Raw genomic sequence first — 144179 nt, 5'->3', positions numbered from 1 at the left:
GTTTTTGTGAATATTTATACATTTCTCCCAATGGGCATTCTTTCGTGTATCTCTCCAACCGTTAACAAATAAATACTCAATTCGTATGAATTGTAGATTCAGCTAAATAATAATATAATGCGTGGTCTAACAGAGCGAAATCAATGTTGTACTAACAGGATGATAGCGCTAGTAGAAAATACGACAGTGGTACAGGGATAACAGACGCAGATACGGAAAGATAAAGCAAGCAATAAGGCTTGTGTGATTTTTTTAACTTCCTTCACATTTTCGAGGTATGAGTTTTCCGGGGAAGAAGATAAATATAGCAAGCACCAAGCAAAAGGAAAATGAAATAAAACGGCGCACAAGTCTATAAATATATTAAGTTTAGCTTTCGGACAGGTTACATAAACACGGTGATTCTTTTGACTTAAGACACCAAAATATCGCACAAGTTAACAGTAAAGACCAAATTCCTCCGAATGTCTGTAACACAGCATTATACATTTTCTACTCGATAGCTGTGTCATTGGTGAAACAGAGGGCAACTTTTAAAAACCGAATCGCCCATTTTTACCGTGTATGTTCTGCGAGAAAAGTGAGTAATTGCACACTAGATTTCTAATTTTTTCTGTTGATTTTATATAACAAAAAACAAACAGTTTTTGTACAATACCTGAAATATTTGGCCAGTATGTACGTACACCTGTATATGGTTGCAATAATAACATTCAACTTGAATATATTTATTTACTACTGTTGTTAAGGATTCTGAACAAAGCAGTGGTATTTACTTGTCAATGTATCTGTAAACATATGTAATAATATTTGCACAAGTTGATATTCCTTCTTACTCTTTTACTTTCAAGAAACAGAGAAAGGGATCTGGAGATGTGCGATCCCGTAAACCAGAAGGCAAGTTCACAGTACCTGTATATTTTGCTAGACTAGCACTTCAGGATGGAAGGATATTGCAGGAGAAATGGCTTAGCCACCACGTACAGGATTGTTGCCAGGATGTGTCTGTGAGACTTTGGAATTACAAGAGAGGCGCTGACGCTTGTGAGTCTTCGACGGGGTGTGCCCGGGAAGAGAACAGCGGAGACTCTGCTGCGCAGTGAAAGTGCCATTATATGTAAAGTCCGAAGTAAGCGATAAGGGACCAGAGTGTATGTGACTTACACCTCTTAAGTCACTCAAGTTTCCTTCAGCGTAGCGACCCTCAGAAGCACAATTTGCCCTCTCTATAGTCCGATTTGCACTTTGACTGTTGTATTTATGAAATATTCTTGGTGTCAAACTAAATAGATGGCAAGAATAGAGCTCCTTACCACCTAAGGTAATTACTGTCATGAGCTGGCTTGTTGCACGCAGCAACGATGCACTCCCATCACAAAGCTAAAGAGACTAAGCAACATCTACGGTAATATTCTGGCAACACAAGATTAGCAACAATTTACGATAATTATGGAAACATAACATTGCTTCACTTTAGTATGATGGCGAAAGTTCAAGGTTCATTTGTACTGATCTGTCTTTAACTTTGGTCTAGTCGTGAATCGAGTTAACGGTATTTACGATCACTGGTAGAATGTCCAGTGTCTCTTCTTGGCAGCGTCTATAGACACAGTCCTGATGCAGTCTGTAGGTACAGTTGATACCGTCGCACCGAGTGAGGCGACACAGTGGTTAGTACACTGTACTCGCATAACTAATCGCAATAACTATAATACCAAAGTAGCTACATTTGAAGGGCCTGTGCCCGCTTGTATGGGTATTATATAAAAATGTACTGCTTAGAGCCTTTTATGTTTTATATCCTTCAATGCAGTTTTAACTAGATGGGGTCAGGACCTTATAGAAGACAAATTTGTGATGCCCCAATAGAGGAAGGGAGTAAAAATACTTTGGATAATGTGTGCAGTAACTACAATCCCAAAGTAGCTGCATTTGAAGGGCCTGTGCCCGCTGTTATGGGCGTTATATATAATTGCACTGCTTAGAGCCTTTTATGTTTTATATCTTATATACAATTGTACTGCTTAGAGCCTTTTATGTTTCATATCTTTTTAATGTAGTTTTAACTAGATGGGGTCAGGACCCTATAGAAGACTAATTGTATAACTATCAGTAAATTTGTGTAAATATTAGTAATTGCTTGAAACTAGTTGCAGTAACCAATCTCAAAATTTATACATCGTTATGTTCACATGTTATTAGTTTCATCAGTCGTAAGAGAGTGTAACAGGCTTTGGTTAATACCAGTATGAGTACATTATTAAGTATTACTTTAAATGTTCTAAAACAGTATTATATAAGACAAGGGTGTATGTAGACCAATGTAGACCAACCATAATACTGTAGTGCCTCTGCCACTTATTGAAGTAGACAACGCTGTCTGTGTTAGAAATGTATACTTACTCTTAATAAAGCTTCTAAGCTACAAGGTCAAAGCAACTACAGGCAACTCTCATTAAATGTATATGTTTTTCTTTTTTATTCTATTCGTGTAAAGTAATATCGTTCTTTTCTAACTCACTATGTTCATATCTTCTTTATAATTATATTTTATTTAGTTTTACGTTTATACTAAATATTATTAACATGTTAATACTTTGTATATGTAACACCAAACCACGCACGCAGCATGCCGCATGTGGTAGCATAGATCTGGTCCGCCTCCTCGTGGCTAGGGACGGAAACGGTGCAGCTACTCGCAAACAAACCGTTTGTGAGTGGCTGCTGCATACACACTGAAATCAGAAAGCTGACAACCCACCATAGTTATCAAGGCGGTGGGTTTTGCATGTGGTTAAATGAAAGAAAAAAGAAAATGTACTCGCATTCAGGAGGACAATGGTTCAAAGCCGCGTCCAGCCATCCAGATTTAGGTTTTCCGTGGTTTCCACAAATCGCTGCAGGCGAATACCAGGACAGTTCCTTTGAAATGACGCTGCAGATTTCATTCGCCATACTTTCGCTATCCGAGCTTATGCTCCGCCTCTAATGACCTCGATGTCGTTAAAACCAATCTTCCTTGCATTCTTCCTTCGATGTCATCGCGGATATTTCACTGATACTGACTCGCGAGTGGATCCGTGTCCTTGAAGTAGCCGATTTGTAACAGTTCGTTGTGCCACTCTGGTGCCAACTGCTGCTCAAATCGCTGCTGCAGATGCAGTTTGATGCGCCAGAGCCATACGGCGAATACTATGGTCTACCCTCAACCGAGCGAGGTGGCGCAGTAGTTAGCACACTGGACTCGCATTCGGGAAGGCGACGTTTCAAATCCGCGTCCGGCCATCTTGATTTAGCCAAACGCAGAGATGGTTCCTATGAAATGGCACGGCCGATTTCCTTCCCTATCCTTCCCTAATCCGACGGGACCGATGACTTCGCTGTTTGGTTCCCTCCACCTCCTCCAAATCAACCAACCAACCATTCTTTCTGTCGTTAGTGCCACTGCGCCGTCCGGAGCCCGGTCTTCTTGCAACTGTATATTCTCGTGAGCACCGCTGTCAACAATCTTGTACAGTGGGTACATTCCTGCCAAGTCTTTCTAAAATATCGCAGAAGAAACATCCACGTTCTCGTAACCCCAGCACACGACCTCCTTCAGACTCACTGAGATGTTGATAAACGCGTCTTTGTCGCCTTAAAGGCGTTCTGGACTAACATCAAATCACCACATTCAATCTCAAACGTCACTGATGCTTACAACCGTTACAGCGCATAATTAAAAGAAACCTGAGTGACATGGTCATAGTGGCGCTACTTATACCACTGTTGTACAACTGGTACAAAAATCTGAATAGATATCAAGTTTGAGAAGCAGAAGCGCGCCTACCAACTTTCATTTATGTCGCACAACTTGTTCTTGGTACAGCGATTCTTTTTTTTCCGTCAGTGTACGTATCGCTGTATCTTCTTGTATCTTCAGCATTAACAGATGCATAAATACTTGAGCTAGCTACTTTTTATGCAACTTAATTTACAAGACGCGTTTCGGTTTTTCAAAGTTTATGCCACGTGCATTTTGAAAGCTGTAGCTGTCTCTTATTTTGTATGTTGTAATTTTTTAATATCATCCATTACTGATTTGAAGTAACGTTGCTATCTATTTGCAATAAATAAATGGTAACGTTCAGCTGTATTTCTGTACTACACGTATCTCACCGGCATATTTCGACAGACAGTGCTTCATAATTTGGTTGTAAAACTTGGCTCCTGAAGCTGAAAAACTGACAGGTTTGCCGACAGTAATAATTGCGGTATTCATAAGATAAAACTGAACAAAAACATACTGGACTGCAGGTCCATGTCTTAACATTAAAATCGACGACTTCTGCCAGTAGCCGTCCCGACTAACACTACATACTACACCAGTACGCGTCTCGCCAATCTGCTGTTGTCTCCTAGAGTGTCAAGGTGACGTTTGTGCAGAAATCCGAGGGTTGTTCTGAACTGATACGTCCGCGCTATTACTGCGTAACTGCAGGTATCGTCTCAACCTTAATGCTCTTATGTTGGTTCCCTACTTTTCCTCATTTCCTAAGCCTACTATTGGCAAAACTAGATTTGTATCGACGAGGTACTACAATTTACAATCATGTATCTGCACTGAAAAAAATTCTACAAACCGGTAAGAAATCCCATATCGTTATATCTCAGTTGTGCGTTCATAATGTCGCCGCGTTTCTTTTCATTAATGACGACCTCTAATTATTCCAGCAAGTCGAGTTCCCTACCTTTTTTTTATCTGCAAGATTTCTAAGTTTTCATCTATCCTCTTAAAGTCTGACCAAGCCATTATTTGTGAAATTGTTTATTACAAGCGTTACGTAGATGATACTTTGTTGCTTGTGTCGATACTGATGAAATACCGGGTGATCAAAAAGTCAGTATAAATTTGAAAACTGAATAAATCACGGAATAATGTAGATAGAGAGGTACAAATTGACACATGCTTGGAATGACATGGGGTTTTATTAGAACCAAAAAATACAAAAGTTCAAAAAATGTCTGACAGATGGCGCTTCATCTGATCAGAATAGCAATAATTACCATAACAAAGTAAGACAAAGCAAAGATGATGTTTTTTACAGGAAATGCTCAATATGTCCACCATCATTCCTCAACAATAGCTGTAGTCGAGGAATAATGTTGTGAACAGCACTGTAAAACATGTCCGGAGTTATGGTGAGGCATTGGCGTCGGATGTTGTCCTTCAGCATCCCTAGAGTTTTCAATTTTATACTGCCTTTTTGATCACCCCGTACTAAAAAGGTTCAACGACGCCAGTAGGAAGGTTCAGTTTACTGTGGAGTACGAAACTGATCCATAAAGCGAACATTAAAAAGCAGAGGAACAAGCATGTATTCGCCTTGTTACAGAAAACCGACAAATGCTGCTATGATTCCTAATGATTCATCCCTATCTTATAAAGAAGTAGCCATCCGAAGTCAAGTGCGGTGGGCATCCTGTGATGCAAGTTATATTGAAGACAGGAAAAACATTTTCGATCAGACGCAGTGACACAGGTATGCATTCATAGTAGGGAACTATGACAAATGAGGTGACACGAATCATCCCATTAACGCAATACAAGAAGGTTTAGAAATATTGCACTTATAAAAGAAAGAGAGGAATCTCCAATTGTTACAAGAATTAGAGATGCTATTCTTGAAAAGAGACACAGCAACGATCTGGACGCACAAGTGAAAGACAACGAAATGAGATTCCTTATTGGCATTTTAGAATTATTTTAGAGCAGACGCATGATTATAAATTTTTAATACTTCTTTAACGGAATAGCTAGAGATAAACAATCGTAGGCTTAGGAAATGGTGAGCAGTAGGCGACCAACAGAACAGCATTACGGTTCAGCCAATAGCTTAAGTTACACAGTAACAGCTCGGACATGTCTGTGCATAACAGCCCTCGAACCTCTGAAAAAGCTCCAGTTTGACACTCTTGGAGATCACAGCGGAGAAATAGGATGTGTCGTGGTGTAGTATGCGGTGGGTGATTGGGGTGGCTACTGACAGAACTCGACGATTGTACTGTAAGACTAGGACCCACAGTCCAACGAGGTTTGTTCTCTTTTATCTTATGAATGCCACAATAATTATTATTGGTAAATTTTTTAGTGTTTCAACTGCATGGGCTAGGTTTTACAAACTGATCATTGGAAGATTGTCTCTCAAAACGCGTTGTTGAACCGTCTTTCTTTCTTTCTTTCTTTCTTTCTCGGACCTTTGTCCCGCTCCAAGACGGGGTCGGCTTTGTTATGACGGATTTGGCCATGTTAATGGCAGAGGGTGGCGGGATGCGCTTCCTGTCGCCACCCCGAACCCTGTGGGACGGAATTAATGTACCCCAGCTGTCTGCGACTAGTGTAAGTCAGAAAATAGTGTGAACGTTTTCAAATGTCTGTGAGTCATGTAACTGAGGCAGAACTTAGGGACCAGCCCGGTACTCACCCAGCGGGATGTGGAAAACCGCCTAAAACCACATCCAGGCTGGCCGGCATACCGGCCCTCGTCGTTAATCCGCCGAGCAGATTCCACCTCGGGGCCGGCGCGCCTACCCGAGTCCAGGAAGCAGCACATTAGAGCTCTCGGCTACCCAGGCGGGTCGTTGTTGAACTGTGTATAGGACATAAATACAGCTGTAAATGATGTAAATGTTTTTGATTGTATGTGCGTCACACATGTACTTTCAGATTCACTGGTATAGTGATGCAGTGCAACGCTTTCCAAGTGGCCGACTTACTTGTTTTTCACATCTGCGACTATATTCTACACGGAACCTTAGGGTGTGTACTTACGCTATCACTATCATCTTCCCCCTGCTGCTATGTTCCATTCGCGAATGACTGTCAATAAACCTCCGTACAAGCTCTAATTTCCCATATTTTCCCCGTTGTTGTCATTTCATGAGATGTATGGGAAAATAATTGTTGCTCAACTCTTCCAGGAACATACTCTCTCCAAACTTCAACAGTAAACCTCTGTGTGAATCACAACGCCTCTCTTATAGCGTCTGCCATAAGCGTTTCTTGAGCATCTCCGGGTTACTGTCTCGCACCAGCTAAACTTATCAGTGACGAAACGCGCCCGCTTTACGTTGGATCTTCTCTGTCTCTTCTGTTAACACAAACTGGTAAGCATCGCAGACGTCTGAGCACTGTTCAGAGATCGGTCTAATAAGTGTTATATCAGCCACTTTTCTCGTGGATGAATTACAGGAAACTCTCAATGAATCTCACGCTGGCATCTGCTTTCCCCACAGCTGGTTCTACTTTAGTTCTCTCTGAAGGATAACTTCTTGGTATTTTACTGTAGTTACTATTTTCTATTTTCGGGAGGGGGGGGGGTTGTCGTGTGACTAGGACCTCCCATGGGTTAGACCGATAGCCGGGTGCAAGTCTTTCGATTTGGCGCCACTTCGGCGACTTGCGCGTCGATGGGGATGAAATGATGATGATGAGGACAACACAACACCCAGTCCCTGAGCAGAAAAAATCTCCGACCCAGCTGGGAATCGAACCCAGGCCCTTAGGACTGACATTCTGTCGCTCTGATCACTCAGCTACCGGGGGCGCACTACCATTTTCTGTGATTTGTCACCAATAGTGACATTGTACGGTAGTGAATTTCGTCTGTTATTTACAGATAATATCTAAAATTTATTTACGTTTAAGATCAAACTGACAGTCCTTACACCAGTCATGGCTCATCAATAGGTCTTCCGCTGCGCGGGATTAGCCGAGCGGCCTCGGGCGCTGCAGTCATGGACTGTGCGCCTGGTCCCGGCGGGGGTTCGAGTCCTCCCTCGGGTAAGGGTGTGTGTGTTTGTCCTTAGGATAGTTTATGTTAAGTAGTGTGTAAGCTTAGGGACTGATGACGTTAGCAGTTAAGTCCCATAAGATTTCACACACATTTGATCCTTTGAATAGGTCTTCCGGAAATTCGCTTGTCTTCTAGCATTATTACCTACTTATAGACAACCTCATCGTCAGCAAACAGTCTTCCCTATTTTATCCACTACATCAATTATAAATACACCAAACAGTAATAGTCCCATCACGAACCGTTGGGATCTCCTAAAATTATCTTTAATTTATTCCGTCGGAAATGACGTGTTGAGTTGTATCTGCTAGGGAGACCTGAAACCAATCTCAAATCTGTAAAAACCTAGGATAGAGAAGATTTTGATTCTCTAAGAACATGATAATGGTGGAGTATAATTCCGCAAGATACACAAGTAAGCGTAATAGGCCAACAATTTTGTGAACTTGTCCTACGACCTTTCCCGAAAACGATTTTATCGAGATACCAGGTATCTTTCGTCAGACCTACCATGAACTACTGCTAAAATGGAGCGAACTTTATGGCATACCTTCTGTAGAACGTCAGATATTTCAACTAGTCCAGGTGCCTTTTTCACTACTAACGTATTGTAGTCACATTTGACTACGGTGCTCAGTTTCGAATACCTGTCGATTCGGTGTTTCTGGGATAATTCAAAGGATTACAATCGGATCACCGTCTTCCACAGTGAAACAATTTCGGAAGGCCAAAATCAGTATTTCAGTCTTCTCTGTATCATATTCAGTTTTTGTGAAAGTGTGGGCATTATCTACAAAGGCTACTGCTTTCAAAACGAAGTAGACATAAGCTTATTACTGACGACATAACTTTATTGCTCCAATTAACAATGAGCAAAACCAAAAACGCATCTTGTCATAAATAAAGTTGTGCAAAAAGTGTTTGGTTTCCATATTTCTTCAAGGCTGATTAATCCAAAACACAGAGCTCCGAAACCATTATCGTGGATAGATTACTGTAAACCGTGCGTCCACTCGCAGAGAGGGACTAATTTCAGTAGTGTTTGTTTCCGCGTGCTAGAACGGGACAAAACACAGTAAGCCTGGCCTTCCAAGAGAACGTCTACCGTGACGTGTGACTAGGCTTACGCTAAGCCGGGTGCGCTAGGGCCGCGCCGGGAGACCTACAGAGGCGTGTGCGCCGGGCTGCATACTCGTAAGCCACGTAGGGGAAGCAGGAGGTGCGGTAGCGGAGTAAACAACGACCCGGGTAAGTCTGCGCATAAGAAACCGGTGTAAGCCGGCAAGCATGTTAGGAACTGGGCTGAGGTACATCTTGAGGCAACTGTGCTGCACCACGTACATAGATGTATTTAAACATTTGACAATATTTTAAACGAAACTTCTAACGACCCTACACTCTCTTTCTTATTCGTAAGAGCAGTATTCTCTAGGACTTTTATTACGAGTGTCTCGTCGCACCTGTTGAGCTGAGTGACCTCCTTACAACCGTGGCTGTGTTTCGTAAAGTTTATCTTTGGACTCGCTACTAGAAGGAATAATATTAACACTCTGAATACTGTTTTAGAGTAATCTGAAGTCTATCTAATGTATCTGACTGAATATTAATTAGGCTATCGTGCTTCTTCCGGAGCGTTTAAGGGACAAACTAAGGGGGTCGTTACACACAGGAACAAAATATGCACTTCACTTCTTAGCTTTAATTATCGTTCTGATAAATGATTCTCTCTAAAGTACAATGTCAGAGTTTACCAATGCGCCTAGAACTAATACTAATTTATAATAACAATTTGCCTCCTTAAAATCAATAATTCTATTTGCTAATGCCAATCGCCACATCCTGAAGGGACGAATTTGAAAGTAATTCTTTCAGTAAAATTAGAAAAGTTAATGAACTGTACTTTAACAAATTTATTTTTGCTATTTTTACAACACTGAAACCAGCAAGGTTTTAAATGACTTACATTTCGAACAATATTTTGCGAACTTCGAAAAGAAATAAATGATGTTAGTGTCATTAGACTGAAGTTACTTTAATCTTGAGACTTTGAGCAGATGATTTTAACAAACGAAATGAAATGAGGTACTATTTGACAGCGACCCATCATAGCTTTGTGTCTGAAGTTCCTTACTTTAATAAACCACACAAACATTGCATTCACTGTTGTTACTTTTCCACTCAACACATAATAATTTTAAAGTAGCATTTACGAAAAGTAATGACAGGCAGTTGAAATAAGATGTTAACACTTGTCAGAAGTTCCTGTCAATATACTGTATTAAAAGCATTTCGCCTAACAGTGTTTTGAAAGACAGATCTGGATTTTCGTTAGATCAGCAATGGAACAGAGTGTCTGTAGCTTTCGTTGTTAGATGCAGTGCAGTTTACAATGTGATGCAAAAATACTTCCGCAGATACTTCACTTCTCTTCTTAATTACGTAGACCAAGACGTCATAATGTCTACTTTGAGTCTCATTCTTGAAGTAAGATTGTGTAATTCTTGCAGCACCATATTCTGACCTAAAAAATTCATACATCCACTGCTGCAATCCACATGAGTTGACTTATTATTGCAGAAGTTTTAACTGTTGCCTTCTTCCATAAATTGTACAAATGTTATCAACAAATATTTAATATCTTGACAAGTACACAAATAGGTGACCTCACTTAACCACTGCTAGCGGCCTACTTCCTTAAAGTTCAGTCTGTCTGTGGTATACTTCGCTCCACGTAAATGGTTCCCAAAACGGTAAGATAAGGGGAAAAGTTTGACTGTGCTCCGGCCTAATGGATACCGCATTTATTTGACAAAATACTACTCTTTTCCTAATAATACAATATAGCATCCCGACGGAGAGCCCAGACTCTACAGATACGATTGTTTTAGATTATTAAGTATATAACAATGAAATAAATGTATGGTTACTGGCCGGCCGGAGTGGCCGCGCGGTTAAAGGCGCTACAGTCTGGAACCGCACGACCGCTACGGTCGCAGGTTCGAATCCTGCCTCGGGCGTGGATGTGTGTGATGTCCTTAGGTTAGTTAGGTTTAAGTAGTTCTAAGTTCTAGGGGACTTATGACCACTGCAGTTGAGTCCCATAGTGCTCAGAGCCATTTGAACCATTTCTTTTGTATGGTTACTAATCACAATATATTTTTAGAATAGTTTTATAACATCTCGCTCCCTATAATCGTCCTTAATTAATCATGATTAAATGTAAAAGCAGGTCTGTTCCGTCAAAAAATTGGTGCATTATTCACACGAAGTAATGGGTACTGTCTACAGGGGATCTCTAATCGATTCCATATTTCTAGGTTTCAGAAGGCATTTAACACTGTACCTCAAAAGAAAATTCTAATCAAATTGCGTGTCTGTGGAGTGTTGTCTCAGTTTTACGACTGAATTTTTCATTTGCTATCAGAAAGGGGAAACAAAGACTGCGCTGTACTGGAAGGAAACTAGAAGAGGCAACATATTTACTACACTATACTCGTCCGTCCGATTCTGGAGTACTGCTGGTGCATATGAGATCCTCAATATCAGAGGCAATCAAAGGAAATCGTAATACCCACCACAACGGGACCAAAGAATGATTCCATTCAGAAGTAATCACCACATGCGATAAAGCGATTTATCCCAGTGGGAGACGAGACGATCAATTCGTATTTCGTAGAACGTAGTCTGCCGCTGACTGACTCACAACCGCACCCGCTCTTGCACTTCCTCATCTAACTAAAACCGACGTCCACCGCATGTCTTTCCTGAGGTCACCAAAGATGTGAAAATCACGCGGTGAAAGATCCTGGCTCTACGGAGGATGTTGCTGTGTTTCCAAGCCAAATCGCCGAAGCGTACGCATCTTTCTCCTCCAAAAGGAGAAAAAAAAGTTTTGTTGACTTCCAAGTACATAGGGAGAAACTATCTTCTTGACAAAATAAGAGAAAACAGAGCTCGAACGGAAAGACTGATGTGTTCGTTTTATCCCTGTGCTGTTCGAGAGTGTAACTGTGGAGAAATAGTCTGAAAGTATTTCACGAAACCTCTGCCGATCACTTAGCGTAATTGTAGAGCAACCATGTAGATACAGATGCAGAATGCAAGAGTATGTAGACACTACAATAAATAATTTATGTCGCTCTACGCTAAAATAATTGCTCAACAACAACGGCGCACTGTCAGGAGAGAGTACATGTTGTTAATTGGCCACATTATTGTTGCATCTGAGTTTGATGGCGCATCTGTCGGCTCGTATACTTGTGTGCTTGAGGCCCATCAGATTACGCTCTGCTATTTTAATGACCAGACAACCAGTCCGTGTAGCTATTCGGAAATTCCACAGCATATAGACAGTCGAAAAAATTGATGTGGTTTCTGTTTACTGTAATGACACCGCACGTTTCCGATTACGGCCATGGGAGGCAAAGTACAATAATATCGTGGCATGGTAGTACGTGTTTTCTGCAGAATCGGTTCTGCTACGCTACGGACAGTAGTGTGTGTCTGAAATGGCGCGGTACACAATAAAAGACTATGAAACAATGTTTGAAGAAAAATGAGTCATATTCTCAGTTAAAAGAAACTTAGATTAATACACGCGTCTTAACATATCGCGGCTAGGAGAAGGTAGAACGTGATTCGGATGCTTGAATTAACTGGTGATTTGCGAACTGCTTCTAAGAGAGTCCGACGACCAATTGCGCCACAAATTGTTGAAGAAGTTACTGTTTTCATGGCCGAGAATGTTGGACACAATGTGAGATCTTCAAGCAGCGCATGAGCTGTTTCACGATGGCTGGGCGTTCCACGGTCCACCGTTTGATAGTTGCTCCAAACAACTATGAAATGGTATCTCTAGTACAGTTCCAGGCTGTCATGGATGCAAATGATCGTCACATAAAGCAACGTTTGTAACCTGGAACGTTACCGACTCAACCAGGAATTAAAATGTGTTCCTTTCAGTGGAGCATTAGTTATTTCTCTTGTGCTTGTCGCTACAAATATTTCCACAAAGTTTATTGTACTACAATCACTAGTCTTCCATGCGGACCCTCTCAAGTAGAGGAAGTTCATTTATAACTATCCTGTGATTTTAGCAGTCCACCCTTAATATTAATTAGGGTCCTAGAGAGCTGCTTTGCCAGTATAAAGTGGATTAAAACATTATGAGATTGGAGCTAAGGTAGAGAGAGAGAGAGAGAGAGAGAGAGAGAGAGAGAGAGAGAGAGAGAGAGAGGGGGGGAGAGGGGGGAGAGGGGGAGAGAGAGAGAGAGAGAGAGAGAGAGAACATATACTGCATCTGCAAAATCCAAGTGGGTGTAAAAATAATGTAATATGAAGAAAGACAGTTTCGAGTTCAAAAGCGTGTAAGAAGAAAGGTAGCATTTTATCATCATTCAACTCGGCGCAAGTTCAATGAGGAAAGAAGGAATATTTCATTTCCACATTTACATGTACATCTACATACGCACTCTGCAAGCCACCGTACAGTGCATTGTGGATGTTACGCTGTACCGCTACTGGTCGTTTGCTGTCCTGTTCCACTCACAAACAGAGCGAGGGAAATGCGACTGTGTATATGCATCCGTAAGAATCTGATTCTCTCTAATTTTCTTCTTGGTGCTTACGCGAAATATACTGGGTGATCAAAAAGTCTGTATAAATTTGAAAACTTAGTAAACCACGGAATAATGTACATACAGAGGTAAAAATTGACACACATGCTTGGAACGACATGGGGTTTTATTAGAACCAAAATAAAAAAAAAAAAGTATTACTAGATGCGTGAAAGATCTCTTGCGCGCGTCGTTTCATGATGATTGTGTGCTCAGCCGCCACTTCCGTCATGCTTGGCCTCCCCGGTCCCCAGACCTCATGCCGTGCGATTATTGGCTTTGGGGTTACCCGAAGTCGCAAATGTATTGTGGTCGACCGACATCTCTAGGGATGCTGAAAGACAACATCCGACGCCAATGCCTCGCCATAACTCCGGACATGTTTTACAGTGCTGTTCACAACATTATTCTTAGACTACAGCTACTGTTGAGAAATGATGGTGGACATATTGAGCATTTCCTGTGAAGAACATCATCTTTGCTTTGTCTTACTTTGTTATGCTAATTGTTGGTTCAAATGGCTCTGAGCACTATGGTACTCAACTTCTGAGGTCATCAGTCCCCTAGAACTTAGAACTAGTTAAACCTAACTAACCTAAGGACATCACACACATCCATGCCCGAGGCAGGATTCAAACCTGCGACCGTAGCGGTATCGCGGTTCCAGAATGTAGCGCTCTAGAACCGCACGGCCACTTCGGCCGGCTGCTAATTATTGCTATTCTGATCAGATGAAGCGCTATCTGTCGGACATTTTTTGAAAGTTTGTATTTTTTTGGTTCTAATAAAACCCCATTTCATTCCAAGCATATGTGTCAATTTGTACCCCTCTATCTACATTATTCCGTGATTTATTCAGTTTTAAAATTTATACTGACTTTTCGATCACCCGGTACTTTGGCGGCAGTAGAATCGTTCTACAGTCAGCTTCAAACGCCGGTCTCCTACATTTTCTCAGTAGTTTTTGAAAAGAACGTCGCCTTCTCTGCAGTGGTTCGCATATCAGTTCCCGAAGCATCTCCGTAACGCATATTGTTCAGATGTCACAGTAACAAATCTAGAAGCCTCGTCACTCCCTCTTCGATGTTTTTCTTTAATCAGAACTGGCGCGGATTCGAAACACTCAAACAATGGGTCGCATTAGTGTCCTATGTACGGGCTCCTTTACAGATGAGCTGGCCGCTTTGCTCGAGCGGTTCTAGGCGCTTCAGTCCGGAACCGCGCTGCTGCTACGGTCGCAGGTTCGAATCCTGCCTTGGGCATGGATCTGTAGTGCTAAGTCTAGGGGACTGATGACCTCAGATGTTAAGTCCCATAGTGCTCAGAGCCATTTTGAACCCTGCATGTGAACCACACTTCCCTAAAATTCTCCCAATAAACAGAAGTCGACCATTCGCCATCCCTACTACAATACTTATATTATATTCCACATTTCTTTGCAACGTTACGCCTAGATATTTAACCGACATTACTAATGATGTACTCGAACATATGGGTTTTAATTTCTACTCATCTCTATTAACTTACATTTTCTTAGATTTAGAGCTTGCTGTCATTTATCACACCAATTAGAAATTTTGTCTAAGTCAACTTGTATCTTCCGACAGTCACTAAAGGACGACACCTTCCTATACAGCATATCACCATCAACATACAGCCGCAGACTGTTGGTTACCCTGTACGCCAGATCATTTTCGTATACAGAGTGTACAATAACAAAACCGACGGCCTGTACGGACGAATTCCTGACTGGAAGTCGACGGAAAAAAGGGCTTATAAACATGTGTCAGGAAACGCATCGTTGCCAAAGTAGATGGCGATGACCACGTGCAGTGAGTTCCTTGCGTGTTGCGGGCTGTGTGGTTGACGCAGCATGCTGCAAGTAGCGGAATGGTCCTGTATTCGTGTCGGGAACAAACCGAGATGGTCGTCGAGAATCCCTACGCACATCTGACAATGAACCGATGCTTATGAGACGCCTCAACCATTCCCTGAGGAATGTCTGTAGCCTACAGATGACGATTATGTAGACTGATTATGCTAGTTCTCGTAAAGGTTGCTTCGTCCGCAAAGAGGACTGATGACAGAAATCCCATAATTGTGATGGTGTGATGGATAAACCATCGACAAAAATCTTCCTGTAGAGGTAAATCCGCTGCTGATAATCCTTACACTCGTCTTTGACATGCGGGATACACGTAATCGTACTTTGGCTTACTCCATGTTGGCGCGCCACTTGCCTGGAGCTTGTTGTAAAGTTCGTCTCGATATCCTGCAGGACCCGGTCCTTCAAATCTATTGAACGCACAGTCCGCCACCTCTCGACACGCTAGTCTGTCTGAAAGGACCTATGTTCACACAAACGCCCAAAAAGGGTTTGAAATGTTGTGTAACGTGGTTGATGTTTGTGAGGGCAGTTGTTTTCGTATAGCCGCGCTGCCTCTCAACCTTTTCCATCAGCTTGGCTGTACACAAACACCATCTTGGCTTGTTCCCAACATGAATTCCGCACCATTCTGCTGCTTACATTACGATACGTCAATCACACTTCCTGCAACACAGAAGCAACACATGTCATCAGAGGAACTTTCATTCGTCAACAACGCCTACCTTGGCAACGATGCATTTTTGGACACATATTCATAGGATCTTTCTTCCTGCAGCCGGCCGCGGTGGCCGTGCAGTCCTAGGCGCTTCAGTCCGGAACCGCGTGACTGCTACGGTCGCAGGTTCGAAACCTGCCTCGGGCATGGGTGTGTGTGATGTCCTTAGGTTAGTTAGGTTTAAGTCGTTCTAAGTTCTAGGGGACTGATGACCTCAGATGTTAAGTCCCATAGTACTCACAAGGAACCTCCCCATCGCACCCCCCTCACATTTAGTTATAAGATGGCACAGTGGATAGTCCTTGAAAAACTAAACACAGATCAATCAAGAAAACAGGAATAAGTTGTATGGAACTATGAAAAAATAAGCAAAATACACAAACTGAATAGCCCATGCGCAACATATGCAACATCAAGGAGAGTGGAAACTCAGGAGCGCCGTGGTCCCGTGGGTAGCGTGAGCAGCTGCGAAATGAAAGGTCGTGGGTTCAAGTCTACTCTCGAGTGAAAATTTTACTTTCTTTATTTTCGCAAAGTTATGATCTGTCCGTTCGTTCATTGACGTCTCTGTTCACTGTAATAAGTTTAGTGTCTGTGTTTTGCGACCGCACCGCAGTACTGTGCGATTAGTGGACGAAAGGACGTGCCTCTCCAATGGGAACCGAAAACATTTGATCCAGGAAAACACGTCTGATATATTCTATACGACACTGGTGACGGCATGTGCGTCACACGACAGGAATATGTTGTCGACCCACCTAACTTATACACTTCGCGAATGGGTAAAAAGATTCTTCTACCTTGCCCGATTTAGGTTTTCTTGTGCATGTGATAGTCACTCCCAAAATAGTGATGAAAACATAAGAGTTTGTCATGTAAACCGAAAATAAAAAATTAAAATTTTCACTCGAGGGAAGGCTTGAACCAAGGACCTTTCGTTCCGCAGCTGCTCACGCAAACCACGGGACTACGGTGCTCCTATGTTCTCATTTGCCTAGATATTGCCTATGTTGCGCATGGACTACTCGGTTTCTATATTTTGCTTATTTTTTCATAGTTCCACACAACTTCTTCCTGTTTTCTCGATCGATCTGTGTTCAGTTTTTCAAGGCCTATCCACTGTGCCAACTTATAACTAAATCTGAGGGGGGTGCGATGGGGAGGTTCCCTTGTCAGAGCCATTTGAACCACTTCTTCCTACATCTGCAGCAGGAATCTGTCCCTGGAGTTTGTCGGTTTTATTAACATTCGCCCTGTATAGAAAATAACAGCAGTCGTATCAAACTTCTCTGGGCCACTGCTGAAAATATCCTTGTTTCTGATGAACACTCACTGCCGTGTATAAAATACTGGGTTCTTTTCCTTCAGAGCAACGGTCTTGCCGCAGTGGATACACCGGTTCCCGTCAGATCACCAAAGATGAGCGCTTTTGGGCGTGGGAGGCACTTGGATGGCTGACCATCGAGACCACCATGAGCTGTTGCCATGTTTTGGGGTTCACTCAGCCTCGTGATTCCAACTGAGGAGCTACTCGACCGAATAGTAGCTGCTCCGGTCAAAGGAAACCATCATAACGACCGGAAGAGCGGTGTGCTGACCACACGCTCCTCCTATCCGCATCCTCATCTGAGGATGACACGGCGGTCGGATGGTCGCGATGGGCCACTTGTGGCCTGCAGAAGGAGTGCTTTTTTACTTCAGAAGTCTTCGGGCCAGTCACATACCTGGGAGCATATTCTGTAGGCTTGTACCTTCGTTAAGACTCGGCAGCGTATTACAGCACGATGTCTTGGCAGGCATTTCGTTTAGGTTCCTTTCATTTCCCACTTTTTGCGTCTTTCCTGTGTCGAGGTACTTCGGTTCAGTGGTGAGCGATACAGTGCTTGGCGCTGTAGCGTAGGCGCCGCTGTCGGCAAAGTGGGCGGCTGTGGCTGGACGGTTGCTAGGCGACGCGACGCCGGCCGGCAGGTGCGGGCGCGCGCCCGGTCGGCCATGAATGGGCCCGGGCGGATCAATACGGCGGGGTGCGGGGGCGTCCATTGAGGACGCTGGGGGCGGCGACGGCGCCCCGGGTCCTGCTGTGCTCCCGGACCCGGACCGGAGGCTCGTCCCGGGGGCTGGGGGCCGCTGCCGCATGCGCCATCCGCGGCGGGCAGGTCCATCCCTGTCGCTGGGGGCGGCTCCTCGCTCTGCAGTGTTCCCAGCCTCTGTGAGATATATCGACCAGCATACACCGTCTAAACAGACCTCACTAGTGGCGGGAATTAACACTTCCATTTATAAAATGATTTCAAATGATTAAATATTTCTCCTAGAGTAGTTCACAAAAAATATTTTTTTTAAAATAAATGTATAAATTGGCCAGTTGCGGGAAGGACTTGCACACTGAGAGATCTCTGAAACCGGTAATCGATAATTTCAATAGTTACCTCTTATCGCATCGATACTGGCAAGATATCGACCCCGTGAATTCATGTCCGTATTAAAATCTCTAAGCAGTTCCGCAGACTACCCAGACAGAAAAAGGAAGCGAGCAGGGGACCTCTGTTTATATATGTAGACAGAGAAATTTTATAAAAATGTTTTTTATTTACTTACTAAAACACGACTGCTAGTTACGTTTTGTATTTGAACGCAGTCTGTTAAGCGTTTGACGGACGATGAATGCAATGTACCAGTTTGTTCCAATGGACAAAAGAAGTTTTTCATGTGTTATAATAAGAATATAACAATTTTCAGATTATTTTCGTTTACTTGTACTGCGAAACATTGATTCTCGTCAAATTTCATGATTCTACATCAACGAGAACCATGCTACAAGTTTTGATGAGCGGGTTTTCGAGTATCAAAATGTATGACAAAAATGCCCGCATCTGTGATTGCATTGTCTTGCAAGCTTAAAACTTGTACACCGTTAAGGTACCATAGCCTTTCGTATGTGACATAAATTTTAACTTGATGCGCTGATTTGTTCCAGGGAAAAAGTGGTCTTAAGAGACGAACAGACACAGAAAGACGGATAAAATAAATGACAAAAATATTTTTTCGTGTTATATAATTACAAATTAATAATTTTTCGATATTTCCCAGCTACCGGTACGGTGAAACTTCCCTTCTTACCAAATTTCACGATTCTAGGTCAACTGGAATTACCCGACAGGTTTTGATGAGTGAGTTATCGAATATCAAAGTGTGTGACAAAAATGGCGGTATCTTTTGACTTCATTAACTTAGAAGACTACAATTTTTACACAGTCAAGGAACCCTAAGGTGTAGTATGTGACATAAATTTTAACCTGTTACATTAACCTTTTTCTGAGAAAAAGGGTTCTTAACAGTGGGACAGCCAGACAGAGAGACATACTCAAAACAAAGCGATCGCTAAGGGTCCATTTTTACAGACTGAGGCACAGAAATCTAAAAATGTTATCAAAAATTTTCTGAAATGAGTTTTATAAAAGTAAGAAACAAAATAGATTAGAGAAGCATTTGACACACCTTCGAATGATGCTCGAATCATATACAGCAAGTTATTTTCGGGAAGTATAAAATATACCGATGGATACTCAAAGATATTATTTTTTCCCATAGCTATGATCGGGCGAACTGGCCAGTGGATGTCAGTGCGCTTTTGCCAGACCTTGAGTCACATGCAGTTGATAGACACATGCAACTCTGTTGCTCATTGTAATAGTTTTTGCTTTGGTCAAAATCAATGTTATTACGTTTGATTTGATTTAGGCTTTATCAGTCATATCGTTATGTAAGCAATGTACGTGCACATAATTTGAATTCAAAAACGTTTTAAAAGAATTTTCATTCAATTCACTGATAGCAGGTTACAGTTTGTAAAATTATTATAGACAAATTTAAGTTTTGTATCTTTAAACGAATTCTAAATATACAAAAACAGAGACAAAATACGTACCAGGTTAAAAATATAACTTTGGTATTCCAAGCAAACTAGCACGCTACCAGCAATGCATAACTGGTCAGTATGGTACATTCTAAACTCACTGATGTTAGCTACACGATTTCTGACATCTAGATGCACACCAAAACCAGATTACTGCATGACTGTGTGCTGTAAATACTTACCTTGTTTCCAAATTATTGTACACTCGTTGAGCACATCAGTTCCCCAAGGGTAGACTTTGGTTGCAAATGAATACAAAACACTAACAATACAATTTGTTTACAGTACAATATTTTGTTAAATTATTTCTTTCGAATTTTTGATGTTATAACAACCAGTAAATTGACAGAAAAGTGTAAAATGTCATCAATGTCCCATCTCAATTGTCTTCACTTGCGTCGTAATCCTAATCGCATTTTTCTTATTTGTCTTTTTCTTCTCTGCTCTCATACTTTCTGGTTGTTGAGTCGTCTTTGGAGTTGATGATTATAGGCGCAATTAAAATGTCTCGAACTATTTGTTTCTCTAAATCTTCTTTTGAAGAACCTCTGCATCCTGAACACATTGCCAACATTGTTCAATCTTAACGTTTTCCAAGGCCTCGTGAAGTAAACACTCAATCTCTGGGATTCTGAAAGAGTTGTTTCTCGCAGCTACTTCGTTGTAGGTTTGGGCCCAAATGAGATCAGTAGGGTTGCACTGACGTACTATTTGGTGGCCCCTTTCATTTGCCACTTCATCATGATCATAAACAGCTTCTTCCTTGTTTAAGTTTTGCTACATCTGGGAACCAATTTATTGTCTTCAAATAAACCAGTCTTCGTTCACCCAACATGCACAATAATCAGCCTGTTTCCCTTCCCATCAAGTACCTTACGGCTCTCACTTTGCCTCGATTTTGGCCAGATGTACTTACATGAGAAGTTTTGGGTAACTCGTTTCATCCAAATATAATATCGGTCGCATGTCATCCGAATTATATTGCGAACTTATCAAAAAAATGGCTCTAAGCATTACGGCATTTAATATCTGAGGTCATCAGTCCCCTAGACTTAGAACTAACCTAACGAAACTAACGTAACGAAATCACACACAATCCATATTTGAGGCAGGATTCCAGCTTGCAACCGCAGCAGCAGCGCGGTTTCGAACTGAAGCACCTAGAACCACTTGGCCACAGTGGCCGGCCGCGAACTTATCGTCTGCAAAAATTTAATTCTGGAGGACACTGTGTAATTACGATCAAGCAAAAATTGTCTACCGTCATTCTGACTCTTGTGTTTAAATCCTATATGCGTCACACAGATTTAGTAGCTCCAGTAAATAATATTTTTTCAATTAACTTTTTTCTCAAATTTTCTGATGTTGGGTATTCGCCACTGTTGTAAAATTCATAGACTGTACGCCTACCAATGTCTTTATCAAGGTCGTTTAGTTTGGTTAAAGAGCTGTATTATTTAATAATTTTCCTAGGAGAACTGAACGTTGGACATTTTCTCTTACGGAACACATACTGAATAGTTCTTAAACCAAAGCCAGAAGCTGCAGTACAAGAAGCCTGCATGTGAGAAATAGTTCTTCGCACAATGGTTCATCGTTTTTTCCGTGACATATCACTTCACTTCTTGACATCATCGCTACTGATTATGTTGAGATTCCGCAGATCTTTTCTAACAAGCGTGCATACTTTACCATCGTTGTCTAAAAGACGTTTTAAGTGTTTATAAACGTTGTGGGTTATAGATTTGCTTTGCGGCGAAACTCTGTTGCTTTTTTCTGTCACATTCTTCCTGCTGTCATAGCGCGTCTTAATGGAGTTTTTTTGCAAACCCGGCTCACATGGAAAAGGGGAAATTACTGTTTCTTCTTGCTTTTTGATTTACAACTTAATACAAACACTTCTACTCAGTAAATAAATTGTACAAATATCACCATAAAATAAACTTTTTTATTTATAGTCAAACTCCTGTAGCTAATAACTCAATAACCAATGGAAAACAAGACCTGCGCAACAATCGTTCTCACTACTGACGCTCTACTGGTACTCGAACTGGGGAACTACTGATGCTCAGCGTTGCCATTTTCGACTACTAGAGCACGGTATGCGAGACTAGACACGAGCGCGGCGCCAGTGTGCTTATTGCCACACGCCTGAATTTCTGGCCAGAGCTGGAGTTTCTGCTATTCAAGAAATTCTTAAATTTATTGATTGATACGAAGGAAACCATTTTAAAAATAAAATATCACAGCGATGCAACTTCGTACCCAAAATAGATATGCCCTGAAGAGTAAAAATTTTTGAGAACTCATCTGCCTTCCATGTGTTTTATGTTCTCAAAGTTTCCTAAATTTAGTACTTGATTCGATGTAAGCCTTTCAGGCAGTTAAATACCATCCCAATGTAACGCTTTGTGTTCAAATTGTTGGCTAGGCCTTGAAGAGGTCAGCTCTTTGACACTTCACTTACGTAGCTGACAGCAGCTGTTAGTGAAGTACTTGAATTTTCCCTAATCATTAATTAAATATTAAATTTTTTACTTAATTACTCTACTAACTTCTTTTTTATGCGAAACCAAGCATCTGAGTTTGAATGTGAAAATTCGGTCAAATATTCGTTGTGTGCTTTGCAGGAAGTCTTGTTTCCGCTCCACTCACACTTTTGGCCATTCGAGAAGGGAGTGCAACCTGCAATATTCTTCTTATTCACAGATTATGAAAATGCGTTTCTGTGAAATCCGACATTGTCAAACTGAAGCACGTGGCCAAGTTTGCAAAAAACTTCTGACCGAGAATTGACTTCGTCACGCTGGGTGTACTTATGTGTTGGCGTACATTACGCTGCGGAATGAAAATTCAATCTGAGAATTTACGACGGTTTACTGGTTTCAATCCCCGTGCGCCATTATCATAACCAGTATCTTGTTCCTTAACAGCCACCCGAGTCACTCGATGTCAACTCAAAATGACCAATGTAGGCATCAGGTGGCTGTTCGACGTGTTAATTTTTTAAGAAGGTCCTGGTTTTGATGATGATTCATAAGGTACGAAACCACAAGTTCATCTAATGCAATCAAGAAAACTGTGAATAGAAAATGCATTTTAATGAGTAACTTCACTTGCTCGTGTAGTTTAACACACAGCGTGCTAGCTGAAGATGAGCCCGTGATAAACATAAGAGAAAAGAGAGAATGACTGTGGGATATAATTTATAAGAGTAGAGAAAAGGCCAATCGCGATTTACAGTTACTATTGAAAATTTATAGTTGCTCATATGTTACTGTTACAGTAACGATGAACTTTGTAAGCCCTATTCTCCTGTATTATTTTGTTACTTTTGTTATAAATATCGTGTTTCTGTAACGATATCATTTGTGTGTGTGTGGTAGATGTAAAATTTATGCCAATTTTTTACATCTGAGTCTCACTTTCAGGCCAAGCCTGGCTGGACACTATCCTTCCTGCCAGTGCATACATTTAACCAAATAATGTGAATTTTGCTGTCACTATGACTGCTTTTTTTTCGTATACAGAACTGGAGACACATTAACAAGAAACCAGACTTGAGGTAACTACTGACGTTACCTTCGATATTTCCTATTAAAATCGCGTCCCTGTCATGCGTCGCAGAAAGCGAGCATTTGTTACACTCATTCTGCGCAGTTGACTGTAATGTGATCTCAGTTACTTTCTGTTGTAAATGATGCCGAGTGCTACTTGGCCATCGTCAAGTGTTACCTAACGGCCATTAGCTTGGCTGTGACGCCAACAGTCCTCTTGCCACCGCAGTATGAGACAACGGGACGTGTCTCATACGGCGGTAAACTCAGCTCTGCTGACGTCACAGTCTGTACCACTACTGTACAAGGACGAGGACGGAAGCCACATAGCAATCGCAACAGCGTAGGTGCGCTAGACAAGTTGACCAAGTCATCAGCTTTACCGTGGATACTCATAAACAATGCAAAACGCACCTACAACACACTAGGCACTTACAGCTTTCTCCGGGTCAGATTTTCCGGAATTAAATTCTCCTCCTACCGCCCGCATCTCGTGGTCGTGCGGTAGCGTTCTCGCTTCCCACGCCCGGGTTCCCGGGTTCGATTCCCGGCGGGGTCAGGGATTTTCTCTGCCTCGTGATGGCTGGGTGTTGTGTGCTGTCCTTAGGTTAGTTAGGTTTAAGTAGTTCTAAGTTCTAGGGGACTGATGACCACAGATGTTAAGTCCCATAGTGCTCAGAGCCATTTGAACCATTTGAACCATCTCCTCCTACCACTCCTGATCAAGATTTTTGAAGCTGCTAAGCAAATTCTGGAAATGGAAAAACCCTTAAACCCTTTCGAACATGCCTAAGCGGGACTGTCCTCGCTCCCCCCCTTCCCCCCCTCTCCACAAACACTCGCGAAAGTCGTACAGTATTTGGCTGAAAAAAACCTGACTCTCCGATACGTCAGTACAAGAAGAGCTACTCCTACCTTCAGGGGTAGGGAATGAAAAGTGCATAAAAAAAGAACCTAACATAACAGTCCGTCACTTCTTGACAATAAAGGACGAGAACTCACCTGACATCCCGTAAGTGCATAATCAGCTGAGGTCTCGTAAGTGCATAATCAGCTGATGTACCTCGAAGAACGAGAATATTTAATTCAGTGCAGATAGATGATGAGATTCTTTTCTCGTAATAAGGTAAACGTGTTGTACGAGTATCCACACATATTATAAAAATGGATGTACAGTGTCTCGAATAGTGGTTGACCGATTTAGTTAGAAATTCTTAGCCGAGTTACTTATTTCTACAATAAAGAAAGTCAAAGAAAAATTAAATGCCTGACCAACGAAATATATCGTGACAAACTGAATAAAATTCCTATCACGAGAATAAACTCTAGCGGCAATACCCGTCTTAGAGATAATTTCATCTGACGTCACTAGCTCGCAGGACGAGCGAAAGATCGAGAATTTGACAGAAACATGATATAAAAATCTTATTTATTGATTAGTTGCTGCTGTTACACAAGACATACACCCTAGGAGATATTTTTGTCATTGTTTATTTACGAGGGTTGTCCAGAAAGTAAGTTCCGAGCGGTCGCGAAATGGAAACCACGGTGAAAACAAGAAACGTTTTGTTTGCAACAGTTAGGTACACCGTCCACCTACTTCTCTACATAGTCGCCGCTCTAACTTCGAATGTTGTCGTAGTGTTGTATCAACTTTCCAATATCCTCGTCATAGAAAGCAGCCACCTGTGCTTTCCGCCAGTTACCTGAGCTGGTCTGCAACTCGTTGTGTGTGGAAAAATTTTGTACTCATAGCCAGCGGTTCTTGTTAGCAGGGATGAGACTCAGGGGGAGCCAATTACGGACTGTATTGGGGGTGATCAAATACTTCTCATCGGAAACGCTGCAGGAGCGACTTCATTGCCCTTGCAGTGTGCAGCTGAGAATTGGCATGAAGAAGGAACTGCTCGGTAGTTGTGTCATGTGGGCTGCATGACATAGGCGAAATTTCTAACCGGCCCTCATACTTGGCGGGAGATGCTATTCCCTACGCATCTTTCGCATCTTTACGTGCTCACTGTTTACTAAAAACTGAAAAGAGCGACGCGACACAATCGACGGGCATACTGTGTGTGTGTGTGTGTGTGTGTGTGTGTGTGTTAAATACGCCCTAAAATATCTTCAAGGGTGAATTTCATAAGTATCAACGGCAACTGATCAATAAATAAGATCTTTCTATCATGTTTCTGTCAAATTTTGGATCTTTCGCTAGTCTTACGACCTAGTGGCGTCAGACGAAATTATCTACAACGCACATTGGTAGCATGTATTCGCCATCGCCGTACTGGCGTATCACCCGGCGTGATGGTATGGGGTGCCATTGGTTAAACGTCTCGGTCATCTCTTGTTCGCATTGACGGCACTTTGAACAGTGGACGTTACATTTCAGATGTGTTACGACCCGTGGCTCTACCCTTCATTCGAACTCTGCGAAACCCTACATTTCAGCAGGATAATGCACGACCGCATGTTGCAGGTCCTGTATGGGCCTTTCTGGATACAGAAAATGTTCGACTGCTGCCCTGACCTGCACATTCTCAAGATCTCTCACGGATTGAAAACGTCTGGTCAATGGTGACCGAGCAACTGGCTCGTTACAATACGCCAGTCACTACTCTTGATGAACTGTGGTATCGTGTTGAAGCTGCATGGGCAGCTGTACCTGTACACGCCATCCAAGCTCTGTTTGACTCAATGCCAAGGCGTACCAAGGCCGTTATTACGGCCGGAGATGGTTGTTCTGGGTACTGATTTCTCAGGATCTATGCACCCAAATTGCGTGAAAATGTAATCACATGTCAGTTCTACTATGATAAATTTGTCCAATGAATACCCGTTTATCATCCGTATTTTTTTTTTTTTTTTGGTGTAGCAATTTTAATGGCCAGTAGTGTAGTTCGTCACCAAAATAGACCTGGAGGTATCTATTCGCCGCTCTGTTGCACAAATCAAAGCAAGCCGTCTGTGTTTTGGTGGCGTTTGATTTCAGTCTCCATCTCCGAAAGTATCTTCCCGTTATTGGCATATCAGATGTTAAGATCCCCCTGGAACGTTTTCACCTAAATTTGGTACCCCTATTAGTTATGACTGCTCTGCCAGTAAGGACCACAAGCGCCCTATTGGGGCGAGTGTGATAACGTGCAAAGTGGAGGAGGAAGGATAAGATGAACACACAGCGAAGGGGAAGAAGGAATAGGACACAGATAGGGAGGACGAGGGAATTGACAGAGAAAGGAAAGAGGAAGAGAGAGACAGAGACTGACGGAGAAAGAGACAGGGAGAGAGAGGGGAGAGAAGAAGATGAACAGAGAGAGTGGGAGGAGAAATGCACAGAGAAAGAAAGAGGAAGATAAAGACACAGAGATGGGAAAGTAAGAGATGAAAAGAGAAAGAGAAAGGGAAGAGGAAGAGATGAACAGAGAGGGAGGGAGGAGAAGATAAGCAGGGGAGAGGAGGAAATGGATAGAGAGGAGGTGAAGAATGAGACGGACAGAGAGAGGGGGAAGGCGGAGATGGGTTAATAGAAGACTGGAACAAATCTATACCATCGCAACGCCGGGTACCCAGCTAGTCAACAGTAATGTTAGAAAATAAACACCTGCACGGTGTTTGAGCTAGGGCTCTGCGCGCTATTTTCCAGCTGTGTAGGTAATCTCGTTTTGAGAACGTGCGCCATTTCACTGGCGGTCTCGGTATCGAGATAGCGCGCCTTCTGCTTGCAAGTTCCTTTCATCTGCAGCGCCAGACGAGCGCTGTTACTGCCGCAGCTGCACGCGGTTCTTTATCTCTTAATTTATTTCCAGCTTCCTCGTCGAGTTCTATCGGAGCTTCTGCAATTCAGCGTCCCCAGGGCGCATATACCCTTCTTGTAGGGAGCATTATTTCCGGTAGAGATAACGGTTCCGACTGCAGGGTTCTTATCGCCCCAAGTCGCACCGCTCCCTGGGTTACCTAACCAACAAAACAACTGAGCTGAATGCTCTGTGTGGCCTGGTGCTCATTCCGTCGTCCAGAGAAGTTCGTTAAGTTTCTGAGTGTTTTTTAAGTGCTCACCCTCAGCTTCCCGACAGTGACGTAGTACCGAAGCAATCAAACAACTGACCAGACCTCGTCCACGAGACAACACACACACACACACACACACACACACACACACACACAGAGAGAGAGAGAGAGAGAGAGAGAGAGAGAGAGAGAGAGAGAGAGAAGGCGTTTATCATAACGTCATAGACGCTATTGCCAGGCTGAATTTCAACAAAGCATTTCATATAGAAAAGTCAAAACAACCTTCTGTGAAATTAAAAGCAAGGTCGGTGACATTAAGTGTTCAATGGAAATTCCACTATTAAATGCAGAAGAGAGAGCGGATAAGTGGAAAGAGTACCTTGAAGGCCACTGTGAGAGGGAGATCTTACCTGATGACGTCATGGAAGAAGAAACAATAGTCGACAGGGAAGAGGGAGGGGATCCAGTATTAGAACCAAAATTCAAAAGAACTTTATAAGACGTAAAATCAAATAAAGCAGAAGAAATAGGGCACATAACATTGGAATTTCTAAAATAATGGAGGGGGGAGGGGGAGGAGGGAATGGCAACAATACGATTATTCACATTGGTGTGTAGACTGTATGAGACTGGCGATATAGCATCTGACTTTCGAAAAAACATCATCCATAAAATTCTCAAGACTGCAAGAGTCGAGAAGTGCGAGAATTATCGTAGAATCACATTATCAGCCCATGCCTCCACGCCACTGACAAGAATAAAATACAGAAGAATGGAAAAGAATATTGACGATCTCTTAGATGACGATCAGTTTGGCTTTAGCACAGGTAACGGCATCAAAGAGGCAATTCTGACGTTGCGGTTGATAATCCAAGCAAGGCTGAAGACAAATCAAGATACTTTCATAGGAACTGACGACCTGGAAAAAGCACTCGGCAATGTTAAATAGCGCAAGATTTTAGTAATCCTGAGAAAAATAGGAGCAAGCTATAGTGTAAGACGGGTAATATACAATATGTACAAGAACCAAGAGGGAACACTAAAAGCGTGTCAGGGAGAACAAAGTGCTCGGACGAAAAAGTGCTTAAGTCAGGGATGTAGTCTTGCACCCCTTTAGTTCAATCCGTCACGTCAAAGAAGCAATGATGGCCATAAAAGAAAGTTTGAAGAGTGGGATTAAAATTGAAGGAGAAAGGATATCAATGTTAAGATTCGCTGCTGACATTGCTATCATCAGTAAAAATGAATAAGAATTATAGGATCTGTTTAAGGGAATGAACAGCCTAAGGAGCACAAAATTTGGTTTGAGAGGGAATCAAAGACAGGTGAAAATAATGAAAAGCAACAGAAATGAGAACAGCAATAAACTTAACGTCATAATTGGTGATCACGAAGCAGATGAAATTAAGGAATTGTGCTACCCAGACAGCGTAATAACCTATGACGGATGAAGCAAGAAGGACATAAAGAGCAGGATAGCACCGACAAAAGAGGCGTTCCTATCCAAGAGAGATCTACTAGAATCAAACATAGTTCTCAATTTACGTAAGAAATTTCTGAGAATGCACGTTTGGAGCACAGCATTGTATGACAGTGAGACATGTACTGTGTAAAAACCCGAACAGAAGAGAATAGAAGCATCTGAAATGTGGTGGTCCAGAAGAACGTTCAAAATTAGATGAACAGAGAAGATAAGGAATGACGAGGTTCTCTGCAGAGTCGCCAAAGAAAGGAATATATTGAAAACACTGACAAAAAGAAGGGACAGGTTGGTAAAAAAAAGTTCATATTAAACTATGGTGGTACAGACATTGATCTTCTCCTTCAGCTTTTTCTCCTCCTCCTCCTCCTCCTCCTCCTCCTTTGACTTTTCCGTTTCTTCTGCGGGTCGGGATTGCTGTATCGGTTAAGGCAATGCTAGTGGTTGCTGATGGGAGATGATGTCACCAACGCAACTAAAACCATCGGACGATATCTCGTGCACCCCTTCTGTCAGCATCTAGAACATCAGATCTCAAACTCTGGTCCTCTGGGCCCCCCTTCACGAATATCAGTCCTCCCCCCCCCCCCAGCCTATTTATTAATAAAAATAGTCAATTTTTATATTATTTATTTTCTTTGCTTTATCTCTGTTTTACCATATTCAATTAAGAAGGATTTTACTCAACAGAAACCAAAGCTACATGAATTATTATAACTACAACATAGAAGACGTTTATCACATATTCATTTATCCAAAAACTATGAAGTGAAGAGTGTTTACAATTGAGCAAACAACGATTGCAAGAAACTTCCTGGCAGATTAAAACTGTGTGGCCGACCGAGACTCGAACTCGGGACCTTTGCCTTTCGCGGCCAAGTGCTCTACCATCTGAGCTACCGAAGCACGACTCACAACCGGTCCTCACAGCTTTACTTCTGCCAGTATCTCGTCTCCTACCTTCCAAACTTTACAGAAGCTCTCCTGCTGTCGCATTTGCAACAGAAAATCTCTGTTTTAGAAACAGACTGCCAGACAGTGACTTTTGGGTGAACCTCCGGTGTATCATGCAGTGAGTCCACATTGCATCAAGAACTACAGCTGTAACTTTCGCTTACAATCCACCATGAATTCCAGGCACTGACCCAACTCCATCTGTGTACACTCCATCGCACTTACGCTGATAAAACATTCTGACTACTGCTCTCCGCGAAGTTGTATGCGGCTTGGTGGCCCTGAGGACACAGGATATGAGTATATGAGCGGAGCAGAGACCAATGGAGAATCATTCTAGGGACGATAAGTGGCACAAATGCAGAAATCAGCCATTTTAAGTGACTTTGACAAAAGCCAGATTGTTGTGACCCAGTGCCTGGGAGCGAGCATCTCTTAAATAGCGAAGCTGGTACGCTGTTCACGTCCTGGTGTCGAGAGCACCTATGGAAAGTGGTTGAGGGATGAAACTTCCTGCCAGACTAAAACTGTGTGCCGGACCGAGATAGGAACTCGGGTCCTTTGCCTTTCGCGGCCAAGTGCTCTACCGACTGAACTACGGCTCACGCTGCGTCCTCGCACCTATAATTCCGCCGGTACCTTGTCTCATATTTTCCTAACATCACGGAAGTTCTCCTGCCAACTTTGCAAGACAAGCATTCCTGGAAGAAAGTATATTGCGGAGACATGACTTAACCATAGCCTGGGGGATATTTCCAGAATGAAATTTCACTCTTCATTGGAGTATGACCTGATAAGAAACTTCCTGGTAGACTAAAACCGTGTGCCGGACCGGGACTGGAACACGGGACCTTTGCCATTCGCGGGCAAGTGCTGTACCTTTCTTCTAGCAGTGCTAGTCTTGCGAGGTTCGCAGGGGAACTTCTGTGGAGTCAGGATGGCGGGAGACGTGGTGGGGTACTGGCGGAAGTAAAGCTGTGAGGACGGGACACAAGTCATGCTTGGGTAGATCGGTCGATAAAGCACTTTCCTGCGGCGGTAAGAGTCCCGAGTCTGAGTCTCGGTCCAGCAAGTAGTTTTATTCGGCCAGGAAATTATATATTACTGCACACTCCACAGCAGAAAGAAAAATTCATCCTGGTTGAAGGATATAGAAACTACGAGTAGGCGACAGCAAATTGTATTTCCATACCTCATCACAGAACATAGATATCGGAGGCTTGGCTGCTCTCTAAAGCAGGATAGGTGGCGGTCTGAGGCAGATCTCACTACCGAGTACAGTACTACCGCAGACACAAGTGTTTTGTAGCATACCGTTAAGAACACAGTGTTGAAAAGTGTCCCGCAGCAGAGGACCAGGTGTTCCCACGTGGACGCAACAGCATCGCCAGCTATGATGATAATGGACACGGGATGATCGAGATGGGACGTCGGATCAATGGAATCGTGTCGCTTGGTCGGATGAAATCCGTTTATTGTTAAATCAGGTCGATGGTCGTGTCCAGATAGGCCGTCATCCAGCCGAACAGCTGCGTCTCACGGACGTCGGTCGGTGGGAACAATATTATGTTATGGTGGACATTTACCTGGGCTTCCATGTGACCTGCGTTAGTAATGGAAGGCACCATGACGGCTGTGGACTACAAGAACATTATTAGGGACCACCAGTAACCACTTATGCTCCATGTCTTCCCCACCATCGTGACATCTTCCAGCAGTATAACCAGCAGGAGCGTGATAGTGAACTAGCGTTGATGTCTTGGCCATCACATTTGGCTTATCTGAATCCGGCGTAACCACAATGGGACGCTATCCGGCGCCAACTCCCTGCCCAACCGCCCTAAATTACGGGAAGTGGTTCAGCTGTGAGTAGACATCTGTTGCCACGAACCTCTGGAAATCTATCAAGTACTTTTAGAATCCATGGTACGCAGAATCACTGCTGAATAGCGTTCCAGAGATAAACCAACCACTTTTTAAATAGGTGATCATAATGTCTTGGCACATTCGTCTATTCCATCATATCCCGTTTTGTTCTGAAAAGTACTGATCATGTCGAAATGGCTTTGAGCTGTAGCTGTTTTCAGTGTCGGCTTACAGAAAAGCAGTTCCTCTGAAATGTTAAACTCATAAATGAAATGAACGTAAGTAATCAAATGAGGAGCTATATGAATATCAGTTGCTTCATCCACTCGCAGAACAGGTGTTACGCAATTTATCGATTAGCTGCTCGAGTAAATCGCCAGAAACATCTAATATTCTTCTACCTACTGTGTTATTAGAAACAGAAATACTTTTCAGCTGTTGAGAAAATAAGTTATCAAACATTGCTGATATTACGTCACTTGCTGCTAGTAAAACGAGAGGTTTTGCAACCGTGTATGGTTTGTTGCATTTAGCAATTCTATGCGAATGTTGATAAGAGGCTAACAGGGCCTTAAATGTTGCGTTCGTCGGTTTAGCGAACTACTTCTGCGTAGGCAATAAAACATTTATTTTCCTGACAAAACATTCTTTGTTTTTCCCATTAATTCAGAATGTTTGGTTTCAAGATGTCTCTTTAACTTGTCAGACTTTCTGCTAGGTGGTTAAACAAATTACCCAGTGCGGACGTTCTTCACCATTGACTGTTGTTTTGATGAAGCTTAGTAATGAATAGTTCTGATGGTACCTTTTCGTTTTCGCCTTTGGAGTATCTCCGTCCCTTCCGCCAGCTGACGGACCATCGACGTGTGTCACTAACCGGGAGACGCTTCATAACTTCAGTCAACTCTTCCATGCGAAGTCTGATAGACCGTAAGGAAGCGTCGAGATACAAGAGCCAAAACTTGCGCTGCGCGCTATTTTTAAGGGTACAACCACAGTGCAGCCGACCACATGCGATTCCGCCAAATTCCGACGTGGCCCAGCTCAGCTGATCATTTTAAACAATACTAAAAAATACGTCCGCGGTTTCGTTGTCGTCCACTGCATGTGGCGTAACATCGACTTCGGACGAAATTCAGTCCAGATCAGACGCATCTTTTTGTTGGAGGAAAGAGATAAACCTAATTGTTTGTTACTTAGAACATGTTTTCAATATATCGTGGCTCCTTTACACGGCACTCACCCCTCACCGCCCCCCTCCACACCTCACCGCTCAGGTTCGCGAATCACAGTCTGAGAATCACTGGTCCACAGTAAATGCATGTACAAAGGTCAGACAACGTTTTCTAAATGTTTGAGTAGCAAGTACCTGAGGCGGGAGGTACGACCGGTATTCACCTAGTTGGATGCGGGAAACCGCCTAAAAACCACATCCAGGCCTACCAGCTTCGTTCCTCACCGTTAGTCCGCGAGGCACATCCGAACCGGGGCGTGCTAGCCTCCCTGAAGCCCAGAAATGGTGCTTTGATGCACCTGTCTACCTGGGCGTGTTGTCATTGTTCATTACAAGTCTCCAATATAGTGAAATTGCTTTGCTAATCCTCATTTACGATATTGGTGTCAATATCGCCATACAAGACTTGAACATCGTACATACACTACTGGAAATTGAAATAAGAACACCGTGAATTCATTGTCCCAGGAAGGGGAAACTTTATTGACACATTCCTGGGGTCAGATACATCACATGATCACACTGACAGAACCACAGGCACATAGACACAGGCAACAGAGCATGCACAATGTCGGCACTAGTACAGTGTATATCCACCTTTCGCAGCAATGCAGGCTGCTATTCTCCCATGGAGACGATCGTAGAGATGCTGGATGTAGTCCTGTGGAACGGCTTGCCATGCCATTTCCACCTGGCGCCTCAGTTGGACCAGCGTTCGTGCTGGACGTGCAGACCGCGTGAGACGACGCTTCATCCAGTCCCAAACATGCTCAATCGGGGACAGATCCGGAGATCTTGCTGGCCAGGGTAGTTGACTTACACCTTCTAGAGCACGTTGGGTGGCACGGGATACATGCGGACGTGCATTGTCCTGTTGGAACAGCAAGTTCCCTTGCCGGTGTAGGAATGGTAGAGCGATGGGTTCGATGACGGTTTGGATGTACCGTGCACTATTCAGTGTCCCCTCGACGATCACCAGTGGTGTACGGCCAGTGTAGGATATCGCTCCCCACATCATGATGCTGGGTGTTGGCCCTGTGTGCCTCGGTCGTATGCAGTCCTGATTGTGGCGCTCACCTGCACGGCGCCAAACACGCATACGACCATCATTGGCACCAAGGCAGAAGCGACTATCATCGCTGAAGACGACACGTCTCCATTCGTCCCTCCATTCACGCCTGTCGCGACACCACTGGAGGCGGGCTGCACGATGTTGGGGCGTGAGCGGGACCGTAGCCCAGCTTCATGGAGACGGTTGCGAATGGTCCTCGCCGATACCCCAGGAGCAATAGTGTCCCTAATTTGCTGGGAAGTGGCGGTGCGGTCCCCTACGGCACTGCGTAGGATCCTACGGTCTTGGCGTGCATCCGTGCGTCGCTGCGGTCCGGTCCCAGGTCGACGGGCACGTCCACCTTCCGCCGACCACTGGCGACAACATCGATGTACTGTGGAGACCTCACGCCCCACGTGTTGAGCAATTCGGCGGTACGTCCACCCGGCCTCCCGCATGCCCACTATACGCCCCCGCTCAAAGTCCGTCAACTGCACATACGGTTCACGTCCACGCTGTCGCGGCATGCTACCAGTGTTAAAGACTGCGATGGAGCTCCGTATGCCACGGCAAACTGGCTGACACTGACGGCGGCGGTGCACAAATGCTGCACAGCTAGCGCCATTCGACGGCCAACACCGCGGTTCCTGGTGTGTCCGCTGTGCCGTGCGTGTGATCATTGCTTGTACAGCCCTCTCGCAGTGTCCGGAGCAAGTATGGTGGGTCTGACACGCCGGTGTCAATGTGTTCTTTTTTCCATTTCCAGGAGTGTAGTTGCAATGTCTGAACTATTTTCTAAACATCTGAGAAAACTTTCGCACTATGTGACACCAAACCTTATTCATAGAAGTTTGTCCTAGCTTGTTCCAGTTCTTTCCTTTAGTTATTGAATAAATTGAAATGATGGTATGGCATTGTTGGCCGGGATATCCCAGTCAGGCTTTGGCCTCCAAGTGCAACTCTTATTTCATTCGGCGCCATATCGAGCGACCTGCGGCCGATGATGAGGACAACTCAACACCCACACCCCGAGCGGAGAAAATCCCCAAACCCGTTGGGAATAGAAGCCTGGCCCAGTGCGTGGAAGCAAGCGCATTAGTACCCAACTAAGCAGGCGGACATTTATTGAATATAAAGAATGCTTAGCAACACATTTAAAACTTGTAAAACAGCTTAACTCTCGTAGACAAGACAGAATTTTTGACCTGTTTGTCAAACATAACGAAACATACTTTTTCGTTTCAGGTGAGTCGATGTTCAAAGAAACATTTCCAACCGTTACCTGAAGGTAAGTACACACTAATGTTTGCATAAATGCAATTTACTACACCCAAACAAGGGTGGGCGACGCTGAAAAATCCGACTAAGTGCTACTTTACAGATATCGGTATCTCCATATTTCATTATGAGAATTTTGTGCGACTCATTCAGATTTGATATCAACATTGCCTTATCGAATTTTTGTAATATTTGAGGTGGAATTTTAAGATCTTCGTATGGGAAAATTTACTTTATGATTTTGATAAGCTGATAATACATAATCCGGTTTTGATTGTACTAGCACGTAGTCCCCCTGAATCCCAGAATCTGCTCATTAACCAGCTGGACTGTTCGGGTGGGTCGCACAGCAGCTGCTTCTGATTCACTTTAAAAGGTTCAGTTATTCCAAACAGTTATTAAACTAGTCCGATTGTTGTCACTATCACTCCGTCATAAATATACATGGTTGAATGTCACGTGAACGTTTATCCCAGTCGAAGATGTGCTCCATATGACAGTTATTAAACTAGTCCGATTGTTGTCACTATCGCTCCGTCATAAATATGAATGGTTGAATGTCACGTGAACGTTTATCCCAGCCGAAGATGTGCTCCATATGACGCAAATGTTGCAGTTAATCGCTGAATATTGCTCGCATGTAGGTATGTGAGCAGTCTGTTATGAATGGACATGCACTGAACACGACAGTATGTCGCGTGTAGGATGATAATAGCTGCAAGGAACAGGTGTCGCAACACATGCAAATTAACGCAAGAATTCGAAGTGTTTTCTGGCGACAATACCTATGCTGGACATTCGCTATAGGAGAGACAATGTTTCCGCACGAGTAAAGCGCTGCTCAGGACGGCCATATGTGTTTGACCAACGGAGTTCACGTTACCTCCGCAGAGCGATATAGACCTAACTAGGTCGTACTGTAACAAAGATATCGCCGTTCTGAATGTGGGCGACGGGAACCCATTCATTTCTACCAGCACTGTACTGAGGCAAATGCACAGCATACGCTTCAGCGGTAGACGACGCGACATCACATTCAGGGCATTCACATGACTTTGAACCACTTAGTAAACAGTCAAAATCGCAATTATACTTCGCAAATTTACTGAGTTGCTACTAGATTTCAGTAGCCGTTATCCGATTCTGAATTCCCTGTCTCAAATGGATATATTTGCGTTCTTCCGTCTCCACTTTTTTAAGTGTCTTATTTTCAACACTGGAACACCCATGCACGTGGGCGACTGGGCCACAATTGCGCCGATTGCTTTTCGGAACCTTTTACATTTGCTTGCTTATATTTAACGGGTTTGAAATGGTTCAGTCTTGTAACATAGTTAAAGAAGTATAATTTGGCGTATACTTGTGTGCTTCTAACTCAATATATTGTATTCAACACTGCAAAATAATTTTATGCAGGCTCAAGTCGAGTGCGCGTAAACGTGTATGGAGCAGTTCCACGTACCTGGGGGTGGAAGTGGGGGGTGCGGGGTGGGGAAGGGGTCAAGTGTACGCACATCATAGGACCCAATAATGCATAAAAGAACAAAATATTAAAATTCTCAAAATATGTTTGGTTGGTAGTAGGTAACAGTACAGCCCAATTTACACCAGTTACCACGGTAACATACAAAAGTTTTCCAGTGGTAATCAAATTTTTTGTTGAATTCCACCTATTGTTGTAATATTACCTAAATAGAAGTTTGAATGTTAGTTTCAGACCCGTTCATTGTTGTCCAAGTTACAATTTATAGACACGTAAAATAATATGTTTCCTGTGGCACAATCATCGTTAGCCCTCATTTTACATCTCAGGCACTAGAACCATTCCTGATTTGTTTTTGACTGGTTATAGCGTTTCAAAACTTTTCACCAGACTGCTGCAGGTCACAAAGTAATTGCTGACGGACTCTTTGGAATAACTACTTTGTGAGAGGAGACTGAGAGGAAGGGGAATATACAAGATAATAGACGACATACAGGGAAGCGGAAATCGCGCTAACCTGAATAGGATAACAGAAGACAGGAAAGCATGGAGAGTTACCACGAGAAGACATGCCTTCGGACAGAACACTGATGACAACATCAGAAGTAGGTCTGTCCTCAGTTTTACGTGTTCTCGCTTTTTGCAGTTACTTGCTCTTACAATTTTTAAGGACTCCACTGTTCCAAAACTTTGTTTGTTGTTGGTTGTATCTACTGACAGTTGTCAAGCGAATTTTCTCTGGCGCTTCAGCAGATATCTGCAATTTAGTCTTTGCATTATGTAACTGGAGTCAACCCAAAGAAATAGTGGTTATCGCGTCTTTCATGCGACGCCAGGTGGGGACGGAAAGAACCAGTTTGTTTTCCGTTACAAAGAAAACGATTTTTAAACCGCAATTTGAAGCGCCCATTCGATAGAGCGGTCCCAGATTAGTCTAGTGTGATACTCGTTTCTTTGTGACTGGGCCAAATATCTCATGAAATAAGCATCAAACGAAAAAACAACGAAGAACGAAACTCGTCTAGCTTGAAGGGGGAAACCCGATGGCGCTATGGTTGGCCCGCTAGATGGCGCTGCCATAGATCAAACGGATACCAACTGAGTTTTTTAAAATAGGAATCCCCTTTTTTATTACATATTCGTGTAGTACGTTAAGAAACATAAATGTTTTAGTTGGATCACTTTCTTCGCTTTGAGTTAGATGGCGCAGTAATAGTCACAAACGTATAAGTACGTGGTATCACGTAACATTCCGCCAGTGTGAACGGTATTTGCTTCGTGATACGTTACCCGTGTTAAAATGGACCGTTTACCAAGTGCGGAAAAGGTCGATATCGTGTTGATGTGTGGCTATTGTGATCAAAATGCCCAACGGGCGTGTGCTATGTATGCTGCTCGGTATCCTGGACCACATCATCCAAGTGTTCGGACCGTTCGCCGGATAGTTACGTTATTTAGGAAGTGTTCAGCCACGTGTGAAACGTCAACCACGACCTGCAACAAATGATGATGCCGAAGTAGGTGTTTTAGCTGCTGTCGCGGCTAATCCGCACATCAGTAGCAGACAAACTGCGAGAGAATCTGGAATCTCAAAAACGTCGGTGTTGAGAATGTTACATCTACATCGATTGCGCCCGTACCATATTTATAGGCACCATGAATGGGATGGCGACGACTTTGAACGTCGTGTACAGTTCTGCCACTGGGCACAAGAGAAATTACGGGACGATGACAGATTTTTTGCACGCGTTCTATTTAGCGACAAAACGTCATGCATCAACAGCGGTATCGTAAACCGGCATAGTATGCACTGTTGGGCAACGGAAAATCCACGATGACTGCGACAAGTGGATCCCTCAGCGACCTTCGCAGGTTAATGTATGGTGCGACATTATGACAGAAAGGATAGTTGGCCCCCATTTTATCGATGGCAATCTAAATGGTGCAATGTTTGCTGATTTCCTACGTAATGTTCTACCGATGTTACTACAAGATGTTTCACTGCATGACAGAATGGCGATGTACTTCGAACATGCCGGTCGTAGTGGCCGAGCGGTTCTAGGCGCTACGATCTGGAACCGCGCGACCGCTACGGTCTTAGGTTCGAATCCTGCCTCGGGCATGGATGTGTGTGATGTCCTCAGGTTACTTAGGTTCAAGTAGTTCTAAGTTCCAGGGGACTGATGACCTCAGAAGTTAAGTCTCATAGTGCTCAGCGCCGTCTGAACCATTTGAACCATTTTTGAACTTCCAACATGATGAATGTCCGGCAATAGCGCGTGTGCGGTTGAAGCGGTATTGAATAGCATATCTCATGACAGGTGGACTGGTCGTCGAAGCACCATACCATGGCCCGCACGTTCACCGGATCTGACGTCGCCGGATTTCTTTCTGTGGTTAAAGTTGAAGGATATTTGCCCTCGTGATCCACCGACAACGCCAGACAACATGCGTCAGCGCATTGTCAATGCATGTGCGAACATTACGGAAGGCGAACTACTCGCTGTTGAGAGGAATGTCGTTACGCGTATTGCCAAATGCATTGAGGTTGATGGATATCATTTTGAGCATTTATTGCATTAATGTGGTATTTACAGGTAATCACGCTGTAACAGCATGCGTTCTCAGAAATGATAAGTTCACAAAAGTACATGTATCACATTGGAACAATCGAAATACAATGTTCAAATGTACCTACGTTCTGTATTTTAATTTAAAAAACTTACCTGTTACCAACTGTTCGTATAAAATTGTGAGCCATATGTTTGTGACTATTACAGCGCCATCTATCACAAAGCAAAAAGTGGCCGAACTAAGATATTCATATTTCTTTACGTACTACTCGAAGATGTAATTAAATGGGGTTTCCTATTTTAAAAAAATGCACTTGATATCCGTTTGACCAATGGCAGCGCCATCTAGCGGGCCAACCATAGCACCATCTGGTTTCCCCCTTCAAGCTAGACAAGTTTCGTTCTTTGTAGTTTTCTCGTTTGACTCTTACGTCGTGAGATATTTGCCCTGGTCACGATGAAGGGACATCCCTATACAGGGTTTAAAGGTGTAAGAGGTATAAATGTAAATAGTTTTAGATGTGGTTACCTAACATGAAGACACAGCACTGTGGTGGTTGTTTTTTCACTGTTTCGCTGTATCGAAAGCCTTTCCAAAAACATGTACACACAGCAGTGTGCTGGTTGTTTTTTGTCTGCATGGAAAAGTTTTCTTGTAAACTTTACGACGTAATATTTTCTGCGTGGCTGTAGCTGGACCACTAAGTGGACTACCCCTGTCAGTGTAGAGTAACCGCTTGGCATCCATGCTTGCACATTTCAGCGCCTTATGTGCTGCTCAGGGGAAAATTAACATTAATGGCTTGCATTTGCCAGATGTACTTGGAGGTACCCAACCTAAAAACATACACCTTGCAGTAGCTGCAATTAATAGTCTACAAATGACGGAAATACCGATTTAATGTTGTTCAGTACACCGTCGTCCTTCATCAATAGATATTCAGCGCTTCTATAATTTCAGTGTTATCGTCCAGTGATTTATTGGCATTTGACAAATCTAGTAGTAGACTGTAGTGTGTAAGTATTTCCCACAACTTGATCTTCCTGCCTTATTGCAGGTCTTCTGGTAGTTCATTAAGGGCGGAAACAGAGGCTTTAGGGGCTTGTAGAACAGTGGTCTCCTTTCTGTTTGATGTATTACAGAAACCAGGGCCGGCGCAAGCCCAAGTGCCGCCCCGTGCGAGCTGCTAAATTTCCGCTCCTGGCCTCCCCACCCCGTTTTCTTTTCTAAACGTTTGTGGAATTTTATTTAAACAAATCTGTTGGAAATGTCAGCAGTCAATCGCAATTTTTGTTTTTCTTTTCACATCTACCTAGGTTTCGGCTACTGAGTGGCCAGTCTCAAAGCTTTTAATATGTGCTTACGTCTTGTGTGCGAGTAGTTTTGTCAAACAAAAGTGCCGGTCAGAGTTTAGTTGTTGCTCATGCAGGCGGAGACAGGTGTTCAATGGCTCAAAAGCCAAAACGTACGACTATCACTCTGAAATGGATACCAAAAATTTTCAAAAATACGCCTAAACCCAACTTACGCCAGGCTTATTAAAATGGCTCTGAGCACTATGGGACTCAACTGCTGTGGTCATAAGTCCCGTAGAACTTAGAACTACTTAAACCTAACTAACCTAAGGACAGCACACAACACCCAGCCATCACGAGGCAGAGAAAATCCCTGACCCCGCCGGGAATCGAACCCGGGCGTGGGAAGCGAGAACGCTACCGCACGACCACGAGATGCGGGCACCAGGCTTATTAGCAATGTCTATATCCCTTGTAATTACACGCTCAGTATTCACCCATTCGGAATACTTCTAGCCATTGTAGGTGTTGGACATGTTTGGCTCTAGTAATGTTCAACCATTTTTTTTTTCCATAATGCAGGAAGAACAAACACTCGGAAACTGCCATTGAAGGGCTTCACAGAATTACTTCAGGCTTAACATGTAACCGCAGTATCGAACGTTGCATTCGAACTTCCAAATTAGATTTCGTATTCTGCAAAATTAGTTGTGAGTAAACGCACGGCGCGTAACAGGCTGGCAGCGCTCCACTCATAAGTGTACTGGCGGACGCCAGACTGCTTCCCCCTCTCTGTTCCTCCGGCGTAAACACGACGCTGCTGCCGCAGTGGCAAGGAAGAAATTATTCCTCCTCCATCCCCTTGTTCAACAGGGACGGCTGGCAGGTAGTCGAGGCGCCATGCCACAGTTCCCGATGCCGCTCCCTCCAAGGTTTGGTTTCGAATCCGCTATTGGACATGAATGTTGAGTTTGTCCTAAAGAAAAAAATTGGAAAGTGCCGCCCCGTGCGACCGCACGTTTCGCACGTGCCTTGCGCCGGCCCTGCAGCAAACGTTGCATCTGCACAGTACCTTCCTTTACCAATGCCGCATGGGTCGTATAGGCTGGAGATTCCTATTAATGACAGACGAACAGATTTTATAAGCAGCGTTTAAAATCGACAACACCCTATAATTTGAGCTGGAACGTAACGTGGAGATTGTGGGTCGGGTGTATTTCGTCGCCGCTACGCCGGTGTGGGGCGACCACGGACGCGCGTGCGGCCTCCGCCGGGCCTTACCCTCATACTTCGGGCTGGCGGCGACGCCCTCAAAAATAGCGCGCGGGCCCCCTCAGCCGCCGGTCAGGCTTTGAAGCGAGTCGGCCGCTCGTGAAATGCCGGGCCGCCGCCGTCGCCACTGATAGCGGCCGCTAAATGTCGCCTCGCCACGCCCCACCCGTGACGTCGGCCGCTCTTTCGGGAAAACCGCCGTCGCCTGCGTCACGTCTGCCGGAGACTCCGCCGTCCGAAGCCGTCTGGGACCGTCCGGAACGCCGGATGCTCCGCGCCGATTCTGCACAGTCTTAATGCCTGCTGTCATGCCGTCATAGAGGGCTATGCCCAAGCTTATAGCAGCCCGTAAACCGTAAGGCGGAGGACAATGCGGTTGTTTTCATTCGAAAGAGCGATGTTTTCCGACCTCGGGACGTGCGCGCGCAGCCCCTGGCTAGCGGTGATCCCCCCACAGCGCGGTAAGAAAGCACCGGCAGTGCTGAGTCAGAGACGGTGCAGGATGGAGCTGTCGCGCCGCGACTTTCGTGCCTTGATTTTTTACGATTAAAAAAAGGGTTTAAGTGCCGAAGAATGCCATTCTTCTTTGCTCCGTGTTTTTGGGGAAGTTTCCCCTGAAACGTCCCCTTAGAAAAATTAATGAATTACTGTGCTCATAAGCTTCTTACATTATTTGATTTTCAAACAGCTGAGCAGAACTGAACGTACTCAGACATTTCGCTGTTTGCCGGCCGCGGTGGTCTCGCGGTTCTAGGCGCGCAGTCCGGAACCGCGCGACTGCTACGGTCGCAGGTTCGAATCCTGCCTCGGGCATGGATGTGTGTGATGTCCTTAGGTTGGTTAGGTTTAAGTAGTTCTAAGTTCTAGGGGACTGATGACCACAGCAGTTAAGTCCCATAGTGCTCAGAGCCATTTGAACCATTTTTTTGAACATTTCGCTGTTTACCTATTCTCATCAACACTAAAATGACACACAATATTTTTAGCGCAACGCAATCTGACTTTCAATAATTCCTACAAAAGAATGGCCCTGACTGACATTAAACTATACCTTTCACAAATCACCTACCTCACAGAAACCTTCGTTACTAAAGCTACTGCAATACAGCGAGCGCCACTACTGCCAGCCAAATAAAAGATTCAAACTATTGAAGGCACTAACTACTGATAGGCATAGTTAGCAAATGAAAGATTTTGATAGTGAACAAACAATGTATTTACCTTAATAGTGTTCAAAGGTCATAATATATATATCAGTTCATGACATCCAGTCTTACAAATTTACTGTCTGTTTCCAGATCATCCGCTCTCAAAACTCTGCCATCTCACTCCCAACATCCACCACTGCTGGCGGCTCACCTCCAACTGTGCAACGCTACGCGCTGTTAACAGCCAACTGCCCAACACTACAATAGCCAACAACAATGCTAACCATCCACAGACTGCACACAGCACAGCCAGTGATTTTCATACGGAGCGCTACATGGCGTTACCTATATAAAAACCTAAACAGCCTACTTACACAGCCCCCATGCCCCCCACAAAAAATTTTACGAATTGTTTTGAGCACTGGCCAATACATATTTGTTAAAATTTTTTCACAATTACAATAACAAAGAAATCAAATGCACGCACTTATTGATACAATGTTGGTCAAAAGCTAAAATTTTCTCACAGTCCATAAAGACAGTCCTGATCGTTCATCACAGTAAAATAGCAGTGTTTTTCTCAAAGTCTGAGCAGTAAAAGAAAGTGCACACGGAAGTAGTGGATTTCCATGCAGTCTTGAAGAATTAGTGTTGTCCTTCCAACGGAAAGACAGTGCTGACTCTTGACACGCAGACAGGTAATGGGCTCACAACAGAGCAAACGCCCCGTTGTCCCTGTAGAGATAACGCTATTGGTGGGCCATCAAAGGTGCGGACACACTGTAGTCCTTGTAGAGATAATGGTATTGGTGGGCCATCAAAGGTGCAAACCCACTGTAGTCCTTGTAGAGATTGCCAGCAGCCATCTGTTGCGACTGTATAGCAAGTCCATAAACCACCACTTGTGCACTCACAAAGTTTTTGGAATTGTCCTTCAGTCAATTGAAGATGAACCTCGTCTCGGTCTGCCAGCATCAGCTGTGACCCCTAAAAACGTTGATGATGTGAGGAAAATGATCAAAGAAGATCCACATCTTACATTTTGCGACATTGAAGGGACCTTAAATATTGGATTAACAGCAGCACAGACCATCGTTCATAGTCACTTAGGCCTTACAAAGAGATGTGCCCGTTGGGTGCCACATTCCCTGACAGAAAGCCAAAAGAAGGCGAGAGTGGACTGGTGTCGTTTCATGCTCGAAAAATTCAATGAAGGGAAGTCCCAAGACACCTACAATATCGTCACAGGTGATGAAACGTGGCTGTACAATTATGACCCTGAAACAAAGACACAGTCTTCTGTGTGGTGCCTTCCAGGGGAAGAGCCACCAACAAAAGTTCGACGAAGTCGGAGCTCTGGAAAAAAGATGGTGGCAACTTTTTTCACAAAGATCAGGCATCTCACCTCTGTGCCCTTTGGGCATTTTGACCACAATAGCCATACATCAACACGATATCGACCTTTGCCGCAATTGGTTCAAAAATGGTTCAAATGGCTTTGAGAACTATGGGACTTAACTTCAGAGGTCCAGTCCCCCAGAACTTAGAACTATTTAAACCAAACTAACCTAAGGACATCACACACATCCATGCCCGAGGCAGGATTCGAACCTGCGACTGTAACGGTCGCGCTGTTCCAGACTGTAGCGCCTAGAACCGCTCGGCCACTCCGGCCGGCGATCTCACCTCTGTGACCTTGGACACACGTCGTACAGTCAATGCTGAATGGTACGTGAACGATTGTCTTCGAAAAGTCATCGCCACATGGAAGTCACAGCACAGAGTGGGCACCTTCTGTTGCATCACGGCAATGTATCTGCGCACAGGGCTGCCAGAACGATGGACTTTCTGGAGAAGGAAAAAGTGCGAGTGTTACCCCCATCCCCCCTATTCACCAGACCTGGCCCCCTGTGAATTCTTTCTGTTCCCTAAGACTAAGGAAAAAATTCGAGGGCAGCGGTTTTCATCAGATGAAGAGGCCATTGCAGCGTACTAGAATGCACTAAGTGACATCCCAAAAGAAGCTTGGACTGACACATTTTCTGAGAGGTTTCAGAGAAAGGAAAAATGTATACATGCTAATGGAGAGTATTTTGAAGAGTTGTAAATGTTTTTTTGCAAATAAATTTTTTTCACACATTCTACTAAAAACTTTTGGCATAGCCCTCGTATTATGGGAACTTTATACTATACGAAATGTGCTTCTTACAATGATAGTAGAATGTTTCGATTATTATTATTGTTATTACACATGTCATCTCGTAGAATCGGGTGTATTGCCGGTGGTCCAGGCCTTCCCAACACGATATTTCGACGTGTTTTCTCGGCGTCTTCATCAGGTGTTCCCTGAGACTGGTTGACGAGTTGTCTTTGTCCCATATTTGTGCCTGGGCGGTGTGTGGCGCTCACTATGCCGTCCGCACCCACTGTGGCCATTTCTGGCGGTGGTATCAGCCTCTAGGCGCTCCATCTTCGGTCCGCGCCCGTTGCGGCTCGCTACTGCCGTGACTCCTATTAGCCTTCTTGCCAAGTTGATACGTAGGTTTAGCAGCCTACACTGCTGTTCCTACAGCTTCCTATGTGTTCTTCTTCCATCTCTTTCTTGAACTGTCGTCTGGTTGTCACTGGTGATGTCTTCTTCTTTTGCTGCTGGTGCGTGGTCGCTACTCGCGCAGCAGGTCCGGCCAGCGTGTGGTCGGTCACCAGTGGACTTGATTTCAAAGTCCCCTGACGAGTTGGTTGTCGGCTTCACTCGTTGCCGCGTAAAAACTTGCCGCTGCTTGCCGGAAGCGCTGTTTATGCGGCGGTATTCCGGCAAGTTCGTGTAATTCCCTCGTTGGGAAATCGCGTGGCAGGTGCAGTGCGAGCCTGAGGGCTGTGTCGGCTGCGTTTCCCCAGACAACGGCAGCCTACTCCAACACTGGCCTGATAAGTGTTAGATAGAGTGTTCTGCCGGAGTCTGGTGGTAGAGTCGACTCTGGGTTCAGGCGCGGTTACAGCAGGCGCATCCTAGACAGCGCCTTTGCCCGCACCTCCCGACTATGCGCCTTCCACGTCAGGCGCCTGTCGAGGGAAACGCCGAGGTATCGACCAGTACGTGACCATGGTATGGGGCCACCCATGACCTGCTCCGGCCTGACGTCCGCTGGCACCTTCTTCTGCGTGGAAATCATCGCCTGGCTCTTGCCTGCATAGAATTTGAGCCGCCATTTGGTGGCCCATGCTCCGAGCTCGTCGCAGGCGAGCTGCAGGCGGCGACGCAGCAGTTGCGCGTTCGTACTCCTCGCAAACAGCGCGATGTCGTCCGCATAGAGCGCCAGGTGAAACCTCGGCGTTTTCGGGACGTGTGCAGTGTAGAGGCAGTACAGTAGGGGGCCGAGGACGGACCCCTGTGGTACTCCCTCTCTGATGCGGCGTGCTGTAGACTTCCCATCGTCGGCTCGCACGTGGAAGGTGCGTTCCTCGAGGTATGATTGGAGCAGGCTTCAGGCACGAATTAACGTATTGTAAGCTATTTCCTTTGTTGAAGGACTGCATCGCTTTCGGATTCTACCAATAAACCGCAATCTAGAGTTCGCCTTACCCATTACTTGTGTAATCTGACCATTCCATTTGAGATCATTTCGAATAGTCACACCCAAATACTCGACGGACGTTACCGCTCCAAAAACTGGGCATTTATTTTGTACTCTTACATTAATGGGGATTTCCGCCTTGTTATACGCAGTAGGTTACACTTACTAATATTGAGAGATAACTGCCAGTCATTACACCACGCATTTATTTTCTGCAAATCCTCATTGATTTGTTCACAACTTTCGTGTGATACTACTTTCCTGTAGACTGCAGCATCATCGGCAAACAGTCTAAGGCTGATGCCAATACCATCAACCAGATCGTTTACGTAAAAGCAGAGGACCTATTGCGCTGCCTTGGGGCACACCTGAAGTTACTCTTGTTTCTGTTGAAATCACCCCGTTCAGGACGACATACTGCTCCCTATCTGGTAGAAAACTTTCTATCCAGCCGCATATGTAATCTGGTAGACCGTAAGCGCACACTTTTTGGAGCAAGCGACAGTTCCGAACTGAGTCGAACGCCTTTCGAAAGTCGATAAATATGGCAGCGACGTGGGAGCCGGTATCTAGAGACGGTTGTATATCATGCACAAAGAAGGCCAGCTGTGTCTCACATTACCGCTGTTTCTTAAAACCGTGCTGGTTTCTGGAGATGAGCTTCTCAGAGTCTAGAAAGGTCATTATGTCTGTACACAAAATTGTTTCCCCTAAAAGTGGAGAATATTCTGAGCCACTTGCCACCCTGTTTTCTATAACATAGTGGGCGGAACACGAAATTAAATATCGAAAAGAAACACGGGCTTTCCAACTCATTATTAAACCCATTATGTTCACTTTCAGGTTGTGGTGTGAGTACTGTAAGACCTTCAGTACTCACACCGTCTGATTATTTGGCTTGTCGCTCTAACGAAGTAGGCGAGTGTCAGCAATATGTCTCGTGGTCTTATCGTGGCGTGTTTATCTTCTGACGTTAGGTCAGATGATAGAAATGTCACTTGCACACTTAGAGTAGCAGATTGACGGTGACCAACTTTAAACAGAACTTGATTAATTTTCATACACATTTATCAAAATAATAACAAGCATAAAAATTAATTAACTTCGTTCTGGATGCTATTTACAACTGACAATCTGAAGTTCCTTTGGTATTGATACGTTAATCTTATTCTCACATATATCTCTGATACTTGACAAAAGTGTCTATACATTTATCTTCATGGCTATGTACAGGAATATGGTAATCTTATTAAGCGCAGACAGAAAATTGACTAAAGACTGGTACAGACTAATGTAGAACTCGTACAGACTGGTGCAGGTAAATGCAGACTGACTAATCGGAGGTCTGTACACTCGTTATAATACCTCGCGCGTTTGTGTATCACTGCATGAGTGTGATCCGCGAGGAGAAAGGGTTCTACGTTAGCAGCAATCTCATTGGCTGCGTTACATATTAATACGCGGATCGGCGGAAGCAGAATTTGGTCCGTCTCTATGGCAGCGCCATCTCATAGCGCGGAGACGGACGAGTGCTGCGCCTGCGCTGTTGTGCTTAGCAGGGCGCGCTCTAGTGGGAAAGTTGTGTACGCGCTGACTACGCGGAACTATGTACAAAACATAGGTATTGGCGCTAGATAAGCGCGATATCTCATTCTTCTGGAGAACTGTCACGTCAGGCATTATTAACGCAATCCGAGGCACAAGCGGACGATGTCGTGGACAGAATCACGGCACATTCTGGAGCGGAGCCTAGCACATCGCTTGTGACAGGCAACGATCCAATACCCTCTCAAGTGAAGGCACTTAGGTCTGTACCTACTTCCGGTGCGGACGGCGAATAAATTACTCACTCCAGAATTCCTTCCAGGATTGGCAGCAGCTCTCAGTCAGCACTCTTTCTGACTACAAAATTCTTTATTTGGTTGTCATATGAAGAGTAACGATTCCAATTTCTCTCTCAGTAAATCTGTGCTCATTTTATTTCATAGAAGACTCTTAGAGCAAAAGCTCTTAAATTCTGACTTCCACAATTTTTCAAACGGAATCGAAGCTAGATATTGATCTCGGATCTGTCTTTTTCTTAATTTCTGAACCTATGTTAGATTATGATGTCGTTGTGAAAGTTGGTACAGCTTCATAATTAAATGTTGTTGTTGTGGTCTTCAGTCCAGAGACTGGTTTGATGCAGTTCCCCATGCTACTCTATCCTGTGCAAGCTTCTTCATCTCCCAGTACCTACTGCAACCTACATCCTTATGAATCTGTTTAGTGTATTCATCTCTTGGTCTCCCTCTGCGTTTTATTACGATGTATTATTAAATATATTAAATATATTTCTATCATTTTTCCTTCATATCTTATTTATTAAGGTAAGTAAATCTGATTCCTTTTTACAGTTTTGGTAGGAAAATTGTTTTTATCTAATAATGAAAAATTTAAAGGATGTAGATTCATGAAAACCTTTACGAAATTTGTTGATAATAAGCTGAATATAAATTCCGAATTTCAGTTTTCTAACTTTAATATTACACGCTTTTTAATTGGAATGATTCAAAAAGTGAAACAGTTAGCTTCATCAAAACTTCTACCACATGATTTTGTAATAAACTGAAAATCATTCCAAAATTAGAACATTCTGACTTAAATATTAAGGGCTCCTGAAATGTTACAAAAAGGATTTTTGAAGAAACTCACAAGCAGTAATTCTGAAATTCGCAATATTTAACAATTTCGTAGATTTACTTTGTCGGGCCAAATCTTGTAACAATATTTAAACAATTCGTTCCACATAAGATTATTCTGGGCTCACGGGATACGGTAGGTTCTGCTGTCTTGAACTTCGCTGTATAACAAGGAAAAATCAGTATCTTGTCCACCATACTAGACTTACCGATAACCGCTTGTTTCCCCACAATACCTCGCAACAGACCAACCATGGCGAACAACGCAGAAATTGGTCAGTAGCTTACAATAGACGTATAGTGTTTCCGACGAGTCGTGATACAGCTTGTGTTCAAATGATGCAACGTGTCGAGTGCACCGATCACTCATTGAGGCATTTAACCTCTAGCTCAGGCCAGAGAGAGTTATGTGATGTTTTGGGGAGAGTATTCCGTGATATCACTTAGCAGCACTCATTAAAGTTGCCACGAAGGTGAACCATGATGTGTATTTCAACACTGACAAGGCTCCAAGTATTCCTTCCTGCTTTTAGGAACACTGAGGCATTCTGTCATACTTGATGCTCCACTGAATCACTCGAACTTAACGCCGTGGAAAATATTTGGCACTATTTGGAATAGCAGGTGAAATGTAGCCACCAAGATCCTTGACATTTGGTAGCTTTTTGGAATCTATTCACCAATGAGTGGCTTCAGCCGGCTTTGGTATACTTGACGAAACTTCCGAATACTCTTACCGCGGTATTAGCGGTATTCTCCTGGGAGTGACTCTTTTTATACGGTCTGTCGATATTCTGTACACTATGTAATGGTAATTGTAACGAGAACGCCTAGACTTAAGAGAGAACCTGAGAACTCAGATATTGTCAGGGAAAATGAATAAAAATGAATACTTAGAAAAAATTAAGACATGCAGAGGAATGATAAAACTATGTAAAGAATCTCAGGTTTCAGCTAGAGAATATATACAGGGTGGTCCATTGATAGTGACCGGACCAGATATCTGACGAAATAAGCATCAAATGAAATAACTACAAAGAACGAAACTCGTCTAACTTGAAGGGGAAAACCAGATGGCGCTATGGTTGGCCCGCTAGATGGCGCTGCCATAGGTCAAACGGATATCAACTGCGTTTTTTTAAAATAGGAACACCCATTTTTTATTACATATTCGTGTAATATGTAAAGAAATCTGAATGCTTTAGTTGGGCCACTTTTTTCGCTTTGTGACAGATGGCACTGTAATAGTCACACACGTGTAAGTACGTGTATACGCAACATTCCGCCGGTGCAGACGGTATTTGCTTCGTGATACATTACCCGTGTTAAAATGGACCATTTACCAATTGCAAAAAAGGTTGATATCGTGTTGATGTATGGCTATAGTGATCAAAATGACCAACGGGTGTGTGCTATGTATGCTGCTCAGTATCCTGGACGACAGCATCCAAGTGTCCGGACCGATCGCCGTTTAGTTACGTTGTTTAAGGAAACAGGAAATGTTCAGCTACATGTGAAACGTCAACCACGACCTGCAAAAAATGATGATGCCCAAGTGTTGTGTACATAGTTCCGCGTAGTCAGCGCGTACACAACTTTCCCATTAGAGCGCGCCCCGCTAAGCACAACACCACAGGCGCAGCGCTCGACCGTCTCCGCTCTACGAGATGGCGCTGCCTTAGAGACGGACCAAATTCTGCTTCCGCCGATCCGTGTATTAATATGTAACGCAGCCAATGAGATTGCTGCTAATGTAGAACCTTTTCTCCTCGCGAATCACACTCGCGCATTGATACTTGAACGCGGGAGGTATTATAACGAGTGTACAGACCTCTGATTAGTCAGTCTGAATCAGTCTATAGTCAAGTTTCAGTCTGTGCCTAATAAGATAATCATGTTCCTGTACATAGCCATGAAGAGAAATGTATAGACACTTTGTCAAGTATCAGAGAATAAGATTAAGGTATCGAGACCAAAGGAACTTCAGATTGTCAATTGTAAATAGCATCCAGAACCAAGTTAAGTTATTTTTATGCTTGTTATTATTTTAATAAATGAGTGTGAAAATTAATCAAGTTCCGTTTAAAGTTGGTCACTGTCAATCTGCTACTCTAAGCGTGCAAGTGGCATTTCTATCGTCTGACCCAACAGCAGAAGATAAACACGCCACGATGAGATCACGAGACATATCGCTGACACTCGCGTACTTCGTTAGAGCGACAAGTCGAATAATTTGATGGTGTGTGTACCAAAGGTCTTACAGTATGCACACCACACCAAGTAGGTGTTTTAGCTGCTATCGCGGCTAATCCGCGCATCAGTAGCAGACAAATTGCGCGAGAATCTGGAATCTCAAAAACGTCGGCGTTGAGAATGCTACATCAACATCGATTGCATCCGTTCCATATTTCTATTCACCAGGAATTGCATGGTGACGACTTTGAACGTCATGTACAGTTCTGCCACTGGGCACAAGAGAAATTACAGGACGATGACAGATTTTTTGCACGCGTTCTGTTTAGCGACGAAGTGTCGTTCACCAACAACGGTAACGTAAACCGGCATAATATGCAGTATTGGGCAACGGAAAATCCATGATGGCTGCGACAAGTGGAACATCAGCGACCTTGGCGGTTTAATGCATGGTGCGGCATTATGGGAGGAAGGATAATTGGTCCCCATTTTATTTATGGCAATCTAAATTTTGCAATCTATGATGATTTCCTACGTAATGTTATACCGATGTTACTACAAGATGTTTCACTGCATGACAGAACGGCGATATACTTGCAACATGATGGATGTCCGGCACATACCTCGCGTGTGGTTGAAGCGGTATTGAATAGCATATTTCATGAGAGGTGGATTGGTCGCCGAAGCACCATACCATTGCCAGCACGTTCACCGGATATGACCTACCTGGATTTCTTTCTGTGCAAAAAGTTGAAGGATATTTGCTATCGTGATCCACAGACAACGCCTGACAACATGCGTCAGCGCATTGTCAATGCATGTGCGAACATTATGGAAGGCGAACTACTCACTGTGGAGAGGACAGTCGTTACACGTGTTGCCAAATGCATTGAGGTCGACGGACTTAATTTTGAGCATTTATTGCATTAATGTGGTATTTACAGGTAATCACGCTGTAACTGTATGCGTTCTCAGAAATGATAAGTTCACAAAGGTACATGTATCACATTGGAACAACCGAAATAAAATGTTCAAACGTACCTACGTTCTGTATTTTCATTTATAAGACCTACCTGTTACCAAGTGTTCGTCTAAAATTGGGAGCCACATGTTTGTGACTATTACAGCGCCATCTATCACAAAGCGAAAAAAGTGGTCAAACTAAAACATTCATATTTCTTTACGTACTACACGAATATGTAATAAAAATTGGGCTTCCTATTTAAAAAAACGTAGTTACATCCGTTTGAGCTATGGCAGTGCCATCTAGCAGGCCAACCATAGTGCAATCTGGTTTACCCCTACAAGCTAGACAAGTTTCCGTCTTTGTAGTTTTCTCGGTTGACGCTTATTTCGTGAGATATTTGGTCCACTCACGATCAATGGACCACCATATATATAGCGAGTGTGTGTGTGTGTGTGTGTGTGTGTGTGTGTGTGTGTGTGTGTGTGTGTGTGTGTGTGTTTATATATGTTACACATCTCCTCCTAAACCACAAGATCGACTTCAACCAGACTTGCTACACTTATCACTTACTGCCTGGAAAGTATCTCAGTGGGATGAAAACCACCTACTTATCATAGAGGTGGGTATGGGAGTGAAACAAAAGTGTAGCGCATGACACGCGAGTACCCATGTTTTATTTATCAAATATGAGATGACAGGATTTGGTGATTTTCAACAAACTGTACACGTCATTTCCCACATTTACGAAATTTTTTGTCGCTGACTAACCACCCAAAATGATCAATGGAAAAAGTTTATCGATTATTACATCTATATCGTTCACGCAGTAGACCTGTCGCATGAGGTATGATGTTTAATTTATTACTTTCTTACAGTAAACTGCATTTGAAACATATTTCACAGACAGTACTCACATATACCTCTGAATGTACCTGTAAAATCATATCATTGCACGACACATTGTTCTGGAAGTATGACGACATACACAGTGAGATGCGTGAAAAACTTCCGCATCATGTGTAATGTTTAATTTATTTATTTATTTGGTAGTAACTCTATGTGCAACACATTACGTAGAGAGTACCCACATACACCGGTGAACGTATGTACAAAATTACATCATTGTACGACACAGTTCAGCAAATATGGTGTTATAAATGCTGAGAAGCGTCAAAAACTTAGGCATCATGCATAAAGAAGAAAACTGAACTGGAGGGCGAAATTCACTACTGATGTAGGTGAAATATGTGTACAAATACGGGAGGGGGGGGGGGGGGGGTCGTCTTAAATATATGTGACACGTGCATACTCTAGCAAAGCCAAGGGTGATGGAGAGAGGAGGTGGGAAGCATGAAATGGACAGAGAACGGGAAGGAGGAATTGGACAGAGAAAGCGAAGAGGATGAGGTGGACGGAGAGATGGGGCAGGTTGAGATGGACAGAGGGAGGAGCGAAGAGGATATGGAGAGTCAGAGAGGGAGTGAAGAGATTGACAGAGAGAAAGGAAGGAGGAGTTGTGCAGAGTGATGGAGGAGGAGCAGGTTGACAGAGAATGAGAGGGGAGAAGCAGATGGATAGAGAGAAAGTCAGGAAGAGATGGAAAACAGAAGGTGGGAGGAGGATGGAAAGTGCGGAGGGGGCGGAGCAGAGGGGTAGAAGGTCTAAAAAGGATCCAGGCAACGCAGCGTGCTTAGCTATTTATGAAAAAATGAGGACGGTGACAAGAAAAAATTAGAAAGAAAGATTATGAATTTTGATGACGATTTATTCTGTAACAAGAAATAGCTAACCACCATTTCATTGTTAAATTTGGTACACGTTACGTCATGGAAAACATTTAAAATAACCCACCACCAAGGATGGAAATAAACTAAGAATAAAGCTAACACATAAAAATAATTTATAGTTATTTGATGACCAGGAAATTCATGAAAACTGCAATGTTGTTTGCAAAGCAACAGCGATGGTGTTACGGTGTAACGTGAAACGAACAATAGCTAGCGCTCGAGGTCCCGAAATTGCTGTCTGATATTCACGATATTCCTATCTTACACATTTTTACTGTGCCTCCACGGACCAGCGTAACTTTAGACAACTGAAAATGAATATCATTTGCATTTATTGTGCTATATAAAATATACTTATGTAGTGACTGAATAGAGATATTGATTCAAATTTTGTAGGCATTGCCTTCTTCCAGCTACTCGATAAAGCTGCAATACAAAGCACGCCCTATACGGGGGATTAACGTCGCCATAAACGTGATGTATGGGGCTATATAACACACATTAATAATTTGTGTACCTCAAGCGCAGCAGAAAATGGCCTCGGTATCGATGTAGGATCGCAGTTCCGCCATTATTTACTGCGACTGTGCGCTATCGCAGCTAGTGAGTAGCGGAAACGAGACATTAAAGGCAGTGGCTCGTTTCTCGGCGGTTCCACGGGCGATGCTCGCCTGGGCAATCAGCGGCGTAACTAATGACCGTGCAAGTCGTTTGGGGTGTGATTATCATCACCCAAGGCTCTTCGGAAGATTACGATGCACCAGAAAATATTTCAACATGGTTATAGCACTGAACAAAACAATTTCTTCAACCATTTTTATCATTTTACGTCAAAGTTGAGCAAACCTTCATCTGCGGCATTATTGTATTCATCGACATAATCTTCATTTCTTCGTCAGCGTCATCAGCGTCATCACGATCTTCCTCATCAGCAGCACCATCATCATCATCTTCCTCATCAGGATCATCATCATATTCTCCGTCAACATCATCGTCCTATTGATGATCAGCATCATTGTCATCTTGCTCATCAATATCATCATTCTCTTCCTTATCACTATCATCGTCATCTTCTCTATTAACAACATCATCATCATCATCTTCTTCTTCATTAGCATCATCATAATCTTCTTCATCAGTATCATCATTCTCTTCTCTTCGTAATCACGTTCTTCATCAGCATCATCGTTCCCTTATTCATCAGAATCACCATTCTCTTGTCCATCAGCAGATTCATCGTCATCCCGTTCTTCATCAGCATCGTTGTCATCTTCTTCATCAGCATCATCGTTGTCTTCCTCATCAGCATCATTATCGTCTTCCTCGTCAGTACCATTGTCATCCTTATCAACATCGGTCACTCGACATCAATATTTGGATGAGGACTTCCTACATGCTTTCATACAGATTGCAGTCTTATGGTATTACGTAAGAATATGTAAATTAGTAGGCCTTAGTAGCATGGGTCATTTCCCACAAAATTCTTTTCGCTTGGACACCATGTCACGATGTAATATGTACCAGCGTTTCTGGTAACATTGCAAACTGCCTTCATCATTGTTTATAATACTTCTGTAACCGTGCAACTTTTGACTCTTATATAACGTATTTATCATTGATCTTACCACTGCGTAAATAACATTCGTCATATTTCACAAATGGAGGGGAAGGTATCTGATGGTCTTTATAGATTGATACATAACAAAGAATACTATTGGCCCACTTTCGCGATTAAGGAGCGAGCAGCTATTATGATGTTCCTCATGGACTGTTACGAATATTATTGGCGTACGGTAGGGAATAAGGAAGAAACAGGTCTTTTGACTTGCTGTATGGTGGCAGTTATGATGGGCGAATATTTTATGTGCCTTTTGCGGAAATGTTTACTGCCGCACGCGGTGGAACAGTCTCGCGATCTCCATCTTTATATTATTTGGCCATTACTGGCAGCGAAGGCGATGTAAGACTGTATCCATCATAGCCGGCCACTCTGATGGGCCACTCGACTTTCTCGGTGCACACTTTGCCGTTCTTTTGATGGTAAATGGATGCACTACTGTTAGAAAGACGAAGAGATCCTGAATTCATCATGATCGATCACGGAAGTAGACCATTTGACTATCTAGAACGCCACTCTTATCTTCGTTTTGAAGGTAAATGCATGAGAATCTAACACACGATCCACCTCTAGTTCCATGTGATTCTCACATTCATTTGAATGATCAAGGTTGTTCCTCTCATCTACCTGCTTTTCAATAGGTCGTTATATTTTTCGTCTCTTTCTTCTTGAAATCTTTAAAGATCTACACTGAACCGTCTACCATCCATTTGCCCAGTTACACGTAGTGCTTACCTCCGTTTATATTCAATTCAGTTCCATTTAAGTCGCCCACTCCAGTCAATTCCCTGGCCCATCTGTTTGTTTCCCGGTTTCTCCTTCTAATTCCAAACATGTTGCACAGTTTTTGAATGGTTTAATCATTAAACATACACGCCGTACTGCCACAAATAAAAACCGTTAATACTCATTGTAACTTTTATCTTTGTATACCTTCTTCAGTTTATCAAAAGCACTCTAGACAATTTTGTATTTCTTTGCTTATTTCTTTTGCTGATCATTTGTCGTCGTCAATAGCGCTAAAAAAAGAAAAAGACTTGAATGAGTTCCATGACTTCGATCTTAATGAAGCAAGTTTTTTCGATGTGACTATCGTACATTATTTTAGTCTCATTTTAATTAATGTTGAAGCCTACTTGGAACTGGCTTCGTTCATTATTAAAGTTTGTTTTTGTTCTATACAAAGAGTATGATATCATTAGCAAAAGTAGTCGATTCAGGCACGTTCTGTTACACATCTTCCTTCTTCATTTTCCCAGTTTAAAAATCAGAGAACTTGCTCTTTAACTTCTGAGAAGACTTTGACGAAAAGAAATCCCCTTGTCTGACTCCTCGTGAGATAAATCAGGAATATCTGAAATAAAAACTACAAGCATTCCGATATAAGAAGGAAGACACACAATTTTCAGAAAGTTATCACAAAATAATATTGAAGTAAATCTGTCTTTCCAATGGATTCTCTGTGTAATAGCACCCACCTGACTGATAGTTTATGCCGAATTAATTTCAAACTACAACAATGAGTTTAAAAATGTGCATATCGGATCCATGTTAGCTTCATTTTAATGCAACAGGATCAAAATTGATCTTAATGTCCTTATCGGTAATGGAAGAATATTGTAAACTATGCACAAATAAAATGAAACAACGATTTTAGGTTTTACGGAATAAATCCATAACAGGAATCATAGTTTAGAAATTAACTATGCCATAAAAGTGAACATATATTGTTTTGAAGAATACTACACCTTTAACAACAAAAACCGTGGTATCCAAAAGTCCATTAAAAATACTGTGTCTGAAATTTGAAAATAATTGAAAATTTTTCAATTTCCTTAAAACACCGAAATCATTGAACGAATTTAGGCGACGTAAGCACATTTTGACAATCGACCTGGCGATTCGGATCAATATAGATGAGGATTTCGTTATTAATGAGGAGAGAGCGTAATGGTGGTCGTCTCAAAACCATCGGACCAACTTAACATTTGAAATAGTTATTAAAACAGAATGAGATTTTCACTCTGCAGCGGAGTGTGCACTAATACGAAACTTCCTGGCAGATTAAAACTGTGTGCCCGACCGAGACTCGAACTTGGGACCTTTGCCTTTGCGGGCAAGTGCTCTACCGTCTGAGCTACCGAAGCACGACTCACGCCTGGTACTCACAGCTTTACTTCTACCAGTATCTCGTCTCCTACCTTCCAAACTTTACAGAAGCTCTCCTGCGAACCTGGCAGAAGTAAAGCTGTGAGTACCGGCCGTGAGTCGTGCTTCGGTATTGCAGATGGTAGAGCACTTGCCCGCGAAAGGCAAAGGTCCCGAGTTTGAGTCTCGGTCGGGCACACAGTTTTAATCTGCCAGGAAGTTTCAGTTATTAAAACAGTTTCAGAGTAACTACATATCATTTTTCTTATATCATTAGCCCGTCTAATAAAATTTGTTTTGTTAACTAATTTAATAGGAAGTATTGTGATGTAACGTCTTCATTTTCTAAATCGTTCATCGTTAAATAAAGAGATTTTGTACCAAGACAGTTTATATGTCAAATGAAACTAGAGAACTACGGCTCCAGAGATGTTTTCAAGTCTCTGATATCTCTGAAGTATGTAAGGTGCGAAAACTGCCAGTTGACTCTAAGTAACGAAAAATGTGAGGTTATCCACATGAGTACTAAAAGGATCCGTTAAACTTCGGTTATACGATTAGTCAATCAAATCTAAAAGCCGCAAATTCAAGTAAATACCGAAGAATTACGGATACGAACAGCTTATATTGGAAAGAACGCACAGAAAATGTTGTATGGAAGGGGAATCAAAGACTGCTTTTTATTGGTAGAACACTTAGAAGATGCAACAGATCTACTAAAGTGTCTGTCTAATAAAGAGTTCGTCCTCTTTTGGAGAACTACTGCGCGGTGTGGAATCCTTTTGAGATAGTACTAACAGAGCACACCGAGAAAGTTCAAACAAGGGCAACACGTTTTGTACTATTGGGATATAGGGGAGAGAGTGTCACGGACATAATACAGGATTTGGGGTGGGCATCATTAAAACAAAGGTGTTTCTCGTTGCAGCGGGATCTTCTCACCAAATTTCAATCATAAACTTTTTCCTCCGAATGCGAAAATATTTTGTTGACGCCGAGCTACATAGGAAGCAACGATCATCCTAATAATATAAGGGAAATCAGAGCTCGCACGGAATGATATAGGTGTTCGTTTTTCCGCGCTGTTCGGGAGTGGAAAAACAGAGAATTATTGTGAAGGGGGTTCGACCTCTAACAGGCACTTATGTGTGATTTGCGGAGAGTTCTTGCAGATGCAGATGTAGATATGCAGACTGAAGTGACGAATGAAAAATTATACCGAGGCCAGAATTCGAACGTGGGTCTGCCGCTTATTAGACCACCCTGGCAGAGTGGCTCTGCACAACCGCACGGCTACCCTAGCATGTCTCCGTCCTCAATCCAAATTCCCATTCACGCCTCAGCCCACTTGGTATTCCCCCCAAGCCTGAACAGCACTGCAGATGCTCTGCAGTTACACTTGAATAGCACCTCAGAATCGAGCGAAAAGCAGATACAATACTACTCACGTTTAGGGTGAATACGAAATGGGCTGAGGCGTGAAGGAGAATTTGGATTGAGAAGAGAGGCGTGCTACAGTAGTCCGTGCAGTTATGCCAATCCACTGTACCAGTGTGGCGTAGTGATTAGAACATATGCCTAGTGAGCGGAGCAAGAGACCAGGCCTCGAATCCCAGCAAATTTTCATTATAAGGGTTGGGAGTTAAATAGCGGCAACTATTTATTCACAACCGATACAAAAGAGTTACATGTTTGCACCTGTTACTGTCCTTCAAAGTAGTCACCAGCGTTGTGTAGAACCCGTTGCCAGCGATGTGGAAGGCATAGTATACAGTTAGCAGAGCCTGTTCTGTTGACTGTGTGCCTGTCGAATCTCTGTAACAGTTCTGAAGCGAATGCCACTAAGTGGTTCTTTCATCTTCGGAGTCAAATCAAAGTCACAAGGACCTAAGTCCGGAGAGTATGGTGGATGGTACAGTACTACCCAGTCCCATTGACCGAGCAGAGCTTCCACAGCTTGCGCTGTATGCGCCCGCGCGTTGTCATGCAAAATGATGGGTGGGTTGCACAGAAAGTGTCGCCGCTTCTTTCGCAAAGCCGGTCGCAGGTGATGCTCCACAAACGAATAGTATTACTATGCCCTGACGGTCAGCCGTGGAGGAACGTAATGCCTTAGGATAACACCATCACAGTCGTATACGAGAATCACCATAACTCTCACCATACTGGGGCTCTGACACACTTTAGACTTTCACGGCGACTCATAATGACGCCATTCGTTGGATTGACTTTTCAGTTTTGGCTCGTACGACGTGGCCCATGTCTCATCCAGTGTTACGATACGGCATAAGAAAGCCTCTCCTTCGCGCTCACAGCGCTCCAAGTGCGTCTGAGCAACGTCGTAACGCATCCATTCCTGCATTTCCATCAAGCCATGCGGAACCCATCGTGATGCAATGTTTCGCATGCCCATGTGTTCCTTCGGGATGCAAAGCACAGTCGTATCCGCTAATCCGGTTTAATGGGCGAGCTCACGAATCGTGTGGCGTCGATCACTATCCACTAACGGAGCAACAGCATGCGCTTCTTCAGAGACGCTAGGACGACCTGCCCGATGCATGTCTGCAACAGTTTGCCGACATTCATTGAAGGCTTTTACTCAAAGTGCCACTGTTCTGTACGGCAATGCCGATTCCCTGCACGCCTCTTGAAGACCTTGATGACACTGTCGTGCTGTACGACTTCTCGAACATTCAATCTTGATCCAATTCCATTTTTCCTGTTCCCAAAACATAGTGGCGCCGTTACGTTAGACCGCTCGCTGACAAGTGACGGTTTTTCCCGTGATTGTGCGCACGCCGGTGGCGTGGGACGGGAGAGTCCATTTGCTCGGAGGTAAGGTCGGTATGTCAACAACGTGTGCTATCAGCAACTATAGTAGATTCCATTGCATAGTATCTCCACAGCAGTGTTGCCACTATTTAAGTTACAACCTATATGACATAAACTTGTAAAACTTTGATGCAAGAGGATGAGCGTAACGTTTTTACTGAAATTTTGAAACTTACGTAGTGCACAGTTAGTTGTTGGCGGTTATCTGATAACCTACACTAGCGCGTGTGGCTCAATAGACCGAGAGAAGTTTTGCGGTGTGACCAGACGTTTCGTCTGAATAGTCTCACAGCTTCCCTTATCTCTACTCCATCCTCATTAGCTTGTGTCAGTAAATTAATGTGAGCGGTCCGGAATTCGTTTAAATTCCGTTCATTACCTGTTTTGTGTTAGTGGAGTATTAATACAGATAAATTTTAGCATGGGTATTCGACGTTATAAGCGTATGCAGCGCTATAGGACTACTTACTGTACTGAAAGAGAAGAGTACGTCATGATGCAAACATATATCCGAAGATGGCAACAGAGAATTGCCGAAAGCGGTCATCCAAATGAATAAACGATATTGGCGACTTTTGTACGAAAAACTTTTCTTAACCCTTTACACCAACAGTCAGTTCGGATGTCAACTCGCATCGCAAAGCGAAACATAGTATACTGACGTCAGAACAGGAAATACTTCCCATTCTGACTGCTTACAGCGCCATATTTTCTCCTGGTGGCAAGAAGTGGAACTATTTTTCCCAGCATATTCAGCGATTGGACCTATTAATAAACATACCTACGATGTTCCAGCGACCTGTCATGTGGACAACTTGCAGTGTAGCACTCTGAACACCGTCAGTTTAATAACCACATGGTACAACTGTGTCACTTACCCAGAACGCCCCCAGCTGGCATTCTGTTTCGCGGTGGGTAGTGGTAATAACATTTTGGCTCATTACTGTAACTGTTTAATACATAGCGTTATATGGATAAGAATTACAGGAAACGTAAAAGAAAGTTCAGTTGTTTTGATACACTTGTTTACGACTCCATTAATCACGATGACAACATTTAATGGATAATCAATTGTAAAACATGCATTCTGAAGTACATATAGAGTAACCAAAGTGAACGCGTTAGAAACACTCATTCCGAGTTCTGGAATTGTTTTCGATGTAGTAAGTAGATGCACAAGGTGTTCCACAAAACTGCATAAAAGGAAATGCGATGTTGTCATGTCTAGAGAGGCAGGTGGCCAAGAGCAGAACGCAGCATCATGGCTAGTATGATAGAGCCAACTGTTTGGAAGATGATTTATAAATGTTCGAATCTCCACATCTCAATGTGGTATTTTGAATTCTTAGACTGTATGGTTAACTATACCTTTCCTCCACTGTCACGACGTAAATATTATTAATTGCTGACACATAGAATACCTTCTGTGGGGGTTCTGCCATTTTTATATATGACACCATTTGCTTATGCAGCCATGAGCTTGCGCAGAGATCGGAATTTTGAACTTTCTTTTACATTCTCTGTAACTCTTATCGACTTACAACAAAGCAGAAAGTAGTTCAAGCCCTTTGCGATCACTATATTCATTCTGCATTGCCGTGTATAGCGTTCCTCAAATATTCAGTCAGCAACTGGAAGTGGTGTTTGTCTGTGAAACTTCACTTCAAATAAACAGCCATCTCTGACACAGTTCAACAAGCTGTATAGCACGCGGCAGATCCAGACGGTGACCCACGAAAGTGCTAGCCAAGCTCGACAGCACTTAACTTCGGTGATATGACGGGAATCGGTGTTACCACTGTACCAGACTACATCAATGGTCCATCTTTCAGCCTTCGAAACGATGACACTGGGTCACTCTGAAAGTGTTCTATTAATTTTGTTCTGTTACCTTTTCTTTTTATACATTTCATTTGTACTTTGAACAGAGGATGTAAAATGTATTTAAAAATACGTAGATATTTGCATTCGAGTTACGTTTCGTTCGCTGCCTAGCGTGCTTGAATCATATGTTGATAACACAGTAGATATGGCTCTGCAACGAACGACGCAAAACCAAACCAGCATGTGAGGGAAGGCAATGCACTAGATATTGTACGATCTATATCGTACATACCACATTACATTAATCACTCTAAATTTTATATTAGTTTACGTATTGTCTGCATATTTTTCACACATAAGAAGATCGAAGAGGGTTAGGTGACAGCAAATCAGTTACCGAAACGCAGAGATTCTTCTTGTAATGGATGGTGAATATTTATTTACAGAACCAAACACATGGAGTCCTCACCAGCACTACTTCTAGCACATTCTCGGACAAAACATAAATTACAAATATAGACATATAAGTAGAAAACATTATTTGGTGTTCCATCAGAGTAATATTGTAATTGAGCTATATGGGCTCAGGGAATGTGGGTTGGATTCAGACCCACGTCAGGCACTCTAGGCTTGAAATGGTTCAAATGTCTCTGAGCACTATGGGACTCAACTGCTGAGGTCATTAGTCCCCTAGAACTTAGAACTAGTTGAACCTAACTAATTTAAGGACATCACAAACATCCATGCCCAAGGCAGGATTCGAACCTGCGACCGTAGCGGTCTTGTGGTTCCAGACTGCAGCGCCTTCAACCGCACGGCCAGTTCGGCCGGCAGGCACTCTAGGATTCCAAACAGAATCGCTACGAAGGATCTCGTAATTCATGCACATCCGCGGCATGGAGATCGCGGGCAACGATTTAGTCTACATCCAGTTGTTATTAAAGCAAGTAGACAACGAAAGTAGCGGTCAGTAGCTGCTGTTATTGGAAGTGCATGCAGTCTCACTCATCTACGCCTACATCTACTTCTACACCCACGTAGATATTCGCAAAACGCTGTACGGTGTGTAGCGGAGGGTACCCTGTACCACTACTTGTCATTTCCTTTACTGTTCCACTAGCAAATAGAGCAAGGGAAAAACGACTGTCTGTAGGCCTCCGTATGAGCCCTAATCTCTCGTATCTTATCTTCGTCGTTGTTACAAGCGATGTATGTTGGCGGCAGTAAAATCGATCGGCAGTCAACTTAAAATGCCGGTTCTCTAAATTTTCTCAACAATGTTTATCGAAAAAAACTCCGCCTTCCCTCCAGGGATTCCCAATTGAGTTCCCGAAGCATCTCCGTAACACTTACATGTTCTTCGAACCTTCCGGCAACCAATGTAGCAGCCCCCCCGCCCCCCCCCCCCCCCCACTCACCGAACTGATTCGATGACTGCCTTCAATCTTCAATCCGACCTGGTACGGATCCGAAACACTCGAGTACTACTTAAGAATAGATCGCACCAGCGTCCTATAAGCGGTCTCCTTTACAGGTGAACCAACCTTCCCTAAAATTGTCCCAACAAACTGAAGTCGACCATTTGCCTTCCCTGCCACCGTTTCCACACGCTCGTTCCAACTCATATAGCTTTGAAACTTTAGGCCCAGATATTTAAACGACTTGACTGTATCAAGCAGGACTACTAGTAATACTGTGTCCGAACATTACAGGTTTTTTCTTCCTGCTCATCCGTACTGACTTAAATTTTTCCACACTTAGGGCTAGCTGCCATCCATCACAACAGCTGGAAATTTTGTCTACGTCGTCTTGTATTTTCCTACTTCGACACCTTGTTGTTTGACACCTTGTACACCGCGGCATCATCCGAAAACAACCGCAAACTGCTACCCACCCTGTCTGCCAAATCATTTATGTATACAGAGAACAACAGCGGTCCTACCACACTTTCCTGGGCACTCCTGATGATAACCTTATCTCTGATGAACACTCGCCGTCCAGGACTGGGTTCTATTATTAAATAAGTCCTCGACCCACTCACATATCTCTGAGGTTGTTCCATATGGTCTTACCTTCGATAAAAGCCTGCAATGAGGCGCCGTGTTAAATGCTTTCCGGAAATCTAGAAATGTGGAATCTGCCTGTTTCCCTTTATCCATAGTTCTCAGTATACCATGTGAGAAAGGGGCAAGCTGAGTATCGCACGAGCGATGCTTTCTAAAACCGTGTTGATTCGTGGACATCAACTTTTTAGTCTCAAGAAATTTTGTTATATTCGAAGTGAGAGTATGCTCAAGGATTCTGCAGCAAACAGAAGTTAGCGGTATTGCTCTGTAACTTTGCAGGTCCGTTCTTTTACCTTTCTTATATACTGGACTCACCTGCACTTTTTTTTCCAGTAGCTTGGATTTTTTTGTGCTGCGCGACAGATTTACGATAAGTGAAAGCTACATAAGGGACCATTGTCGTAGAGCACTTTTTGTAAAATCGAAAATTGGTTAAAAGTCGGAGAAAGATTGACGGCAATAATTCTGTGTTGATATTGGAGTTCATTCTGTACAGAGTTTAACGAGCTACAGAAACCTATGAGCAATACGCAAGACGCACGAGAACACTTGGCGTCTTCGGAGACATGGGCCACGATGTTAAGAATGAGCATTTAGAAACAGCACAAACTTCGCGAGAAACTGTTTCCACAACAACGGCATTATTAAGCAAACTGATTTACAGGAAACCGAGTTCACAATGTTAAGCACATGGCTTGGGGGCACCGAATTATGATTCGAGATCACACTAACCCTAGTCTACCAAACTGCTCTCCCGCACAAAATTACGTGAAACGAGCAATATAGTGAGAATGAAAACGTCTCCCGAATACATTCAACAAATTTAAAGCTACTTGTCGTATACCAGTATCCACGATGAAACGAACAAGTGCGCAAGAGTATCGCCATTCCCTAACTTATACAGTGACGGGGTGTTAAGTATGGAACCTAGCCGAAAGCAGTTCCTCTTTCGAACCAAGCGTTTATCTTTAGCTCAGCTCCAGACTTTCGTTCTTTGCCAAACTACCCCAGCAGGTTAAGTTGGAAATAACTTCAAACCATCCATGCTAATTCCCGTTGCTTGCCGATACATTTGAATTGCAGATACACATAATCCAGTCGCTCCAGATCAATCGTAGGACAAACAGGGGCAGGAAAGGATGTTTATTGATAAAATAAACGAACAATTTGGTCCATCCCTTTTCCAGACACTGATAACTCGAAAAGAGTAACTTTTATCATAAAAATCTTAACAAAAAGTATGCTACATGCTTCGCGAATGCTAGGATTATGAAAAGATTCTGACTGTATCTCTTCAACTCGTCTCTTTCTACCATACTCCTGCGCGATTGCAATCCGGAATAGCTCCGCCACTCGCCGTGATTTTACCGCAGCAAGCCCGCGGTTCGGAGCTGCCATCCATCACGGATGGAAATTTAATGTTGCGGTTTCGCGCTCTGAGTGCCAACCTATGTCGTCTGTCCAGCCGAAGCCACGCGCCCTCCAGTAGGTGGCGTAGCGTCGTTCGCAGTTTACTGAGCCGCTCGTAACATTACCGCTGGATTTTATGACGAAAGTCGGCTTCAGTATAACGCTCAAATTTCAAATTAACCTAATTCGTTCAGAAGTTACATGTATGCTATAAAATGTTACGATTATATTGAATACTAGCTGAGTACCCGACATTGCTCGCATTTATATTAAATCCAATCTTCTATTAGTCCATTTCCTCCTAACCCCATCTATCTGCACAACTCTTCTTTCCCCTCTCTCTGTCTGCCTCTTCCACTCTCCCTCCCACTGCCATCTCCCCTCCTCCTATCCCTCTCTCTGTCCATCCGTGTCTCTCCACTCTACCAACTCTTCCCACCACTCTCTGTTCTTCTTACCCCCCCTCCCCCCCCCCCCCCCAAACCGTCTACCTCCACTGTACTGCTTGTCGATCTCCTCCTCCCCTCTCGCAGTTCATCTCCTTCATCCTCTCTGTTCATCACCTCCTCTTTTCTCTCTCTGTCCATCTCTTTCTCTCCTCTCCTCTCTCTCTCTCTCTCTCTCTCTCTCTCTCTCTCTTCATTTCCCATTCCCCCTTTCTCTGTCCATCTCTCCCTCACCCTCTGTCTACCTCCTCCTTCTTCTGCCTGTGTCTATCTTCTCCTTCTACCTCTCTGTCTATCCAACTTCTCCTCCTCCTTTCTCTCTCAACGATATCATCCACATCCCATTTGGGGGCTGATGTTTCTACTCCCACAGTATTTCTTTCCATAGGTTAACTAATTTGGGTGAGGTCGTTCCAGGGGCTTGAGATGTACTTTTTATCCGTGGCTCAGTCCGCATATGCACGCGTTAAAAATATTACACATAATTCAAACGTACTTGTACACGTATTTCATCTATATCTGCAGCGAATTTCGCCCTGCACTTTAATTTTCACGCATCTCGATGTTTATGACGTCATGTTTTCTGAACTGTGTGTCGCACAATGATATAATGTTACCGATACATTCAGTGGTATATGTGAATACTGTCTGCAAAATGTGTCGCTAATAGCCGGCTGGAGTGGCCGAACGGCTGTAGGCGCTACAGTTTGGAGCAGAGCGACTGCCATGATTGCAGGTTCGAAACCTGCCTCGGGCATGGATGTGTATGATGTCCTTAGGTTAGCTAGGTTTAAGTAGTTCTAAGTTCTAGGGTACTGATGACCTCAGATGTGAAGTCCCATAGTGCTCACACACACACACACACACACACACACACACACACACACACACACACACACACACTTACCTAAACCTGGAAAAGAAATATGAAATTCAAGATTTATAATTGGAAAAGTAGATTATCGACTACGGCAGGGAATTGAATAGACTTTCAGCATACAGAGTGACTAAGAAAAAAACAAATATAAGAAATCTTTTTAGAAATAAGCAGTACCAATCGCCTAATTAACTCCTTAGTCCGTCGTTTAATAAAACCCTAAAAAAATAAACAGTATTTATTTTTCATCTTCATAAAAACAAAAGTACACAAAGAAAATTCCCTTTCATCCTAACTAGGAGGTGATGGAGGGAATGGTAGTGGGAGAGTGCGATGCAATGGGGTGGTGAGTCCCATTAATGAAAGAAAGTGACAGTATCCTTAAAGTGCATGTGAAATAGAACAGAACGAGATTGTCAACGGCTTTTTTGGAATTATTTTAAGGTAGATGCATAACTACAAAGCCGGATATTGCTTTGGCTTTGACAAAACAGCTAGAGGCTGACGATCGTAGACGACAACGCACAAATAGCACAAGGAGATCGAGCACTCAAAGTGCAGCTCTGAGTGATGTGCTTTGATCAACCCTAGGATGCATATACAGGGCCTCTGAGGCCCTTGCGTGTCTTCATTTTTAAAAAAAATTCTGTAATTTTTTGTTTGATTTCAAACTGCTTTCCAGTACTCTTTCACTAACACTGTGACATTCCTCCTATCAAGTCTGAACGAGATACCTTTTTAAGTTTTTTGTGTAATTGAATACGTTTACCCATACACCGTGAATGCATAAGCAGGGCTTCATAGGCCCTCACACATTTATAAATGTTCTTTAGCCTATATTGTCTTCAACATTTGTTTGGGAGCAGTTATTAATTCAACAATAACTGTAGTGGTATTTCCAGCAACAGGAGTGCCAACAGCAGCAGTAGCTGTAGTAGTGATAGTATAACTAAAAAGTAATACACACTACTTTCACATATTGGCGATGTCGGTGTATTATTGATCTTTTTGCTATCAAATGTTTTATTATTGCATAGTATTGTTATCCTGCGCTGCTCTTGTCAGCCTCATTGTTACTGTAGTTTGTTTGCTGCAAAGCTCATAACGTTAAGAGTATGACTCGTTTAGTGCTGCACAAGCTGCTGTTCGAGAGACACGCCTTTTGCTGTGGCTTCGACACGCAAAGCAAGAGAGTCAGTACGTGCAAATGCAGCTAATTTTGAAAGTGTTGAGGGTCAGTGGTTTGAAGAAGATGATTCTTGCGAGGATGGAAGTATTTTTGAAGATGCAAGTAGTGAAGAATCAGCCAATGAACCTGCAGATGTGAATATTGAGGTAGATGACAGTCCATCCGATAATATTACTTCATCAGAGTCTGAAAATGAAGAACCGCCACAAAAAGGTATAGAAGGCCACACATACATTAGTCGGAATGGAACGATTTGGAAATTAGATCTTCCTGCAACTTTTCGTATGCCTGTCCATAATATCGTAAAGAAGGCACCTGGTCCAGCCCGTGGTTTGAAAGCCAGTAAACCTAAGGATGCCTGGGACTATTTCATCTCCAAGGAAGTACTAGAGGAAATCATCAACTGCACAAATACTGAAGACAGAAGAGTGGCCGCTTTACGTGGTAAAACGTGGAAAAACGTTTATCTTGCTGAAATAGACGGTTTTATTGGTCTTTTACTGCTTAATGGTGTTGAGAAGGGTTGGGATGTCCCTATTAGAGAATTATTCTTGGATAAAAACGAAAATCCTACATATAAGGCCACCATGTCAGTAAATAGATACGAGGATATAAGGAGAATGACTAGATTTGATGACAGGCGTACCTGTGAAGCTCTATCTGCAGATGACAAACTTGCAGCTGTTCACTATGTATGGGAACTATTTCTTGACAAGTGTAGAAATATAATGATTGCCAATGATTCGCTCACAGTTGACGAACAGCTAGTCCCATTCCATGGAAGATGCAGCTTCACCCAGTATTGCCCTCTAAACCAACCAAGTATGGCATAAAAATATTTTGGTTATGTGATGCTACATCTGCAAATGCTTTAGACGGAATTGTTTACACGGGAAGGAAGCCCCATGAACCTACTCAGAAAAATCTTGGATTGAACGTGGTGAAAGATATTGCTAAAAGCATTGAAGGATCGTCAAAAAATATTACTGTTGACAACTTCTTTACTAGTGTGCAGCTGGCAGAAGAGTTGCTTCAGATGCAAATTACAGTGGTGGGAACAATCAAACAAAATAAATCAGAAATCCCTAATGAGATGAAACTATCTGCCTCAAGAGAGATTCATTCCACTTTGTTTGCATTTAGAGGTGACATTACAATGGTGACTTATGTTCCCAAAAAGAAAAAGTCTGCAGTTCTCATTAGCACAATGCATCACGACAGAAACATTGATGAAACTCATGCAAAAAAGAAAACAGATATAATAATGTTCTATAACTCTACGAAAGGTGGAGTAGATCAAATGGACCAGAAAATTCGATATTAGACTTGCAAGAGACAAACAAGAAGATGGCCATTTGCATTATGGATGAATATGATGGACGTCGCAGCAATGAACAGTGAAATTTTATTTTCCGCCCAACATCTGACATACCATAGTGGAAGGAGTGATAAAAGGGGTTTGTTCCTAAGAGATTTAGCAGAGGAAATGGTAAGACCACTAATGCAACTTCCTATTCAGATCCCTAACCTTCCAAAGAAAATGGTTGATGCCATGCAAAGATGTGGTGTTCAAAAAGATGTCATATTGCCGAACTAACTACCTGTTTCAGGAAAAAGAAGAAGATGCAATTATTGTCCATATAATAAACACAGGAAAAGTGCTATGACATACATTAAGTGTAAAACCAACAGTTGTAAGGAAAATAGTGATGTTCTTTGTGCTTCTTGTTTGTCACATGTTGAAAACTAAGAAAAATGCAATTTTATGTGCACAATGAATAATAACTTTTTGTCAAAATATTGCCTATATGCATGATATTGTGAATAATGAGTATGTTTAATTGAAGAAATTGGTTGTAGTAAATGTTAGAAAATGTAAACTGCAACTTATAAGTGAATTAATAAAATTATTTGTGTATGTTGTATGTAAATGGATGTATCTAATAAAAATTCACTCTTAGAGTTTTTTTTAAAAAAATAATAAAATGTTAATCAGGACCACCAGATCCTGTTATTGTTTCTTATGAATCTTTCAATATGACAATAAATTTGATAGAAATAAATTTAACTCCAAAGGACGATTATATGAAAAGAGGAAAATTTTAAATTAGGGCAGGGCCTTGGAGGCCCTGCATATGCATTCATGTGTGTTTTCGGCAGCATGCATCCTAGGGTTAAGATACTCACATGTTTTGTAGCTCATTTAATTAAGTCTTGAGACCCGTTGTAATTGGATTTTGATTGTAAATCTACATGATACCTCATATAAGACGCATGAACAAGCAGCAAGGCAGTATGCATTGGCAGACGTTGTTACAAACCATATACAACATTTAATTCATAAGATCCATAGTTTTTATTAGCGGAGAAATCCGCAGTTGTCCAGGTATTTTTTTATAGCTGCACGTCGACTCCCATGTCACGCAGGGTCTGGCCATATGCTTCATGTTTATGACGTCACATCCCCTGAACTATTTTTATTGCAGTGATATAATATTGTAGGTACATTCTAAGGCGTATGTGGGTGCTGTCTCCAAAACGTGTTGCCAGTGTAGTTCGTAGGAACGAAATAATAAATTTAAATGTCATGGACGATTTGGCAGTTTTGACACACCTCACGATTTATGACATCATATTTCCTCAACTATGTGTCGTACAGTGATATAATACTGTATGTATATTTAGCGGAATATGCGGATACTGTCTGCGAAAATTATAGTGAATGGAATTAGTAGCGAAGAAGTAATACGTAATAAGCATGATGCGGAAGTTTTAGACGTATCTCATTGTTTATAACGTCATATCTCCCAAACTATATGTCGTACAATGATATAATTTTACATTTACATTCAGTGGTAGATGTGAATACAATCTATAAAATGGGGGCCGCGCAGAATTAGCCGAGCGGTCTAGGGCGCTGCAGTCATGGACTGAGCGGCTAGTCCCGGCGGAGGTTCGAGTCCTCCCTCGGGCATGGGTGTGTGTGTTTGTCCTAAGGATAATTTAGGTTAAGTAGTGTGTGAGCTTAGGGACCGATGACCTTACCAATTAAGTCCCATAAGATTTCACACACATTTGAACATTATACAATAAGAAGTAAAGAAATACTAAATTATAACGTCATGCCTCATGCGTAACTGTTACTGCATGAACAGTGGAAAAATAGTAAGCGATAAACAGTTTTCCTTTCATCATTTTGTAGGAGTTATCGGCAAGAAAGAAACTGTTAACAGTTTGAAATTATGTGTAAAGTTTGTTGCAAGTGCTCTCATTCTGAAATACTGAATGAATAATGTCTGGAAATTCACGCATCGTGGACTACACTTCATTTTCACCCCCATCCCAGCCCTTTAACAGATACGTGGTTCTTAACCTACAGCGATTGTTGCTTTACAGTGAGGTGTATGAGTACCAAGTTTGGTTGAAATCGGTCCAGAGGTTTGGGAGGAGATGTGGATCAAACACACGCACACATACATACCCATCCACACCCCACACACCCACCCATCCACACACACACACACACACACACACACACACACACACACACACACACACACACACATTTTTATAATTTTTAAGGTTTTTTAAAAAATAATTGTTTATAAATTTATGTTGTCTCGTCCGTAACTTGAAAACTACCATCGATTTCTTCATTTTCAATACTGCAATGGAAAGAGGAATTAAAATCCGATAGTAAATTGGTGCCATATCCACATTTATTGTAATATTTGACGGTACAGAAACTATAAACTGACTTTTGAGCACTGCAATGAAGATTTAAATTGTTTAACTTTAAATTTTTGACGACCTACACCACATAGAACTAAGTGTAATGTATCAGTTTCGATTAGAATTCACGCGCATACTTAACTTGGCAATCAGATTTTAAATGTTATTTATGTATCAAAAGTTGTCAGTTATGCTGGTGCAACTGCAAATCCACTGAGTGACGCAGCTGCCGCATTTTCCATGGAGAGGTGAACCGAGGCCATAAAAGGGCGGCGACCATCTAGCAAAAGAACAGTTTTCTACACGACTTGGTGGAGTCCACACCTGTGCCGTTCCAGCAGTTCACGTTTCCTGTGCTGGAGAAATTTACGCATCGTCAGTCGCTAATCTTAGAATTATTCCATGCAGGTGCGCTGTGGACCTAGAATAATTTTGCTCTAGTCACGACTCTGAGTTATTTCTGCTTGCAATTCGGCAGATCTTCTAATTTTTCGAGTTGTTTAGAACTCTGATTCTGTGCCCTAAGGTTGGATTTTAACTCAGTTTAGCAGGAGGGATTTAGAATATTTCTGCTACGCTTACGTTATAGCATCGTATGTCGGTTAGGTGTGGATTAGTGCAAGATTTAACTTCAGTTAATTTATAAGTTGTACACACTGATTGTGTTTTCCACCTGTTTTAATTAGTTAATTTTGATATTGTGATTTCGATAACCAATACAATGGTGGTTTGAGCTGTTTCACTTTTAAATCACTTGACAGCGTAGTTGCTTTCATCATCCCGCAGCTAATGTGTGCATTTTTATGGACAATAAATATTTGTTCGTTTAAATTTAAATATTGAACTTGCGACTTGTCTTCAACGCAGTTTGCACCTATATTTAGCCTAGTTATCATCTGTCTGACCGATTCATTGCTCCAGGAGAGAATTTATTTATATATTTTATTTTAAAAGCGAACTTCAGGGCGATAGAGACCAAATGAAATACCATCCTCAAGTAATTTTGCCACAGTTAAGTCACATGTCGCAAGTCTTCGTTCTCAAGACATATTTGACTGAAGGAAATTGCTACGTCTCTGCGAATAGACTCTAGGTTAGGAATCAACAGACTTTACACATTAGATTCAAGATGTAGAAATATTTGTTGTAATGCATGATGCGGCCACGTAATTTATGCGGTGCGTGATAGCCGTCTCTGGACTTCAGTTGCTACAGTGCAGTACATCATGTTTATCTTAACTATAATAAGGAAGAAACAAAGATTACGGCTCACGTTGCTGAGGACGTTAAAAGAAGAGCGCAAAGTAATATTACACGAGATGTGGAAGGGAATCAACCGAGTCCTATTTAGTGGAACCATCCCGACATTCACCTTCTCCCTAGGGAAGCCACTGCAAACGTCAGCCTGGCTCTTTGGACAGCGATTTGCACTGGACGAGCAGCATTATGCAAAATATGACTTTGCTCTAGAATATCTTACTTGTACACTGCGTTGTTTCGCGAACATGTGGCAACAATACTTTGAAACCAATGTAAAACGAAACTGCACTTCGAAAGGAGACTAGCTGTTTCACAAGGAACGTGAATAAAATTTTACTGCACTCTCGGGAGAAACAAATGACGGTGTTCGGCGTAGTCGGCAAACCCCCAAGTTTCGCGAAACGTGAGCGATCTGTATTCAAGCGAGGACTCCACGTATTCTATTTTCCGGCGTATGGGAAACCAATACGTTCTGCAGCTATTTCAAGACGGAAGGCCGAAAGCGCCCTCTTCCATTCGTCAGACAGTACCACTTTAGAATGCGAATGAATTCGTGAATACGAGCGAGCGTACACTCATAGAACCTGAGGTGACCCGCCCGATAAAAAACGTGACGATCCCCCCCCTCCGTTGTTGGGTTGCGTACTCGCTCGCTTGATATAACCTGGGTAATTGAATGCCTCTCTGTCTTCAATAACCGATAGCGCGAAGCCGGTGTACGCTGACTATGATAAGACATTGTATTCTTTCTTCAGATGAATTAAAAATTAATTTTAACAGGCGATGAAAAAGTTTCCGTTTTAAGGGCGTACAGTCCAGAATCGGTATGCCACTCAGGCAAAATCATCGCGAGCATTGAGGCAATCATTCCAACGACCATCCGGCTGACGATACCCTCTCGGTTAAACATCCTGTCCTGCTGCGTGAAGAAGTGAGTAACTGCCTGCTGCACATCTTCCTCCGACAGGAATCGTCGACTCTTTTGAGGCCTTTTTTAAGGGGCCGAAGGTATGATAATCGCATAGGGAGAGATAAGGACTATAGGGTCTGTGCTCAACTGTCTCCCCTTTGAGTTAGTATAGCTTCTGCGTAACGAAATTTGTGATATGGCGACGTGTGTTATCAAGAAGCAGCAGCACTCAACTTGGCGCACCATTCCACAAGGATGGTTTTCGACAGACATGCTGTCCCGTACTCATTTTTCACTCTCCGATTGATGTCTACCGATGCTTCCTGCTACTGTGGCCGAGCGGTTCTAGACGCTTCAGTCTGGAACCGCGCGACCGCTATAGTCGCCATGTGAACCATCTAGCGATGTTTGTCCTACGGCAGCCGGGAAAAGAATAGCAGCAAGTTGGTCCTATTTGGATGAATCTAGTAATAATGTCGCCGTAGTTCAGGTTTCGGCATTTACGACACAAGATACAAATACAAGACTAATCCCTTGCCTGCATTTCGGCGCTTATATATCCGCATCGGAGTCTCGCTACGTTGCGTATACGATGCAGTATTGCTGCCAAATTAAAACTTTTCGTTCGTCCTTTCTAATATTCTTCAGATGGCTCATTCTGTTGATATAAATGACCGTGCTGAGTGGAATGTAGAAAAAGTAATGTACTGGGTCACGACTAATAAATTAGTTGTAAAACTGGTCGCGTTACCAACATATTTTAACACGGATGCAGCACACATGCAGTACGTTTCTAGACAGAGGTTGCAGCTCAAAATATTGTCTACTCAGCCCCCTCTACAAGGCCTACAAGTCAGTGTGGCGTTCGCTGGGTTATTCAGTGGTTTGGTATTTAACTAATTTGTAAATGAAAATGATAATTTTATTTTATTACATTGAGTAATTACTAAATAAATTTTCTCCCTGCTAAAGAATTCGTCAAGTTGCTAAAGAACTCCAAGTTAACGTCGTGTTAAAGTGTTGTCTGTAAGTTGTGTAAGTGTCACTAAATCACAGTTCATACAACAGATTCTATACAACTATGGATTATGATGGAAACAGTTATCTTCAGCATAATGATCATTAAAACCACCGAATATCAACCGCGCACAACACTGACGTATGTTACCTGAAACAATATTCTTCGCAACTCGTGCGTAATTAATTTCAGCTCCACACATCAGCAAGAAAAGTTTGTTATAACGTTCGTGCTATGAGCAGTGTTTTTTAAGAACCAATCTGATTCGAATCATTTTCATTCAAATGAGTTTGGGACCACCGGTGCACATTTATTTTTACACATTTGTATTACGTTCAGCATTTATGTCTGCAGAGTTGCGTAATTTGAATTTGCCGCTGAGACAATTCTTAAGATGGCGGCAGACAATTGATAGAGACTTTCTATTGTTAGAGCAAATAAGTATTTTAACTGCTTATCAAACTTTACAGAAACTCTACTTTCGTATTGTGCACTATTTAGACTTCATCAAGCAAACATTTGATATGTTTCTAACAAGGGAACCTCCCCATCGCACCCCTCTCAGATTTAGTTATAAGTTGGCACAGTGGATAGGCCTTGAAAAACTGAACACAGATCAATCGAGAAAACGGGAAGAAGTTGTGTGGAACTATGAAAGAAATAAGCAAAATATACAAACTGAGTAGTCCATGCGCTAGATAAGCAACAACAAGGAGGGAGCATGCTCACGAGTACCGTGGTCCCGTGGTTATCGTGAGCAGCTGCGAAAGGTCGTTGGTTCAAGTCTTCCCTCGGGTGAAAATTTTAACTTTTTACTTTCAGTTTATGTAACAAACGCTTATATTTTCTTCTATTTTTTGGGAGCGATTATCACATCCACAAGAAAACCTAAATCGGGCAAGGCAGAAGAATCTTTTTACCCATTCGCCAAGTGTACAAGTTAGGTGGGTAGACAACATATTCCTGTCATGTGACGCACATGCCGTCACCAGTGTCGTATAGAATAGTGTTTTCCTGTGGAGGAATCGGTTGACCTATGACCTTGCGATCAAATATTTTCGGTTCCCATTGGAGATGCACGTCCTTTCGTCTACTAATCGCACGGTTTTGCGGTGCGGTCGCAAAACACAGACACTAAACTTATTACAGTGAACAGAGACGTCAATGAACGAACGGACAGATCATAACTTTGCGAAAATAAAGAAAGTAAACTTTTCACCCGAGGGAAGGCTTGAACCAAGGACCTCTCATTCCGGAGCTGCTCACGCTAACCAAGAGACCACGGCGCTCCTGAGCTCACGCTACCCTTTTTGTTGCATATCTTGCACATGGACTACTCAGTTTGTATATTTTGCTTATTTTTTCATAGTTCCACACAACTTCTTCCTGTTTTCTCGATTGATCTGTGTTCAGTTTTTCAAGGCCTATCCACTGTGCCAACTTATAACTAAATCTGAAGGGGGTGCGATGGGGAGGTTCCGTTGTAAGGAAAACACAGACAAAAACGCGATACAAATCGCTATCATCAATGGCTGCGCTCGTTGCAGCGGAAAGAAATACTTAACACAGATAACGCTTACTGAGAGAGGTATTAAAGTTACAAATAATTATTCACTCATGTTTATAATAATAATGAACTCTATTTTCAAGTAATAATAAACAAATAATTACAATTTCTTAACAGACCTCAGTTTGATATGCCTCTTGCCTGTTGAACCTACAAAAGCCAACCAACAAAAGGTAAAAACAAAGGAAGACAAACGCAGATCATAAAAGGAATTAACAATTATCATTGTCTTTGTATAATACACATCGATCTGTCTAATTACATCATAGAATATTATATAAATAATTAATATTTATAAGTTTTCATTGTTTTTTCATACGTCGAATACACAATGCTTATAAATGTTAGAGGCATAATTTCCTCTCATCGCACTGTAGCCAAAAATTTATCTCGTGGATGTTACATCAGTAATGGGAATTTCCGAACATTCTGTATAATTACAAGCATATCAAAGAGCCATAGGAGATGATATCTTCATATTTTGTAGTTTTGAACATTAATACAGTACCGATTTTCACTCATATTCGGCGAATGTTTTTATTGTCTCACTTTGGGTTCATGCATCAGTTCACGACGACACCCGAATCGGTGTCCATGCTAGACATTTTTCCACGCTACACCAGGTTATAACTTCACAGAAAGGAAATTCATAGCAATCATGTGCATGCGCCTACACTGGTAGGATGATGTCACGTACGAAACAACAGAGAGATACTGACTATCAATTCCTTGTGATCTTAACCACTGTTTACGCATTATTAGTCTCGTAGTTATTAACGGTTTAAATCCGATGGTGTTTTGCCACACAACAAAGATCGACACCAACCGAATAGAAATTTCTACGTCAACTGTTCTCAAAACGTACGATTGGAGCACAGCATGATACAGGACTGAGTCAACGTATGTGGGGAAAACAAAAATAGAGGAGAACAGAATGATGACGAAAATTTAGTAAACTGATAATAAGAAGCGATGAGGAAGATATATATGGAAATGAGCGTTTGGCGTCATTGGTCGGGAGGCCCCTTACGGTGCAGGTCCCGCCGCCTTGTTGCAAGTCTTATTACATTCGACTCCACATTGGGCGACCTGCGCGCCGGATGGGGATGAAATGATGATGAAGACAACACAGCCGGCCGGAGTGGCCGTGCGGTCCTAGGCGCTGCAGTCTGGAACCGAGCGACCGCTACTGTCGCAGGTTCGAATCCTGCCTCGGGCATGGATGTGTGTGATGTCCTTAGGTTAGTTAGGTTTAAGTAGTTCAAAGTTCTAGGCGACTAATGACCTCAGAAGTTAAGTCGCATAGCGCTCAGAGCCATTTGAACCATTTTTTTTAAGACAACACAACACAACACAACACCCAGTTCCTGAGCGGAGAAACTCCCCGACCTAGTCGGGAATCGAACCCGGGCAGGTAGGACAGCAATCTGCCAGGCTGACCACTCAGCTATCGGGGTAAGACGTAAGGAAATTACTTTTCATGGTGTTAGAGTGAGCTGTAAAAGACATAAAAAGTAGAGTAACACGGAACTGAAACCCCCAACAAATAATCGAAGACGATGGGTGTTCAGTGCCACTTCCATGGAAGGCTCATGACAAAGGAAAGAGAGTGAGAGTGGGTGGAGGGGGGGGGGGGCAGGGAAGGGAAACGGGAGGGCGGAAAAAATCGACCATACCTTTTTGAAAGCAACCAATCCTGCATTTACCTTCAGCGACTTAGCGAAACAAAATTCTCCCGTGTTCTATGTGCGTTAGCTACTAACAACTGTGCTGGCAGAAGGAACAGAAGGTAACGTGTAGCAAATGAGGTCTGATTAGTTGATCTTGGATAATTAATGCCTACAAATTGACAGCGAATCGTCGATGGTGACAAGAGACAAACATGGTTTGTTGACGTTCATGATGCCAGACGTGTCAGTTCGAAACAGTATCGCGGTTGGATGAGATCTCATCCGTGAACAACCGATCACGAAATCTTGGTGGGAGTATCAATCAGCTGAAGACAAAAAATTGTTGACATGGATCGGAAAATCTCTGGTTATTAATGAAGCTTTTCTTGACGACCACCTTTGTAGCTCTAGCAAAAAATTCAGGCTTTCTATTAAAGTTAAAACTGTTCCATTAATAAGAACAGTGATGTAATGTACAGACCTTACGTCCTTAACTAAGACTTAAGAGGTGAATTGAGAAATAATGGAAATTTAGTAATTTCGTGCGTGTATTAGTCCGATTCGCGCAGTTGTTTCGTTGTTATGTTGATAAAAAAAATATGAAACGTACCAGTACAGTTTTAATCATATCAAGTATTTATTCTGTTGCCAGCTGCCGCCAAAGAAGTTACAGTGTGTTGGCATTGGCATTTTTTTTTTTTCGAGAGAAATAAATCAGATAATATGTATTAAATTTTTCAGTACCTACGAAATAAAGAGCAGCAAAATTTTAGCAATGATAATTATTGATTTTAGTGCCTGATATAAGTGAAGTAATGGCTAAAGAGTAATATAAGTGTTTAGAAGAAGGCCGTAAAGATGCTAAGGATAAGGAGCACCCCGGACGCCCCAGCATATCGCCAACCGATGAAATCGTGGAAATAACGGTGAAGTCACTGACGGTGGTGGAACACCACTGGCCTAAGTCCATGAAGTTTTTTTGGATATTTCGGTATGAACGTGCGACAACAAGATTTATTGTGAAATGAATGAACTTCGGATAAAAGCCGCGACGAATGCTAGTTGCTCAGGAGTTACTAGGTGAAGTCAACAAAGATGCCCGATAACATGTGACGAAAGTGAGTCTACGGATATGATGTGTAAAACTGAGGCTCAGTTGTCCCCTCGGAAGCATTCTGGATCATCATGACTGAAGCATCTCTACAAGTGCGGTTAAATGTAAATGTTGCACTCACTGTGCTCCTAGACCATAACGGCATTTTGCGCTGCGAGTTCTTGTCACAGGGTCGAACGATCAATAAAGAGTACTACTTACAAGTTCAGAAGAAAGACTGACAAGAGCTATGAGAGTTTCGTATAACTTAAATACCGTATCTTATGGACTACAAGATGCACTTCTTTCTTCGAAAAATTGCCTCCAAAATTCATGTGTGTCTTATACTCGAAATTAATATAAAAATGTTCAGAGTTTTATTTAAAAATCCTGCGAGTCGTCTACCGATGCGACGAACAAGAGCTGCGAGGATTCACAAGCTTTCTAACACTGCCTCCCTCCCGCTCCGCCATCACAAACCCAGAACACTGTCTAGCCTATGATGCGTCATTGCAGTCTGCGGTGTCAGTGAGCTTGAAATGAATGCGATTTGTGCTATTGGTAACAGTAAAATAGTTTTGCTAGTAGCTAGTATCGTAATGGAAAAAATAAAGGTACTGATACGATGCGGGTTATAAATTGAAAGTAATGGCATATGCAGAAGAACATGAAAACAGAGCAGCTGAGCGGCATTTCGGCCCTCCACCAAAAGAAAACACCATTCGCGATTGGTGGGCTGGTTTAGAAGAACTGAAAGAAATGAGGAAGACTAAATGTGTAAATAGAGGACTAAATGCAAAATGATCAAAACTAGAAGGCAGCGTATTGAAATGGATTCAAGAAGACCGTCAAAATGGCATTGGAGTTAATAGAAAAATGATTCAAATACACGCTCATAAGCTAGAGTTACCGTAGAACTTCACAGACTTCAGGTGAGGACTTTGTTGGTGCTACAGGTTTATGAAGCGTCATGGACTTAGCATACGAGCCAGCCGCGCGGGATTAGCCGAGCGGTCAAAGGCGATGCAGTCATGGACTGTGCGGCTGGTCCCGACGGAGGTTCGAGTCCTCCCTCGGGCATGGGTGTGTGTGTTTGTCCTTAGGATAATGTAGGTTAAGTAGTGTGTAAGCTTAGGAACTGATGACCTTAGCAGTTAAGTCCCATAAGATTTCACACACATTTTTGAACATACGAACCAAAACCAAAATATCTCAGAAAATTCCACAGGAGTGTGAAGATAAAATATTATCTTTTCATCGCTTTATTGTTCAATAGCGAAAGAAAACCAGTGTGGAACTAAGCCAAATAGCGAATATGGACGAAACTCCGAGTAACAGAACTGTTACCACGAAAGACGCTAAAACTGTAACTACAAAAACAAATGGCCATGAACAAATGCACTACAGTGTTGTCCCTTCATGTTGTGCTGACGGTACTAAACTTAATTCAATGATCATTTTCAAGTGTAAAACCTTCAGAAATTACGCCAGGTGTTATTGCTTGCTTACATGACATGCGCTGAATGGACGACGCTGGTATGAAATTATGCGTTAACGAAGTGTGGGAGAAAATGAAAGGTCCTTTGTTGAAGAAGAGTTCTGTTCTTGTGCTAGATGAGTTTGGTAGTCACCTGAAAAAGTTTTGTGAAAGAGGAACTGATACAGTCAAATACAGAGCTTGCTGTAATTCCCGGAGGCCTTGCTTCACAACTGTAAGCTCTTCATGTCTCGATAAATAAACCATTTAAATTGTGCATGAGAGAGAGATATGAACAAATGGATGAAAGATGAAATCCAACGTGAATTCACGCCGAAGGGAACTTTAAAACGAACTACAATCAAACAAGTGTGTCAGTGGATAAAACAGTCGTGACCTAGAGTGAGAGAAGACATTATTGCGAAATCATTCAAGAAGTGCGGCATAAGTAACGCTCTCGATGGCAGTGAAGACCTTCGTTTGTATGAAGAGGACAAGGATGAGAACGAAGAGGAAGAAGAAGAAGAACAAGAAGAAAAAAGTTCAGGTGACAATTTTCATGGATTTTAAAGGTCAGTTCGGTTTTATAAACTATGAAATGTTTTGGCCTGGCTTTCCAATCTAAAGATAAAAATGGTATATATGCTATTTACAAAAAAAATGCTTAAAAATTAAGGTACGTCTTATAGTCCGTAGCATCTTACAGTCAATAAAATACGGTATGAATATGGATAGCAATAGTGTTTTCGTGTGGCTCATTGGCCTGGTGCAAGCTTTTCTGTAGAACGCTATTTCGGCTACTTGCGTGTTCTTAACCTTTGCAGTTACCCATCCGGGGAAACGGGACCATACGGTTTAACGTGAAATCCGGACCTCGTGTTGTTTCTGGTGACTCGTCACATCGTTGAGAGATGAAGCCTAGGTTAAAACGAAGACCGAAAAATCCTTGGTCCGACCTGTTGGTTTCCGAACACGCACGGTACCGCTACACCTCGAGGCCCAACATAAATGTGTAGGTTTTCACGACTGAGTTTGCGAATATCAAAATATGTGATATATATAGGCAATATCTTCTGATTGCATTGACTTAGAAGCTTAAATTATTTACACTGCCAAGGGACTGTAGACCTCTGTATTTGACACGTGTTTCAACTTCATATTTCTACCCGTACCTGAAAAAAAACGATTTTTACCAGTCGCACAGAGAGACAGACAGGCAGACGGACAAACAGCATTAGAGTTCTCTTTTACCCGTTAACGTATAAAACCCAGAGAAAGCCCGGATTTATGCCGAAACAAGACACGGATTTTACAGCTCGATATTGCACCTGCTCATACTTTGTTGCTTGTTCGTCCATTTATAGCAAAAACAATACTGTAATTATGTCCCGAGCCTCAATATTTGCCAGACATGGCTCCATGTGACTTTTTTCTGTTATCAAAAACCTGTAATGGCCGTCGTCTTACAAGTATGTTTGAAACTAAAAACGGGTTGCGCGTAGCTAAAAGCTATCGCAATGATCTAGTTATATTCTTAGATTCTTTTGGCATGTTGGAAAATGAGTTCTTGCGACATGCTCGATAAGTAGGGGGGAACTACTTACAAGAATGGAAAAAGCTCTGGTATAATATGTAATGAAGAATAGTTTGAAGAGGATAGTATTGTTGTAGACGAATAAATAAAATTGTTTCACGAAACAAAAATTCGTGTAATTTTTTGAACATACCTCCTACATTTGCCTGGTAGACACTAGTTAGTTCATCATATGCGGCCAACGTGCTCTGTCGTGTTCCTTAATTATTAGTACATTTTTAGTAGGCCGCTTCCTTATCTATTTGTCTGCTCGGTAAAAAATTTTGCAATTGATTTTAAACAAACTTCACGATGACCTGGAGACTTGAAACTTTTAGTAGAGCGCAGAACTGGATGATATGACATCATAAACTCTCATTCCTGTTGTCCCCTTTTACTGTTTCAGTCGTGAAACTTCCATGATAAAAATGATTGCTAGCAAACCGCCGTGTGAGATCGATTCTCTCTAATTATTACCTTCAGGGTCATTCTATGATAAATACGTGGCAATATATTAGCTGGCTCAGCTGAAGACAAACTGAAATAAACCTGAAATTTACCACATGTATCCGTTGTGATATCATTAAAATGTTTGAAATCGATGGGAAGTTTTCACAAACGTAAGATTAAAAAGAATAATTAATTATGTAAACCTTTTTGATACAACACGTTTTAAAAGGACTAAACAGTAAAAAATGGTTTCTTCTAGCCGCATATAGATTCGTATACAGATATGCCTGAAAATTTGTTATTGTGAATTTTTAATAGCTATGGCAATACCTGTAATATTTAAAACGAAAAATGTGGGCTCATGGGTAGAACGTAGCTATCATTGGGGAAAATCGCATGCTTATTTATTTATTCCATTCCATTGTAGCCTGTTACCTATAATTTAAACATAGGCTGTATATATTCTGACACAAATTATGTAAGCTACATTAATAGTTAATGTTGTCCTACACAATACTATCACCAAACACCGTAACTATTTATACCATTAATAATAATACTTTTTTTAAAAATTAAAATGTCCTGTTTCTACTTTAAATACTGCACCTACTACCGAGTCTGTGTATATTACAATTATAATAACGATAGCTTTGCCTCTCACATTCTACAATGCACTCCATGGTTCCACGGTCCACAGGCATGCCCCGTTGGTTCTTTGGGCGTTTGGAGGGAGTTGTGGTTGGATCTGCCTCTTCCATTTTTTGTTTGCTCCTTGGTTACAGGGAACGATTCCCCGTTCCAGGGGAGCATCGTTGTTGCAGGCGACGAGCGCATCCACACGTTGGACAACGTCGCCAATTTTCGTTCTTCGGGTGGCGAAACACGGCCTATGGGTGCGTTAATTTCTCATATTGTTACGATGGCTGCGCTTACGATGTTGGCAATTCTTCTGACGCAGCTGTTGATCTCTGCTGCCTTTGCAGTGTTACTTCTCGATCTTCTGTGGCGACTTCTCGTAGTGCTGTAGACGGGGGTTGATTGATGAGATAAGGGGCTATCCAAGCCTTTCTTGAAATAGTGTGACCAGTGTTGTCCAAGATCTGCCATCCTGTCTCACAACGGGGCATATTCTTGACAGCGAGTCTTCCGTGCCGATTCAGTTGCTGACGGCCCATCTCAGCATACAGTGGACATTGCTATATAATATGTTCCGGTGTACCTTCTTCGCCACAGGCACACTCGGAAGTCTGTGTCCCACCAGTTCGTTGCCAGTAGGCAGTGTAGGAGCCATGACGAATCAAGAAGTGTGTCAGGTCTTTTGACGAATTAAATTGCGTCTCTGTTTTGTATTTGGCAGAAAGCCTTATGTGTACGTTGGGAATCAACCAATCGTTTTTGCCATAGGTGGAGTATATGATTTTGAATTTGCTGCTTGCTTATGGATCTTATTCCTATTACATTCAGCACTTCATGATATTTTTCTTCCTTCAGGCAGTACATTGCGAATTTTTTCCGTTTCTGGAAATCGAAGAGACACATTCCAAGTATTCCAAGTATTAATTGTAACGCCTCAGCTGACAAAGTGCCAAAAGCTCCAGCCGTATTCCACGTTGCACTCTGTTCACTATCTGATGTGGTTCAAATGGTTTAAATGGTTCTGAGCACTATGTGACTCAACTTCTGAGGTCATCAGTCCCCTAGAACTTAGAACTACTTAAACCTAACTAATCTAAGGACATCACACAAATCCATGCCCGAGGCAGGATTCGAACCTGCGACCGTAGCGGTCTCGCGGTTCCAGACTGTAGCGCCTAGAACCGCACGGCTCTGATTCGATATTATGAGCAGAAGTCTGTGGTCCCAAGCACTCGCACTATATGCTATGATCGCAGTTTAGATAGCGCTACGATACATTCCTGTTCCTTGCATTGGCAGCTTATAATCGTAACTTGCGAGACTAGTAATTTTGTCCATCGTGATCCTGGCTCTCTTGCTCGTTTCTTCAACACGTGCTCCGTAAAAAGACGGCCAAGTATCTGGTGAAAAGCTTTCACTTTATTGGACCTGAGATTTAATTTCATGATCAGTTCTCTTACAAAACTTCTTTTTAACAGCATCTGTGTGGTCTTTCCAGGTGCAACAATCACAGTCATACATATCAACTGCAGTGCAATAAAATCGTTGGTAACTTAGTTGAACTATGACTACCTAACCTAATGAATTACCTGTCGCGTGCCCCCCCTCCCCCAAGCATTTCGTTTTAAATTTTGCAAGTATTTTCATAGTTAATAAAAATTCACAAGTACAGATTTTCCTGACTATATGTGTGGGGTGAATAATCCGTACGAGACTAGAAGATATTATTTTATACTTTTTAGTCCGTTTTCAGAAAGTGTCATTTTAAAAAGATTTTTTTATTTAAATAACTATGTCCTCTTATGTGATATTTCTTTTATTTTGGATTGCATTCTTTATACTTCGTCCGTCTGAAACTCGAGGGCGTCACTAATTGGGATGGGTGGTCTTGGCGCGAGAGGAACTTGTTGTGTGGGGAACTTGCGAGTCGCGCGGCGCTCACTCCCTACAGGCTGTCTGTGCAAACAGCTGCGTCCGCAAGATAAATACCGCAGCGAAGCCTCATATGCGCAACAGCCGGCTCCGGCACCACCATTACACCGGTCTCACTCCTCGCCGCCGCACGCCCTACCGAACTGTGTTTATTAAACTCGGCTCCGGTCTGTGTCGCTCACGACTCGCGCGCTATGCGCCCTCCACACTTGCTGCTGCGTTGCGCTGAGAGACTGTCGACCCGTCGTCTGTGGCTTTTTGTTTGAGACCAGCGAATCCTAAGAGACAGAGTCCAACTTTAGAAAGAGAGAGAGAGAGAGAGAGAGAGAAGGGGAAAAGAGGGAGAGTGAGTCTGCAGTTGGTTCCGGAATGTTGGTGGCGCAAGAACGCTGTTACTTTGGGTCTCCCGGGAGCGAGGCAACTCGGCTGTTACAAATGCGTTTAACTTTGGTCTCGAGACAGCTTTTCTAAACAAGCACTGCTGTGCAAGCCTCGTTACACGATACGGAGAGACAAAGACACCAGAATAGGCGGAGAAAATCACAGATGCCTGGACGTATTTCTGGTGGCTAAGGTTCAATAACTCTGCTGCACCTACAGATAGCAATTTATTAATTTTATTGGTTGTTGAGCGACGTAGCTGTAAATTACATTATTGTAATAAATACAGCAGAAGTCACGTTTTTGTGCATTTTTATTTATGCCAATACGAATAACGATCTTTCACCCATCTTCAATCGGAGTAATACATATTTAAATTTTAAGTTAACACATCGTTGTAAACGTCGATTACAATTCGCTTGCCGCAGCTGGCCTATAAAAAAAGTAATAAAAAAGAGAACGAGAGGCAGAAAAAGGAGAGAGAGAGATGGCAGTCTGCAACATGACGGATACCACGCTGTTACTGTGCAAAATGCAAATGAAAGTTGTTTGTGCCACGATTACAATTACGCAAATCGGAACAACAATTAGAGTAGAAAGTAAATACATCTAATAAGTTCAAATGGCTCTGAGCACTATGGGTATCAACAGCTGAGGTCATTAGTCCCCTAGAACTGAGAACTAGTTAAACCTAACTAACCTAAGGACATCACAAAAATCCATGCCCGAGGAAGGATTCGAACGTGTGACCGTAGCGGTCTTGCGGTTCCAGACTGCAGCGCCTTTAACCGCACGGCCACTTCGGCCGGCTTCTAATAAGTAACATATCAGAAATTTACTACTCGTGAAGTATCTTCAGCATCCAAAATACGCCTCCTAAAAATTGTTGCAATGGAATAAATGAGAACGTCTTTTGCAGTTTATTGAAACGTCACAGAAAAGTGCTGAGTTTGTGTTGCGTTTTGATAACTGACGTTATGGTATTCGTAGTGCTTTTGTAAATATGCAACCCTGGCAGAAATGTAAATCGAAGTTGGATGCGATCACAAAACAGACATTTCCTATTTACGTCCGCATTGCCATTTGCCAATTGTGGGCTTTGGGGCGTTGCGCCTTATATCGTTCCTGTTTATAGGGAGAATGACTCATGCGTGCACAGTGACTGATGTTCTGAAGCTGATTCAGCCGAGTACGAAGTTCTAATTTTCATCTACTAGAGGACAGTAGCGGACAGGACTAAACAGAAAGAACTATAATGTTCTTAAGGATGTTGACCACCAGTGCCACAATAGTGCAAATGTTCAAAATGTTCAAATGTGTGTGATATATTATCGGACCCAACTGCTAAGGTCATCAGTCCCTGAGCTTACACACTACTTAACCTAAATTATCATAAGGACAAACACACACGTATGCCCGAGGGAGGACTCGAACCTCCGCCGGGACCAGCCGCACAGTCCATGACTACAGCGCGTAAGACCGCTCGGCTAATCCGGCGCGACTCCAGTAGTGCACAGAGATTTTCAAGAAACGGGTCAAGAGAATGTTTTTGTGAATAGTTGTTTTATTTCTTGAAGGCTTTTTTGTTTATGTTTGTACAGTTTTTTATATGCTTTTAGTAGTGTGAATGATGCTTGAATGTGGTCTAAAATAAATATGTAGATCATTGTTCTACTGCTGAACGCTATACGAACTACTGTGAGAAAGATATAAGACAGTGTGAATGCAGACGACGGGGAATTTTGTATCGTAATATATTAAGTAAGTTTATGGTAAAAGGAAAGCTAATTCGAGTGCAAATGAAAATAGTAGCCGGCTGGAGTGGCCGAGCGGTTCTAGGCGCTTCAGTCTGGAACCGCGAGACCGCTACGGTCGAAGGTTCGAAATCCTGCCTCGGGCATGGATCTGCGTGATGTCCTTAGGTTAGTTAGATTAAAGTAGTTCTAAGTTCTAGGGGACTGATGATCGCAGATGTTAAGTCCCATAGTGTTCAGAGCCAATTTTTTTTAGAAAATATGGATTTTGTAAGTAATTTAGTGTATGAGAAAAGACAGAAATTCCGGGTGGCATGTTGAGCAGATCGGTGGCTAAAATCTTGTGTGCATCGATAAACTTAATAGTATGGCGAGCATTTTCATTTAAGAGCAATCCATGCTCAATAGCTGTTGAAATGTCGGGAAATTCGTTACTATAAACTTGCTAACGTGACTGAAAGGGTTTGTGCATGACTGTGCTAAGATTAGAACGGGCACGGCAGTGAACGTGTACATTATCAAGTTTCAGAATATACCGAAGCTATTCCAGTATTTCTACCTTTCATTCAAAGTTAATTCCTTTTCCCGATTCTTGGAGTAGTTACGTTGTATGCAGCCCGGTGCAAGTTGCAGTACGGTAGGTTTCTGCTCGGCTTTTCTACCGGCGATCTGCTGCAACGAGTTCACAGGTAGGGGCAGGTAATGGACGAAAGAAAACGCGCCGCCGCAGAGTGAAGTGTTTAAAAACACTTCATGGTTCGCATGCGCCAATAATTTCTGGTACATGGATAGATTTTGACTAGTGAGATCATCCATGACGGGTCGCACCAGTTGTCAGTTCTATTTGACTTAAACCTCGACGAAACAGCTCAGGGCGTGTGTTGTGATGCGTCATCATCTTAGAGCAGTGAAGACTGTTTCATAGTAAGAGCACGATGAATTCACGATCAAATGTGATTACTCAATGACTAGCAACAATTTACCCACTAACAATACACCTGACGCATCATAATAGTAATAGTGCCCATGTTTGTCGTAGATACGTCATATTTAAGAGCTGTAAGAGAACTGTCTCATAAGAGTAAGGTAAGGTTCTTTGGGTCTCATTCACCAGTAAATCTGTGGTGTTTACATGAAGTATACTTAATTAATAATCGTTTTTAATTTGTAACGCTAAGGGTTAAAACTCACAACACGGAGTAGAAAATTTGAACATGAAACGTCAGTGAAAGGCTATTACGTTTTGAATCAAATTGATGTAATTAGATTTGAAAATACGTAGTTCTTGAGGTGTGTGGTACGACTAGGCTATAAGTACATAGTCTGAAACATTAACTATATTTCCCGGTGTCTTGTAAGGTACAATTTCTGGAAATTTATTCATAATTTCATGCGAACTAAATCCGCGCTATCCTACTTAATTGCTCATAAACTGCAGTCTTGAGTTACGAGCCACGGTAAGGCTTGTGTAATCACGGCCGAATGCTATCAACTGCAGCAATATACAGCAGGAGTAAGGAGAATCCCTTCTAGTAACTTTGTGCAAATGTATTTCGTTGAATGTATTATTGGAATGAAGATCTACGACGAAACGTGTATACTGGTGGAATAATTGTCGAAATTCCGAGTATTTTTGATCTGTTTGGATTTTGGTAGAAAGCACTCCACAGATCAAAACGTGCTACCAACACAAATCTTATGTTGCTGCTCTTTCCAGATAGTATATTGAGAGTGGAACCAAATAAATTACGAATATTAGGCCGTGAAGAGTTGCAATATTTTCTCACAGCTTCTGTCTAGATATTATATAATGTTATTCCTGTTACACGTTGCAGCAAGTACCTGTCTTAATGTACAGGATGGAAACAAAGCGTAGAGCATCATTCCCTGACAAACCAATACTATCTTATGTAACACTGATCCGCACTTGAGTTGGCTTCAAAAACCGATTCAGATTCCTTTTACTCACGGCTATTCTTCTCAAATACAAATAATGTGCATAGAACAACCACGCAATTATCTACACAGTTTATATTTTAAATTCAAAAAAGTTGTAGTTTCAGTGAAATATTCCTGATCACATTGCCCTTGGCAGCACAAGAACAGCTTCATACTGAAGTGATACGTCTATACATACTATAAATTTAAGTGCCCCACCGCGTTTTTCTGTACGTATGAGGAGGCTAATATCGGTAACTATTGTAAATATTATGATAGGGTTTTCAGTAATACATAGAGGGAGCCTTGTGTATGTAATTTATTACCGCTGCGCCAAGAAGTAGTTACTGTTACGTGTGCTAAGCCAGGATACGACAATAGTCATGATATATTTGTGTAAATCATTTATCAGTTATTGTAGTGCCTGAAAGCTGAGATGGACATACGGCAAGTTTTCTTTAGATGTATGTTTCCGGTGATATTAATTTTCTTCGAATATTAGGTTATTCCTAAAACCACTGAGCAGGGAAACTGTTGTGATGAAATATATTTTTTATAGCAGCTATAATTTGTTACACAAAAACTAGACGGCAGTTACAAGAATAAATGAACGTGAAAGGGAAGCGGTAGTACGGAAGGGAGATCCTTAAGGCTGTGCGTATCCCCAATATTATTAAATCCGTACATTGAGCGTGCAGAACAGGAAACCAAGGGGAAATTGGGAAAGGCAGTTGAGGTTCAAGGAGAAGGAATAAAAATGCAGAGGTTGCCTTCACCATTGTAATTATGTCAGCAGTTGACCAGCTACGATGGCGTCTTGAGAGGAGGATCTGAGATGAGTAACAGCAAAGGTAAATCAAAGTTAGCGCGATAATGTCGATCGCAGGGAATAAAACACAACAATAGTCGATGAATTATACTATTTGTGTAGTAAAATGACTGACGATGGCCGAAGTCGAAAGCATATGAAATTCCGGCTCTGAATAACAGGGAAATTGTTTTTGAAAAGGAAAAGAAAATTGGTGTCGTCCATAGATCACAGTGCCACTCCAAAGTCGACAATGCCAATCGATACCACAGACGTTAGCGAGGGCTCGCTGCAGTGGACAATGACCAATGGGAAAAACTCCCGCCGAGCGGAGTGGCCGCGAGGTTTAGGGCGCTATGTCATTGATTGCGCAGCCCCTTCCGCCGAAGGTTAGAGTCCTCTCTCGGGCATGGGTGTTTGTGTTGTTCTTAGCATAAGTTAGTTTAAATAGTGTGTAAGTCTAGGAACCGATGACCTCAGTAGTTTTGTCCCTTAGGAATTCACGCATATTTGATCATTTAAAAAACTCTGTAGCAGCAGTCCCACCCTGAGATGAATATAGTGCTGGAAGTGTGAGAAGTCTTCCCCAGTTCGTGACGTTAGCCAACGACAGCGAACTACATTACGTAGAATAGTGACAGTTGAAGTCTTAGATGGAATGTACTTTCGTAAATCTTGTATGTTGTACTGTAAGACAACAGCTCGGTACTAAGCACATCAAGTGTTGCTTTGCTACTCATTGACAATTGTAAATCATCCAGCAATCCTGAGACTAAAAAGTGTGTCAAAATCAAGTAAATCTTTTATTCATTAATGTAGTTAAGTGAACTAATATTTCATGAGTTACAGTTCCTACGTGCCACGTCATCTATTAATCAAAGAACCCAGAGTTATGACCGGACGAAAGTTGTTTGGTCACGACGAATAGTATACCAGGAAATCTTTTCAGATAGTATTTTTTAGAGTGTACACCTGCATGGAAGCAAGACATGAACTATATGCAATGCAATCAGTAAAGGAACAGAAGCTATTGAAATATTATGCTACAGAAGAATGCTGAAGCTAATTCTTGACTTATAGAAGACGTCGGTTAATAGAACACATCGTAGTAGGTATCAAGAAATTTTCAGTTTGGTAACGAAGGGAAGAGAGTGTGTGCATGTGTGGAAGGGGGCTTAGGGCGAGTGTGGGAGAGGTTAGAAATGCAGAGATAGACCAAGTCTTGATGCTGCAAGCACCTTCAGTTCCACGTGTGTTAGAGTGGGTTTGTCTGCTTCTAAAACTATACACTAAAAACCCCAGAGATTAAGAGACCTGCAAAGAACAGACTAGAGTGTGTTATAGTAGGCCAAGTTACGGACTAGAGGCCTCGACAATAGTCTTATAGTCGTAAGTGTAAGGTATTTTTGTAGTGTATTGCAGCATCCAGGCATACCACGTGCCTGTGTAATGGTTCCAGTTCCTTTAGTCTACAGTGAAATGAAGCATAAACAAATACTATGTCACAAAATTTCTTCGGTATTCAGGCCAAGACCTGATACCAGCTGAAACGATCATGTTAAAAAATGCATTCACATGTAATGTTGTATCTATTACAGAATATGGCAGTAACAACATGTAGTCTGCTGCGGTGCACTGCGGGAAATACACAGCAGAAGACATGGTCAGATGTCAATGTAACTTCGTACATGCGCACACCATCAGCGGCAATGTAGATGATGACGATGTTTGGTTTGTGAGACGCTCAACTGCGTGGTCATCAGCTCCCGTCCAATGTCCCAGTCCAATTCTTTTTACAGTCCAATCTAGACACTGACACGAATGATGATGATGATGGTGATGGTGCTGATGAAATGATGATTACAACACGAACACCCAGTCCGTGGGCAGAGAAAATCCCCAACCCGGCCGGGAATCCAACCCGGAACCCCTTGATCCAGGAGTAGCTATGTTAGCCACTAGACCACAAGCTGCGGACGGAAATGTAGATCATTATAGCTGCGATTCTCTGTGACTGGCAGAGCGAGCATTAGAGTGTATTAGTAGTAGTGTTGTCGACGCCCAGTGCAGTTACTAGGTGTGATAGGAAATGTAAGGGACGTGAACAGCGTCAGATGTTAAAACATTCAACGGCCAAAATCGCATATATATAACTTTATTTAACACAACTTATTTAGACAGACTTTTCCCTCATCTTCAGGTCTTAAAAAATCTTTTTGTTATCAAACGTGTTCATTTTTAGCTGGACCTTGTAATCTGACCTTCCCGCATATCACCATTAAAGTTCACATTCTTTGCACAAAGTGTGAAAACTTCGTGAGCAGTAAGACTACAAAAGAATAACTTTTTACTTATCTTCAGCATCTCGTTGTTGTCGATGGCTCAAAGTCTTGTCTAGGGGTACATACTTGCAGCTGAAATTTCGATTAACGGGTTCCTGCAAACAAAATAACTGATGAAGATTTGCCTGTTGCTGTGATTTTCTTTTATTTTAATCCCTTTCTTCTAAATCACAGCGAATTTATAATTTCCACATTCAAGAAACCAATAATTACATTGTTGGTGACAAACTTATAAGAATGTATATTTCCATCTGAAGCATGCCCACCACTACATACATTCTGCCATACAATTTCAAAGCACAAAGCAAAACAGTTTACAAACGTACTTTTCAAACCAAGAATCTTTGCTAAAATATTTCATTATTTTGTAAATTAATCTGGAAATAAATTTAATAATTAGCGTTGGATTGTACAATTAACAATATGAAATTTAAGCATATCACAAATTTCGTGACTTCAAATATTTTTAAAAGAAGACTAATTTTAACTGTTAGTATATATCAATTGAAACACATTAATTTCTTTTTTATACATTTTAGCCTGAAATATAATACATCGTACACAAAATCATGTGAATTCCTTAATGAAACAGTTGAGATAATTTTAACCTATGCAAGAATCAATAGTATACACGGTATTGCTTACCTCCCTATAAAAAAAAGGGTAATGTTAGAGGTGGATGATGCATCGTAGCCTCACGCCAAGTTGTAATATGGGTAACAATCAGCACATTACGAAAGCTCTGTCATGATTAAAATATTTGAAAACATAAGGCACGTTGTGCCAATGGCCATGACCAATACATTTCAACACGTCTGTTTATATAAGCTGGAAATATTCTAACAGCATCAGCACAAGGTGCTTTATGTTTTCAAATATTACTTATGACAAACCTTTTGTAAGGTACTGATTTTTACGCACTTGACAGTTTGCCGTGACTCAGTGTAAACTGAAAACGTTTCATAACAGATTTATTGATATCTTAAGGTGAAAGCAAAGTATATCGAAACCGGTTATCTTAAACAAGGAAACATTTCCTCGATCTGGGCTGTTTTATGTTCTTAGCAAGTAACAAGGTAACTGACCACCTGGTTAGCCATGCGCTCTAACACACGGCTTTCCGGACTGGGAAGGAGCGCCTGGCCCTGGCACGAATCCGCCTGGCGGACTTGTGTCGAGGTCCGGTGAGCCAGCCAGTGTGTGGATGGTTTTTAGGCGGTTTTCCGTCTGCCTCGGCGAATGCGTGCTGGTTCCCCTTATTCCGCCTCAGCTACACTATGTCAGCGATTGCTGCGCAAACAAGTCCTCCACGTACGCGTACACCACCATTACTCTACCACGCAAACATAGGGGTTACACTCGTCTGGTGTGAGACGTTCCCTGGGGGAGTCCACCGGGGGCTGAATCCCAAATAACCCTGAAAGAGTGGTTCCGGTGTGGGGCGGCGGAGGGGTGAAGTGGACTGCGGTAGTCGTCGTGGGACTGTGGACCACTGCGGCTGCGGTGGGGATGGAGCCTCTCTGTCTTTTCTAGGCCCCCAGTTAACATACAACACAGTACGATACAACCAGATCACTCCTTGGGTCTTCTCAAAACGAGAAAATCCTATTAAGTGATAACTGGAGATGCTACGGGACGGCATGGGAACGTGAGGGCAAGCATACTCATCGTCAAGGTTCCGGTCGAACATGTCTGACCACCACGAGGGAGGGTCGCCATATTGAGGAATATGCACATCGTATCCCGTCCACATCTTCACCTACTATCCGAGAAAAAGTAATGGACGCCCTGAAAGACTGTGTGTCGTCCCGCATCATTGTTCTGAGACTAGCAGCAGCCGGGCTGGGGAATTATCGTTCCATGTGTAGGTTGCCTTTAAAACCAGAACACAAACAGCTGTGTTTGGGAATAATGCCGTTGAACGGAAGCGTGGATTGCTTACGAGTGGTGTCAAGTTGTCTTCAGTGATGAATCGCTTTTCAGCACTATCCCGGTTGACCATCGACTGCGAGAATAGCTGCGACCTGGCGGAAGTCTCATTCATAGAACGTTTTGGAGAGGTTCAGCAGTGTTATCCCAGGGGGTACCATTTCTCAACAGGGGAAGGCTTTTCCTCTTGTGAAATCTGGTGTACTGCCTGTGATCTGCGTCTTCCCAACACAATATTTAGGCGTCTAGCTCGGCGTCTTCATCAGGTGTTTCCTGCGACAACCGGAAACACCTCATGAAAACGTCGAGATACGACGTCGAAATACTGTGCTGGGAGGACGCAGACCACCTGCAGTACAACCGATTGCGCGTTATGACACCGAATCACTGGCCACGTCTAAGAAATTACAGGACAATGTTTGGTCCACTCATGGCACGTGTTTCTATCAACTGTATGCTGAGATACTCTAGTGACTAGCAAGATCCTCATATCTGACCCCTGGTAGACCATTTGTGGGACCAGCTCGGGAGTCAACTTCGCCCCAGAGGCAATATCCATGGTACCAAGGACCAGTTACAACAGTTGTGGTCCAGCTTGAATCATGAATGGATGCAATGGCTATATGACACTCTTCCAAATCGTATCAGGGGATGCATGCAAGCCAGAGGAGGTACAACGTCATAGTGATAATTGTGTTCATATTACGAATTTGACTGAATTTTGTAATCACTGAAATGACATCACGTTCCGTTTCAAGCCGTGAAGTTTCATTTTGTTTCCTCCTCCCCTTCCTGGCGCTTTACTGTTTTGGAAGGCTCTGTAGAAAGATATTTCCTTAAAGGATGTTACACGTTCTTCTCGAGGTGACTGGGTTTCGTCTCGATAATTAGAATAGCCCTGCTGAAGGTCAGCTTGACATTTACATGATGGTCTTCACGGTATCGTCGACTCTTGGCCTCTGCTAACAAATGAGGTTAGCCTTGAAGTTATTGATCAACATGTACGAGTTGAAGTCCATTACCTCTAACTGTCGCCTGTTTTCCTAAATCGATAATGTTGCAGGTCATTACCCAAAAAGGCAAAAAAATAAAATGTCTACAATGAAATAAAATAGAAATAATGGCGAAAATCTGAATTCATAATACTGACAAGTTAAAAGTGGAAGCCTAATTTCTCGTCACATTTAATCATTCTTCAACATTTTTCTTAAGTTTCAGATTCGCAGGAAATAGCCACTGAAGATGAATTTCTATAATTATTAACTCTATATTAGAGAAATGAGTTTTAGATATGGAAATTGCAGTGAAACGAGAGCCAGTAATTATAAACCCCATTCATAAACGTAACGCGAGTAAAAATATAACACATACCAAGCGACATGATTCTATAATTTCACAAGGATGTTGATTATTCAAACACGCATTATCTTTTCAGAAATATCTGGGTAACGTACGGGATTCGTTAGTAGCTGTACAAATTTAGATGTGGTGGGCGTTGTCATGCGAATAGCGTGGCCATCCTTGGTGGCAAAATTATAAACGCCAAGAGAAATTCACTAAGGCTGGTAGTTTAGCTTGCCTTTTGCCATTTATTCGGAAACGGCACACATGGAGGCTTGCCGAAAGGTTGCGTAAAGCCCTTTGGGGATTCTAGTGCGTTTCTACAGGGAACGATTGCACGCAGAAAAATCTGTCACATATTGTCTCGCGAAGGTATGAACCTGAAAATCTGAATACCTCAGGCCACAGAGGGTCTTTCGTAGTGCCAGTAGAAGAGATAGCGGGAGAGAGACAAAATCTCAAAATCCCACTCCTGGCATTGCTCAAGTATCTTACGCAATCAAGGTACAACACATGGCCTCACTGGAACGTACTACAGCAATGTTGACAGGTTAACAAGAATGAATTTAATACCACAAATTGTGATGTTGTCTTAATTACCCGAACGTAACTTGTTTACCGAGACAACAACCGTCAAACCTGTTTTAAGCACCACTCTACGTTTTTCTATGCTGCATTTGTTTCTGCTTTCGTGAATGTGTGTTGGATCTTCATTCTCAATAATAAAGCGCTGTGTGCCTTCACTCTGTGATCGATTACGAGACCAACTCCACTGTTCTCCTACACTCAGCTTAAAGATTTTATTACAGCTAATAATCGTATCCAACAGAACTTAAGCGCCTCAAATTGTTCACAATTCCCAACAAAATCGAAAAGGTAATAATATACTGTCTGAGACTGAAATCTAACTCATGTAAATGTTTAGGCTTCCTCAACAAACGTAGATTTGAATAAAATAATTTTAGGGCATTGAAAAATACTAAGAACATGGCACAAAACCGGGCTTCCGACCGTCTTTTTGGAGGTACTCCTCAGGGCAACTAAACTTCTAGCTTCTTCCGATGATAATGAAACGTCTTTGCTAAATGAGGCTGACTCAGTAACAGCAGATAATTACAGTTTCACTTGAGATTTTTGTGTTTCGATATTTTTTAATTCAGGTCGAATGCAAATTTGGCGTGAAGGGACATAGAGCTTTCCATGAATTGTGTTCATTCGGTTCTCGCGTGTATTCTGGCTTGTGGTATCCATGTCGGTCAAAGATGCTACGTTAGCTGTTGTTCGATAAGACAAATGACTGTCGAGCTGAGCAGAAACTGCAACCACTGCTCAAGTGAGGTGTCTCAAGCTCAAGTAAAGAACTTAGGGGAAACGGCTGATCAAAAGACCGCCGAGCCGACGAACTCGTAGAGATTCAAGAAGATATACGCGCCAGGAACGCTGCCTGTAATGGGTCTTACCGCCGCATCCAACGACGACGGAGTAGCTTGGCAGATATAAGGCTTTTGCGACGGAGTGAGAATTGACTTAACCTCACTTTGGGCATTACGTATCTCCTCTCAGTTTAATGCAGTCTGTACCGTAACTTACTTCATGAAATTAATCTCTTCAATGAGGTTCCTTCAAAGCCCTTGCGGTACCCAGCCACTATTCAATTTTCATATTACCTTGCTTGTTTATTCCATACATGCTTGTCCTTGAAACGTTTTATGTGTTGCCAAACATATGCTTCGTAAACGTGCAAAAACGTTGCTTTGAGTTATCTGACATGTTTCTTTCTCTAAAGTCACGTTTATTTGTGATTGCTTCTCGGTCTTGTATACTGTAACTATTTGAGATCTTCTTACTTCGCAGTGTGTGGTGTGCTTGTAACTTCCTAGAGAGAAAATTCGACACTATGTAGCACCCATTGGCCAGTAAACCTCACTTTCTTTGCCTTATCAGGTAGTGATTAATGATTGCAGATGTTTCAAAGAAAATGCCTTTTTCATGCAGCACAATGAATTTTTATTTTTATTTATGTACCCAGTGATTAAAGAGTTCAGAATATTTGCGGATTTTACGAGATGCTCTCATATTTTACGTTTGTTTATTTTTTGAACCTGATTTGATTATAGCCATCTGACCTTCTCTTACACTGGACCAGCTGAAACTAATTAGCTTTTGCTTAGTAACTGAAAACTGTGTGAGACAAAACCTGTCGCTAGTAATGTGAAAGCAAACACTTTAAATTCCGGTTGCAGAGTGATCTAGAATCGCCTCTGCTATCCTACTTTTAAACACAGACATAAGTGTGCAAATTATTTTTGATGTGTGTGTGTGTGTTATGAATTAATCTAAACTGCATCTATTTGTGAATGAGATTAAACATAATGTATGGTTTTCAATAATACTCAGAATGACGTTCTCATGAAACAAACCACATAAAATAGCTGAGAACTATCGAAAATTGTGCCCTATTGTAAAAAGCATCCACTCAATTTATAAGAAAATTTGTAAATGAATATTGTTCATAATTTGAATAATAATTTAAATAATACCTCAAAGGCTTTTTTTAGGTTTTACAATAGATTCTTATGTTTCCAATGGATAACTCGTATCTACTGTGTCTGCACACTGCAAGGATGTGAAGTGCTGAACTGCACTTTCGGGAAATAAATCACTGCGTGGCAAACTTCCCCATCTTATATTATTTTTTTCATTATTTCATTAAAATTTTGCTCTTTTTCTGAAAATACGATTCACTGGTGACGCAAAAGCGCAAGGCGCCAAGTACAGCACATACTCTCCTGACACCAGGTACCATCCGAACCTTTTCTAGATTTTTCAAGATATTGTCAAAATCTGATTATATTGCATCCGTGTTTTGTCATTGTTACATTTGATATACAAAAGTGTCTGCTGTGACAAATATGCATTTTTAAACCAACAAATCGCAAGGTTACGAGATTTTCCAGATGTTTTGTGGACAAAGTTTTTGGAAATACATACTTTCGTTAATTGGGGGCGAACTCTCGTACTAATTCTGAATATAAATGAACAAGCCTTAATAGCAGAGGATTTGTTCGTTTGTAGTGTAGAAAAATCGTTCAGAACTTAAAAGTTTAATTATTACGTATGAGGATTTATTAAGCAGCAAGTTTTGTTTCGAATGTTGTACTATTTGTCTGAGGTATTCCGCGTGGGCTCCGTGCCGTCCCAGGAGCGTTAAAGCTGTACTTGGCGTCATGACTTGCAAAGTTATCGGATGCGGCGAGGGTCTCATGCGCAAACCGTGAGGTCAAGAAATACCAACAACCAGAAGATTACAATAGTAACTGACGTATTAAAACTTTTTTTTGAAAGTTCGTAGTTCGTTCAAGCGATCTGTAACTAAATGAGTAACTTCTGATGACATTTTGTAAATAAAGGTACAATAAAAGCCTTCCTGAAAGGTAGAATTAATGAATCCTTTTTTTTTTCGTTAGAAATTGAGCGCTTCTACAAACGTAATAATTATCAACGAGTCGGGGATCGCAGACTTAATTTATAAACGAACTGAAGCCTCGCAAGATGTTACATTTTTTCTTCCAATTGATGATGGTTGAAATAGCTGAAACCGGTTAAGGATAAAATAATGTATACAGCTGACGGCAAATAAAAATGCTTTTGTATAAATATCTCGCAGCTGTAGCTAGTTACCTACACTAATTTTTAACTGAACCTGGATTGCCGAACGCTTGCCTTAACTGCCATGCTCCTGAATGCATGTCCTGCGTGCCAATCAGTACGCCACCATTGATTAATCGACGTGATGAATTCATTTGGCTTACTTCTCCACAACGACGGCTATCTCGTTAGCCACGGATTGCCTTTTTTGTGCAGGATAATTAATACCCAACTTTGATATCTTATACCTCGCATCCACTCGCGAACCCAACGTCGTCTCATTTCCACTACAGAATGCTAAGCACTGGTACAGAGCTCCAATGTTGTCGCAGACTGTTGTTTAGTTCCATTACCAAAGAAATGTGGAAAGGGACTTAATCTAATATTCGGACCTAATATGCTCCGCTGACGTGATGTACAATATAATTTTTAAACATTTTATTGAACATTACAGGAATACAATCTAAACTGACATTTGAAATCAGTGTTTTACAACAAATAATTAAATAAAATACAAAAATTGAACCAGGAATAAACTGGAAAGAATCAGAATCTTACTGAAGTAATCGGATTAACTAGTTGATTAAATGAATCTTTTAAGGACATTTGCTATAAACATTCCATGAAAACTTTTAATTTGCTGACATCTTTGACAGCAAATAATGATGTTGTATTAAATTATGATGTGACTAACACACATATTAGTAATTTTACGAGCCTATCACATCAACTGTGCTTGCCAAACATCTAGGAAAAAGCACGTTTTGAACCCTTACATGAAATGCCAGGAGAAATTAAGAAAATCTGTGACTATCTCCGTCAGCTTTGTAATTCTGAGAGATGTACTCTTTAACACTGCACTTGAACAAGGTAAGGGATGAGGTAGAGAGGGAAAAAGATGGGTAAAATACGAAATAACGGCATGCTGACCTCTGCAACCAATTTAGTCGGAGCTGAAACTCGCTGGAAAGTCTCATTAAACAATACATTTTTAAAACATTCATTTCGTCCGAAATTACAGACTGCTCCATGTAGGCAGCTACGGAATTCGGGAACGTTTCTTTTACGACCAAGAAGCAAGCTATTGAAACAACACTCAGAAACTAGCTCGTGCTATTCGGACAACATCTGATGTTGAAATTCCCCGTTAGAGCTCGCGTACTGAAATTATGCATGACTTCGCGAAATCAGGCCAGGAGGAAGAATGGATGCTTCCCTCGTAATACCAAAGGAGTTTGCCTCGCAGATACACGAAAAAAGTGAAAAAGTAATCGTCCCTTCAGGATTTCACTCGTCTTTCGTTGCTAATCCATTAGAGGCGAAATTTTCTGAAAGTATCAGGCAGCAGTTTAAGACACACTGGGAGCACCTGGGCTGGACTCATAAATAACAGCAGCAATATTTTCTTTCCGTTGCTGGTTCTACACCTGAGAATGTACAACGAGTAATATTTTTTGAAACTCATATATAGCCCATTGTCTTGCTCATATTGTTGGCACTACGATTTGCTTAACAGAGTCTACGTATGTTGCTTCTCTGGCAGCAGGGAAAGCGTGGCGGAACTTAAGTATGAGATTCTGTGATCTCAAAACGCATTGTAAACTTATTCATCATTGTAAAGTCCGTAATACTCTACCGCTTGTACGACAACAGCACACACATAATGAAAGACATATATCACCCCTATATAGTTAAGTAACACGTTTTACGCTCCCATTCAGCAATCTTGTTGTGCTCGCTCTTGAGATCCAAATAGTAACAGAGAGTCGCATCCCGGCTGATGTCATGTTCCTTCACTTTCGGAAGGCATCTTATAACCCATGACGGCGTGCATCAAACGCATGCGATACAGTTTTGCATCGTCGTCTGTAGTGAAGAAAATACAATCACTTATATTGGATTCAGGAAGCGTCTACGATGCCACTATTTCAGAAGTAAAATTAATTTCGGGAATACTGCGAGCGACTGGTATAGGACCGTCACGTTCACAATATATATACGTATATATGATCTAGTGGCCACGTCAGAAGTTCCATGATACTGTACGCGGATGATGCTGTTGTATTTAGGAAATTCTGCAAAAATTCACCGATTGTCTTCGGAGAAAACCGCCAACCACATGTTGTACAACAGCAGTCTGATGTATACAGAAAAGTCTAAACGCCAAAAAGTTTCAGCGAACTGTTTAAATACCTGCAGAGGATTCACTCTTGGCGCACGGATTGGCGTTTGACCCTCAACCTCAATAAATATCACGTGTTGAACAATATGCCGATAGACACATTATTCTTCGCTTTCGCTATTGACAGTATACTACTGGCAACAGTAAATGCCGTAAAATATCTAGGAAACGTCGTCTGCAGCAGCCTAAAGCGGAAAGAAAACATATATAACTAGTTGGACGCAAAGAAAGTATTAGACTAAGATTAACTGGAGCACGCCCGGTTAGCCGCGCAGTTTTAACGCACGGATTTACGGACTGGAAAGGACCGCCTGGTCCCCGGCACGAATCCGTCCGGCGGACTTGTGTCGAGATCCAGTTTTCCGTCTGCCTCGGCGAATGCGGGCTGGTTCCCCTTATTCCGCCTCAGCTACAATATGTCGGCGATCGCTGTGCAAACAAGTTCTCCATGTGCGCGTACACCACCACTACTCTACCACGCAAACATAGGGGTTTCACTTGTCTGTTCCCTGGGGGGGGGGATCCATCGGGGACCGAACAGCACAATAATCCTGAAACAATGGTTCGATGTGGGGCGGCGGGCCGGCCGGAGTGGCCGAGCGGTTCTAGGCGTTACAGCCTGGAACCGCGCGACCGCTACGGTCGCAGGTTCGAATCCTGCCTCGGGCATGGATGTGTGTGATGTCCTTAGGTTAGTTAGGTTTAAGTAGTTCTAAGTTCTAGGGGACTGATGACCACATAAGTTAAGTCCCATAGTGCTCAGAGCCATTTGAATCATTTTTGGGGCGGCGGAGGAGTGAAGTGGACTGTGGTAGTCGCCGTGGGGTTATGGACCACTGCAGCTGCGGCGGGGACGGAGCCTCTCCGGCGTTTCTAGGCCCCCCAGTTAACACACAATGCAATACAATACAAGATTAACTGGAAACATTTTAAGGGAGCGTAAATGGAACTGAGCGTATGGCATCATTGGCCGGGATGCCCCCTGTCGTGGAAAATCGGCCGCCTAGTGCAAGTCTTATTTCATGCGGAGCCACGTTGGGTGACCTGCACGCCGGTGATGACGATGAAATGATGATGATAACCCAAGATCCAGTCCCCGAACGGGAATCGATTCCGGGCCCACTTGCAACGGAGGCGAGAACCGTACCCCCCGGATAAGCAGGCGGACTAAGGAAGTGTAATTCAATTACGAAAGACTTACCTTACAAAAATACTTGTTTGGCTGATTCTTTAGTGTTACTCGTCAGCCTTGAGCCATATCATATATGGTTAACAGAGGTGATAAAAACCCAAATAAAAGTGGTGCGTTTCGACAATAGTATGTTTAGTATGCTCTAAACCGTTACGAAGGTAATCATCAAACTCAAATCGCAGGTGCTGCGAGTAAGTCGTTGTACATCGACAATGTACGCTATAAGACGAGAGGCAACGTACTACTTCCCACAGAAGACCAGGAAGAGGACAATCTAGGAAATTTGAGCTCACATGTAGGCTTACCGATAACCTTCGTTCCAGCGTACCATTCTCGACTGAAAAAAGGGGCTAAATCGCAATGGTACCACAAGTTCCCTGCGTCGCAAACAGAAAGTTGCCTTTAGTAGTATAAACATATCTGGCAAGTAAGAAATTTTAGATACAATCGCCATGATTAAACACTAATACCCTGCCTGATATAAAATTCTGTTGTTGGTGAAGAAAACTTTGTGCAAGTGAGCTCTATTTAGCTTCTGTTCACCACTTAAACAGATTGTGTTACTGCGACAGTAGTACCTTGTTGCTAAACAGACTAGAAAATCCATGCAGAAAAATCTTATTAAGAAAATTGCACTGTCAATGGGCGTAAACTTCGATTCTGGAACGTACAGCATTATGTCTGAACGGCATTCCTATCTACAACTCGCCTATCTCAAGTAATATCCGAGCCAATAATCTGCAATTACTCCGGCTCATGTTTTCTAATATTAAACTCTGGATCGAAGAGTTTGTGTTGGCTGAGCAAGGAGGAAGGTTGGGGGGGGGGGGGGGCGGCGGGAGAGGGGGGGGGGGGAGGATAGGAAAGGAGAAAGACTGATTCCTGGCCTACTCCCTACCACAGCCCTTTCTCCGTTTAAAGAGTGTGTTTGGATTTATTACTTCGAACACCAAAGAGTACTGGTTTATGTATATCATGTTAGACAACAGCCATCGTCAGTACAGACTGAAAAATGATAAAGGTTACTGAAGCATAAACTCGCAAAAAACATAGTAATTTCGCCGGCCTCCACAGAAGAGCTATTAGCGATAGCTCATATAATGCGTTGACAAACAGTCATTCTATGAGCTGTTGGTAATTTCTGTAGAGTTTACACCGGAATAGATACAATATTACCTTTCGAGTTTTTCTCTGTAACAAATTTTACTGCGCTGGAAGAATTTATCAATACGTTTGCTCCAAAATTCTGTAAAGGAAGAAGGTAGTGTAGAAATGTAGGTATGACGCGCGTCCAGAAAGTAAGGGCACTGAGCCGATGACACTATAAGAGATTTTTTTCTTCGACAAAGATGGCAGCATTGTGTTCAAGGACAAGGTGTTGGCTGTAGAACGCATGGCCATTTATCTCAGTCGGCTGAAAACGCCCACTGTATAGTACTGTTGAAATGAGTGCCTCTCTTCTGAATACCGCCAGCTGCAAGATGAGCGTATTCGTCTTTCTTCTTCCATAGGGAAACGCACAGTTCAGTATTTTTGACGAAATTAGAGCTGTTTATGGCGATAGTGCGATGAAACGTACTAATCTACACAAGTGTTGTGAGTTTAAAGCTGGCAAGAATATTTGAGATGAACAAGGGAGTGAGCGCCCATCAATCGTAGCCGATGAAACGGGTAATAACATTGAAGAAATGATTCGTGACGAATGTGCGTTGCCTTTGGACGAAGTGACCACAATGTTTCCAGTAGTATCCAGATCTCTTCTACATGAAATATTAAATAAAACACTTGCTTTTCCCAAATTGTGTGCTAGGAGGTTACCAAAACACCTCGTAAATCAACACAAGATAAATATAACCGCATTTTCCTTGACTCTGTGGTGACTGGCGAGGAAACATGTATGGATAGCTACATTCCTGAGACGAACAGACAATCAGTGTGGTGGCAACATCCCTCCTCACTGTCAGTGGAAAAGTTCAAAACCCTTTGGTACAGAAAAATGACTTGTATTGCAGTATCGTGGGATTACGCCTGATCTGCTTACAACCGACATTACACACGAGCTACGCGGGCAGCCGCCCTCTACAACCGACACTCGAGAGTTGCCTCGCTGCACGCGGCGAACAGACAGCAACTGAGACCAACGGATATTATCGTTAGGCCAGCCACGTAACAGTAAGGAAGACCGAATACATACTGGCGCACGACGGCTGTTCTTAGGTCGACGCACGAGCTCTGGAGAATTAGTTCACTCCGAATGGACTTCTTGGAGCAGGCGCCGTATGTTCACGCATTCTAACAGTATCTGATTGAAATCAGAAACGCACAGCCATCACGTCCTAGAGGAGACAGGTTTTACAACTGTAGCAACACTGATAGCATTAGCTCCTACTTGTCAGACACTTTGACGATGGTGCTAATAAATGGATCCCAGTTTTTGTCCTCTATCTTGAAGTAATCTTCGGTGATCGCCACGATGGTCAGAGGCGCAACGTCCCAAATTCAAGATAATGACGTATACATCATTCATGACAAATGAGGAACATGCGCCAGTGACTGTCCAACCTGTAGGAAAAACACTTGTGAAGAAGTCTAAGCCTTCGAAGAACCGATGCAGTGGATAAGATAAAATACATGAGGAAAAACCTTGGTGAGAAATGGAAAAATAACAGTTAGTCCTCTCATATTTACGTGTCAGCATCTCGTGTGCCACACAGATTGCGTAATCAGGAATGTAGCATATAGGGTGTCCAGCATAGGAGTCCCTGATTTCAAAATTAAATATTGCGAAAACTAAGATCGATAGAAAAGTGCAACAAAAGGTATGTTTATTGTAAAAGTTCTATGAATTTTATGCCGAAGTTACACAGAAGATTCGAAATCGAAACGCTGCTAACAGATGGCAGCGTACTCTGTGTAGATCGTACAGTATCAGAGTGCGTAATTAAACTCCTCCGCTACAAACAGCCTTTGTGAACACATCACAACCTTTTCGATACGTCCGCCACTCGCAGCATGGAGGACAGTGGAATCAGCCATCACATTCTATGGTATCTCAACGGATATTAATTAAGATGCCACATAGATTGCAGATTGAAGCCCTTCCAGCTTCGTGGAGTAAAAATCACAGCGATACTCAAGCTTCGGTGAAAACGAAAATTTTCGTGCCTTTCATTAAGGATGTTACTGACGGCATATGAAAAATCTTGGAAAAGCGGAACATCGTGGTAATATATAAACCCACCACGAAGATACAAGATCACCTAAAATCGACCAAGGATGCTCGCCGACCGCTGGAAAAGCAGGAATTTATAGGATTTCGTGTATTTATGGAGCGGTGTACATGCGTACTACGAAAAGAACGGTCAAATAACGCCCAGAAGAACACAAAGGCAATAGCAGCAGAGAGGTGAGTGACAGATCAGCTGTTGCGGAACATGCTTTGCAGCCAGGACGCCACCACATTCATTTTGATAGAACTCAAGTACTGGCAGCCACAAGCGGATACCATGAAAGGCTGTACAGAGAGGCTATAGGGATTATAAAATTCCCCGGGAATTTCAATAGGAAGAAGGAAGGCGCGAAACTGAATGACATTAGGATTCCTGTGCTGAAGAAGATGTATACCAGTCTTCCAACATGGGGTGGCAGCAACAACGGATGACGGCAATCTACAACGGCCAATTGCGCTCGTGTATTCAGAACATGTGACGTCACGCCAGCGCCCGGTAGCTCGCGGAAGCGTAATTTTGCTGTAGTCAGCAGCGAGCCAGGGTGTTAATTGGGCGTTCAAAGTAGCTAGGATCCCACTTGGAAATGTCCTCCGCAGATGGAGACGAAACGTTGGGTTTTAAGGTAAAATCGTTTCGGCCACGGCATAATACCCTGGAACATTTTATTAATTGTGTCAGCTCACTGTCGCACAGCTCGTGCAGGTATGGTGTCGCGAGTGTAGATTTGAATGGAAATGTGTGTAACCTCTGTCCCAGTATTTTATGAATGCTGAGACGCTTCAAACAGGCCTCTGCTGGAATTCTTCTGGCGAATTCACTCGAATTATTCTGAATAATTCCAGACGCCGTAGCAACATTTTCAGGGGGTCTATGGATTCATTACAGGTGGTACAGGCAAGCCGTCGTGTGAATTACTTTTGAACACATAATCGGAAACTGTCTTGAGCAGCTAAATCGACAGCCAACGCGTAATGGAAATATTTTAGATGTGGTAGCCACGAACAGACCAGACCTCATTGACGGTGTCAGTGTTGAAACAGGGATTAGTGATCATGATGTCATTACGACTGGTTTCGAAAGTTAAAAAGTCGGTCAAGAAGGCTAGGCGAGCATTCTTACTAGAAAGAGCAGATAAGCAGTTGTTAGCATCCCATTTAGTAAATGAATCGACTTCGTTTACTTCCGGTACGATGGACGTGGAAGAATTATAGGCAAATTTTAAACGCGTTGTAAATCACGCATTGGACAAGTATGTGCTGAGAAAGTGGGTTATAAACGGAAAAGACCCACCGTGATTTAACAGCGCAGTTCGGAGAATACTCAGGAAGCAAAGGCAGCTGCACTCGCGGTACAAGAAAGATCGGGAGAATGAGGACAGGCAAAAGTTAGTAGAGATTCGTGCTGCTGTAAAAAGAGCGATGCGCGAAGCGCGAAGCATTCAACCACTACCACCGTCATACCTTAGCAAAAGATCTTGCTGAAAACCCAAGGAAATACTGGTATTACGTAAAATCGGTAAGCGGGTCGAAGGCTTCCATCCAGTCACTAACTGATCAGTCTCGTTTGGCAGCGGAAGACAGCAAAACGAAAGCTGAAATTTTAAATTTAGCATTTGAGAAATCTTTCACGCAGGAGGACCGTACAAACATACCGCCGTTTGAGTCTCGTACAGATTCCCGTATGGAGGACATAGTGATAGACATCCCTGGGGTTGTGGAGCAGCTGAATGGGTTGAAAATAAATCGCCGGGTCCTGATGGGATTCCAATTCGGTTTCACACAGAGTACTCTACTGCATTAGCTCCATACTTAGCTTGCATTTATCGCGAATCTCTTGCCCAACGTAAAGTCCCGAGTGACTGGAAAAAAGCCCAGGTGATGCCTGTATATAAGAAGGGTAGAAGGACGGATCCTCAAAATTACAGACCAATATCCTTAACATCGGTTTGTTGCAGGCTTCTCGAACATATTCTCAGTTCGAATATAATGAATTTCCTTGAGACAGAAGTTACTGTCCATCCATCAGCACGGCTTTAGAAAGCATCGCTCCTAGGAAACGCAACTCGCCCTTTTTTCACATCATATCTTGCGAACCATGGATGAAGGGTATCAGACGGATGCCATATTCCTTGATTTACGGAAAGCGTTGTCTCGGTGCCCCACTGCAGACTCCTAACTAAGGTACGAGCATATGGGATTGGTTCCCAAATATGTGAGTGGCTCGAAGACTTCTTAAGTAATAGAACCCAGTACGTTGTCGTCGATGGTGAGTGTTCATCGGAGGTGAGGGTATCATCTGGAGTGCTCCAGGGAAGTGTGGTAGGTCCGCTGTTGTTGTTTATCTACATGAATGATCTTTTGGATAGGGTGGATAGCAATGTGCGGCTGTTTTCTGATGATGCTGTGGTGTACGGGAAGGTTTCGTCGTTGAGTGATTGTAGGAGGATACAAGATGACTTGGACAGGATATGTGATTGGTGTAAAGAATGGCAGCTAACTCTAAACATAGATATATGTAAATTAATGCAGATGAATTGGAAAAAGAATCCTGTAATGTTTGAATGCTCCATTAGTAGTGTAGCGCGTGACACAGTCACGTCGATTAAATATTTGGGCGTAACATTGCAGAGCGATATGAAGTGGGAAAAGCGTGTGATGACAGTTGTGGGGAAGGCGGATAGTCGTCTTCGGTTCATTGATAGAATTTTGGGAAGATGTGGTTCATCTGTAAAGAAGACCGCTTATGAAACACTAATGTGACCTATTCTTGAGTATTGCGTGAGCGTTTGGGATCCCTATCAGATCGGATTGGGGGAGGACATAGAAGCAATTCAGAGGCGGGCTGCTAGATTTGTTACTGGTAGGTTTGATCATCACACGAGTGTTACGGAAATGCTTCAGGAATTCTGGTGGGAGTTTCTAGAGGAAAGGAGGCGTTCTTTTCGTGAATCGCTACTGAGGAAATTTAGAGAACCAGCATTTGAGGCTGACTGCAGTACAATTTTACTGCCGCCAACTTAAATTTAGCGGAAAGACCACAAAGATAAGATAAGAGAGATTAGGGCTCGTACAGAGGCATATAGACAGTCATTTTCCCCTCTTTCTGTTTGGGAGTGGAACAGGGAGAGAAGATGCTAGTTGTGGTACGAGGTACCCTCCGCCACGCACCGTATGGAGGATTGCGGAGTATGTATGTAGATGCAGATGTAGGTTGCCTGGGGCCATCGTTCCCCGATAGATCATCAGCCACGCTGCCGGTCCGTTGGTATTTGCGGAAGAATGGTTCATGCAATGTGTCCTTTCAGAGCACTAAATAGTCTCTGAAAATTGTGCCTTGTTGCCGTAGGATTGTGTTCTAACCTGTTGTATTCCAGTGCCAGAAAACCACCTTGTTCAATGGAAAACATGATTTCAACCTTTTCCTTAAGTATACTAACCTCCTTTCACTTGTCAGCCTTGGAACTTATCGCTCTGAACTGCGGCGCACTATTTATAGGGACTACTTACTGCCATTACAGTGCTATCTGTTAGAAGCCTTTCGAACTACTTCGAAAGTTCTGTATAAAATTCTTACAGCTTTCACAATAAACCATTTGTTGCACTCGTCTATCGACCTCTGTCTTCGAGATACTTAATTTTGAAATCAGAGCCCCCTTCAGTGAACACACGGCATCTATTTGCGTATAACAATCATGTAGTAAGGGTTGCTTGATACAATGTCCTTCCTTGTCAGGTGATGGCAATCATTGGGATGGATTGTCGTCTGTGAATGTAGCATCATCGGAAAGTCTGCTTCCTACCAGCTTCCCACTACATCTCGGCAATAAGTCGCTCTTTTACCATGGAAAATGTGCCAAATATCGTAGTTTTGTGGGAGCCACTTCTCTTTGCACAATTACTTTGAGCAGTATTCTCGAATTACCTCCCTGGATCTCACATGAAAGGGGGAAAGAGAAATGTGATGCCGGTTAGGGCCACAAAAGGGAGAAAAAGTTGCAACAGGACGCATTATGAGGCAGGAGAAACAAACGCGGACGCTGTAGCAACGCACGGCGAGTAATCTCCGGCGCGGCGGCTGTTTTTATTCCGCAGTAATTGCGAGCTTCTGCCGGCAGACGGCCACCGTAAACAAGCGGCGTTCCGCCACGCTTCAGAGACGCCGACAGTCCGGGAAACCCCCGCGTGCGCGTGAGCACTGGATTCGAAAAGTTGCCCGCCTGTGTAAACGCGGCGCTGGCCAAAGCGATCCGGCTGTCCTGTCGATGGGCAAACAGCGCTCCTTCAGAACTTGTCGCGGACTAATAAGTGTTTATCCACGGCCGTGTTCTCTGCGTCGTGTTTATGCAGTGGCAGTTTGTTTCATCTCAGTGGAAAGGCGAACCTGACACCGAACTGGTTCAGAGTTTACACGTCAATTATAAAATGTTTCATCCTACTGCTTCATACGCCGCGCTGGATCATTTCCCCATATCTATTTCCGACGCGTTTATAAGAACATTCCTGTTTCCAGTACCTATCTATGCAGGGCGTCCCGAAATTCTCACTGAAGCTCTTCATGCCGGCGTCCAGTTGCTGTGCGGTTAGAAGCGCCACGTCACAGACTGTGCGTCCCAACCCGCCGGAGGATCGAGTCCTCCCTTGGGCATGGATGTGTTCTTAGCATAAGTTAGTTTAAGTTGGACTAAGTAGTGGATAAGTCTAGGAACCCATGACCTCAGTAGTTTGGTCCCTTGGGAATTCACACACATTTGAACATTTGAAGGTCTTCACCATGCAACGCAATTTAGGACTTTAAAAAAAATAAGGTTTTTACAAAATACCGTACAATCTAGCGTTTGTGAGAAAATCTCAAATAAACAACATAATGACCTAGCGAGGTGGCGCAGTGATTAGCACAATGAACTCGGTTTAGGTTTTCCATGTTTTCCCTAAATCGCTTCAGGCAAATACCGGGATGGTTCCTTTGAAAGGGCAGGGTCGACTTCCTTCCCTATCCTTCCTTAATCCGATGGAACTGATGACCTCGCTGTCTGGTCACCTTCCCCCAAGCAACGAACCAAACAACACGACGTAAAACTGCAGAATTCGTATCATGGTATTCCTCAACGTACGTCTCTCTCTTTTTCTGTCTCCCATTCCGCGCGCGCGCGTTTGTGTGTGTGTGTGTGTGTGTGTGTGTGTGTGTGTGTGTGTGTGTCACGTAAGTTCTCAGACAGAACATACGTAATCGATTTTAGTCTTACGTCCAAGATGAACCCCCTGTATCTGAGCAGTCTCCTGCAATTTGGACTACCCTGAATCGCGTCCGAATGGACGATGGAAGATGCACAGACACTCTCCACAAGTGGGAGAAGGCTTCAACACCACACTGAGACTGTAGTGCTGAACGCCAAACAGTTGCTCATGTTGTATCAACAAGTTCTGCAAATGCCTACTAGAGTCCTTTCGAAAATTTCGTGATAATAGCGAATAGAGTGAGTGAATGTCCCTCGCATTTTTCTGGCGTTTCGAAGTATATTTGCTGTTTAGTGTTTTATAAAACGTAGCTGGTGTCATCCCAAACAAATGCTGCTCATCACGTCTTTGAGGCCATGTGCAGTGTCAGCGGAAAGCGTCGGTTTGTTTCCCGTTACAAAGAAATTTATTTGTAAAACTGGATTTTAAGCGTTCATTAGATTGAGCGGACACAAATTAGTCTAGTGCCATATTTGTTTTCTCCGTATGTACTAACAGGAACAGTAAAACACGTAGAATAACGAGTACTCCAGCCGCGAAAGCACTGTCCTGGCCCGTGTTGACTGCTACCGCCACGCAATAGCGATTCTCAGTTATCGCTGGAGCGATAGTTATTCATCGTCTTTTACTGTCCCTGTTAAAATATATCGCTCTCCGTCCAGGCCACGAGTGGCCTACCGGGACCATCCGACCGCCGTGTCATCCTCAGTGGAGGATGTGGATAGGAGGGGCGTGGGGTCAGCACACCGCTCTCCCGCTCGTTATGATGGTATTCTTGACCGAAGCCGCTACTTTTCGGTCGAGTAGCTCCTCAATTGGCATCACGAGGCTGAGTGCACCCCGAAAATGACAACAGCGCATGGCGGCCTGGATGGTCACCCATCCAAGTGCCGAACACGCCAGACAGCGCTTAACTTTAAAATGTAGCACTACACTAATTTGGGACCGCTTTATCGAACGGGCACTTAAATTACAAATATCTGCCGGAACACGACCCTTAGATGGCACACCCTGTATAAAAGACCTTGGTATTCTTATGTAACTACTGTCGTCTGTATTGGTATTATCCTGGAGAGCTCTGTGGAAGCACTGATATGTTGCAGACTAATCTTTGTATCGTCGTTGTTGTGATTCCAGAATTCTTTAACTTACCCTAACCGATAAATAATGTTATTTGTGACACATGAAGATGAGTGTGGAATGTAGAATGCATTTAAATGTTCTCAAAACTAGAAGTTAAAGGTGATAATTAATTTAAACCCTCAGCTGCCGACAGGTGTTGTTGATATACCTCGATGGGGTCAGCTGAAAATGTGTGCCCCGACCGAGACTCGAACCCGGGATCTCCTGCTTACATGGCAGACGCTCTATCCATCCGAGCCACCGAGGACACAGATCAATAGTGCGACTGCAGGGACTTATACCTTGCACGCTCCCCGTGAGCCCCACATTCCCAACAGTCCACAATCTACATACGTAATGTTCCTAAGATACATTTGCCCATCTACTCATTGCTAGTGTCAACTAAGGTGACGATTCAAGTAAGAGTTCGGGCAACCTGTGCGCATTCGCACAGACGAAGGTCAATGGCCAGGTAGCCTTTAACTATATATGAAAATAGTAACTGTTCTCGAAGGAACAGATACCATTGAGTTCGTTGCTTCAATTAATTATCATTTATTCTAGATGAGCTCACGGTCATCAATGGTATCTGTTCTTTCGAGAACAGTTACTACCTTCGTATATAGCAGTGAAAGCGATTAAGGTCCATTTGAACGGGGAAATCATTTTAATGAATTCCGTCATCCACAATGCACAACCGTTACTTTTCCCCAATGGAAACATCCTTCAATAGCAGGAGTAATTTCTCAAGAAGTAACTGGTGAGGAAAAGCGCCACTTAATTTGTCCAGTAAAGTGTTCGACCTCAAGAGTCTGTCAAATGGTTCAAATGGCTCTGAGCACTATGGGACTTAACGTCTGAGGTCATCAGTGCCCTAGGACTTAGAACTACGTAAACCTAACTAAACTAAGGACATCACACACATCCATGCCCGAGGCAGGATTCGAACCTGCGACCGTGGCGGTCGCGCGGTTCCAGACTGAAGCGCATAGAACCACTCGTCCACTGCGGCCGGAAACAGTCTGTCACCCACAATTTCTGCCCACATACTGGTACTTACTCCAGCTTAAAACTTCCACCATAGTTAGTGTATTCGTATCTGTCAATATGTGATTACTGATAAAATTTATTAAACCGCTCTCTCTGAAATCCGCCTCTCCATAAATAGGACACAGGCAGTCACCTGTTAATCTTCAGCGCTTCGATGTAGGTGCATTGGATGAAGTGTATTCTGCTATGGTGATCGTGATGACAAAGAAATTTCACACGCAAATTCTTTTGTACAACTGACTATGCAAGACTGTGAGTCATGCCTTCAGCAGCTTCATTTCTTCCCACATGTTTCAGGGCCACATTCTATTCGTTCGACATTCGTTCGTCTATATCCGGTGTGCAGACTGTGCAAGACCTACAACTATACCTTGTTCTCGTTGTTTCCGTTGCTAAGAGGCAGTGGAGGCACAGGGGTGGAGGGAGGCCCTGGTGTCACTATTCGAAATGATCTCAAATGAAATCATCAGATTACACAAGTAACGGGTAAGGCGAACTCTAGATTGCGGTTTATTGGTAGAATCCTGAAGCGATGCAGTCCTTCAACAAAGGAAATAGCTTACAATACGTTAGTTCGTCTAGTTTTAGAGTACTGTTCGCCTGCATGGGACCCTTACCAGTTGGGTCTGATTCAAGAGCACTGTACCAAAAAAGTGAATCACAGGTAACAGTTCAGCTATATCACAGCCTACCCAGCGATTTAAAATCGCAGCAACATATAAATTTTTTTAAACATAAATTAAGTCATTTCTAAGGGAAAAATGTTTTTACTCAGTAAAAGAATTTTTAAATTACAAAAAATAGCCTGGTAAACAATGATTATGTAATAGTGGTTAAATTCAAATTGCTATATAGTCCCCTAGAACTTAGAACTACTTAAACCTAACTAACCTAAGGACATCACACACCTCCATGCCCGAGGCAGGATTCGAACATGCGACCGTAGCGGTCGCGCGGTTCCGGACTGAAGCGCCTAGAACCGAACGGCCACACAGGCCGGCCTGTGTGTGTATTTCTGCTCCTTTCGCTATTTTGACTTGTCCTATATTCAATGTACTGTTTAAGTATGTAATGTATCAAATGTACCAATAAATAAATAAATGAATGAAATGAATGAATGAAATGAAGGGATTGAGAAGGTCCAAAGAAGAACGGCAAGATTCGAGACTGGTACATTTAGTCATCATGAGAGCGTTACAAATCTCATAGAAAGTTTGAAGATAGACGGCGCGCTAAACGGAAGGGGCTGCTCACTAAATTCCGAAATCCGATCTTCGCCGAGAATGTAGAGCATATATTTCTACCACCAACTTTCAAATCGCGCAATGATCACCATTCAAAGATAAGGGAAATTAGAGCTCGTACTGAGGCGTTCAGACAGTTGTTTTTCCCTCGCGCGATCCGCGAGTGGAACAGAGGGCGGGAGGGGGGGGGGGGGGGGAGGGGAAATATGACTTTGGCGCGAATTGTGCCCTCCGCCACACACCGCTTTGTGGCTAGCGGAGTATATATGTAAATGCAGATGTAGAACTCATTCTGGTGCTCTTCGAACGCTCCACGTACATTGCAAGCTGTGTGAAGCGTTGCATTGTCTTGGTGGATGCCATCGTGCAGAGGAAACACAAACTGTACGTTCGGTGGACATAGTCCCCAAGGAAACATATATACTTATGCTGATCCATAATGCTTTCCAGAATGACGAGATTACCCACGGAACGCCACGGAAACAATCCCTGGATCATAAAGCATTCAGGGTGTTAAATGTTTCTCGCCGAACACGCAAACGGCCATCTGTCCGATGGAACATAAAACGTGATTCATCTGAAAACCTCACCTGTCGCCATTCAGTTTACGTCCAGCTGCGGTACTGACCCGAAAATTCCAGTCTGCGTTCCGATGAAGAGCAGTGAGTATGGATGTATAAAGAAGGTGCCTGCTGAGTGACCCATACTCAGCAAATATCGCTGAACGGTCATTGAGAGACACTGCTGGTGCAGTAAATGGTGCGAATACTGGCTAAGGCCAAAATATGGGCTAGTTGTTACCTAAGGGCACAGATGTGCTGCAGTGTAGTGGCGGAAATGTTAAATTGTGAAAGAGGGAGCCAAAAAGCCAGTGGGAGCAGCTGATCGCTTGCAGCCGAAGTGTTTGTATGTAATGTTATAAAACCCGTCATTTTGCCGTTTTCACGGCCTTGAAATATTTTTTAGGTATCTTGAATTTATTATATTACCATTAGTTTTTACAGAAAGGCGCTCGTGCTACCAAACGAAACTGCAACGTTTAGCTGCTGCACCTAATTTTCCTGCATCAGAGTGAAAAAAGTTTATTTCTAAATGTAGCCAATGACAAATCAACAATATAAGGTATGACTGGCTAAGTGAAATAAAATATTGCACGGCAAAGCACCATGTGCACAGTTGTTAATTAACAACACAACAGTCGACCAAAAAGTACTATAATACAAGCTTTCCATCTGCACAAGGTCCCATTATTAATTTATAGATTTTCATATTGTGTGCTTTTCTCTCAACTCTTGCTGTAAGGGGGATAGGTAGGCTGCTGGCTTGTTGGTGTACAGAATATCTCATAATAAATCGATACTTAAACGTACTACTCTAAAACCGACAGTATATTTAAAACCTGCAGCCGATATTTTCATACACCGATATACAGATACTGCTCCTGTACCAGATCCAACATGAGGATTCTGAGAAAAGCAGCACGAATGGTCACGGGTTTGTCTGAACGTGGACGAGGGTTGGGGAGATGCCGAAAAAAGTGCCCTAGCACACACTTGCTGATTAACGAAAACTATCCGGTGAAAACCTACTTACATGGGTTGTGTCGATATATCGATGTCCGGCAAGGTAAATATCGACATATCGAATTTTAGATATTTTCAAAATATCAACAATCCTAGAATTTACCCAATTTTTGTCTTCGTGATCCTTTCGGTAGCGATACGCAGGGGGATGAAACATATAAATTCTTCATTTAATACTGTTTCACTGAACGTTTTCAGTGGGCTTCCACGGAAAAATTCCTATCTTAAGACATCTGCCAATTCAGTAGCTTCAGCACATCCGTAACCCTCTCCAGTAAGTCCATAAAAGATTAAGCACTGCCTACTTCACCTCCTATGGAATAAACTGTAATGTTGTTGCTTTCATTTGTTCTGATTGGGGTGCTGATATTCAAGACAATAAAAGTGGGTTAAAAGCTGTGAGCTATCTGAGGAAGTTAACCTTACATTACTGCGCAACTGTTTCACCAGGTATCCAGTCTAGCTTACCAAATTCCCAACCAGACTAACATTAATCATAATCTTTTAGCACTCATCTTACGATAACCGGTGATATATACATAAAAGGACAATTTAAATGAAAAGAAATAAATCAGTTTATATTTGGACGTTTATTTTAACATTGATCATTGTTCCGCTAAAATTTGAGCATATCAAACTTGATTCATAACTAAACTGGTGCCTTATTTAGGATTGTGTAAATGTGAGTTTGTAATCTTACGGAACGCATCAAATAGGGAGCCAAGATTGAGAGACTACATACAACACTGCGTTCATAAAATAACATACGAAGAACATTGTAACATATCCAAGAGGAAAATAACCACAACCAACGAATTCAATTTTCACCCAAAGAAGTTACGTTCGTAGCGCAATCCTGTCTGTCATGAAATTACCACACACTGGTATACTAAATTCATACTAACTCTCTGTGAAATCTTCCCGAAAAGAATAGCTGAGGGCTACCTTGATGCTTACACCACGTGCTTCACGTGGTCAACTTGGTTTTCACAAAGAGTGTAACTCCACAATAATTTTGATAATTAAAATAAATTACATCGAAACGCAATTTAGAAAAGAAAAACCTAGAACTGGTTACTATCGTCTTACTATTAACCTGAGGGGTCAAACAATTGTATAAGCACGTGGTACTGGTCTCACAAGGTACAGCCCGCGTGAGTTGAACATAAAGAAAAGTTGCTATATTGAAAAATTTTGTCAAGACAAGACGTTACAATCTCACGCACATTCGCATTTAAGATTGATGATCTTAGTTAGAGTTACTGATCAACACTTTACTCACAAAGTAGTGACAAAGCAACTACCGGAAGATATTCTGAACCTCAGGCTCGAATTACACTGCGTTGCAATTTAAGATAACATTAGATATTTTAGAGCTAAACCTGAAATAAAGGTGATAAATTTTCAGTTAGGATAAACTTAAGAAATCCATTGTCCTACGGACTTGGCAGACACGCGCTTAGCCGGAGATCTTACCACTTCAGTCGCTCGCCGCGGACAGACTGACCTGGGCTCCTACCGAGCGTGCTTAACCGATACAAACGGAAGTGACCAGAGAGGCAGCTTCCTATACCAACATGACAAGGGACGGACAGGACCATACTAAGAATAGAAACCTCTCTGCTTTTAGAAAGCGTAGCTACCTGATCCGACATTGGTCCTACTGTTCTCTAGCAGACAGGCTTGTCTGCTATCATCAAGCATGCAACTATAAATACATTTGCTCATTCATCCTCTCACACAGAAGAGAAGGGGGATGACAGTATCTTATCATATACAGTATATAAAAGAAGGCGGATGTAGGTTCCGTATGAGACTGTGTGATATGAATTACATATAAACTGTGTTTTAAAGTGTAGTAGTGTGACAGATCGTTCTTGTTTATGTGTAAAAGTAACAAGTTTCACTGCTCAGTCTCCTCCCAGATAGTCAGAAACACCACACTAAATTTAGAAGAGGAATTTACGCCGTAAATGACAACAGAGTTATGAAATTAACATGAAAGGAATCTAACAGAGACCTTTCAAAACAAATACCAGGAAAGGCTTATTCACTACAGACAGAGGATAAAAATAGCTTTTGATAACGATTACTATCGTAGTTTTAAGTAGTTTTAAGTCAAAAAATTAGTGAGCAAGGTTTATATTGTACAATGTATTCAGACTAGTGTGGAAAGGCCCCAATTAGATGCCTCGTGTCTACAGCTGCTATCTGACACGTAGTTTACTGCGCATTTTCGCGCAGTCCTTTGGCGTCTCTCTGTCTCTCCTGGTTAAGATCTTCAGACTAATCCGACAAAGAGGACAGGACCGCCCGTGGCAGTAAGCTAAAAGCTTCTCCAAGTTGGCACAGTAAGAATTGCGCCCAGATGCGATCGAAGGCTTTCTCCTCGATGAAATGAACTGCTGAAGTCTAGGATTTTCAGCCAAGTGAAGTCGTCGATATAGAGTAATGTTTCGAAAAGTTCCCGAGGAATATTTATCTTGCTGAAGTTCAAGAAGCATCACTTTCTGCAGATGGCATCCTCCCACGGTGGCTGCATTCCCCAAACGGTTTCGCTACTGCATTCTGTTGTTTTCGTTTCTAAAGACACGATTTTGGTGTTACATAATAACAGCATAAGGCACATGTTTCAGCACATTACAACTTCTTGTAACAATTTTGTATCAAGAAAAATTTGGCAGTTTTGATTGTCTATCATAAACACTTGTTAGATTCAGAAATTATGCGTCTGGAAGAACAAAATAATAATTTCTCACTATATGGATTCTTGGGAACGAAAAGCATTAATAACATTCATTAGATCATGCAAAAAATAAACTTCGACTAGATAAAATTGTAACTGTTTCATGTAAAACAATTACGTTTAGTTCGGAAATTTTTCTATTGACATTCGGACCTGCAGTGTTCATAGAAAATGTCTTAATGTGTCACCTCAGCAGTAAAAGTACTACGGTAAAAACTTATTTCTTTCTTAACAACGTGTTTGCAACGTGCAGTTTTGTTAGTAATTCAACTAGATGCACAATAGTAAACGTATCAGCCCTACACATTGTTTACGATTCAGATACGTACCGGATTGTCATTTGCAGCTTATTTACGAGTAGATTCACTGTTTTCTCACAAGAAAACATATTTAAAAACTGACTGACAAGCAAAGGGGAAATAAAATTCTGTGTAATAAACAGCAGGATAAACGACATGCACATTTATAAAGAGTACAAAAATAATGTAACACACAGAAGTTACATTGTTATATTCTGCCCATTATATTTGGAAAACCCTCAAACTAATAAGTTACCGGTCGTAAAAATAGTTCAGACATTTACATTATACGCAAGCTAAGAAATTCATTCATTATTAGTTTCCAAGTCACCGGTATATGGCTTTTATTATTGTCTCAAACATTCTGGATGTCGCACACTGCGATTGTTGGAAACTGACGATTGGTTTCCGTAAAAACTGCAACTTGTCACTTTACGGTTAATGAGATGATTAACTAGGTGAGGCTGCAGTGCCTCTAAAACTGCTTAGTGGGCTCTACACTTCAGACACTAAAGCAAATGGTTGCTGTTCCTTCCCTACGTGAACCGCTAACACACATTTTAATAACGAAATTGTGCAACTGAGTTACTTTTTTCTGTAGTAAAAATAACAAAAAATAAGAAATGATAAGGTTCCAAGTATTCATGAAGAACGGCTGTTACCTGAAATATCTATAATACAAAGTACAGGGAGAAAACATTCCTCATGGTAGGAACGGGAAGTTGGTTCCTTAACGTTTCGAGCTGTTACCCGACAACAATAGTGCCAAATCTTAGAGGCAAGTGCGTTGATCTTCACTATTTAGTACGTAACTACTCGACTCGCTAATGAAAAAGCATATAAGGTGTTGCAGAACTTTTGGAAAATAGCCAGTGTCGCCAGTGAGTCTGTGGAGCCATGCTTGGCGCAGCCGTACAATTTCTGACGGTAGTTTTAGCTATTGTGAACTGCTATAAAACAATGGACAATGATGTCCTAGGAGGTAACACCAACCTTAACATTGCAGGAAGTAAAAGAAGTGAAAATATGAAGCACCTACGGTAGATCCTTGTTTAATCCTTCCTGAAGAAAGGTTCCTAACCTCAAATTTACCTCAGTCTCCCACGAAGTTAATGGCAATAGTCATTCCATCTACATTTATGCACGTCAACTGAACAGTGAACCATAAGCAACATGCAGTCTGAAAGAGTGCATAAGTGTGTAGCAGTTCCCATGTATACTACACTCATGCTCATAAACCAAGGATAATTGCAGAATGTGGTGCCACACAACGCGGCACTACACAAAACTGTCGCTAATAGCATAGGCACATAGGGAACACACACGACACAGATCTGTAAGTCCACAGTATTGGTGATAAGTTGAGAAAACTGTCCCGAAACACATGTGCTACAAGCCACTGTTCCCTGCTCATGTACCCTGACATCAATATAGGATATAATCACCATGCACGCGTCCAAGGGGCGAACAACGGGTTGGCCTACTCTGGACCAGGTGGTCGAGCAGCAGCTGGGGTAAAACCTCCCTTTCTTGCACCAGTGCCTGTCGGAGCTCCTGAACTGTCCTAGGGGTTTGAAGACGTGCAGCGATACGTCGACTGAGAGCATCCCAGACGTGCTCGATGCGGTTTAGGTCAGGAGAACAGGCAGGCTACTCCATTCGCCTGGTATCTTCTGTTTCAGGGTACTCCTCCACGATGGCAGCTCGGTGGGGCCGTGCGTTATCATCCATCAGGAGGACGATGGGGCCTACTGCACCCCTGAAAAGGCGGACATACTCATGCAAAATGACGTCCCGATACACCTGACCAAGTACAGTTCCTCCTCTGTCAAAGACTTGCAGGGATGTGCGTGCACCAATCATAATCCCACCCCACACCATCAAACCACGACCTCCATACAGGCCCCTTTCAAGGACGTTAAGGGGTTGGTATCTGGTTCCTGGTTCACGTCAGATGAAAACTCGGCGAGAATCACTGTTCAGACTGTACCTGGACTCGTCCGTGAACATAACCTGGGACCACTATTCTAATGACCATGTACTGTGTTCTTGACACCAGGCTTTACGGGCTGTCCTGTGACCAGGGGTCGGTGGAATGCACCTTGCACGTCTCCGGGCGAATAAACCATGTGTGTTCAGTCGTCTGTAGACTGTGTGTCTGGAGACAACTGTTCCAGTGACTGCCATAAGGTACCGAGCAAGGCTACCTGCGGTACTCCGTGGCCGTCTGCGGGCACTGATGGCGAGATACCGGTCTTTGTGTGGTGTTGCACACTGTGGACGTCCGTACTGTAGCGCCTGGACACGCTTCCTGTCTGCTGGAATCGTTGCCATAACCCTGAGATCACACTTTGTGGCACACGGAGGGCCCGTGCTACGACCTGCTGTGTTTCGCCAGCCTCCAGTCGCCTTAGTATTCTACCCGTCATAACGTCATCAATATGTGTTGTTTGAACCATTTTCAACACACAGTCACCATTAGCACGTCTAAAAACATCTGCACACTTACTCGCTGCACCGTACTCTGACAAGCACCAACACACCTCTGCGAATGTGGACTGCTGCCAGCGCCACCATGCGACGACCGCAGGTCAAATGCACCGCATGGTATTACCCCGAGGTGATTTAAACATGCAAACCGCCCACCAGAGCGTTCTTTCACCATGTATCAGCATTATTCTTAATTTATGACCATGAGTGTGGTATTTGCGGCGCTGACAATCCAATTACAGATTATGAAAAACGGTGGGTAGCCACGGCGTCGCTCTGGACTTTCGCCAGCACAGTCCCATTACTCAGAGTCATTACTTCATTCTTCTGTTTCTGCCTCAGACGCAAGACTCGGAAATTGAGAAAGCTATTTCGCGGATGTCACCTAGCCACGGATGGAAATTCAGCGCACTCCCCGGCAATTTTATTTCTGTAATCGGTTTACTCGCCGAGTGAAATCTTTCCCATTAAAACTTATTATTCCGAAGTGACGTTAGTTGAAACAACGTCGACTACATATCGGTGCAACGACATTCCCGTAATAGTTTCCGTCTAGATACAGTATTTTAGAGAAATACTGTTAAGTGAAACACTAGGTGACCATTTAACTCGCAACACATTCCATGCTTTTGACACACGTAAAGACTGCGCTGATAAAACATGTGACTGCAGAGCGGTCGTAGTATTTGCTAACTGTACTACATCAGTCAACACATACAAATTCATGGGTGTAAAAATTCACAGGGCATGAAATGGAAGGACCACATAGGGTCGGTCGTTGGGAAATAAGTGGCAGACTGCAGTTCATTGGAAGGATATCGGCAATATGCAGTCAGTCTGCAAACAGGATTCCTTGCAAAACACTCGTGCGACCCATCGTAGAGTATTGCTTAAGTGTGTGTGCCACACAAAACAGGAGGATTCCGAGAAGGGCAGCACGAATGGTCACCAGTTTGTGTGACCCATCGACGAGCGCCAGGGAGATGCTGACAAAACTGCGCTAGCAGACACTTGATGAATAATGCAAAGTATTCCGTGGAAACCTACTTACGTTGGAAATTTAGGAATATATTTTAGTCCACTAAGTACGAATCCAGTTGGGACCGCGAAGCCTAGGTGGGTGCAATGCTAATTGCAATGCGTATAAAAGCATTTCAGCAGTCGTTATGCCCGCTCTTTATAAGCGATCGAAATGGAACGAACCACTGATAATGCTTAGAGCCAGGCACTTCACAGTGGTTTGCAGAGTATGTGCAGATGTAGATTCCCGGCCACCTGTCTTCTTATCTGAGGTCGCTAATGCACGCTTCTGGCGAAATCGGAGATAACCAATTCGGATAGAGGAAGAAAAATTCACCACCAGTATTTCTACGCCAGGAGTACGAGCTGTGAATGCATCAAGTTCCTGACGACCGAACCTCTCTGCAGTTCCTCTTGGCACTTTTCATGGTATGCTGTCCCTGTCAATTTAGGGAATGGAATAGGAAAGGGAATGACAAGCACTGGTCACAGTAGTCTCTGCCATGCAGTATAGGGTGGATTGCGAAGTATGTACGCAGATGTAGATGTAAGTGTAGTTGTTGATGCAGATGTAGGCTTTAAGCAAGAGGCTCCTGGGACTAGTCTTTGCATCGTGTTTCATCGTTTTTCTTTCCATCGTCAGTTACGACACAAACAACACTACACTGTATAAAAATTCGTCACAATGATATGCACGACACAGATACACGCACCTGATAATTTTGTGTCGTCTCGTTGCCACTGTCAAGTCTTGTACCATGGGTCGTAAGGAGAGGATGTTGTTTGGTGGCCAGTATCCCCTTTCTGCGACACAACTGCACACTTGTATTAACAGGGTTCTTTATTCATAAGAACAAGAAGCTCCTTATATTTAAGCAAGGTGTTGTGGTACAAGCTCTTCCGTGTTAGTCCACGTTAGCCTTACTGCTGGTGAAGTACAAGCTCCACTATAAACACAACACTCTCTCTGACAGACGCCAACTAGAATAGTGACTGAGCTAGTAACTGAGCTGACTGCGAGTGAGACTCTGAGTGTGGCTGGGCTGTTGACAGATGCGACTGCAACTGGGTGACTGACTGGGTCCTATGGTGCGCAGCGGCGATCTAAATACTGGTGGTCGAGAGGGCGTTGGTGGCGCGTTGCTTGCGAGTCTCTCTTTGACCTCTCTCCTGATAGGCGAGCTTTATCCAACACCGATTACCAATCTTCTCTCAACCTCTTTGCCGACTAGTGTGCTGGTGATAGATACTTTGTAGCATGTTTTAGTACAACAACGGCAAACTAACTCCACTACAGCCTTCCTGTGACGGGAATGTGGGATTCCAACACGTGTCCTCAACTATGATTTCCTGAGTCTGACACTGAATAATTTTTAACATCAACTCATCAGATCATAGTTATTTCCAGGAAAATGGTAACTGAATTACTCGTATGCGGTGGAAAACAAGTGGTTAGTATGTAAAGCACCTAAACAAAAGTATCTGGATGCATATTAGTTGTTGAACTCTGCCGTGGACAGTGAGGTGTTTGAATGTCTGTGGAGGAATGGCACACTACTCTTCATCAAGAGCCGAAACCGAGCAAGGTAATGATGTTGGACGCTGGGGTCTGGAGTCGACGTTGTAACTCACCTAAAAGTGTTCTAATGTATTCGTGTCAGGACTCTGGACAGACTAGATCGCTCCAGGAATGTTACCGTCTATGCGTCGATAGATGCTGCTTTATGATAGAGTGGGTGCAGTGTCAAGCTGATACAAACACTCCGTCTCAGAACTTTCCTCTACTTTATGCAGCACACATTGCTGTAAAATAGCCGGATGGTGTGGCCGAGCGGTTCTAGGCGCTTCAGTCTGGAACCGCGCGACCGCTACGGTCGCAGGTTCGAATCCTGCCTCGGACATGGATGTGTGTGATGTCCTTAGGTTAGTTAGGTTTAACTAGTTCTAAGTTCTAGGGGACTGATGACCTCAGATGTTAAGTCCCATAGTGCTCAGAGCCATTTTTTTGGTGTAAAATAGTGTTGATATTCTTCAAACTTAAACTTTTTCTTAAGCAGGGGTCGAGCCCATAATTACGGAAACTACTCCCATACCGTAACATCACCTCCTCCCTACTTCAATGCTGATGCTGTGCATGATGGCAGAATACGTTCTCCAGTCATTCGCCAAACCTAAACCATTCAATCCGAATGCCGGTGGGTACAGCACGAGTCATCACTTCAAATCACTTGTTTCCAGCCATACACTGACCAGTGGCGTTGCATCCTCAAGCTTCGCTTAGCAGTGACGCCAGAGAAGTGCGAATTACAAGGAGCTGCTCGACCACTGTACCCCTTTTTATAACTCCCTAAGCACAGTTGTTGAGCTAGACGGACTGTTGGTGGCACTCTGGAAGTCACGAATGGTTCTTTCCGCTGATTTCAAGTGATCTTTTACGATCACACTCCACAATATTCGTCAGTATCAGATCATCCTTGTCTTGCTGTAGGTGCTGTTATGCCTTCGAGTTTCCACTTCACAAACACGTCACCAACGTCGGCAGTTTTAGAAGCCAGTGAACTGTGCGTTACATAGGGGTGCACGAATACTTAATGTTCGATATTGTTTATCTGCACAGAAATGGACTATGGCCGTTTCGTTCTCCTGTACCGACAGACGGTTCGTTTTCGAAAATTATAATACATGTACAACCAGAAAAACTCCAAAAACACTGTCTTTATGTCAGTTTAAAATAAACAATCACAATAAAATAAAATTAGTACTCTCTTAAATTAAATTAACAATACCAACAAAATTAAATTTACATTACATTAACGTTACCAATAAAATGATCTCAGTGCTAACTTTATTTGATTGGATTGTTAATTTAGTTCAGTTGCTATGTAGACATTGCTTTTCGAGTTTAGTGTTAATCTTGTTTCTGGTTTGCTCCTTTTATACACTAAAGCGCCGGCTGTTGTGGCCGAGCGGTTCTAGGCGCTTCAGTCTGGAACCGCGCGACCGCTAAGGTCGCTGGTTCTTATCCTGCCTCGGACATGGATGTGTGTGATGTCCTTAGGTTAGTTAGGCTTAAGTAGTTCTAAGTTCTAGGGGACTGATGACCTCAGATGTTATGTTCCATAGCGCTCAGAGTCATTTTGAACCACACATCGCCAAAGAAACTGATATAGGCATGCGTATTCAAATACAGAGATATGTAAATACGCAGAATATGGCGCTGCGGTCGGCAACGCCTGTATGTGACAACAAGTGAATGTTGCAGTTGTTAGATCGGTTACCGCTGCTACAATGGCATGGTATCAAGAGTAAGTTTCAACGTGGTGTTATAGTAGGCGCACGAGCGATGGGACACAGCATCTCCGAGGTAGCGATGAAGTGGGGATTTTAACGTACGACCATTTCACGAGTTAACGGTGAATATCAGCAATCCGGTAAAACATCAAATCTCTGATATCTCTGCGGCCATGAAAATATCCTGAAAGAACGGGACCAACGATGACTGAAGGGAAAGGTTCAACGTAACAGAAGTGCAATCTTTCGGCAAATTGCTGCAGATTTCAATGCTGGGCGGTCGACAAATGTCAAAATACGAACCATTCAATGAAACATCATCGATATGGGCTTTTAGAGCCGAAGGCCCATTCGTGAACCCTTGATGACTGCACGACCGAAAGCTTTCCGCCTCACCTGGGCCCATCAACACCGACACTGGACTGTTGATGACTGGAAACATGTTGCCTGGTCGAACGAGTCTCGTTTAAAATTGTATCGAGCGAATAGACGCGTACGCTTATGGATACAACATCATGTCATGAATCCATTGACCCTGGCTGTTCAAGCTGGGAAAAGCTCTGTAACGGTGTGGGGCTTGTGCAGTTGGAGTGATATGGGACCCCTGATAGGTCTAGATGCGACTCTGGCAGGTGACACGTGCATAAGCATCCAGTCTGATCACTTGCATCCATTCATGTCAGCTGTGCATTCCGACGGACTTGGGCAATTCCAGCAGGAAAATGCTACACCCCATACGACCAGAATTTCTACAGAGTGGCACTTGGAACGCACTTCTGAGTTTAAACACTTTTGCTGGCCGCCAAACTCCCCAGACATGATAGAGAACATCTAGGATGCCTTGGAACATGCTGTTCAGAAGAGACGTCCAAAAGAACAGATACCATCTTCATATAGATAAGGTTTACCTGCCAATGATCTCCTTCAGCGCGTTCGCACTCACATTACTCAAACTCTTGCGGGAATCGTTAGATTCACTGCCGCGAGTTATGAGTATCGTGGGCAGGGGCACTACAAAAGTAGTGTGTGGACAGTGTGTTGGAAATGTGGGTCTCACGGGTTGCGTGCCAGAGATAAGTCCCTGCAGTGCAGTCGTACTATCCTCTGCCTCCTCGATGGCTCAGTCCGATTGATGGCACGGTAGCTCAGCGTGTTCGGTCAGAGGCGTGCTCGCCCTCTGTAATAAAAAAAAAGTGGGTAAAGGAATCGACGATCAGTTTGAACTGACGTCTTGTGACGTCTGCCGAGACAAAACGCAACGAGCAATACCGAACAAAATTTAAAAAAAAGGACGGATAGAGCGTCTGCCATGTAAGCAGGAGGTCGCGTGTTCGACTCCCGGTCGGGGCACATATTATTAAATGTCTCCGTTGATATTTATGAACGCCTGTAAGCGGCTAATGGTCTGGATTCATTGTCATTTCAGTCTCCGAGACCTGCATGAGCACCAACAGTATGTGTTCTTCATACAGTCATTTAATGTCTGATGATAGCATGTAATATCGTTTAGAGAATATACAGTACTTTGTTTTTCATAAACAGATTTCTATTTTTTGGATAAATTACTGCAGATCATTTACATACGTAACAAGAATAAGAGTGAACCCTCCACCGAGCCCTGTAGTACAACTGTGGGGATTATTCCCCAGTTTGAAGATGATGTTTCGTTGTGTACGAGCACTGGGTGTCGTGACATGTCAAAAAATATCAGCGCCATCGAAGTCAAACGGCAAAATTATATCGGGGAAGTATCACCACTTCCCGGTCCCTGCCGTATATCAGATGCACGCTTAAAGCAATCTAATATTTTATGTGTAGAAGCTGTATGCAGTAAAAAGAAACACCCTTTCAAGCGCAGAAAGTAGCGCTCACGGTGTAAGCGGATTACCACTGATACACAAGTTCTGCCAAACCATACTTTTCGGAGACAGCTCTCTGAAAAGAAGAGTATACGCGGAAGGGGAGCCGGCAGCTGAGACCAGGTAAGCCGATGGGATTCTGTCAGAAGCCCGCGGCACCGCAATACGGGCATCACGTGGCACCTCTCGCCTTTTTTTACCACGGCCCGCGGAATAAATCTGCTTTTATAGAGGCTAGCGAGCGGACATCACACGCATTGAATACAGTCGCCCGTTTCACGTCGCGCCCTCTTTGTAATGAAAATGTGTGTAGGATCGCAGATGCCTTTCGCGAATGGAATTACAGCGGTATCGCAGATCAGAAGCTCTGCCTTACTGATGGCGGGCCACCTCTGTGTGTGCAGCCAGTTAACTGTGCGATTCCGCGAATCGGCACAAAAGGCGCTGCAGGTTATGATCTCCGTGCATAGGCGAACATAAAGCGAATTGCCGCCCTCAGAATGCGTAGTCGTAACGAGGTTGCTGCGTCGCCCCGCCTACCGCACTGCTGTGCCGCAAACCATGTGTGCGCAAGCGAAATTGCAACACACAGTTAACATGCACAATTTCGTCCAGCTTCGTTCGGTTGCCTGACTATTACTACTGAATGAACACTGGATAATGCGGACCTTTTGAAGATAAAACAAACATTAGAAACAGTGACGGTTGTTTAGAGCCTGCGTTCTGACGTTCAACTTGAAAGCCCACCACGCCTCTTGTAACTGAATCTGAGTCATCTTATAAGAATATTACCTAGCTTTACACCAGATATGACTGAACATTACCCATTAACAACGCAGCCTGACAACGAACATTAAGTTCAGGAACTGGAAAAACTTTTGGAAAGCGCGACAAGGAAAAGGGGCCATTCACATGTAACAGAGCTGAGATCTGAATTAGAATACCAACTCTAAACGCCGTATTATACTGCTTTAAGGTGTGATAAATTGGGCCTTAAAGTCGCAATTTCTGATGGAAAGATGTGTTTGTCATTTGTGGCCAACACTGCCTAATAACCTGAAAACTGAAATCGTGTGTGGTGGAAGCAATAATTTTCGATGACACCTCTACCGACACGTCTTCCGACACGTCTTCCGAAGTACTGCAGTTACGTCACCGTACCTGCATTGCTGAAAATTTCTTACGGAAGAAAATTGTAAGTGCTGCTTATCTACAAAGGGTGATTCCATGACGACGTAACCGAGCGAGGTGGAGTAGTGGTTAGCACACTGGACTCGCATTCGGGATGCTGGCCGGGTTGGTAGAGCGGTTCTAGGCGCTACAGTCTGGAACCGCGTGACCGCTACGGTCGCAGGTTCGAATCCTGCCTCGGGCATGGATGTGTGTGATGTCCTTACGTTAGGTAGGTTTAACTAGTTCTAAGTTCTAGGGGACTGATGACCTCAGACGTTAAGTCCCATAGTGCTCAGAGCCATTTGAACCATTTTCGCATTCGGTAGGATGACGCTTCAACCCCGTCTCCGGCCATCCTGATTTGGGTTTTCCGTGATTTCCCTAAATCCTTTCAGGCAAATGCCGGGATGGTTCCTTTGAATGACCTCCTTGTCAACGGGACGTTAAACACTAATCTCCTCCACCACCTACGTCATGACGTAACAAACTTGCAGGGATGTTGGGAAAGTGTAACTTTATCACATTGAATTAAGGGATCCTGGGGCAGAAACTGCCGAGTTATAAACGAAATTCCTTCTGGTATCTCTGAATATGAAATACATTTGCGTTTACTGTTGTTGCTGAGACTATAGTTTAGGCAACTTTCAGAGGTGGTAGCATGGACCAAAACAAGAAAAAATGTCCAGTATACATGCGCTCTGAAACGCATACCTTAAGACCTATTAGCACTTTTCATCTTCGTTATGATGAAACACATGTCGTGCACTGAACAAGTGCTTATATTCCTTAAAGCATGCATTTAGAGCCCTTATTTACTGGACTTTTTTTATTCTTTTACTCCGTACAACCACCTCTGAGAATATGGCAAGAAAAATACTTGAAGTGGAAGAGGTCTACCATCAGAGGTCATTTACTTGACTTACTTAGTGTTGCTCTTATTCAGAGAACAGGGTTCTTACGAAGCTCCGTCAGCGTGCTCAATTTCGGGCGAGGATTTTTAACCCTGCAAACATTTTCCCTTTCTTGGCATCGTCCTCATCCCTGATGTTCTTGGTCTTCCTCGTTTCCTTTTACCCTGTGGGTTCCATCTTCGGTGGGTGTATCCGATGCAGCTCCACTTACTTCTCTTCATTCAGATGGCAATATGTTCATCTTGGTTGTACATCACATTTTGTCTAAAGATTAAAACATCTCTTGAGGAAAATTGGAAACTCTTCGTGACTGCAGAGGTAACCTTCCAAGATTCGCATCCGTATAGCAGCGCTGCTTTCACGATTGTTCGAAATAGTCGTTTTAAGTTGTAATGAAAATCTTTCTTGGCTCTCATAATGGATACAGCAACACAGCTATCCCATTCGCCTTTCGGACTCCTACTCTGACATAGACAGCTGCTTCTCCGTCTTCAGTAATTACACTCCCAAGGTTTGCGAACTCCTTTGCCTTTTAAACCTCTTTGGACACCCTCAGCTTTCTCATATCTCTTGTAACGATTTTCGGAATCTCCGCCTTGGCAGCATTTACTTTCGGCCCAATAGTCTTGGCTTCATATTCAAGATCCTGTATATTTCCTTTTATGTCACCATTTTCCTGCGAGAGAAGACAGATGTCGTCGGCAAAATCAAGATCTTTCAATCTCTCTGACAGTACCCATTGCGCCACTCTCTTCTTCTTCTCCACCACTTTTCTCGTCATTTTGTCCAGGACAGTTGCAGATAAAATACATCCTTGGCGAACTCTGGACTTAATTGGGAATGTTCTGTGACTTTACGCTCATGGGTCACTCGCCACGTGTAGTTGTTGTAAGTCTCCCTGATAGCCTTCACCATATTCTCTGGTATAGCGTATTCTTAAAAAAATTTCAGAGTTATTAGAACCATTTTCATTTATAACTTTCGACTCGTTCATTTCCGGAGTTGGCTCCCTTACTTCAAATACACTGATCAGCCGGAACATTATGACCACCTACCTAACAGGCGGTATGTTCACCTTTGGCACGGAAAACAACGACGACGAGTCGTGGCATGGAAACAATGAGACCTTAGTAGGTCATTGGAGGGAGTTGGCACCACATCAAACAAATCACCTGATTCCCATAAATTCGGGGTAGGGGGGGGGGGCGATGAACTGTGACGCCACATTCAACAGCATCGCAGACGTGTTCGATCGGGTTCAGATCTAGCGAGTTTTGGGACCAGAACATCAAGTGGAACTCGCCACTGTGTTCCTCGAACCACTCCATCACGGTCGTGGCCCCGTGACATATCACATTATTTGATGAAAAATGCCGCTGCCGTCGGAAAACATGGTCTTTATGAAGGTGTATACTTGGTCTGCAACCAGTGTACTGTACCAACACCGACTCAAAGGAAGGCCTCGGCACTTGTTGGTGACGTCACGTCAGCTAGGCACGGCGAACGCCAGGTCTGTTGCAGGCAGAAACGCCTGGGATTGCTTATCACTATAAATCTCCTATTTTTGGGCAAAATGTTTAGTATTGTTTTGGATTCTGCAGTTTTATTTATATGAAAGATTTTCCTACTATCGTAAAACTACAAATGAAGATCATAGTTCTGTATTACTGAATCCTGTCGAAACAAACATAGATCAATATGAGAAGATGCTTTGCCCCATTGCCAGCTTCGGAAATTTTACATTCAAGTAACTATATTTACTTGATCCATTTTGTTATCGAAACTTACCCCAACCCCCTTACAATGAACCCGTTTCCTTTATTTATTTATTTACTTTCGTTTGACATCGTCACTGGAAATGCGAACTAATTTACATGTGTAAATGTCCAACTGTTGTCAGTCATTAGATTACAGTCGTTTTCAACGAAAGGAATTGTAAACAGGAAACAAAATAGCTTCATACATCGAAAATACTGCTGAGCTTAAACTTTTTTAAACATGCACATCAGAAAAGATAAATATTCCCCTCTTGCTACTGAAAGGAGAAACTTTATAAAATAAAAATAAAATTATTTGATAAAACAAGTATCTCTCTTTTGCCTCTTCTTCTGTCTCCCACTACCTCCCCCAACGTGTACAATCGCAAGATATTTCATTAACATTCAGTGCTCCTCACCCCATAGTCAACCAAGATACCTAAAGAAGAGCAGCAATGTGTTCACAGTTTCTTGTAAAAGCAACCCAGTACAAACGTAACTTCCTCAGATTTACAAATAAGGTAAAGTAGCACGAATTCTGTTGCTGCTGGACCATGAAGTTGTTCTTGTACGTCAATCCTTAAAACAGGTGGAAATTTATTCAGGAGTACACTGTTTGTTAAGAAGTGTAATGAATTGCACAATTAATTGATTGCAGAAATCTCTCAGAACAATGTGAGTTGGTCAACTACCGCCAACAGTTTCACATTTTCCTGTGTCAGAGAGGGAGACACCGGCATTATGAGTATGCCTGCAACAGACCTGGCGTTCGCCGTGCCTAGCTGACGTGACGTCACGAACAAGCGCCGAGGCCTTCCTTTGAGTCGGTGTTGACTATACTCCGTGGCCGTCACGATGCCTTGCAAGACCTCCACTGGACCCAAGGATGCCTACGTGACTGTTCCCCAGAGCATAATGGAGCCTCCGCCATCTTGTCTCCGTCCCGCAGTACACGGGTCAAGGAGGTGTTCCTCTGGAAGACGACGAATTCGCGCCATTCAATGGGCATGATGAAAAAGGTATCGGGATTCATCAGACCACGTAACACTTTGCCACTGACAAGGGGAGGCCGCCAATTGTGAAATTCAGATTCGATTCATACCGCGCATAATAAAAGCTCATAGCCAGAGGTGTAATGTGGCAAAGCACCAAGATGCACTTCTCAGCCGTTGTCGGGAAAATCGACAGTTAAAAGAAACCGTTGCGGTGAAATACTCTCTACGATTAATAATTCTCTACAGCGTCGTGGCGCAGCGGTAAGCGCTCGGGTTCGCAGTCAGCAGGTCGCGCCATGCAATTTTTTTTATTATTAGTTTTTTGTAATTCAAATATATATATATATATATATATATATATATATATATATATATATATATATATATATATATATATGAACTATTAATGAATTGCTTATGCATGTCGGTGAAGGCGGATCGCTCTCCAATTGTACCGCCTCCATTTTTCCCTTTGTTTAACAGGGTGTACCAAAGCTCTCCCGTCCGCACTGATTTTCGACGATGTTATAAGTTGCGCTAGGGACCGCATCTACCTTCTTTCGAAGTTAGCAGGCAACTACGCTGTTATGCGGCGGCTCGCTTCGGCCCATTCAACATCTGTCATTCAAGTGTAACGAGCGAGTAACGGAGTCTATATTTCATACCTGCCACAGCAAATTTGTGTTCGTGGGGTCTCTATTCTAATTCGAACGTTTGACTTACGCTATACGTATTCGTTTCGGAATATCGTTTCTACGTCTTCCGTTAACTATACGTGGTTAACGTTATGAAGACAATTAATAACATTTGTGAAATACAACTTTGTTTGCGAAAAACATAATGATGTTCGAAGTCGCCAGTTTTTCCACGACAAACGACTTTCAACAACTTATTATATGCATAATTGTTGCAACTGATTGCCGGGAATTATATATATATATATATATATATATATATATATATATATATAGTTGAATTATACAAAACAAATACTAAAAAAGGGGTTGCATGGCGCGAGATTCGATCCGGCGACCTGCTGACTGCGAACCCGAGCGCTTACCGCTGCGCCACGACGCTGTAGAGAATTATTAATCGTAGAGAGTATTTCACCGCAACGGTTTCTTTTAACTGTCGAGTTTCTCGACAACGGCTGAGAAGCGCATCTTGGTGCTTTGCCACAGTACACCTCTGGCCATGAGCTTTTATTATGCGCAGTATGAATCGAATCTGAATTTCACAATTGACGGCCTCCCCTTGTGAGCCGAAGTCCAGTGCCGAAGGTCAAGTGCCCATTTCAGTGGTAGTTGCCGATGTCGTGGCCTTAACATTGGCACATGCTTGAATTGTCGGCTGCGGAGGCACTTCGTTGGGAGCGTTCGGTGCACTGTGTGCTGAGACACACTTTGGCCAGAATTATAGTCTGATGTTAGTTCCGCCAAAGATCTTCACCTGCCCTACTTTACCAGTCTCCCCATCTTATGACATCCGACATCTGTAATGCTCCCAATTCCGCAATGTTTGTGCGTGGTTTCACCTCGGTTTCGCCATGTGTTGAAAAACTCACCACGGCGCTCCTCGAACACCAGACAAGTCGTACAGTCTCCGACATGCTCGTGCCGATCCCCAGGGCCATCACAATCTGACCTCGGTCAAACTCAGATAGACAGTGGAACTTCCCCCTTCTATACACGGACAGCACACTCACTGATACTACACGCACCATGCGGTATCTGACTAGCAGTCATTCCTCGCCAGGTGACTCTGAATTGCCTGGGCGGGTTTATATCCAGAGTAGGTCGGTGGTCATAATGTGTCGGCTTATCCGTGTATGTACATTTACAGGGCTATTACAAATGATTGAAGCGATTTCATAAATTCACTGTAGCTCCATTCATTGACATATGGTCACGACACACTACAGATACGTAGAAAAACTCATAAAGTTTTGTTCGGCTGAAGCCGCACTTCAGGTTTCTGCCGCCAGAGCGCTCTAGAGCGCAGTGGGACAAAATGGCGACAGGAGCCGAGATAGCGTATGTCGTGCTTGAAATGCACTCACATCAGTCAGTCATAACAGTGCAACGACACTCCAGGACGAAGTTCAACAAAGATCCACCAACTGCTAACTCCATTCGGCGATGGTATGCGCAGTTTAAAGCTTCTGGATGCCTCTGTAAGAGGAAATCAACGGGTCGGCCTGCAGTGAGCGAAGAAACGGTTGAACGCGTGCGGGCAAGTTTCACGCGTAGCCCGCGGAATTCGACGAATAAAGCAAGCAAGGAGCTAAACGTACCACAGCCTACGGTTTGGAAAATCTTACGGAAAAGGCTAAAGCAGAAGCCTTACCGTTTACAATTGCTACAAGCCCTGACACCCGATGACAAAGTCAAACGCTTTGAATTTTGGGCGCGGTTGCAACAGCTCATGGAAGAGGATGCGTTCAGTGCGAAACTTGTTTTCAGTGATGAAGCAACATTTTTTCTTAATGGTGAAGTGAACAGACACAATGTGCGAATTTGGGCGGTAGAGAATCCTCCCGCATTCGTGCTGCAAATTCGCAATTCACCAAAAGTTAACGTTTTGTGCAATCTCACGGTTTAAAGTTTACGGCCCCTTTTTCTTCTGCGAAAAAAACGTTACAGGACACGTGTATCTGGACGTGCTGGAAAATTGGCTCATGCCACAACTGGAGTCCGACAGCGCCGACTTCATCTTTCAACAGGATGGTGCTCCACCGCACTTCCATCATGATGTTCGGCATTTCTTAAACAGGAGATTGGAAAACTGATGGATCGGTCGTGGTGGAGATCATTATCAGCAATTCATGTCATGGCCTCCACGCTCTCCCGACTTAACCCCATGCAATTTCTTTCTGTGGGGTCACGTGAAAGATTCAGTGTTTAAACCTCCTCTACCAAGAAACGTGCCAGAACTGCGAGCTCGCATCAACGATGCTTTCGAACTCATTGATGGGGACATGCTGCGCCGAGTGTGGGAGGAACTTGATTATCGGCTTGATGTCTGCCGAATCACTAAAGGGGCACATATCGAACATTTGTGAATGCCTAAAAAAACTTTTTGAGTTTTTGTATGTGTGTGCAAAGCATTTTGAAAATATCTCAAATAATAAAGTTATTGTAGAGCTGTGAAATCGCTTCAATCATTTGTAATAACCCTGTACTATTCCCCGTCATTCCCGATTCGTTAGTTCATCACTCAATCACCATACATATCGTAGACCCTGAAAAGAGAAGATGTAAGTCAACGGCTCTCTTTTTATACGGAGCAAAACGTAAGTATTCACACGTGACGTTAAGGCACATGTGGTGGAATTTGTGAACAAAGCAAAAGTTACAAGATAACGAATTCGCGAATACCGAATTGCAGCGAAATATCTCAATAAGTAATGTACACAACGTTCATCATCTTGGATAAGCACTGGTCAGGCTGAACCATTTAACGTCTCCTCCGAAGATCATGGCACAGGAATATTAAAAGAATAAATTTACGAACTTCTGAAAAATTATTTGGGAAGTGAGGGAAGGTGTTTGTTAATCACTTGAATGCATGGAAGATTAACAGAGAGGTTCCGATGAGATCAAAAGTGACAGTAAAAGCACAACATTTTTCACGACATTTTCGAATGCAAAATGTGGCCCAAAATGGGCACCATATCAACATGCGAATACTACGCCAATGCTCCCCACTTGCTGCTATTTCACCATAGTCAACGCCAAGTTCATGTGTCGGCGTAAAACTCCATCGAAATGAAGATACCGGTATGTCTAATAAACACGGACGGAGTTTTCAGTTTACAGGGGGCTTGGGGTATGGCGCTCAGTTTATTAAGATCTTGCCAGCAACCTCGTCTACCAGAGCTACATGCAGTAACAGTTTGAGCTGTGAGAAAAGGGTGTAGTGGACACCGGGAATCGAAATAGGCTGTAAATAACGTAGCAGCACCAACTGTAGAGGCCGCGCAAGATATGGTGACCGATTGCAGTGACCAATTTTCGTCCAAAGACTGGGCGAATTTTTGGTTTGTCCGAAAGGGGAAGCCGTCAGTGTTTGTTATCTTTCGGTCGGACTCCGAAATTAGAATCGAGACGCAAGTCCTGTTGTCTTTCTCAAACGCTTTCACATACACTACCGGGTAAAAATTTCATTTTTACATTACTTACAGCTTTCTGTGTCAGGTTCATGATGATAATAATGATGTGCCCATCATTTCGTTAATGATCGTAGTTATTGTGATATTTACGTGGAAGTAAGACACCGCGCGAAATTCGAAAAAGTTTGCAATTAAAAATAGGGGTCGCTATGATTTTGCACTTGGTGCATATTACATAAAATGTTGCTGTATGTAAAATTTAGCTAACATACTGAATTTTTCTTAGGCTTAGGTGGAGGTCTCTATCTGCACCAGTCACGAGAAAAGTGATCTGCCTTAGCATACTCATTTGCGATCGCGCCACGCCAGCGAAAAAGCCGGAGTGAAATTTTCACAACAAGTGTCCAGGACACGGTGACCTGCATGAATGACATCCTGCGACCCATAGCCGTAGCCTTTTTGCACAACACTCCAGACGCCATTTTTCAGGAAGAAAATGCGCGACATATTGCTGCACCAACATGTGACTTCTTGGAATGAAAGTATGTCAGAGTTTTTCCCTGTCCCGCCATATCATCAGACTTGTTTCCAATCGAAAATTTGTGGGATATGGTGAAACGATGGGTGCAACGTTGTGACCCAATGCCAACCACCGAGGGTGAACTTTGAAACAAGGTGAATGCAGCATGGATACCTATACCACAGGATGTCATTCGCACCTTATACGCGTCCACGCCATCACGTATGGAACAAGTTACCAGGGCCCATGGTGGACCCTGTGCCTGGTAGACAACAAGGCACTTGACGAACCGAGGAAACCGAAATGCTAATCGTTTCTGCACAACATACCAATGTACATGTCCTGTGAATATGATTTAGACATTTGTCGTAGCGTTGCACAAAATTTCCACTACCCTCGTCAAGGAAGGCAGCCGCCTGTGTTTCCTGCCAATTGTCCACGCTAGACAGCGGTTCATGTGAGCAGAGATGAAACTTACGGAGAGTCAATTATGGGCTCTGTTGTGGGTGATAAAACACTTCCCATTGAAAACGCTGCAGGAGCATCTTCATTGCCCCTGCAGAGTGCGGCCGAGAATTGTAATGCAGAAGGAAACGCATGACAGCTATGTTATGTATGCTGCATGACATCAGGCGAAATCTCACACCAGGCCCTCATACTTCGGGGGTGACACTATTGTTCTAAGCATCTTTACGTGCTCACTGTGTGTCAGAACTGAAAAGAGCGAAGTGACGCGATCGACAGGCATACTAGAGGATCTTCCCAACGCAACTGTGCAAAGTTTCATCGGATTTTCACTGTGGTTTCCATTTCGCACCCCGTCGTACCTTACTTTCCGAATAGCCCTCGTACTTATAACGTAAGATTAGTCCCTTCTCACACCTTCTCGAACGCCTCTATGTATTTTCTGGTCATTCACATCCAAAGTAGTACCAATAACTCTTCTGGTCAAGCTTGTTTCGCCCATGTCAACATGTCCACAAAATTTCAACCTCCGTTACCGTAATGTTTCTGTGATTTGTTCTGTATGTTCGTGCAGTTAATCATTACTCCTGTTTTTCTAGGTGCAGTCTTCTTTTAGGGTTCTGTATTTCAATCAGTAAAAACGGAGCCTTTATAGAACCACTGTTTGTCTGTCCATTTGTTAAGGCTCCTTTTCCTGAACAACGTACAGAGCTAGCAAGATGAGTTGAAATCTATGTCATAACTTCAGGATGTATGATCCCGTGGCGGTGTAAGCATTTAAGCTTGTAAGTCAGTACAGTCAAAAGATACGGCCGTTTATATCACACACTTCGATATTCGCAAGTTCACTCATCAAAATCTGTAGAGGATACAATCTACATACATAACGAAGTTTGTACGGACTGCTGAAAGAGCGAATCTCAACTCGCACTTGCCTCGTTTTCTTTCTTTGGTCCTAAAAACCCTTCTTTCTTTTATTCCAAGTAACTGTTGTTCTGCTGTTGATTGTAAGACATTCTGTGATGCATATTCGTCCCAGTTCTGCGTCTAATTTGGCACGTGTAAGGTAATACTTGGGCGTTGTACCTGCTCTGGATTACCTTGTATGATAATAATAGTTAATTAAATGGAGGTACACAGAAGGAACGAATAAAGAAAACTTTTACGATTTACGTGACTGAAGTAGCAACGAACTCCTCAGGTAACAAACACGTACAACTACTTCAATACTTGAAGTAGCGTAATTATTGTTACATCTCAAAAGCAAGTAACAAACACTGGTGCTGTCTTCGAGTGTACATTTTGTGATGGAAGTACGATGTCATCGGCCAATCTCAGTTCTTATATCTTTTCACTGCAACTTCCATTTCCTTTTCAAATTTCTGTTTGGTTTCCATTACTCATTGTTCAGCGTGCATATTGAATAACATGGAGAATGCCCATTCTACTTTTTTCGTACTCTACTGAGTTTTTTATTACTTTGCACAAATTCCGTCCACTCACAGTACTTGCTGCCTTAGATCATATACTCTTGTACATATTTCAGTATTTATCATGAATGATAGTGAGTGCCACCGTAGAAAACGGATAAATACTGTATTTCGACCAGACTGAAATAATTCTCATTATCAATGTAAAACTATTCGTTGTTGGAATCCGTCTTACAAAGATGGATCTCTTTCTTTTGCGAAACTTTGCCCGATTGTGAATTGCATTACCCCTTTGAAGAATGAAACAGTTCTCGAACCACGTCAGAGCTCATATGACGTCGGTGACTTACATAAGACAATTACAGAAAATGGATGTAAATCTATCATGTAAGATGTGAGAGTCATATTCCTTTGCTTCAGCACGTCTATGGCCCACAAAGTGTGAAAGATGTGTATCAAACGTGAAATGTAATTAAAGTAGCAGATGCAGAAAATTATTACGATAGTAATCTTTGCGTCTCCTTTACACGCAGTTCCATTTGAGTAGTATCAGCCGTATGCTTGAGCTGGAAGATATTTCGATGAACGTAAAACGCATAAGCGAGACAAGTTTGCGCCGTCTCAACGATTTATTCCTCCCAAGAGCCCCAAACGCACAAAATCCTTATCCGATCCCAAGCGAGCTTACACGGTTTAGCGCAGACCTTCTAAAGCTGTGGGTTCGAAATACATTATGCTAAACAGCATTACATTTTCCGTATTTTTGTGATGAATAATTCATGAGTGAACACATCGGTTCGCCAGATATAAGGGCTTTGCTACTACTAGGAAACATCTAAGGCCTTTTAATGCAGATATTATGTGAAGGCGGCCTGCGCCTTTGAACTTAAATCTGGCTTTAGGCTTCTCGCAGAGTGAAAGTGCCAGAAAGATAACTTAGTCATGAGTTTCCTGTGCGGAATAATGTGGCGACCTTATGGTCAAGCAGACGGATGCGTTAAGACAGCTTCCACGAACAATACGAGACTGGAACAGAAGGGAGAACCGATAGAGGTACTCAGGGTACCCTCCGCCACACACCGTCAGGTGGCTTGCGGAGTATGGATGTAGATGTAGATGTAATAACCCAGACACGCTGCCCTATCCTTTAATATGATACTTGTTACTTTCATGCAGGCGGTAGTTGCTCACTGCATAAGTATTTTTTTATTTTTTATTTTATCACACTGCTTTCGCATCGTTGAGGAATGGACTCTATTGAAACCATTAATTATAAGTGTGAAAATAGGATAACCGGTCATCTATGTTACTAGAGGGATCCCCAATCCCCATGACACAAAAGATGTCGAGGAAGACAGCGGTTTGAACAACATCTAATTCCAAGGGTTACGTGTTGTAACTATCTGTTTCGTCTCTACCATCCAGCCATCCAGCCATCTCTGGCGAAGTTACCCTACTTCTCTCTCTCTCAAGTTGGCCGATAATTCATTACCCTTTTGGCACTGTATTCGCCGTCATTCTCTCAATATGATTCTTCCATTTCAAAAAATGGCTCTGAGCACCATGGGACTTAACATCTATGGTCATCAGTCCCCTAGAACTTAGAACTACTTAAACCTAACTAACCTAAGGACATCACACACATCCATGCCCGAGGCAGGATTCGAATCTGCGACCGTAGCAGTCGCGCGGTTCCGGACTGAGCGCCTCAACCGCGAGATCTTCCATTTCATTCTGTCCTCTTCTGTCTTGTCATTAAATAGATTTTAATATCTGATCTTACTCTCTCATTCCTTATTTTTATCCATTTTATTACAGACTCTTACACGTCTCAAGAGCTGCATCTCTGCTGCTTGTATACATGACCTTTTCTTTTTGTTATTGTCCATGACTCGGAACCATACATAATAGCAGGTACAGCCACAACTTTACAGAATTTCTTGTGTATGACAAAAATAGCGGCTTTCAACGGAAAGAATTCAGCCAGATCGTAAATAATACTAAATGATAAAATTGTTGGACAACTGTCCCACTTCATTTGTCTAGGATGTGATATTAGTTATAACTATGGCAAAGAGATTGAGAAGAAGATTAATAAATTTCAAGCTATTTGAGATTTGAATATAAAAGACAAATAACTGGGTACATTCGATGTAAGCGCTATTACGACGTGTATGAAGTAAAGAGATTTATATGCCAGAACTGTGCGTGCTGATAAGAGATGAAAAACTAATTTTCTTGACAAAAATGATAACCTCACAGACTACGTTTCATTCTACAAGGTAGTTGTAAGTAAACTTTCGCTACTTGAGCCAGCGGAGTCGGAAAGCTATTTGCCTATTGTTGGTTGGTTGATTTCCGGAAGGCGCCATCTGTCCCATTGGATTAGGGAAGGAGGGAGAAGGAAGTCGGTCGTGCCCTTTCACAGGAACAATCCCGGCAGTTGCCTGAAGCCATGTAATGAACTCACGGTAAAACTAAATCAGGATATGAAGATGGCATCTGTTCTTTCGGACGTGTCCGAAAGAAGAGATACCATCGGTGACCATGAAGAGCTCTAGAATGAAATGATAATTAAATGAAGACCCTACTCTACGGTCAGGCGTTGAAATACATCAACGGGGACAGTTGAAAATGGGTGCCCCTACCGGGACTCGAAGCCAGGATCTCCGACTTACATGGTAGACGCTCTATCCATCTGAGCCACCGAGGGCACAGAGGACAGTGCGACTGCAGGGACTTATCCCTTGCACGCTCCCCGTGAGACCCACATTCTCAACTTAATGTCCACACACTACACTCGTAGTACCCCTGCCCATTACACTCGTGGCAGACAGTCTTACCGAGTCCCGTAAGAGTTCGGGCTATACGTGTGTATCCGCACAGAAGAGGGTCAATGGCTGGCTAGCCTTAACTATATGAATATGGTATCTGTTCTTTCGGACATGAGCTAACGAATGTAATGGGCAGGGGCATTACGAATGTAGTGTGTGGACATTACGTTGAGAATGTGGGTCTCACGGGGAGCGTGCAAGGGATAAGTTCCTGCAGTCGCACTGTCCTCTGTGCCCTCTGTGGCAAAGATGGATAGAGCGCCTGCCCTGTGTGCAGGAGATCCCGCCTTCGAGTCTCGGTCGGGGCACAAATTTTCAACTGTCGCCGTTGATGTATATCAACGCCTCTCGACAGCGTAGGGTCTTGATTTAGTTATCTTTAAATCAGGAAGGGCGGACGCATCTTCCCGAATGCGAGTCCAGTGTGCTAGACACTGCGCCACCTCGCTAGGTATTTATTTACCTATGGGTATCAAACTTTATAAGAATGATGTGCGCTGCGAGAGTTGTGTAGTCAGTACTGTTAGTGTCATGTCTTGCCGTTGCGCGCCGGTACTGGTTAAACAAAAGCACCTTGTGGTGAGGCAAGTTCTGCATTGTGTGAGAGATACAGAGGCGAGCGGGTGTGCCGGGACTTACCCCAGTTCACTGCTAGTACCGCCACGTCACCATAAAGCGTCTGTACATAGCACAAAAGTATTGCACCATAATTTAAGAATGAAATTGAAAGTTAAAGTTGCTTTTCCAAATTTTGTCAACATGTGCTTTAGTATATTAATGTTTAAACTGTGAAATCTCAGATTAATCAGATGAATATTTTTCCCTAAATACATGGTTTTAAGAAAAAAATGAGTGGCGCTAAACAATAAAGCTAGGAAGCCAAAAATTGGTCATAATGTGCAAACATATGTCAAAATTAACTGGTACAAGATTCAACGTGATTAAAGCAATAGTTTGGTCAGAATCTACGTCTTTAAGAAATATTGAAGGCGCTAAAGATTATACTCAGAAATACGAAAATTTGTACGAAGCTTGTCCAACATAAAATAGTAACTACGTGATCCCACTGAGCTACCTCTAATAGTTTTCGAATAATCTACTGAAAATTAAATTAGGAACAAAAACGTCCTTATTTGTAGTAGGTTAAGTATGTGTTATATTAATGCTAGAAAGTTCTGATTGACATACGTAATGAAACCTATT

The sequence above is a fragment of the Schistocerca serialis genome, chromosome 8 (genome assembly GCF_023864345.2).
Source record: "Schistocerca serialis cubense isolate TAMUIC-IGC-003099 chromosome 8, iqSchSeri2.2, whole genome shotgun sequence".
NCBI classification, from domain to species: Eukaryota; Metazoa; Arthropoda; class Insecta; order Orthoptera; family Acrididae; genus Schistocerca; species Schistocerca serialis.
The sequence above is the reverse complement of the archived record's forward strand: the minus strand, read 5'-3'. Positions refer to the sequence as shown.